This window comes from Ptychodera flava, chromosome 12 (assembly GCF_041260155.1).
Source record: "Ptychodera flava strain L36383 chromosome 12, AS_Pfla_20210202, whole genome shotgun sequence".
Classification (NCBI taxonomy): Eukaryota; Metazoa; Hemichordata; class Enteropneusta; family Ptychoderidae; genus Ptychodera; species Ptychodera flava.
In genome coordinates this window covers 13,505,314-13,642,730 of record NC_091939.1, presented here as the reverse complement: position 1 = coordinate 13,642,730, position 137,417 = coordinate 13,505,314, and the positions used below count along the sequence as shown (strand labels likewise).

The 137,417-nt window shown below is 39.3% G+C and overlaps 8 protein-coding genes and 1 pseudogene across 14 annotated transcripts; 6 read left to right on the top strand and 3 right to left on the bottom strand.

Moving 5' to 3' along the window:
• Positions 1 to 9,511: 9,511 nt before the first annotated feature.
• On the bottom strand, positions 9,512 to 19,575 carry LOC139145071 (long-chain fatty acid transport protein 2-like; annotated as a pseudogene).
• Positions 19,576 to 35,618: 16,043 nt separating this feature from the next.
• Positions 35,619 to 40,649, bottom strand: LOC139145070 (toll-like receptor 3). The gene is made up of 2 exons (XM_070716012.1): positions 35,872 to 40,649; positions 35,619 to 35,683 (listed from the first exon to the last, which is right to left on the bottom strand). The coding sequence occupies exon 1, from the start codon at positions 40,070 to 40,072 to the stop codon at positions 38,126 to 38,128; it is 1,947 nt and encodes a 648-aa protein (XP_070572113.1). The 5' UTR covers positions 40,073 to 40,649; the 3' UTR covers positions 35,619 to 35,683; positions 35,872 to 38,125.
• Positions 40,650 to 49,499: 8,850 nt separating this feature from the next.
• Positions 49,500 to 58,374, top strand: LOC139145068 (uncharacterized). Of its 2 annotated transcripts, XM_070716010.1 has the most exons (15): positions 49,500 to 49,658; positions 51,825 to 51,957; positions 52,370 to 52,450; positions 52,570 to 52,602; positions 53,150 to 53,224; positions 53,501 to 53,581; positions 53,791 to 53,823; positions 54,346 to 54,387; positions 54,580 to 54,660; positions 55,126 to 55,158; positions 55,595 to 55,636; positions 56,935 to 57,015; positions 57,389 to 57,421; positions 57,858 to 57,899; positions 58,122 to 58,374. In XM_070716010.1, exons 2-15 carry the CDS (start codon positions 51,861 to 51,863, stop codon positions 58,169 to 58,171), a joined length of 804 nt encoding a protein of 267 aa, XP_070572111.1. In that variant the 5' UTR covers positions 49,500 to 49,658; positions 51,825 to 51,860; the 3' UTR covers positions 58,172 to 58,374. The 2 variants fall into 2 exon arrangements, with proteins under 2 accessions (XP_070572111.1, XP_070572112.1); XM_070716011.1 differs by lacking the exon at positions 52,570 to 52,602.
• Positions 58,375 to 64,846: 6,472 nt separating this feature from the next.
• LOC139145067 (E3 ubiquitin-protein ligase RNF25-like) lies at positions 64,847 to 75,986 on the bottom strand. Of its 2 annotated transcripts, XM_070716008.1 has the most exons (9): positions 75,910 to 75,986; positions 73,453 to 73,521; positions 72,841 to 72,943; positions 72,553 to 72,620; positions 72,089 to 72,158; positions 71,184 to 71,255; positions 67,971 to 68,066; positions 67,036 to 67,257; positions 64,847 to 66,647 (listed from the first exon to the last, which is right to left on the bottom strand). In XM_070716008.1, the coding sequence occupies exons 1-9, from the start codon at positions 75,963 to 75,965 to the stop codon at positions 65,331 to 65,333; spliced, it is 2,073 nt and encodes a 690-aa protein (XP_070572109.1). In that variant the 5' UTR covers positions 75,966 to 75,986; the 3' UTR covers positions 64,847 to 65,330. The 2 variants fall into 2 exon arrangements, with proteins under 2 accessions (XP_070572109.1, XP_070572110.1); XM_070716009.1 differs by lacking the exon at positions 72,841 to 72,943 and having other exon boundaries at positions 75,910 to 75,965.
• Positions 75,987 to 79,039: 3,053 nt separating this feature from the next.
• LOC139145066 (uncharacterized) lies at positions 79,040 to 128,799 on the top strand. 5 transcript variants are annotated; one of them, XM_070716004.1, is made up of 7 exons: positions 79,040 to 79,359; positions 115,465 to 115,511; positions 122,296 to 122,493; positions 124,821 to 124,983; positions 125,359 to 125,522; positions 125,874 to 126,455; positions 126,746 to 128,799. In XM_070716004.1, the coding sequence occupies exons 2-7, from the start codon at positions 115,485 to 115,487 to the stop codon at positions 126,818 to 126,820; spliced, it is 1,209 nt and encodes a 402-aa protein (XP_070572105.1). In that variant the 5' UTR covers positions 79,040 to 79,359; positions 115,465 to 115,484; the 3' UTR covers positions 126,821 to 128,799. The 5 variants fall into 5 exon arrangements, with proteins under 5 accessions (XP_070572105.1, XP_070572108.1, XP_070572107.1 ...); XM_070716007.1 differs by lacking the exon at positions 79,040 to 79,359 and adding an exon at positions 82,775 to 82,901; XM_070716006.1 differs by lacking the exon at positions 79,040 to 79,359 and adding an exon at positions 103,058 to 103,163.
• LOC139146050 (uncharacterized) lies at positions 108,680 to 109,504 on the top strand. Its single transcript, XM_070717497.1, has one exon. It carries the CDS (start codon positions 108,680 to 108,682, stop codon positions 109,502 to 109,504), a length of 825 nt encoding a protein of 274 aa, XP_070573598.1.
• Positions 109,740 to 111,125, top strand: LOC139146049 (uncharacterized). Its single transcript, XM_070717496.1, has one exon. It carries the CDS (start codon positions 109,740 to 109,742, stop codon positions 111,123 to 111,125), a length of 1,386 nt encoding a protein of 461 aa, XP_070573597.1.
• LOC139146048 (uncharacterized) lies at positions 111,245 to 113,185 on the top strand. Its single transcript, XM_070717495.1, has one exon. It carries the CDS (start codon positions 111,245 to 111,247, stop codon positions 113,183 to 113,185), a length of 1,941 nt encoding a protein of 646 aa, XP_070573596.1.
• Positions 113,248 to 114,123, top strand: LOC139146047 (uncharacterized). The gene has a single exon (XM_070717493.1). The coding sequence runs from the start codon at positions 113,248 to 113,250 to the stop codon at positions 114,121 to 114,123; it is 876 nt and encodes a 291-aa protein (XP_070573594.1).
• Positions 128,800 to 137,417: the final 8,618 nt, after the last annotated feature.

The following is a 137,417-nucleotide window of genomic DNA, read 5'->3' as shown; positions in this document are numbered from 1 at the left end:
GAAAACTTTTCACCGGCTTGTTTTTGGAAATTCGAAAATATTTATTTTTCTCCATAGAGTTAACACTGGGATGGTGGCCATTTTGAATTTCTAATATCGGTAAATCTTGGGTTAATAATTTCTCTAGTACCAAATTTGCATGGTGACCCCCTATTTTTATTCTTGATTTTGAAAGAGTATAATTGAAAGATTCCTTGAGGAAAGTTAGAGCAAAAGTTTAAGTCTTTCACTTTCGAGGTGCATATTACCTTAAGTTAAAGAAACCAATGTCAGTGTGTTTACAAGCAATTTGTGTCAATCATTACACCACAGTACAGTAACCATGTACTGTGGTACAGTTGTAAATGAAGTACCTACACAAATTCCCAAAGAAAATCTATTCTAATAATAGTTCAACATTGTGTCCTTTGACAGATTCAGTGCATATATTGTATCTGTAGATTGTTGGGACAGGAAATACAAGCCTTGTCAAGGGAAGACTGTCCTATAGATCTAGTATTTTTATTCCAAGTATTTGCGGTGAAGTGATTTTTTAAACAAAATTTTTTGAAGTTGTAAAGTTTCACGGATGAACAATATGTACATTTCTGAAACATCTGCTCTGCTTTGGTTGATGAATGATGGATAATTTCACAATTCTCTGTCCATCCAGACCATGGGTATATTTAGCTTACAATTTTGAATTCCAAAACAATGCAAGAAAAACCAATGTCGTCCATTAAAAAATCAGCCTATCAGAACCTGCTGCCTTGTCATTGCATTTTGCATTTACAATTGTAGAACTGCCTGCCAAAGGAAATTGTGATTATCAATGCTTTCATGATGTGATTGCCTGTGTTACCAGGTAAATTTATAAGTCAAGGAAATTTGATACAGCTTTATTTGAAGGGCGATGTCTTCAGGAGTGTCCATGTCAACCATGTCTCTATTTGCAATGATTATTTTACCCATAAACCATCATTGATTGCCACCTGGAGTTCAGTGCAATGGCAAGTGTGGATCTAAGTGAAAGCCAAACTGATCAGCGTACTCAAAATGAAAATGTTGATAAATTCAACTGTTGCAATTGTAAGCAAGAGTTTGTATCCAAAAACACAGCCAAGGTGTGCGGTCCATGTATGCTGTTCTCCCACCAGGACTTATTTGGTAATTTTCATCCCAAGTGAAGCCATGAGTAGTAGTCGACCAGATCCAACACTTAAAGGTATACTGTCACCTGTTCCAATTTTGCAACAGTTACCATGGAAAGAGAAAATCTAACCAATCACAGATTTTAAGCGGATGGCCGTTTTTTAAAAACAGTGCCCTCACATGAACATTTTGAATACCAAGGAATGCCCTTTGACCATATATGGGCATATTTAGATTACAGGTGACTGTATACGTTTAAATCACTTGCATTGTGGATATAAAAGATCTAGAAAACACTGTGCAGCGAACCAAATACATGTATAATAAAATATAGCCTGTCAAATCTGTAGTATATAAGCAGTTGTGTGAGACATGCCTGACTGATTACCATCGCTCTCCAAATATTAAAGTACATTGTCTCTGTTTTCAGAAGCTATGTGCTTGTATTGATGGTTAAAGGGAGTCTTCCTTGGAACTGCACTCAAAGGTCATGTTGGAACTATATGATGAATATGAACATCACATCCAAGGAACATGGGCGATTGATGGAAGTTTAAATATGGTCATCATAATGTACACCATAATGTTGCAGCTGTGTTGATATGATGCATATAGATACCATGCATGAAATACATTGTTTGAAAAGAGGGAAGTCACAAAGGTGCAGTTCTGACGTCACCCTCCCTTTAAGGGAAAGGTGCCGTATTTTTGTGGTAGAGTTAACTGTTTTAGATACTTTCCAGTTGCAGAATTGAGTCTTCCAAATGTAATATTGACAATCATGACAATATTTCAGTTTTGAGTGTGGACAGTGTATCATGAAGTCACATATGTGATTCTTGTATAATGTATTCTCAATTTGTTGTTAATCATACACCCACCTTGTTGGTTCATTACATTTGTTGTTAGTTGTGGTGTTGTTTGTGTGTTTCCGTAAATGAAATACTATCAGTGAAGGTATTTTCCTTACTCCTGTAAACATACCCTGATCCACAGTCTCTTGCATCTCCCCACCAACCAGAAGTACTTATCACAAATGACCCCAGGTCAGATTGTCAGGTGACAGTTCTTCCGCCTATAAGAAGCCAGTATCAAACAAAATACTAAACAATCAAGAACTTGAAACTGCTCAAGTGTCAGCTGACATCTTTAGACCAATCAGAAGTGCAATTAAGACATTAATGAATAATGTCTCGCATGATTATTTTACCCATACCATCATCCCGAGGACGTGAATAGGGCATTTTATCGAGCAGCACAGTCACTTGACCACGAAAGTAACAAATGAAGGAATTTTATAAAGAAATTCTCCCCAACCACTCCCATTCTGCATTTATTTTATCAATTCACTGGTGGTCAACTACTTGATTTGCCTCTTACCCATAAAACCCTTCATTTCACAAGACAGACAATTAACCATGAGGGTATAAATCGTTTAAGAATTTGAATTGGCGGAATATATTCAAATTTCTGAATGTGATTTGCTTTTCAGAGCAAATCTTTTTGACGTGCAAGAATCAACATTTCAAATGGCAACTCTGATGATGTTATCATGAGCAAACACTGAGTTCCTATATTTGTATAGAAATTGATGAATTGTTTTCTGTATTTCACCTGTATGTGAACTGCCTGTTGAGAAACAAGCCAAAGTGGTTATCTCAACATCCAAAAATATTCTATGCTGACTTATCTGTACCTTTCTCGATCCATAAACTAACTTCATATTCTAAATGGTAGGATTCTAATAAGATATAGTTACATCATTTTCAACCATATTCGCTCAGTTCTGAAGTTTTTCTGTATTTTATTCAAGACATTATACTCAGAATAATGTGTGCCATGAGAACTCATCCCATTTTTTCTGTACAATTTTTAATGCAATACATTAAAACTTTATTGTAGAGATGGCGTACAATTTATACGTAGTACCTCAGTTTGTAAAGTCCTGCAAAGGATTGAAGAATTCGGCGCTGTGGATCTCCATGTTTATATGTTATAACTATTGAAGACCAGTTATTATGTTTTCTTTTACGTCTATTTGCAACGGCAAAAGTATCATCGAAGCAACAAAAAACCAGCGTTATTGAAATTCATTTGTAAAGAACATCAGCAAGAACAGTCTCCCCTCTCTCTCTCTCTCTCTCTCTCTCTCTCTCTCTCTCTCTCTCTCTCTCGTTTATACGTCCTTCATAGTCTTTAATTCGATCTGCTTGAGTCATATTTCTCTTGTCACTCTTCTTATGTTTAATATCTGTGAGGTTACAGTGACGTTCCCGCGTCGTGGGTGCAATGATAACTTTTTTCTCTGATAAATTATGCAGTCTGGTGATCATGTGACAGCCATCGCAAGAGAATTGCAATTTTTGCGAAATCAGCTAGGGACGATCAGCTTATACGATGGGGACAATATCAGTAAGAGATCGTCTCTTTCCAAAGACATTGGGTCATCTTCCTTTAAATAGTTAAGAGGTATATGACTTGTGGGAAGGGATGTCCAGATTTCCAAAAATCTCATATTCAACGAAATCGTGAAACGGAGAAATTGCGAAATAAAAACGTAAAGAAACTGAAAAATAGAGAAATTCATACATTAATAAGGAAATATAGAAACTGCAATAGATAGAGTGAAATAATTCCGACAAACGGCAAAACAGACGGTTGATTTCGATTCGATGTACAACCACGGTCCCTCCATAAAGTTGAGGGACCGTGGTAGTGCCACGGGGAATCCAGGCTCCTAGTCATTAATTTTAATAAAAATATGAAAATTGTTATTATCATCATCATCATCATCATCATCATCATCATCGTCATCATCATCAAAGTGTCCCCAATTTCATGCTCAACAAAGAGTGGCCTCCCCCTGCGTTCCATAATCCACATCAATGTTTAGATCCTTTCTCTTGCCATCCTCAGACGAAGATGTCGTCATGTTGGGCTATTTATTCTAAAAGATGTCATGCCCTTGTGCTTGAACTATCAGCCCGTAGAGAGTTAAGTAGTATTTGCTTTTATGCGCCAACAAAAATGTTTGGAACGTTCAGTGTTCAATAGTTCATCAGTCGAGAATGAGCTGTATGTGTAGAAAATCTTGTCTAGCAGAGGTAAATGAAATTTGCACGTCTATCGCTATTAAATGTGAATATAAATGTGCATATTGTTTTTATTACACAGACGTCGACATTCAACATAATTATGAGCGTCTAAACCTTTGCAATTAAATTTAAATATAACGTGTAGGAGTAGAAATCACTATCCGTATATCTGTCTAGTTGCCAGGCCAGGTTTGTCAAAATGACTCTCTCCATTCTACAGTCACAACCCCTGTAATTACTGACCCATGCATTGTGAAAAGCAATCCTAGATTCATGGGACTGGCTAGCTATTTGAGTGCGAAGTGATGTAAACGAAGAATAACTGGTACGGTATATAAGAGAAATCATTGATCATAATGCATATCAACGTAGAGAAAGTCAGTAATCATGATATCTAATGGTGGGACTCTTACAGTCTAGATCAATTGAATTAACGACAACCTTTGGTGCTTTTGTTTGGGTTTTTTTTGCAAGCCACAAGAGTGACTGATTTATTTGTATAAACAACATCACTCATTTCTGACCAAAGAAATTCAATCGACGTCCGGTCCTGACTAAAACACGATTGAAACTATTAACCTCATGAGAACAGATGGAATAAAGCGATCGTCACAAATGATAGTAACTAGTGCATTTTGAAAATTAAGAGGTGACACAACGCTGATTTTGTTTAGAAGATTTACTTTCCTTTGGTGTTGTGATCTTTTGAACAGAAAACGCACAGTATCACCACACTGTGTACACAGTGAAACATTTGAAAGTGTCAATTCAAGGTGTTGATTAATTCGGTGTTAGGTATGCAGTGTACATGCAGGAAGGTCTTGGCTAATTTGGAACTAATTGTCAATTCAGATTTATGCAAAGGTTCAACGTTGATGTCGAATACTAAATGTGAAACAAACTGATGATAGAGTTTAGCTGTTCACAGGGTGATTTAAATACAGAGGAGCAAAAGAAGACATTGTGCAATAGTCAGGCGTATCCCAGGCACGACCTGGCAATCTCGTGCTGGGGCTACCAGGCTTTGACCTGGAGAAGGGGTTAGGCATTAGACTAGGAGCAGCCTTTCCCCTCCCTGCCGGCGGTAACACCCTCATGGGGTGCGAGATTTCGGTGTAATATCAAATCCGTTGTTGCCATTTTTTCCTTTTGCGCTCAAACATTTTTTTTCTTTCGATAGGTAAACTAGTCTGAAATAATACAATAAGAAGAAAATTAAAAACAGATATTCTTAACCGTCTACACTGCAGTCAATTTGTAGGATTTTTTACTCATACAAATCTAAAAAATATACATATAAAGTACAATATAAACATGAATTAACCTCAACTTACTATATAAACAAATTAGATGCCTATCACTTCGCATACCATTGCCGATGCATTGACACTGAAATTAAAACATGGTCAGAACTGTTGATATCATGTCACATTCTATACGAGACCTCTTCCAAAAATAATCTGCATTGCTGCCATCTTCTAGCTAGGCCAACAACTCGAACCCTAAGCAAGGGAAGAAGGGTCGCTGATCTCACTTTGAAGACTGTTGGTTGTTGGAACCGTAACAGCTGTTGGCGACAAAGAAGGACACATAGATTAGTATCGGAATAGTCTGATATCTCCAACGGACGATACTAAATGTCGTATGAACATCATGCCAAATACTATCTGGTAAGAGGCTAAGGGAAGTTGTGACGTGCGGCTTTGTCGGGACTCAGAGGTCAAGAAAGGACAAAACAATATTGTGAAACTGTGAGACAATTCAAGCTGATTCTACCAACAGTATCTGGCACGGCAAATTTTTTAATATTTGGAAGCCTCGGGAGACAGCAATGTATGAATATTCAATTCATCAAGTTTCAGAAAAGGTAGAATGACACCGGTAATATTCACAAATACCGGAGTTTGTTCACGACTCTGTCGGGAGACATGCAGATATGAAACTAACCAGTGTCTAGTTTAAATAGAAATTGGCTATAAAATCTATACGGTCAAGGTGTTCTATATTCAAGATGCTTAACATTATCGAATTTCACAGAATACATTGAGAATAAGGAGCTAGGAATATAGCCATGCGCCAGTCGAGCCTAGCCCCATTAACGCATACGTACATGCATTATCAAAAGCTATTATGGGCTGCTGTCCAAAAGTGATACATGTAGTTTGTTGAGAGAAGATAGTAATATGACTGTGAAAAGTCTCACAAAGCTAGGATATTACAGCTGAAATTTATTTACCTTCGAATTCGATCAATTACGTGAGCACATTTACACAGAGCAAGATATTCTCGTAAGAGATACAGTATTTCAGGGCTTGTGTGAACTTACACCCAGATATTTTAGTTTTAATAGAATTCGGCAATGTGTTCAATAGTTTTGCGTCTGTGTAAAATATTGAAGATTGACCTGCAGATGTATACATTCTAAACAATACAAAATTCATGTCCAACTTTTGGCGTATCTTAGCAACGGTCTACAATATGAAAATAACCTGATAAATTATGAGGAACATGTTGATGGAGCAAATCAAACTAAAAGTACAGACTAACAATTTGTAGAGCTTATGAACATCCGGAATACGCAGATTGTAGAAGAAAGGTGAGGGTGGCATACACATTTTCTGAGTGATATAATGTATTCCCCATACTGCTAAGCCATATGTTACATGAAATTGAATAAATGATATAAAGAGCAAAATTAGAATACCTTGTTAAAGAACAGGAGAGTTTTCAGCGATCATGTAAGCTAGCATGTCCGTATATGTAATCAAAATATGTGCAAAAATGTTGGCTTGCTTGCACCGAGAACAATTCAGATACGCTGAGTTATTCGGTGCTTTCTACTCAGCAGCGCATACATGTACTAGGGTGAGACGATTGTGGTGCAAATGAAATCGTGGTGATAGGTAATACAGAAAAAGGTTTCATGTTATTCAGTTGATTGTTTTCCCCACGGGAAAGGTTAATCATGTTCTTGAACACTGTAAACCATGTATCTTGAAAACACGAGTACTTTATAAGTTTAGCAATCTGAGGCATAGATTTCGTGTTCGCTGGATTATCTTGTGTTCGGAGTCAGTCAGTATTATATTTTTAAGACAAAACAAGCGAGGGTGATACTGATGATAAGACCGTTTCTTTCTATAAAGAATGTTGCCTCCTTAGAAAGTCATATGTAAATGCTTACGTGATCCTGAAATGGAACAAGATATAGCATGTATAATTCAAGTTTTCATGATACCGTTGTATAACTCCAACTTTCTTTCCAGGAGGTGTCGTTATATTTCTGTTCCCAACATTATCGGTCATCACTTGTTTGCAGTGAATGCAGGAGGTCCATCTATTTTGTGACACTAATGACAACAAGTTGCTGTCCCTGCCGAAAAAAGGAACTGTCCCTCATATTGACACATGTTTTAAGTTGACAATGAACTATCAGAGGTTTATCTTCACAAATAATCGTAAATAAATTAAGTTGGTGTCTCCAAGGAAAGGAAGCGGCAAGTAAGATCACAACACAGATCCGATTATTTCAAATAGTGCAGCATTTATTGATAAAGCAAGATCTTCACTTGTTATGTTGAAATGTTACATGTAGCAAGCATCTTTAGGTACATGTACATGTACATTTTATACGTAACAGAGAAAAAACGATAGGCAGTAGACATTAAATGTCAAATCACAATGGATAATGAACAGAAACACGAAGCTGGTTAGACATAGCCAGGAGTGTTTCCCAAACACGTGGCTTAATATGCTTTCACAAAAGGTAAACATTTTAAAACGATGAGTAATGAGTAAATACAACTTTGTATCGTTGACAGCATCCAGAAGGCTGACCAACTAAAGCTCCCTCTACAACAAATATCAGCTGTGTCTTTCGTTTTTAACTTTGCAGCTGCGAATTTGCAACAACGTAGACTATTGCAGTAAATAAGATAACGTTATCTACAATATTAATAATCATAAATAGCTTCAAATAAATAACAGTTACTATTGCCATAAAAACCAATTGCATAATTTCTGCTAAAGTACTGTCACAAGAACTTATAATGTGTCATAAATACAGCAGCAAAATATACAATAACAAGAAATACCTTCACATTATAAATATAACACAATTAAAATAAAATTAACTGCGAAACGAAGCAATCAATTAATGCCTCTTAAATGATAACTTAATTACATAATTTTTTTATCAAAATAGTTTGTTAATTAAAGTTTCATACAATATTGTACGTCACTGTGCGTTTTGACTCAAACTTAAACTTAACTTCACCCCTGTATGGTTTACTGCTCTGTAAATGTATCAGTAACTTGAACATAATTAAGGGACCGTTCAGTTTTACGGCCGGGGGGGGGGCCGGCAAAATCCAGGGGGGTCATCGTAATTTTGGAATCCGCAAAGGGGGGTCATCACTTTTTCACTGGTAGGAAAGGGGGGGTCACCACATTTTCAAAAACATAATACCAACAATAAAGTTAACTTTATGCCATGGCCATGATCGACCCTCTTTACAATAAATATACATTATGTATTAGGCTACCCATGACACTCTTAATGGGCAGACGCCTTTGGCGGCCCACTCCAATTAGGTTTACTTCATGCAATGGCCATGATTGACCCTCTTTACCGGCGCAGGCGGCCCGCTACAATAAGTTGACTTTATGTAATACCCCACGGCAATCTTACCGTAAAATTCCCAATTGAAGCCGCGGCTTGTATTAGAAACATTTTTGAGGGACCCCTGGGATCATGCACTGAATAATGGTAATGGCTGCGCGCCTTCAGCGGCCCTGTCCAGTAAAGTCTACTTTATGCAATAGCCATGATCGACCCTCTTTACCGGCGTGCCACCTTTGGTGGCCCACTAGAATAAAGTTGACTTTACGTAATGGCCCATGACCCTCTTAACCGGAGGGCTGCCTTTGGCGAACCACTCCAATAAAGTTTACTTTATACAATGTCCATGGACATGAGTTGTCTATGGAAATGAAGTTAAAAATTGCCTTACAGTCGTCCTAATTAACAGATGTTTCAATGGATGTGGCTGAGAAGTTTGTGCACTGGCATCTCTGCTACACGAATAAAGTGCGCCGCGTACCGTAGTTCAAATCCAAACCATGCGGGTAAATTTGACATATGGGTTTTGGTTATTTTTCAGGGGGGGGGGGGGAGGTCATCAATTTTTTCGTCTGACAAAGGGGGGGTTCATCTTTTTTTCACAAAAAATGCAGGGGGGGTCTATATTTTTTGAACACCGGCGACAAGATTTTGCCGGCCCCCCCCCCCAGGCCGTAAAAACTGAACGCTCCCTAAGGAACGAAATCACATAAAATGTATGAATTTGGATAAATGCAAGCAATAGAAGTTCGACGAAATGACTTAATCTGCAATGATCGGTTTTCGGCACTTGTTAATTAGTTTGCAGGCGAAAACTTTTGTTCTCCAGTGAGAAAAAAAAGTAAATAATTGGGACATGAATTGCTCCGTAGCAACTACATAACCCGACACCCATACTTTTACCATGTCCGCTGTACAAGGCTACACATAGCTTGATGCACATGCCCGGTATACATACAAACAAAACAATAAATGTCGCCCTCTGCTGTTTTAAGAGTAAAGTCCTAGAAGAGCAAAGCAAAGCTGTATTGCACTTTTGTCTGCAGCAGCCCTATGAAATCGCGCCATTGCCAATAAACGATAAAAGCATATATATTTCTGAGCAGTATTTGTAAATCACAAGCTACTGAATACAAGTCGAGTCAGACCACAAGAGATATGTCTTTAATGCACTTGTTGTATTAATAATTTGAAGGCTGGCTCGGAGAATCTCTGACGGGTTTTCTACTCTGGCACGCTAGGCCAAACGACTGACGAGAGAAATCATATCCTGATGTTGCCGTTGATTATTTGCACATAGGTGGAGTGCTCCAACGGAGCGTAACTTTGAGTCTTGTTGTCCATCCAGAACAGTGGATCGGGTACTAGACTGGGATCGAATCCTTCGTTCATTAGATCTACCTTCTTCTGTTTAAAGGTGCCCGTATGGGGGAGGTTGGCTTTCAGGCGCAGGAAGCGCGGGGATGCGTAGCTCGGTAGGCGTGACGTCACGTGTTTGTAGAGACCACCGAGGTCAAGTGCGTGGTCGTCCAGGAGAGATATTGCCGCCATCCCTGCCTTTCCGTAGTGACCTGTAAAAATTGAAGTAATTTATAATGAGCATGCTTTTTGCTGAAAAACTAGGGGCTTTAAATGACTTTTCTCAAAGCTTTCTATCGCTTACGTCACGGTCATCGTCATATTCCTTTTAGCAAGCTTAAAGTTGAAGATCGCAAGTCCCAAGTGTTGTAGGTGTGCCCCGGATGTTAGAGAACAAATCAGATAGTGTATAAAAGCTACTGTAATATGACCGTGTGACCAAATATTGCTGTCGTGTATGGGTACATGTAAATATTGGCTGAACAGGTAATTTTCAATAGGGCAGTTACAGAACGCTTACCAGGCACGGTGACTCCGTAAACACACGTTTCTTTGACTCCGTCGAACTCAGTTACCATCTGGGAGACCTCAGTGGTGGCTACATTTTCACCTTTCCACCTGAAAGATTTGGAGAGATATAGTTTTTACACATGTTTGTTTTTTGGCTTCAAACTATTTATACCTTTATTTACCATAAAGAGTGTCAATGCTTGTTCCTCAGTACATATTTTACTACAGCTGGGAAAGGAAGTCTTGCTAGATTTTGGGGTAATTTTTATCGATGAATGTGTGGTAGATCACATGTAACGTGTGGTCATAGTCGAGTACCTTGTGTCGCTCAAGGGAAATGCGAGGAGATTGGCTGTTTGTGCAATCAAAATTATTATAATTATTCTGACAGAACACGAAAAGACGCAAGTATTCCTGACGGTGCGCATTTGATCCGCATTTTTGAGAGTTCTAAACAATTTAACAGAAATTTTATGGTGTAAATATTAGCATAATTCGACCCTGAGATTGAAAAACACGCATCTTTGATGATCTTACCTGAAAGTGTCTCCAAGACGATCCTTGAAGTAGAAGAAGTTTTCTTCGTCTTGGACGAGAAGATCTCCCGTGTTATAGTAAAGATCGCCCTCACGGAATACGTTGTTCAAAATCTTCTTCTGCGTGAGCTCCTTGTTGCCAACGTAACCTTCTAGGGGAAACATTTTGGTCACCGGGCAGACCAAGAGTCCAACTTCGCCTGAGGAGTTACACAAAAATATGAACCGAAGGTTAGTACTATCGTGCTAATGCCCTTGATGATGGCGCTATACATATACATGCCAAGGGCATTCTGGGTTGTTGAAAATCGGGGGTACGTATTGGTCACATAGTTTGAGTTTTTTGTCCAGTGAATAACATATTATTTTTCAGTGATAACAATGTTCTTTTTAAGATGAAACAGTTACAAAGATTTTCCGTTTTACGTAATATGACAACATTTAAACTGAACTGTTTTACTAGAAAGATTGAAGCTGATGTGCAGCGTGTTCGGAAGGTTATATGTGATTGGTCGATTGTCACTATTCACAGCAACTTAGGGAGTCTATTTGTATCACTCCATTATAACGGTAAGATTCCGCAAACTTATTGGATAAAAGCTTCAGAGTCACAACTTACCTGTTTTCACTTTTACACAGCGGCCGTTATCGTCTCTCAAAGGCTGGGCCGATTCATAATCATATTTTATGAGCTCAATCGGGCACAGTGTCTGTAAAAAGAGAATACCAAAGAAAATAAGCAATCTTTCATTCGCCGAGATAGGTTAAAGTATCATACGTGCTTGTGGCTACGTAGCCCTAACGTCATACGTATATGATAAATTTCCACATGACAGTGCCTACTTAAAACACTACAAACAAATCTTTTCTCACCGATTTCAAAGGTCATTTAAAAAAACTCACCCTCAGTAGTGGTGACCAGCATCCGACCGAGCCAACTTTGTTGTCGACGTTCATCATTCCGAAGTTACCTTCGGTGGCGCCATAGGTTTCGACAATCTTGGGGATGTTGTAGCGCTCTCGCACCTCGTTCCAAATGTCCGCTCCAAGGCCGTTACCGACAGCCAGCCGAACGCTGTTCTCGCAGTCCTTCTCCTCCTAAACGAGAATAAAAATGGCGAACCGTGAATTTATTTGAAGACTGTTTCATACTTTTCGGCAAGCTGACAGTACTCTTGGCAAATTTATTTTGTGTGTCGATTATAAACGTCCGGAAAACCCATCAAGAACCCATCTGAGCTAAGAGGTTTGGTGTATTTGCTTGAGTAAAGCATCAGCGCGTGTACAGATATGCATAAACATAATTTTCCGACGTGTAACTGATATCTCTGGAACGAATAGAAGCAGTGTGTATGGGCGTTGTGATCAGATAATGTCTACAATCGCTAAAAACTTACCTTTGGTCTGGCCAGCAGGTAGCGAAACAGTTCGCCAATATACAAAATCACTGTCACTTTGTGTTTACGGCAATCTTCCCAGAAATGAGTAGCCGAAAATTTGTTCCTTAATACAATAGTAGCGCCTGTGTCATGTAAAAACGAAACAAAAATATTTTATGCCTTGTTTTTTGTAATCATTTTTCAAGCGCAGCAGAAACTATATGACAAATTAAAACTTACAAAAGAAATTGTTTTTGTGATAAATGCTCTAGCTATTCTGTGCCGTGTTTCCATCTCTTCTTGCCTCATTGAAAGAACAGACTTGGTTAGCAGCAAACATGTGTTAGGAAGCCTGTGCAGATTGTCAAGAGTTTTATAAAGATGGATTTACTTCGTCTTCTTGTGAAAACGAACACCGGCATAGAGCACAGGATAATTTTTATTAGGCCTGTTAAACTGTGAGATGGTAAACACGATCCAAATCTTATGAATTTCCGATACCTCGGCAGAGAGGAACTGTACAAAATATACCGCTGTTGCAATTTCATTTCAGAAGACGCACACATATGAGGACATCAAACTAACCTGCGGAGATGGCGTTGGCCAAGCCGATAAACAGTGCCGATATATGGTAGAGGGGCATGGTTAGGTACAAGACATCGTCGGCTCCGACTTCGAAGAAGGACAGCAGATGGCCGCCCGCAAGAAGTTTGTAGTGTGAGAGTCTTGTTGCCTTCGGTAGACCTGCGAAGAAGACGGGAATTTCGATTTATCACAACATGACACTGTTGTAGGCTTTGAAAACAGATGCGGTACACCGAGCGATAAAAAAGCCTGAAAAAGTAACCGAGAACCATGTAAGCCAACATCTCCAGAACTTGCATGATAAATTCTTTGGTTCTGTGGTCACAAAGTTGCATGATTCGGCCACCGTGGTTCGGCATTTCTGATTGATTTTGTTGGTTTTGTTGGTTTCATTGTCCGCTGGCTAAATCAGTATATTGTTGCTAGTATAATGGCGCTCTTTGAAATTCAGCAAAACATCTTACCGGTAGTTCCAGATGTATAGATGTAAGCGGCTGAGGACTGAAACGTAACCTTGTTGCGATACTGTGCCGATGGTCGCTGATCGCTGGCGTCTCTCGTCATGTCGTCCATTGAGACAGCGCCCTCAGGCAGTTCGTTGCAATTAGTCCCCTGGATCCAGGTGCTAATACCATCCTTCTTCAGTTCAGGGAGGATCTCAATGACAGCGTCAAGCAGTGGCTGTCCTGGAAGAGAACATTAGAAAACAAAGAGGCATAAGATAATGATAAGAGAATTCGCGAGAACAAAGCGTTAATACATATCACACAAGGCGCCACGCCTTGTTGGTAAATGCCTCTTGTAAACCATTGTTTTCACTTTTTGTTGTGTATTTGCAACTGAACGAACTCCCACGCACCGACGTGTATGCGTATACCGTGCCGGGAACGCGTGACGTTTGCGTTTGGGGAGTTCACTGACCGAAGATACTTAAATATGAAATATATAGAGTCATTCATTATCGTTTCCAAGGAGACAAGATTCTTTGTCCCCTTCATCAGCATAACCTAACAAACAAACAAGGCTATCCCCGCGTTGCTAGAAATGCATCCCCTCACCAGCACGGAGTGGCGTATTTATAAGCCACGCCCCCATCGCGAGCGGGTTTTTAAAGATGATGCTAAAGTGTAGCAAAATAGGCGAAGGTATGCCTGCCGATGTATTGTCACATAGCGGGTAAAGAATGGCTACACGGTTCAACGATTCTCTTATTGTTAAGCCTGACGATCGACAATGTCTAAACAATTGTTCGTCTCACAATACAATGTATTGTTATGACCAGCCAAAGGAGAACAGCCTCTCAGGCAATCTCTGAACTGATTTTTTTTCACTCTCTCGGCCATTTCTCCTCTCACTGTCTTTCAGAAAGGCGGGTCCCTGGGCTTTTGAGATCGGTTGCAATTGCCAAAAATATGTGGATGGAATGCCACTGCCCTGGTTATGACGACAACAACCCCAGCGATGAACTCGACGATAGCCATTACGCACAAACTCGCAGCAACGCGGTAAAGACAACGAAAGACCTCGCTGGTAAAAGAGAACACAATGCAAAATATTATTCTTGAGATTTCTCAAAATGTGATATCCATTTACCCCTTCGTGCGCAAATTATTTGACAAAATGGTGCCCGATCGAGGTATTTTATTTCTTATCCACATCGTTGCTCGCTGATAAAAGAAAACACAAATTACGGTAATTATATGCAAAAAGCCCTCGCCCTGTAGCTTAAATCTCTGGTTGGTTGATAAATTAGAAATGCTTTCAGACAACGTACTCTATAATTGCGACGTGACATGATTGGTATATCAGCGACCCCTTTTCTCCGCTGGGTGGCCTCGAGTGATGACGTCATTGCAAATCACTGCCCGGTCCTAGATCTTTGCTGCTAAGGCGAAGGACTTTGTTTACACCTGGTGTTTTGTTGTGTTGGCTCATGTGCACGCTTTGCAGATACTGGTTTGACCCGTCGAAGAACCGGCAGGGGTGGAGAGGGCGTGATGTCCCTGGCATTGAAATTGTCGACTTTGCACGCGAAGACTAGAGGACTTCAAATTGGGATTGCATGACCTTGACATTGTTCACAAAATAAAAGTTGTGGGCTCCCTGACTCACTCAAATCTGCCGTGTAATAAGCACCACAAGTTTGCAATAAAACGTTCTCTTTGTTGCATTAATTTTCACAAATACAAATTTTTTCCTAAAAAAGATTTAATCGCAATGGAAGCAGCGCACGTTAAGAACTTTTCCGCTATCCAAAGTTTTCTTTTAATTCAAAAAGCATGCTGTCAAGCGATGAGTCAAATTTTGAGCATCCTATAGCGAAAATTTCGAACGTGCTTTATCAAACTTCAACGTCACATTTGCAACGACTGACATTATTTGCGGCGACGCTCACCATATAATCGTTTCCTTACATGGTGCGAGTATAACGAGGTTAAGGTAATGCCATCAACTTGCAAAGTTTAGTTGAACGGCAATAAATTCCAATTACTATTTCACCTGGAAAGATGGCCATGCTTCAGCACAAAAGTTTTCCCGGGGATCAAGGCGCGCGTACGATAGGCCTGTTTACTATGCCCTGCCAGGTACCGTTGCTACGCAACCTGAAAATATTTAACTTATATCGCCGCCCATAGATGCAGAAGACATCTGCGGCTCTTCTTTTCGTAAAATCCTTAAATTTTGCAGATGTAGTCGGTTCTTTATGCCCTTAATAGTTCAGAAAGCGAGAAAGGAAAGATGTCACCTAGATATCGCGTACGTTCGCATATTCAGTGTTTTACTGAACGATTTTAAACTGTCCACGGACTGATCTGTTTCGTTCGACGAAGGCTACGAAGAAATAGGTTGTTCCTAAAATTGAAAACAATGGAAGGTGGTTCCTAATACAAACAAATAAACATAATAGACCTTGTAGTTTTGAAGAAGAAATGATTGAAAATACATGAAACTTTAAGTGGGAGAGAATGCGGGTACAAGGGATTGATCTTCCTTTGCTTTAGTGTTCTCTCGAAGCAATCTGAACGAGACGAATATAATAAATCAAATCGATAATTTGCTGAAAGTGATGAGCATCATTAGTGATGTCTCTGTGACCAAGGAAACCGACATGCGTGTGAGCAATCACCGCGCAATCATTTAAAATACGCGGTTGCGTCACGAATAGTGGGTGCATGGCAACGGTCGCGTTGTCGTGGACGGGACCGATGGGAGAATATGAAAAAGTAGAATACACAATTGAGACGCAGAGATGTCACGTTTGCAGCGACGAGAAACATTAAATTTTCTAACTTACGCGTGTCTTTGCTTCTTCGCATATTATTCGAGAAGGTACGAAGGGTACGTGAATTGGCCAGTACAATGGAGAAACAAGTCTGTACGGTTACGCCACCTTGCTGTACGACGGTTGCTAGGGAAGTATCAGCCTACATTTAACCAGTATGACCAAAATGAATATTTATCCGCTTTCAGTTTTTTTGCCCATAAATATTGGGTATAAAAACATTTTTTTGGTCGGATGCAAAAGAAAAAGCAGCATGTGTGATAATCTTAGTTTTTATGTGACTGTTATTCCGTATTTCTCACACGGAGTGTGTGGATCCACTTGGTTCACCCGAGGTGACGTTGCGGCTGTGCGCGTGTTGCGACAGTGTGGGTGCAAACTTTGGCGATATACTCACCTTGGCCGACTATCAGCGTCTTCGCCTTGCAAACTTGAAAGCAGTGCAACAAACACTTGGAGCGCAGGTTGAAATTCAGCAACGAACAGGTGACGCCGGCTTTTGCAAGCCCTAGAAAAGTGGAGACGAAAGCCGGTTCATTGTTGATCAACAGTGCGACCACATCTCCCTGGCGCAGACCATGCTTATCGCTGCTTGCGCAACCTTGTTTGCTTCGCCGTCGATCGCTCCGTAGCTGTGAGCTTCACCTTGGTATATCAGGAAGGTCTTGTCCGGCGTGCGTTCTGCTTGGTACTCGAACACGTCGACGAGGGTCTGCTGGCATGGCTTTGCAGACGCGTACTTCCTGAGTTGTCGCATGACCGTAATCTTATTGCCGATGAATCTTAAGTCGAGCCATAGACGTGGATAGAGCATCGATGCAACAATAACCACAACAATTGGCAAACTTGCAAGAACTACAGCGACTTCGAGCCACATTCTGCACGGCTCCTGCGGACGAAGAACAAGTTTGCAAAAGGCGTATATCAAACTGTGCAAGATCAGCTCGATGCAAAGTTCTTTTTGAAATTAAAGTGCCCGTGAGTCAGCACAGCTATTTTCTTGTAAACTTTGTCAATAAAAGAAAACACTGCCTTAGCTTTATGCTAATGAGCTCCCTCTTTTGTGTTTCAAGCCTGTGTCCCGGCTGTGCACTCTTCCACACCCCTGGACTGTTTTTGGGCGTTCACGAGAAGCATATTGACCACCGTGAAACAACAGGGGCAGGTTTGTAAGCTATTCATACCAACATAGTGGGCAAATAGCCAACGCTCGGCTACCCATCCTGTTATCTCCTACAAGTTCGCCCCGTCAACTCATTTGCAAATGTTAATAGCGTATGCACGTGAATGCAAAGCGCACGGATTACTACCTGCCAAGCTTATCACAACTCGAAGAATTTTCAAAATTTTTTGTCCCTTCAAGCTGTGCCTGCCATAAGTAAATGGATGGGTCTTCACTCAACATTTCATTTTTCTTTAACAGGCTTTCAACGTTACAAACTTTACTGAACAGATACTTTAGACATACAAAATGGATTGTAACACCGTCACACGCATGTCATAGTAACATCAAAAAATGATAAAAATTAAGTTTGCTGAACCGTTGCTTAATACACGAAGAAAAGAGTATCCACTGGAATCAAAAGCTTTAGCCGCAGTTTCACCAGTTTCCAACAAAAATCCAAGGAGATTGTCATTTTGAAAATTTAAAAGATTTTCCTTGCAAAATGATTCCCTTACGCACGTAATGTGAGACGTTTTGCGTGACATTTTTGGAATGCCAACAAATGACTCTTTGCACACTGCACGCAAAACTGGACGATCTATTTTTCTTCGCGGAGGCAAGTTAATTGCAGTTTTCTGGATGACAATACGAATGGAGAATCCGGGTATATAATTAAGTTACGGCTTGCCCAAAACATTTAGAGTATATATCAACTAGAATAGAGCCTCAAAGTGAACAGAAATATTCCACATACCGACCAAAAAGAAAAAAATCGAGGGAGATCTGGGGCACTGCTTGGCTTCAAACAAAAGCTACAAAGAATAACTTTGAACTTTGATTTCATAAAGCGCTCTGTTTCCTCTTGTTTTGTTTAATTTTGAACATCAGAATTGAACTCGAATGCAGACACTGCTACGCCTGATATAATAATGGATCGCGTACGACTTGCATCAGATTCTATGTGCAGGTAGGGAACATTTAAATCGAAAGACTTAAGAATAAAAATCGCCGTGCAAATTTCGGTACTAGAGAAACAAATTACGCCAGATTTACCGATATTTGAAATTCGAAATGGCCGTTATCCCACTGTTAACTCTATAGAGAAAAAATAAAATTTTTAATTTTCAAAAAAAACTAAGGCGGTACAAGTTTTTCTTATTTAAAGGGCTTCAAAATGAACCCCAACAAGTGGTCCATCAAAGAAGAATTGTAAAAGTTCGAGAGTCAAAATATCTGTTCCCGGATCTGCTGCTTGTGTGAAGTCATGTTGAAGTCTGTGGAGTACAAACCGTATGTTCATTTTTACCATAGAGTTATCACGGGGTACAGCGGGCATTTAGAATTCAATTATGTGCATTTTCGTATTTTTTTTAGTCTAAATGAAATTTGCATAGTGACTGCAGAATTCTGCACTTGATTGTTAATGACAATAGTTTAAAGTTTCCTTATGGGGAGTTTAAGCGAAATGTCAAAACTTAGCATTTTTCATTGATTCCAAACATTCTGTTTCGATCTACCTAACTGTGAAAATAATAACATCTTACCAGTGTAGGCATGAACACTTCAAAATTGTCAAGAAGAATAGTCTTTTTCGCTAGAATTTGGAAAATGTCGGGGCAAGAAATTTTGTGAAATAATCGAAAATACAAATGCATTTTGTCATAATCTTCACTGAAAGTGATCACTCACCGAAGTGAATACTTCGTCCACCACAGGAATTGGAGTTGCCATCCCGATGACTATGTTTTACCACTCTTGAGCGCACAACGTTTCTGTACGTATTCGGCCGATGCGATGACCAGTATCTTCTTCTAATAATGGTCAGTGGACCGGGCAGTTTCTTATATACAGTCTGAAGGCGCAGTCGGACAATGCCCAGCGTCGTCCTTGGCACACTCTCTTCCCATGCGTGAAACGCCTCATGGCCACATGGTCATTTTTGTATTTTACGTTGCACCTTTTAAGAAAGGAGGAGATTTAAAATTAGACTCTCCGGATGTCTTTTACAATGGCAAAGGCCAATCCTTGACAGTGAACGATTGAAATCTTTTAGTCCGTTGAGCTTGGTCAAGTTCCAAAAATTAAATTTGGCGACAAATGAATATTCAGATTTCTGACATTTCTTTTCATATGGGTTAAATTTAAACATTCGGGGTACTACTTTCAATTTAAGGAGTGCCAAAATCGTTTATGGTTTCATGGTAACATGTCCGTCGTATATTATCTACTACCAATATTAAATGGGTACTACTTTTAATTTAAGGAGTGCCAAAATCGTTTATGGTTTCCCATATTAATGGGTACTACTTTTAATTTAAGGAGAGCCAAAATCGTTTATGGTTTCATGGTAACATGTCCGTCGTATATTATCTTCTACCAATATTAAATGGGTACTACTTTCAATTTAAGGAGTGCCAAAATCGTTTATGGTTTCATGGTAACATGTCCGTCGTATATTATCTACTACCAATATTAAATGGATGTCAAGCTGTCTATTGAAAAAAAATCTTTTGGTCGCCTATAGTGCTTTGAAGCGAATAGAGTAGCAGAGACAGAATGACTTTTTGCAGATAAGTGTTGTCTTCGAGACATGTTTGCCCAAAAATACCCTCTTGGATTAATAAGCTAGTATTGCAGTGCGTTCTGGGGGCGTCGTTGCTTACTTTCCCTATCTGGTCTAAACGTGATATTCATCGAACACTGTTATACACAAACGAAGGGTTGATCTGAATTTGTGATTTGTGCCAGAAATAGCATTTTAAATATATATATATATATATATATATATATATATATATATATATATATATATATATATATATATATATATATATATATATATATATATATAATCCATAAAGGATATCGAAAAAGTAAAGTCAGTCTCATCTTTCCCTTGTGGTCCTTAGTTGTGCTGTTTTCATGTCTTTGTTCTATCATCACGGTTGGCGACGAATGCGGGTTGAACAATTATGATTTTTTTTACGTACTGCTTCTTTATTAGACTTTGACTATATCGTACATGTGACATTGAACGGTATAGCACATGTGATATTACTGATGCAATAAGTTGGCATAAGCCAAAAAAATGTTTTTTAATTGCTTCAGTCCGACCTACTGGGTTAATCTTCTGGAATTGTAGGCTTCGGTTCAATAGTGATATACATATGAAGGGTATATTTGCTTACTCTGGCACGATGATCTGATGGCTTTTTCTTGACATTGTGTATAGAAATATTTACTTGAAAACTGTTTTGTATTTTATCAAATTTATGCTTAATACCCGCTAACCCTTTTTTCGTATTTTTTGAATTTTACAGTCCATCCCAGACCCATCCCAAAGGAAAACGAAGTAAATGAAGTTGAATTTTATTTGGCAGGTTTTCATGTGTTATGCAAAAAAATCTCGACGATCCTTGTGTAGAAAGTAGGTCTGGTTACCTGTAAAACGCACCTGTTGTTCTCAGCTCTACTTGTTTTGTTTATGCAGTAATTACAAACATAGCCAGCGCAACGCCACCGCGTTTTACATAACACATGTGTAACCTCGAAGTTGTCGTGATCTTGACCGGTAGAAGTGCACCTTGCGTGCGAAGGACGAACACAGGTACATGGCCGTTGGTATTATGAAACCCGTCAACGCATGTAAGGGCACGTGTTTTGAGGCAACTGTGACTTGGATTTTATATAAGACCTGCAGAGAAGCGCGTAAACAAGTTCACGGCTTTCCATTCAATTGCGCTGAGTCTGAGGAAACAATAATGTCACGCCCCTTTCAGCAAATTTGAAAAGGCACTGCGTTTACGTGCCGTCGCAGACATCGCGTCTTTTGACGACACAACTTGAACTTGAAGAACGGAAATTCATTGTGTCTCCGGGCCTCACCTATACATAACTACCTGTTTGTGTATGTCGCATGAAACGGAGATAGGGCGTTGTGAAGAAAGAAGAGAGAGAGAGAGAGAGAGAGAGAGAGAGAGAGAGAGAGAGAGAGAGAGAGAGAGAGAGAGAGAGAGAGAGAGAGAGAGAGAGAGAAGAGAGCAGACAGACAGACAGACAGACAGACAGACAGACAGACAGACAGACAGACAAATGAGCAGCCAAAGATATGATTAGAGTGCGGAGACAGACTGAGGCAGAAAAGAACAGTAATAGAAAAAAATGATAGACAAACTGCAGACAGCAGAGAAAATGAAAAAAGGACGAACAGACAGACAGACGGATTGGTTAGATTTGATGTCGTTTGTCGTTTTCTATTACTCGACTTCATGGACAAAAAAGATCGGTGCAATCGAATCTTGTTCGCCAGCACCGAATTGGCTGAATGTTGGCTAACGTTGTGAAAGTTCTCCTGCATCATTAACGGGTGACAATAATATGGCATTACAAAGGTATCCCGATGCAATAAATTCGGCGGAAAATATCGTACTTTTGTCAAATTTGCTATTACGAATAACATGTAATTTCATAATAACCATTTGTTGTACACTGAATTCGACTGGTCAAATACAAATGATTTACTAGACGTTTTACAGATATGAAAATGAAGAACATCTCTATTCATTGGAGACGGATGTTCGGATTCTTAAATTTTACAGTTCTTGTTTGGTCTGACACTCACGGAGCCGATTTTGTAGTAAATAAAGATTTTGAGTAAATAAAGTTTTCACCGGTTTGTTTTTTGTGAAAATCGAAAATTTATTTTTTTTCTTCACAGAGTTAACATACATACAAACATACATAGATACATACATAGATACATACATACATAGATACATACATAGATACATAGATACATACATACATACATACATACATACATACATACATACATACATACATACATACATACATACATACATACATACATACATACATACATACAGACAGACAGACAGACAGACAGACAGACAGACAGACAGACAGACAGACAGACACACACACACACACACACACACACACACACACACATACATACATACATACATACATACATACATACATACATACATACATACATACATACATACATACATACATACATACATACATACATACATACATACATACATACATACATACATACATACATACATACATACATACATACATACATACATACATACACGAGAAATATATTCGACTTGCATGACGACGATAGCAACACCTTGACTGCCAATATCAGAAAAGCGAGCGGGACAAACATTTCGACGAAAACACGGCTGGAAAAAAATATGGCCTATTTGAACTGAACTTGAATAGGGTATTTTAGCGGCACATTGCTGTTCACAACCGGGAATACAAATATCACCGGTCACACTATGATAGGAATATGAATGGACAACCCAGACGATGTTGGACAGAACGACAGAAAGACTGAAAACCCCATCTGGCGAGTAACAGCCAAACCCGTTCTGTATCAAAGTTGCATAGTAATATGTAATAAAGGGTAAACAACTCCACATATCATTTATATGTTGGTTATTTGAGTTTTTCTGTAAACAGATGTGTGTATTTCAAGTGTGTGTCCTGTTTGGCAGTTCTGTATACAACTGACAAGCCAAGGCAAAGGCGACTTTAACAGACAATTAATGTCGAAATTTAGGGAACAGTGTTACAGATGAGAAGGTTTGAATATCTGAATGTTTTACCATGTTCCGCCGGTTCCGCCGCAAAAATACTCTGACCATTAACCTTGAAAACAATCAGTACAGCTCTTGTCAACGTTCGGGATAGAGAGGAGGTGGGAAGCTAAAAACGAAAGTCATAAGCTCTTTCTTGGCGGGCGAGCATTTTTTTCCTAGCGGTCTTGGGAAAATGCAGGCGATGAGCGTTTTTTAATAATCAGAGGGCGCTGAATTTCACTCTTTTGCTCATTGCTGAATATGAACTAATGAAGAGGACGCTCAGAGTGCAACATTCCGGGTTTTGATGGGGAGGGGCTTGAAGGGGAGGAAGCTGGGAGCTTTTGACATTGGGTCGCAGCGGGGGATGTCCTTGTGTGATGAGGAGAAACTATTTTACATGAGTAGAAATTATTCAAACCATAGAGGATAGTTGCGAACCTCCCCTGGGCCAGTATTAATTTATTTTCATAGGACCTCGACATAGCATATTTGCATGTAACATGCACACAGTGACAATTCTTCGAAACAAACTGTCCGCCTCGCCGCATACATTAGCTACAGATATACTTGTTCCTTTAAATATTACCTTTATAGAATTTCTTGCGTGTATATACAAATCTGAATAGAGGTAAGTATACCCAAGTATATTATCTCTCTCTCTCTCTCTCTCTCTTCTCTCTCTCTCTCTCTCTCTCTCTCTCTCTCAACCGCAGTCCTCAATCCCTGGTTTGCCCATTAATGGTTGTTAAGGTAAAGGGCGACGAATTCGGACGCGCACACGCTTTAGAACGTTTCTGCGCAGATTTAACTCCAGCCTGCCGCAAATGGGTTATTTTGTAGCGCATGTATTTAACATCACCTGTCATTGTTGAAATTGCGCTTTTACCTAATTTTTTGACCAAGTGTCTTAGAAATACATGTGACCTATAACCTTGTCATATTTTGACCCCCTAGGAAGCTGGTTTTTATTCAATATGAGCGAAAAATTACATTTCTCTCCCATTTATATGGCGCAACTTACTCATTCACCTGGAGATATTGTAAAAAGTAGCGTGGTGACACCCTTTTATTAAAAGTGTAAACTAAATGGTATTATGTCAGGAGTTTATTCGCCAAGTTTGGTCAAAATGACACCATTCAAAGAGACAGGAAGAAAGTTCGAAAATTATGTTGTGATATAATTTCGATATCGTCATTTTGTAATCGATACTTATGTTAAAATTTCTTCACAAACATCATGAAAACTATACATTCGATAGATATGGATCTTAAGTCTTGATATTTATTAAAATTAACTCATTTGCTATGCGTTTAATATTGCTTTGTTTAGTTTAAGTGAATTATGTCATTTTTATTTATTTCTAACGACGCCATTTAACGTCCGTTTCCATGGAAACGAGCGTGGTGACCCCCATTTTATTTCATTTTTGCACTTGCACAACTTCCAAGGATATTTGTGCAAAGTTTCAAGAAAATGACACCACAACTTAATTTTGACGTAATTCGTAGTACTTCACCTTAACATTGACTGTTTACGTGATTTTGGCCCTTTGTTGTGAAAGTTGTTCACAATTTGACAATTTGCTCAGAAATAAAGCTTATAGAAAGGCTGCCCCTTTAACAAGGCAACCATGTATGCCCTATAATTATCTTTCAACTTACTTGTCGTTAGATTTACTCAAGAAAAATGTTACTTCTTGAAGTTCCAACATTCGTGATTATTCCGGGAATCTCAGGAAATATTGGAAAGATGGCAATAGTTGTATTTTGGAAAATACAAATTAGACACTTATTCGGGTCGAAGAACTGGTATAAACAAATAATTGCAAGAGCAATTTCAGCTCCATGAATTGCATTGTTATACACAACGACGCTCGTGCTGTGAAGATGGTGTTAAGACAGTCCGTCTAATCGTAAGATTCATGCTGTCAGTGTATATACATTTACTGGAAAATGGAAGACGAATACAGTGAAAATAGAAACATCAAAGCGAATGAGCTTCTCTGAGATTGTGACGAATTCGGTATTTGATAGACCACTCTTATTACTCTGCGCCATCTTCTTGCACATGAACGTACGTGCAACAAGACTGCCAGTGTATAAAGACAGAAAAGTAGATCACATATATTAGTTTTCTTACAAAAGGCCCATGCATTAAGTTTGCAATAACATTATTTTTTATTTAAATAACTCAGCGAGATGAAAAACTTTACCACAACTTTAACCCCTGGATACTTCTTGTAAATACAGCAATGTCAAAGTAACATCGCCCCAAACTGTTCCAGAGAAACTTTCATTGTCAGGAAACGTTTCAAGGCGGTATTGAAACGGACCCAGCCTGATGATTCCGTCCAACGTACAATCTCCACAAATATGCCTGGGAGTTGATGACAAGTTTAAGATTTGAAGGTCAAGGATAAAGGTTTAAAGGTATGTAATGAAGCTAACTCGCCCGGAACCACGGTGCGGTAATCTCTCTCTCTCTCTCTCTCTCTCTCTCTCTCTCTCTCTCTCTCATTCTCTCATTTGATCAGTGGGTTTTTTCCATTACTCACGTATCGTGCCTTGGGCAACTCTCACACTGAATGAACTTTGTTGATGTATATACCTCACTGGAATGCCTTCAAGGTACGTGAAAATGCGATTAAAGTGCACACCGGGTTGAGAGCAAGCCGGGTTGACTGAACTGAATGACATGACGATTTTACGGTTTACTGACCTTCAAAACGCCATCAGGTACACCTCAACTGATGACGTTGTGGGCATTCAGCATTCAGTAAATTCAATTTGAAAGCATATCGTAACGTGCCGGTGTAATGAGCATTCATCGGGTACGATTATTTTACATTCATAGATTATCCATCCTGGTGGGAAGCCAATCTCACTGGTGTGACTGTTAGTAGTGGTTACTGAGAACGATATTGAACATTGGTTAGAATACACTTTCAGTCTCGGTACATCATTGAACATTTGGAACATGCAAACACAGACACTGTTGTTAACTGCAAAGAGAGATATATATGTGGCAAAGATTTGGATCAATCCTTGGTGCGCCCCTTCTAGCGAAGGGTATTCAAGTTACATTCTACTATGAGCCGCAGCGCCCGCAAGCGACCAGCAGACCTGTCAATAGGGAGGATAAGTGTTCTGTAATCTCAGGTGCTTTTCACGGTCGAAAGGTCTTCTTTTTCTGTTTAATAGTACAGAAAAGCAGACCTTGAGATGCAAAAAACATCATTCAGAGATGAATAGAATATCAACCAAGTGAGTATCATAGAGGAAATGAACAAAGCTGTTGTTCAAAAGTTGTTTGTAAACAATTTCCTTGCGGGCGGGCGGGCGGACGGGCAATATTTTTTCATACCAACGGGCTGGAAACCGGCGGGTTCTTTTCCCAATAGCGGGTGGACTAAAAGTTCATTTTACTGCTCAGCGGAGGACTTGAAAAAGGCGCGATGGGCGGGAAATAAGTCTGATTCGGTCGTTTTCAGAAGTTTGCCGAGGGGAAAAGGCATGTTGCAAAGAGATGCCAATGGGAACTTGAGCAGTTGGCAGAAAGCAGTAAGGATATTGTTTTGAAAAGTACTGAATACAGCATACCATTACATACACCATAGTGAGCTTATACTCAACATATTGAAGATTACGTTGACATTAAGTATCGTGGTATATAAGGTGTTACGCACCTCGAAAAACTGAGTTTTCAGCGTCTGCTCAATATTTCCTTAAGATTACTCTAAAAACCAATCTATTTAATGATAAGGAATATAAGTTAGAGCCCACTATACACATTGTGGGACGAGAGAAATTAATGACCTAATATTTACCGATATTTTCATTCAAAATTGCCGCTTTTCCCCACCGTATCAACTCCGTGAATTAGATTACATTTCGATTTTCACAATAACAAGAAGGTGAAAACTTAATGAACTCACATAGCTCCGAAATGAGTCCGCACATAGACAACGGAGCGGCGATCAAAGTCTATGGTCCATACACACACACAGCTCACCAGTAAGGTATCTTAAAAATTTGAGGGTCCGAGTATCTTTCTTGAGCATTCTAATTTACATTCTTTAAAGTATGGCGTTTCTCTTCGTTGAAGCACAGAAAAAAACCAAAACCAACACCTTTTATCCTCACAATCTTGACTCTTATAATCTTTAATTTGCGTACTTTATCCTGAAATGAACTCTTAGTTTCGGGAATGACCAAAGTATTCGGGAAATACATTTGACGTTAATGTAACTCGAGATGTTGTTTTTCCCGAGAGAAGAAAGTTTCATGTTTTCCTAGTGTTGTCAAGGTCTACAGGGACACACATAACCTGTAGTGTAGTGCAACGAGATCGCAAAACGATCAGGTGATCTTCGCATTGATGAGAAGGACTATGCGCTTTTACGTCAATGCCGTACGTGTATACTGAGAACCCTCGCCTCCGGGACGTGTACAACCTTGAGTGACCTTTCAATGACGTCACCTTTTGAATCAAAACACAACAGTCGTTGGTCTGGCAACAGCCCCATTGGGATTTGGTATTTCTCTGGAATGTTATGCTGTCAGTTCAAAAATAAGTGTGATTTTTTGCATTGCTGCATTGTATAAAATATCAAGGAATTGAGATGTTGAAATTTTAATTGAGAAACGATGGCGGGTCTAAGAAAATAATTTTGACTTCGGTCAGACAGCCTATACAGAGTCTATAGCTACCGTGCGAATAAGCTGTCATATCGAAAATGCATGACACCCTCGCAAAACTGACACATTCTTTTCTTGAAAACGTTAAAGGGCTCCTAACCCTTATTTGTTACATCAAGGGTGAACGAACTTTTACATGCCTTTTACCATTTGAGCAGTTTGCCTTAGGTGATCACGAAATATTGCGTTACACCTTATTAGCGCCCCATAAAGGATGCGATGGCTTGGAGCTCTAGAGCCGTTGATTGACTTTGGGTCTGTCGATCATAATACAGCGGGGGAAAGAAATTCAGATAAAAAGTTCTCTAATTTTTTCTATTCGTGGCATCGCCCGCACGAAAAGCGGATTAAAATTGATCTTCATGATGTTTTCAGATAAAATAGTTGAACGCCTTGTGGATGTTTATTTTTTCCTGTGAATCATGAATTAAATGGATAAACTGAACTTCTTTTTCTCGTCTGTACGGTCAACTTGTTTATACGGTAAACATTTTGAGTTTGAGTACTGGCAGCTTTCCAATAGACTAAGTCTAAGAATCTCAAACGTTTTCTACGAAAACGCTTAGCGAAACTTTCAACACACCGATCCATCTATTCGATGAATGCCAGTGTTCAGATTTTGATGATGCTTGAAGTTCCACTCCTTCCTCTGTACTAATTTAAGTAAAAGTTGTCTTTTTATTCGTGGTGTTTCTCTATGGTTGCCAGTTGTTCTCTGTGTCGTTGTCGTCTGCAGAAACAACGTGCCATTGAATGTACAACTCGACGGAAGCAGTAACATTTATATTTCATTACATTCATTAAAGAAAACAAGCACATTTCTTCTTCTACTCCCTTGAAGGTATACAGTCACCTGTAATCTACATATGCCCATATATGGTCAAAGGGGCGTTCCTTGGTATTCAAAACGTCCACGTGAGGGCGCTGATTTTAAAAGCGGCCACCCGCTTAAAATCTGTGATTGGTTAGATTTTCTCTTTCCATGGCAAGTGTGGCAAAATTGGAACAGGTGATAGTATACCTTTAAAATACGGTTATGTACAAAAACTTAGCTTTGCAAACACATGGATTATGAACAACACTTTTCGTCATTCTAGTCTAGAATAAAATTCGGCTGCCAACGTGACAATAACATAACATTACAAATACCAGCTGCTTTGACAAGATGAAATCTAGAAATTTCGATACAGTACATGATCGGGGTGTAGTACAAGGAATTAGACATTATCAACAGAATAAAACATAACTGAAAGTACACCAAACGTTGTAGCTGATAGAGCTTTACATGACGAGGTTTCACATGTCACATTCTAATTTATTAACATGTTTTTCAGTGACTAATAGTGAGTAAATCACACTGTATACGTAATAATGACGCAATCGGTCCGTACAGAAAACAAGCTGCGTGTGACTGCACTTCAGATTAGAGTTTCATTTCAACTTTCCGTTGCTTTCTGAAAGGTTAATGTCGTGAACTAACAAATGAACAGCCATTCAGCTCCTATCCTGAAGAACGTTTGCGTCACAATTAGCTACGGCCAAACAATACTTTTCCAACAGTTTTCCGCCTACATACCATTCACGACTGACTTAAAGACGCTCTTTCGCTTCATACCTGTTGTGAACTATTTGACAACCTTATCACAGCCCTGTAGGCGTATATCATCTGCTAATCTAATATTTGATAATATATTGCTCTAGAGCAGACAGATTTATAAACTATCAGAGTTTCCCATCACAGCAAAAAATAAGGTCAGGTGGCCGACACGATAAGCTGCAAAATAATTGCTAGCTTTCTTTATCATACATGCTATGCTTGTATTGCCATTGTCCTAATGTTTAGAAAGTATTAATATGAGATGAAGGTCTACAGAAATACGCATATCAATTCTATGTAATAATGATGTAACTCGGTCCAAAAATTCCCTAGTTTTTTGCAGTTTATAAACATATGCTCGTACGAGTCTGGGACATTACAAATTTTACATTTTCACAAGTTTCATTCTCCATCTTCGTAAGTTGGGCCCATTGGGCAAAATGTTGTGAATGATTTTGAAATTAAATTCAGCCAATTTTCTATCATTTGTAAGTCCAACAGTTTGATTAATCCAGATTGTCTTCCACTGAGAGAGGGAGTAAATTTTAATTTTTTGATTCAAAACATTTTCTCTATAGGGGGGAACAAAGCGTTTGGATATAAATATTGTATAAAAATACTTCGAAGATAATTTTGAAAGGTTTTGTGGAAGAAAGAATTTGTTTCCATGTACAACTAGAAAGCTGTGGATGCGTTGAAAATGGTCAAGTCGAGTCCCTATAAGCTTCGTTTTCCAACTGGAAGGGAGAGATTTCTTAACAATGCTTATTTCGGAAATCCAATTTCTTTTATCTCTCAAATTATTAACAATATTTTCAGTTTCTATAAAACCTATATCATGATCTATAATATCATTTACATAAATAATATTTGACTTAACCCAACTCTCAAAAAACAGACTTTTACCGTTGTATAAAATGTGTTCATTCCCCCATATTATTTGATTGCGTATATCTAAATGGGTAGGGTCGAGCAGGTTTTCCTGCCCACCACCAGCCTCATGCCATACTTTGATAATCTGTCTGTAAAACTCAGGTTTAAAATGGTCAAGGTAAGGAAAGACTTTATAGCTACGATAATTAAATTTGAATATCAAAAGATCAGGTCCAAACTGTTCAAATCTATTGAAGGGAATTGCTTTCCACTTGGCGTTATCTGTGGTGAATAACCTCCTCACCCATGATGCAAGCAAAGATTGCTGCAAACTGAAAATATCCGCATATTCATACCGCCCTTTTGAAGTTCGCCTATCATTGTCTTTCTTTTAATTTTGTCATTTGCTCCATTCCATAGAAAATTATACAATAAACGATTTATTTGTTGAAGATACATGTCTGGACATCCAAGTGTTGTCATGGTAAATAGTATTTGTGGTATAGCAAGGGATTTAATGATGGTAATTTTGCCATAAAGGGTTAATTTTCTATTTCCCCAGACTTCTAATATTGATTTAAGTCTCTGTATTTTTTTCTCCAATTTAAAAGAAGTAATTTCGCATGGTCATATCCGAAGTAGATCCCTAATGATTTTATCGGTTCCTTTTCCCAAACAAGTCCAGCTGGTTTATCTTCCCGATTTTTCCAGTTTCCCAGCCATAAACCTTGTGATTTTGTGATATTCAGTTTCAAACCCGATAACTCACCAATTGTGTGACTACAGCAATTGAAGCAGGAATTGATGTATCATCAGAAACAAAAAGTGTGGTGTCGTCGGCAACTTGAGATATTTTAATCTCTACTCTGTTTGGATAATTAGTGACACTGTTAATTGGGATACTCAGACCATGTATTTCTGTATTTTGTCTTACATGACAGGCCATAATTTCGACTGTAAGCAGAAAGAGAAGTGCAGAAAGTGGACATCCTTGTCGGATACCTCTGTTCAACTTAAAATATGAGGTACTCCATCCATTGTTGATGATGCTGCTTTCACAACGATAATAAATAGTTTTGATATAGTGAATAAACTGTGTACCAAAGCCAAATTTAGTGAGCACTTCAAATAAGAAGTTCCATTCTAATGAGTCGAAGGCTTTTGAGAAATCAAGGAATAAAATAGCTCCATTCAATTCTTCGTCGTCTGCATAATCAATGATGTCTTTGATTAAACGAATATTTTGTCCAATGTAGCGGCCTTTTATGTATGCAGTTTGGTCCGTATTAATAATATGAGGTAAAGTAATTTGGAGTCTTCGAGCAAGTGCAAGTGCTAATATTTTATAATCAGTATTTAAAAGACTAATTGGTCTCCAATTGTTCAGTGATTCACGATCATCTTTTTTATGCAAAAGACGAATTGTGGCTCGACTCTGAGAGCTGGATAATTCACCTGTTTCAAATCCTTCAACATATGAATTGTAGACAAGGGTCCAACAAAGTCCCAGCAACGTTTGTAGAATTCCGCTGGTAGCCCATCTGGGCCAGGAGTTTTGCCATTTTTCAAGTTTTCAACTGCTTTTGTGCATTCATGAAAAGAAAGTGTCAAGTCACAAATTTTCTTCATTGTCTGTTACACGTTCTGGGGTGTTAATTCGTTCTAGATAGCTCCGTATTTCATTGGTTGGGATGTTGGTGGAGCAATACAAGTGTTTGTAAAAATTCAAGCAGCAGTCCAAGATTTGGTCAGTAGAATTTACAGATGTTCCATTGTATTTTAATGACTCTATCGTATTCTGTGCATTACGACGGCGTTCCAAGTTCAAGAAATATTTAGTGCATTTCTCTCCTTGCATTGACCAGGTGGCTCTAGCTCTCACTCGGGCACCTTCCAATTGCTTATCATACAGTGTTTGGATTTCTGTTTTAAGGGTACTATATTCAGCAAGTAAGCTGGAGTCAAGTGTTTCATCTATTTTTTCCTCAATCGACTGCAATTCTTTCTCAAGTTCATTGTACCTGTTTTTCCTTTTTGCGGATGCATTTTGGGAGTACAGTATACTAAAATGTTTAATTCTCTTTTTATGATGTCCCATAGGAGCTTTTTCGAAATATCATTTAATTCAGACACTGTATCTTCTACCACTCTTTTAACACCCTTGATATATTCCGAGTCGTCTAGTACAGAAATATTTAATCGAAAAAGTCCTGGTCCCCTTTCGACAGAACACGTGGATAAGTTGAGAAATATCGCCTGGTGGTCAGACAGAAAACACGATTTTATAGAGGACTTTAGAGTTTTGCAGGTTAAGGTTTTGGACACCAAAAAATAATCTAGTCGACATGCCACAACTGGTTGAGTCTGACGCCATGTATACTGCTTACAATTTTGATGTTGTACTCTCCAAATATCAATGAGCTGAAAGTTCTTACACATACTATTTTGAATATACCATGAGACTGTTTGATCGGGTTTTTTACCACCGTTTTTGTCCAACTCAGGATTCAAAACGGTATTAAAATCCCCTCCAATAATAACATTATAAAGATCATGTTCACTAATCCAGGTGGTAAGGTTGGTAAAAAATGACAATCTTTGTTTTGGGTTATTTGGTGCATATATGTTGATCAATGAAAGACAAAAATTACTAATCTTGAGATTCACAAGGAGAACTCTTCCGTCCTGGTCAGATGCAACATGAAGACATTCATAATGTAAATTACGGTTAACAAGAACAGAAACACCTCTACTGTGATTTGTTATTGCAAATGAGTGAAAGCAACTTCCACCCCATTCCTTCTGAAATTGATTTGCTAATTCCGGTGTTAAATACGTCTCTTGCAATAAACACAAGTCGCTTTTTTGACGCTTGATCCATTTTAAAAACTTTGTACGCTTTGATTTATCACGTATACCCTTGACATTAACTGATAATATGTTGATGCTTTCCATGATATCAAGCTAGTAAAAACACAAAGAACTAAGATATAAAGAGCAACAAATTAAAACACATAAATTACTTCTTTGATTTTGAACGTGTCTGCATATGATCCTTTGGAGTAGAATTGGTTTCATTTTGATTGATTTTTGCTTTCGATTTTTGACTTGATTTAAAGAAACTTTGAATTTTATATGTACTTCTTTTACCTTGTGTATTGGTGACGGCTTGACTTTCTGGTTCATTACAAGTGTCATTCTTACTTTTAGTCTGCGTATTATAAGGTATAGCTATTGTAGCAGTACTATTATCTGTTTTGGCTGTTGGTATTTGACACAGAGTCTCTGAGCTACCTGACGACGTAGATAGGCTGTCCATGTTCGGAGCGTCTGTAGAATCTTCATGCGTTGAGGCAACAAAACGCTGATGGGCATCGTCAATCACTTGTAAACTTCAGTAGTTGGACTCACTTGAGTACGGCGATATTCTTCGACTCCTTGCGCATGACGATAACGTTGTCCATCGCTTCGACGGCCGTCGGAATCGGGTTGAGACGGATGATTACCATTGCGACGCCGCGCATTGAGATCATTGTTCTTTGCATGCTTTGTATCAAACCCAGAGTTACTATTTCGCACAATGTGTTGTGAGGTAGACATGTTATCCAGTGCCGAATAGGGAGAGTGTGGATCTTCAGGGTACGCAGGTCTTCTGATTGGTACATTCTGCCCAGGATGAAAACAGCGTATCGGAAACCGCAGACTTTCAGCCCCGTACGGGGTAGTGTAAAATCTGTCGGTAACTCCACGTATACCACACGGTCACCATTAAAACAATTTGTCAGCTTTCCATTGTATCTGATTCTTTCTCTCGCACAATTTCCGACATAATGTTACATCCTTGCTCTATAAGAGTGTCGCGTAGAGCGCTGTCATCCACAGAATGCGGAAGATCTCTCACTCGGATTCGGTTGCCCCTAAGGCACGCATTCTGCTTGCGAGAGAAAACGGGTTGTGCTCGAGAATGTCTACAGCTTTTCCTCGGATTGTGATACCATTGTTCAATAGTTGCAGCTGGCATTGCCTGTCTCTGACGTAAATACGCCACAGAGCGCGTACTTTTGTACAGAGATCAAATTCTCGAAGTGAATATCCTGGATCAAACTATGATAAAGTTCTTCAGTAGTCAGAGGGTTCCTCTTTGACTCTCCAAAGTCAATAAATGATCGTTCAAAGATAAAGACAGTGAACTCACGACGTTCAGGCTGACCGCCATGACCGACGGTTGTCCATTCAACAGGTGGTTGCTGAAAGTCTTGATTAACACCTTCGGCCATTGTCAAGTACAAGCTCACGGAGCTAACAACGACGAAGAAACGAAAACGACAGAAAATCGCCGCGAGGAGAGAGAAGATCCGCTCAGATCGCACAGACTTGACAGCTCAAATAGTCAATCAACAGGGCAATTGCCAAAAAAAAGACGAAAAAAACGTTCAACGCCACAAAAAGGCGAAAAAAAGAAGAGCCAGAAACTCGCGATGCCGTAGCGAGCGAGTCTACATCCGGGTATCCTTTTACATGCCTTTTACCATTTGAGCAGTTTGCCTTAGGTGATCACGAAATATTGCGTTACACCTTAATAGCGCCCCATAAAGGATGCGATGGCTTGGAGCTCTAGAGCCGTTGATTGACTTTGGGTCTGTCGATCATAATACAGCGGGGAAAAAAATTCAGATAAAAAAATTCTCTAATTTTTTCTATTCGTGGCATCGCCAGCACGAAAAGCGGATTAAGATTGATCTTCATGATGTTTTCAGATAAAATAGTTGAACGCCTTGTGGATGTTTGATTTTTTCCTGTGAATCATGAATTAAATGGATAAACTGAACTTCTTTTTCTCGTCTGTACGGTCAACTTGTTTATACGGTAAACATTTTGAGTTTGAGTACTGGCAGCTTTCCAATAGACTAAGTCTAAGAATCTCAAACGTTATCTACGAAAACGTTTAGTGAAACTTTTAACACATAACACACCACTCCATCTATTCGATGAATGCCAATGTTCAGATTTTGATGATGCATGAAGTTCCACCCCTTCTTCTGTGCTAATTTAAGTATAACTTATCTGTTTATTCGTGGTGTTTCTCTATGGTTGCCAGTTGTTCTCTGTGTCGTTGTCGTCTGCAGAAACAACGTGCCATTGAATGTACAACTCGACGGAAGCAGTAACTTTTATATTTCATTACATTCATTAAAGAAAACAAGCACATTTCTTCTTCTACTCCCTTGAAGGTATACAGTCACCTGTAATCTACATATGCCCATATATGGTCAAAGGGGCGTTCCTTGGTATTCAAAACGTCCACGTGAGGGCGCTGATTTTAAAAAGCGGCCACCCGCTTAAAATCTGTGATTGGTTAGATTTTCTCTTTCCATGGCAAGTGTGGCAAAATTGGAACAGGTGACAGTATACCTTTAAAATACGGTTATGTACAAAAACTTAGCTTTGCAAACACATGGATTATGAACAACACGCTTCTTCATTCTTGATAAATGAATTCTAGTCTAGAATAAAATTCGGCCGTCAACGTGACAATAACATAACATTACAAATACCAGCTGCTTTGACAAGTTGAAATCTAGAAATTTCGATACAGTACATGATCGGGGTGTAGTACAAGGAATTAGACATTATCAACAGAATAAAACATAACTGAAAGTACACCAAACGTTGTAGCTGATAGAGCTTTACATGACGAGGTTTCACATGTCACATTCTAATTTATTAACATTTTTTTCAGTGACTAATAGTGAGTAAATCACACTGTATACGTAATAATGACGCAATCGGTCCATACTGAAAACAAGCTGCGTGTGACTGCACTTCAGATTAGAGTTTCATTTCAACTTTCCGTTGCTTTCTGAAAGGTTAATGTCGTGAACTAACAAATGAACAGCCATTCAGCTCCTATCCTGAAGAACGTTTGCGTCACAATTAGCTACGGCCAAACAATACTTTTCCAACAGTTTTCCGCCTACATACCATTCACGACTGACTTAAAGACGCTCTTTCGCTTCATACCTGTTGTGAACTATTTGACAACCTTATCACAGCCCTGTAGGCGTATATCATCTGCTAATCTAATATTTGATAATATATTGCTCTAGAGCAGACAGATTTATAAACTATCAGAGTTTCCCATCACAGCAAAAAATAAGGTCAGGTGGCCGACACGATAAGCTGCAAAATAATTGAGTTGCTAGCTTTCTTTATCATACATGCTATGCTTGTATTGCCATTGTCCTAATGTTTAGAAAGTATTAATATAACGAGTATTTTAACATGTTAAAATACATTTATATTGTTCCCTCTGAAAAAGTGCCACAACCCCTCTCGTGCAATGGTGAAACGACGGAATAATAGCAACAAGTGATACAGTTGCAATCACTCCTTAGCATCCCACTGTCCATTTTTCTATGAGTACAGCGAGGGGACAAGCAAGGTCCATTTCTGTCGAACTTCAGAACGTCGCTAGGAAAGCAGGCATAAATAAAGTGTGCGAGTATGTTAAAGGGGTTATTACGCGAAGTGTGGTCGACATCGCGTTGTATTCGAGTGATGTGTCCCATACTTAAAGAGTTGCGAAGCAACAAGTCAAAATGCGGACACATCACTGGAATACGACGGGATGTCGACCAAAAATACACGTAATAACAACTAACATTTCTGTCTCGAGGTTGTTCATAACTAACAAGAAAGTGATGTCGAAAAGAAATGAGTGCAAGATTTGACAAAACTCTAGCTTGAACAAGTCTAAAACTTCAAACACAATGGTTTTCGTGTATCTGTAAAATGTTACAATAAGCCGTTGATTATACATGTAGATACAGAACACATCATTCGGCAGAACCTTTCGCCTGTTACAGGCATTGTGTTATCTTCTACCACAATAACTTCAAGTGGTATAAATGTTTCTGCGAGAGTAAACTCACATCATTGCAAATTGTTCAACACCCATTTGGTACGAGTCAAAATATAAAGTATCTTCAGTCTTTTCAAATTATCCTATGACTACTCTATCTATGTTTAATGTCCTGAAAAAAAATGATATTGTAGACAAAAATGTAATGTCTGATCAATGCGCAAGAATACTAATTTGCATAGAAACGATACAAGTCATTAACATATGCTTAGGTAACAGTACGACTTTCATGTTTAATGGCGTATGATTTTAACATAAATGTTTATGTTTATCTTACATGTAATAACGTTTCATATCACAGTTTTTGCCAATGTATGCATGAACAAAACAAATGTGTCGTCATGTGGTCGAAATAGTTAAATGTTAGCCACTCTGTTCACTCTGTTTTCGGACTTCAATTCAAGTCGAAGCTTCTGCCAGAAAATTCGCCTTCCCACCCTGTTATTTGGCCATTTCAGGTATCGTTTGGTCAACAGGATGTTACGCAGAACACGAGGCATTTTATCATCAGGGATTTCTTTAAGAAGAATCATGACGATGACATCTCGCTTGCCGTCAAACAAGTGGTTCTGTGCCATTCTCATTTCAAAATAACACCATTCACTTTCGGCAAAGTGTGATGAGAGTATGAGAAGGGTTTTGTGGCTCTTCTCTATGCTATCCAGAATGTTCTCAAAAATGTCGTTACCTGGTACAAAGTCACGTTCGTGCAAACAGAGCCTAAAATCTGGTGGATCACCATCTTCAAGATTGTGGGCGTAATTGACCCATGACCCAGTCTCGGTCATGTTCATTGTACACGACAAAGGCATCGTATTTATTATCAGGTTCATCGTCACTGTCATCGTTTACTGCCAACTGGTAACCTCCACATTTCAGTTTTATTAAAAATATTGCATGCCGTAGATGCCATCGAAAGCGCACAAGTAGAATGGTGCTCAGAACTATTACGATAGTCACACATGTCAGAGATATTGCAATAATAATGGCTGTGTGACATTCATTGCCGAAATCTACATTGAACAGGAAATAACCCTGCCTTTTCAAGGGTGTTTCACAGACCATGTCTTGCAGATAATCTATTCTGACCTTTCTATCAGTTATCATCCAGTCGACAAAGTCAGCAATGGTACAGGAACAGTCCAGTGAACGGACTCTGAATACTAAGGTTTCCAAATTCGGGGCGGTTTCAAGTATTTTAGTGTCAAAAGTTGTCATTTGAAGTTGGTTCAGAATCAATGTCTTCAAACGTGGAAGCTTGACTATTGTCGGAGCTCCATATGTGATGTTAATGTTACTAGATTTTACAGTTATCTCTTCCAACAAAGGATGCTTTGTAAAGTCAGCGAAGTCAAGTTCAGTTTCAGCTCCAGTCACATCCGCAATCCGTAGGATCCTCAGTGGAATCATTTGTGGAAGGGCGATGAGTCTACCTCGCTGGATATCCAAAATCTCGAGTCTGGTAAAATTTGCAATGCTCGCGTCGACCTCGTGTGTTTTCCACGGTAGGTGGTAATCGTTACCGATTTCAAGTGTCGTAATGGTTCGTACATCATGCAGATTTACGGCTGCTGGTTCGCTGTAAGTGATGCTTAAGTCAGTCAGGTTTTTCAAGTATCTAAATGGGCGATGAGTTTCCTTCAAGGAGAGCAGGGCATTGTGTCGAAGCTTTAAAATTCTTAACGAAGCAAGAGCCGAGAACGTATCATTTGGTATGTCTTGTATGTCGTTTTTCGTCAAGTCCAATTCATGGACGTTACTTAGGCCTCCGAAGCTGTCTCGGTGAATGTTTGAGATTTCGTTGTTCTCGAGCACAAGTTTCACCAGATTTGGAACACCCACAAAGGCGAAGGATGAAATCTCAGTCAGTTTATTGTATCCAAGGTCAAGATATTGCAAAGATTCCAGGTGCTTCAGGGCTTCCTTGACTTGTTCAATATCAGATAGATGGTTGTTGCCCAACTTAAGTGTTGTCAAATCAGTCAGACCGTAAAATGTGTCCGGGGAAAGTATCCCCACTTTGTTGTCATAGAGATCGAGGAATTTTAAACGATGCAGACCAACAAATGAGTTGGCAGAAAGCGTTGTTATGTTATTTCTTGAGAAATATAATTCTTCCAGTTTTGTTCTGTTTAACGGTCTGAAAGTTGTTGGTCGAAGTTCAGAGAATCTTTCTTCTCGAGTGCCTAATCTCTGCAGCTTTAGCACATATATGCTAGAGTTTTTCAAGCCTTGCAGTAATCTCTCTAATGGCTCCGGAAAGAGTGGGTTGCGACTCAGATTCAGACTGACAACATGTGTCATGTTCAACAATATACCAGATTCTGCAGATTCTATCATGTTTTCTGAGAGATCGACATGTCTTAGGTGGTTGTTTGGCAGTCGGAGTTTCTTCAGTGAGTGATCACTAATTTCACTCCCACTAATTGATAAAATCTCTACTGTAGGTATGTGAACAAAGTTTGCCTCGTTGCAATTTGAGAAGTTGAGGCCGTCAACAATGATGGTTTGTACATCAACCAGTTCGTTGAGATGTGTGATGTCCATACAAGTTAGATGGTTATTTCCCAGATTCAAAACACGCAGGCGCAACAGATCATCAAAAATTCCATTCGGAAGAGTTGATATTTCGTTGTGTTGGAGGTTTAACACCGACAAATTTGGCAGACCACTAAAGGATGTTTCGAACATTGAGTGAATTTTATTGTAGTCCAAATTCAGGGATACTAACTTTGAAAGACCGAAGAAAAAATGATCTTGGATGACCTCAAGTCCATTATGACTTAGGTCAAGTGTTTGTAAGTTGTGTAGAGCTGAGAAAGGCTTACCCTGTACAGTCCATATTCCGCTGTAGTTCAGCAAAAGCGTTACCAACTGATCCAACCCGTCAAAAGATTGAGATTCCAGAGTGTCGATGGAGTTACGATCTAGACGCAGTTCCCGGAGGTTGCCCTAGTTTGGCAAAGCCCCTTGGTTCAAGCGATGATATTTTATTGTTGCTGAGGTCCAAGCAGGTAATCCAAGATGGCCATGTCTCTGGGACCTTTGAAAGCAAGATGCAGGATACATGGGTGGTGTGATGTACCTTGCATGACAGAGGTATTTCAGTCGTTGGACCTGATACTGATATTTGAAGACGCACTGTAAGATGAAGTAGAGCTGCATATACCTTAAGTAAACGTAAGTGAGTCATATTGCTCTCTGGTAGGTCTAGGGATAACAATGCACACTGCAGTAACTGTACATGAGCACTGTTAGTTAATTCATTACCTTAGTTCGTACCGAAACATCCCGGAGTTTATGCACTGTCAGGTTTCACTTTTATTGTATCATATCCGTTTTGTATTTACACATCATCACGTGCACCATTCTCTCAACCATTGATCACTTGATGGAAGGAGCGTGATTAGGATTGATCTTACACCGGTATGCTCCCTAACCCTTTACGACCCATAAAGGACGAAAGCAAACTTTGCACGGCATCGAGGCGAAGCCGAGTACGTGATGCCGTGCAAAGTTTGCTGGAATCCACTACGGGCAGGGAGGGGGTACATTATTGCTTTGATGTTATAGTTTTGACGGTGCCAGTCAATTGGTAGATACAGAAAATATATGGCGCTACAATACTGGACAATCGAATACATTATCAATCAGTAATAATCTGAGGGTATGACACCACGAAATTCTCTGGTATTGACAGAGCTATAATTATATAATTGCCAACAATAAAGTAGCATATTGTAAACAATGCAATATATGGTATCGTTGATACCACTTTTTTCAATATATTCCAAGAGGAAGATATAAAGACAATAAATTTTCGTTAGGCCAAATAAAACATGTGTGTTTTGTGTTTAAAACCCTTCGACCCTGAACTTTTTGTTTCTCATTTTCGAAATTCACACATGATTTTGCCGAATTAGATGAGTCACGCGGAAAATAAAGTTTCCGACCGATCTATCCTATTTCCTGAGAACTTAATAAGTCATTGGTCCTTCAAAGCAGAATCCCTCAATGGGTGAAGGACTGTGTTCAAAGTAGTCTCTCATAATATACCTCACCGCCTGATGCTCTCTATTTAGTCTTTTTATCGCTTTTTCTCCAATTTATCACAACCCAATCCGCTGCAAACCTGATTTCTACATCGATATCACAATTTATAATATTCCTCGACACGTTTGAAAGTTAGAGGGAAAGCTTTGACATTTTATACCCCTCCCCAGTCCCATGAGTGCCATGTTCAGAATGTCATCCAACTAAATATGATGCCTTTAATCACCAATGCCCTAAAGTCCACTGTTTCTGCGCTTTGATCGTTAATAACTTCAATATTATTTCTTCATGAAGAGAGAGAGAGAGAGAGAGAGAGAGAGAGAGAGAGAGAGAGAGAGAGAGAGAGAGAGAGAGAGAGAGAGAGAGAGAGATGGAAGGTCGGCCCGATTCCTTACAAAATCATCCCAACGAACGGATCAAAAATCTACCCAAATGTTTAAGCAAATCAAATTGTCAACCGCTAGTAGCGAAACGAGTCCATTTGACTTGTTACTCTGTTTTCACTCTGTTCGTTTTGCATCATTTTAAAGGTTGATATAACCAAAAATTCACTCAAAATAAAATCTCTGAATAAAGCAAATATAAGGACCGCCAAAGCCATAGTTTTGCACAAGCGTAGCGCACTTAAGGCAATACTTACGTTTAGTCCTGATTTTCGCCATTTTTCCAGCCGATATCACAACATAAAGTTTTTTTATGACATTTCTATGATAGGAACTTCTACAAAGTCTATTACCAATATTTTTTAAAAAGATTTGCCATATGACGATATTCACTATGAAAGTGCCCCTTTTCAAACTACATTACGACTTTTTGCCTTTCAAGTTGATGGAGCTTTGACATGGCGAACATTTGATCACATTCAAAGTAGTAAGTTCATTGCCAGTTACAACTGGTGAGCACTTGGATATGGATAATGTCAACAAATAATTTTCATATGAAAGGGAATCGAAAAGTTGAGTACAACCTACGAAAAAGGGTTGAAGTATCAGTCTTTCTATATTTGTCTCTACTTTTGCTGTAACTTCTTTAAGCACCTCCTTATCTTTCGGAAAGCAAGTTTTGGACATTACTTTTATTGCTTAAATTAATGGCCACAGGTCCCATTTTTAAATTTGAGCACTCTTTTGTTCTTCAAACCTTTGTTGGTGTCAGCAAGGAGTCTTTTTTACAACCTGGCTGTCAGATAGGGACCCACTACGGATAAAATTTGATACAATTGTTTCTTGACATGTGAAGGTACACTATTATATGAGTCAACACGAGTATCACTCGATAAAATTCGGTAATACGTGGGCAAAATTCTGTGGTACGTGAACACAAACATTTGACCAGGCTAATGTTGACGCAGACACTCCATACAGAAAACAAACTGAATGGCTCGTCAGTTCAGAGTTTCACTTCAGCTTTCTGTAACGTTTTGAAAGGTTATATACGAAACAGTGATACAATTAAACAGCCATCCCACTGGTTTCTCGTAAGGAGTATTTGCGTCACGATTAGCTCGTACAGCAAATCCACTAATACCACAGTACTTCGCTCATGTAATAACTATGAAAGAACTTCTGCTTCATTCGTGTTGTGGACTAGTTAACCACGCTCTTATAAATTAAACAAAACGTATGATGTAATGCTTAATATGTGTTGCATCCGAGGGAAAGATTTATGTATTATTAGAGTTTCACATCAGGAAAACAAGACAACATGGAGCCGCTGTACAGAATGAATGCCTCAGCTGCCAACCAATGAAGCTGTCAGATTTCTAAACTCTACACCATCCAGAGAATTTTAGCTCGCCTTTGTATGGGTAAAGTCTTATATGGTTAATGAATTAAAGAAGTGACATCAATCTGAGTACAGTTGTGCACTAGTGGAAAACGAGTGCCAGATACGGCAAACCAGCGTGAACGAGCCCAAAAGACACGTTTCTTGTTGATAAAACTATGAAAAACTAAATCATCATGTTAGGTGTAGCCACAAAAAGCGGAGCGTTCAGAGGAATGCAGAAAAAAATTTCGCTTGTTTCAGGCATTGCATCATTTTTTACCACAAATACCATTCAGGAAGTTCACACAAAATCCTGCCATGCGACAGGCATTTGGTAAATGTCAAAGCAAGCCTATAAACAATATTTTAAAAGTGTCCTACAACGATTCTATCTCTGTGTCCTGTCCAGTATAAAAAATGTAAAGAGACTGATAAATACGCATTGCATATTGAACACTAATTTGCATAGCCAGAATAATACCGAACGCAGCGAGAGTGGCTGAAAGCCGCTAGCGAAGCGAGGACTTTAGATAACGTATGTACATTTGGAATGGAATGGAATCTCTATATACCTACTACTGTACTAGTTTGAAAAGAGCGCACTTCCGGTCTTTACATGGAGGCGGCCATTTTGACTACATTGTCACCGATCTCGTAAAATAACAGATATCATCTACCATAATTCCTACCCTAATATGGTTTTTCTGACAAGGGAAGCTCTGTTCCAAAAACAGTAAGAAGTTTTTAAAACTGTTAACAAATTGTATTTTGTTTCATAACTGGGACTTATTTAAACCCAAAGTATAATTTAAGAAACAAATCAAAATTATGCAGGACAAACTCAAGAACAACAAGATAGGAGTACAGTCTTTATCAAATTATAGAGCAGGGCTTTGAAACTCACTACCCCAACATATGAAAAATTGTAGTGATTTACTTGTTTTCAAATCTATGGCGCGATCTTGGACGGGTTCTTTGTGTAAATGAACATCGTGTTGAGATTAATTATTTTTCTGTAAATGTATTTATTTTGCTTTTACAGTCGGTGATATAAGTCTCTGGCTAAATTTTAAAAAAAAACTTTAAATAAAAGAATTGAATTGAATTGAATGGAATGGAACTTTTAAAAGCCGGGTTCCGTGTAATTAAGCTGCGCCGTCATTTTGAAACAAGCCGACTCTCACCAGACTTACAGTTGATGCAATGCAGACTGCTAACTCATGCGAGAATTCAAAATCAGCGCCACCAACGGTTCTAATATTTCTTTAGTATTCCTCTGTTCCTGGCCTCTCTTATAATATTCTAACCGGATTTAACCATGTAATTTGCCCATTATAAATCTATTTTTGTTGGTCAACTTGATTGCTGGGCAGTTTTAAGTTTAAATACTGAGGTTATTTTTGAAAATATTTGGCAGCCCTTCTCCCTCTGCAGCACTTTGGCAACAATATGAAACAAACATTGTGATTGACATGCCATGGGAATAATAATAACCTCAACTTCAATACCTCACGCTGCGCTCGCTCTCAGGTCAAACCTGTTACATATTAGTAACACGTTTTGAACTAATTTGGGAGAATTGGATCTTTATATTTTATTTTCAAATTTCTCAAAAGTGTTGGGTGCCCTATAGCTGAATGTTGCAATATTTAAAATTACTCATAAAACAAGAGAAAAGCAGAACGATAAGCTTACATTTGCAGCTTAAACCGGAATTAGTTTGGAATTAGTTTACTATCCAATTACCCCAAATTAGTTCCGATCGCGTTTAGTATGTAATAGCTGCGCATATGTAATAAGTTGCGGTAGCGTGACTTCACTTTGATTATAACCAGGAATATTTGTTTTACGCATATGAAAGTTACTCTTCTCTACGCTATCAAGAATATTAATCTCCCAAAAATGTCGGCGCCTGGAAGAAAGTCACGTTGGTGCAAATAGAGCCTAAAATTTAGTGGATCACCATTATCACTGACGTAATTGGTCCATGACAAAGTCTCGGTCATTATCATTGTACACGACAAAGGTAGGTTCATCACCACTGCCATCGTTTACTGCCAACTGATAATATCGACAAGAATGCTGCTGCACAAAACTACTAACCGTAACGATTGTTGATACATGTCAGATACACTGCAATAATAACGGTATTGTTACATTTCTGACAAAAGTCCAAACTGTATAGGTACTCATCCTGTTTTTTTCAGAAAATATATTGCAGATCATGGTATCTAGATTAGTTTTTGCTACTTTCTTGCCAGTCCTTGTCCATGTTGTCCAGTGAAGCTACAGGAGCAGTCAAGTAGGTTACGGGCGAATTAAAAGGTTTCTCAGGTTGTTGCACTTTCAAATATTTCAGTATGAAAGGTTGTCACTTGATTTTAGCTGAGAATGAATGTCTTCAAACGTTGAAGTTTGACTTTTGTGCGCTTCATATTTGATGTTAATATTACTAGATTGTACAGTTATCTTTTCCGACTAAGGATGCCTTGCAAAATCAGCAAAGTCAAGTTCCGTTTTAGGTCCAGTGGCATCCGTAATCCGTAGGTGTTGTTTATTATTAGCAATATCGAGTGTCGTGAGGGTTCGTACATCCTGCATTTTTAGGATAGATATCTAAATAGGCGACGGATTACCTCCATGAGGAGACGGGCATTGTTTCAGGGCTTTAAGATTCTTGTCGAAGGAAGAGCCGAGAACGATGTCATCCGATATTTGTATTGCGTAGTTTTTTAAAGTCCAATTCGTGGACATTACTATAAGGTTTTTAAGCTGTCTCGGTGAATTCTTGAAAATTCGTTGTTTGCAAGCACAAGTTTATCAGACGAGGTACGCCCTCAAAGGCGAAGGATGAAATTTCAGTCGGTGAAATGTCTCTCAGGTCGAGATATTTCAAAGAAGTCGATTTCATATTCTTCAGGGCTTCCTTGACTTCTTCAAACTGATGTTTCGTCAAGCTATTCAGAACGTCGAGTGTGTTGGAAAAAAGAGCCCGTACTTTGCGATTTTTTCCCGGAGGCTCCATTCAAATTATATAGCGTGATAATTAAAATTCCTTTAAAATCACCTTCATCTAACACCTTTAAGAGCGCATTAAAAAAACAAAGGCATATAAAGAAAATCCCAGACACGATTTTGAAGGATATTGTCAAGGCTTGTCAATGAAGAAATTCCAACCGGAAATCTTGCAGTGTGTTTGCATAAGGCGGGAAAAACCGGTTTTTGGAAGGTTCAGCAAAACGCTTGTCACGTGACTCTTATGCAAATAATGACCGTGTACTGTGCTTGGTCGGATAGCTCTATATCAGGGCTTTCAGAAAATGTATACTTTATTGGGGTTTGGGACGTGTTCAATTGAGAAAAAAATAAAAATCTGAAAGTATCTAAAAGGTATGTAGCTACCTTAAATGTCAATGAATAGCATTACACACTACTGCCATTGACATTTATTGCAAATCTCCCAAGATTATTAAAAAAGTCTATAATTATATCGCGAATATCTACAATGCCAACTAAATTCCCTAAAACGTTAGCTATATTGCCCTAAATATCAATGCAAAGTCCTCGTAATGTTGAGTTTAATGCCTATGATATAAGTAATATACGTGCAATGCCTAGCTTGAATTAAAATGTAAAAGACGGTATGCTCAATGTCAACAAAAGTTATCTAAAATGCTTAAAACAATCAGATAAATTACTTTTACGTTATTAAAAATACCCATCTAAAATTATTGCTTATTCTTAAAATCATTATGTACATGCTTCCAACATTTTATAAATTGGTAAATAATTAATTATCTGCCTATTAAGTTGTCAAAAAATTCTTGATATGACCAAATAAATGCCTTAAAAATCGGCCAAATGGACATAACAATAACAAAAATGCTAACAATCTTATGCACATGGCCGGCTATATCAGTGATTGAAATGTCTAAAATAACAAGCTAAATGCATTTAACAATCAGCTAATTGGCTATAGCATTTATGAAAATGCCGCATATAATTAACTGAATGCGTACAAAGCTATATGCAAATGCCCAACATGATCAATTGAATGCCAATTGTGTTATTGTAAATGCCCAAAATGACCATCTCAAAGCCCAATGACGTGAGAGTTAATCCCAGCATGTTCTGAAAATGCGTATTATGTTCTGAAAATGGAAAAGAAAATGTTTAATACGCATGTCTGACAGTTATGGCGTTCAATAGTTTTCGGTGTGCGTTCGCTTTCGCCTTGTTCTCTGTAGACCGTGTAGCTCAGCAGTGATCGCCCTCTGTGTTGAACAATGACCGGAATGATTGTGAACCATATTTTCAACAATGTACCGCGTAACTGGGAGCCTGTGCCACTATAGGTATACATTTGGGCTGACGGGCAAGGAGGAAAACAAACTAATGTTGTTTAAATAACGTCGGCATTCCATTTCAAGAGAAGTTGCGTTGGCTTGGGCCTTCTGCTTTCACTTGTTTGCGTCCTGTTGACGCTCTAGGTAAAACTCCCAGTGTTGATATGACTTACAGTATTTTTGAATGGTTGCAATGGTTTTTGTATGGCATTGTCAAGTTATCATAAATTTGGCGAAAGTAATCGTTGCAACGTTTTGGAACTCGAGAGTATTCTGTAAAAAGTCGGATATTTCGGGATAGATCGGTTCACATCGAGTTTAATAGTTTGCCTTATAGTTGTAGATACATGTTCACAATAGTTTGTGATTGGTGTCATTAGATAGAGGCAACGTGTTGAAAAAACCCAACTGTTTGCTCTATATTTGTGGAGCCTCTTATTATCTGTTCACAATTACAATGTAAATGGAGGGTTAAGTCTGTGGAGCTATGGACGGAGAATCTCGTTCCTACCTCCAAGGTCGAACGAGGGGAAGTGTAGGGACTTTCAGAGACACAAAGGCACGAAAGGAAATACCTTTGTTCAGAAGCGAAACAGGAATGGTAATGCACGTGGGTGAAAGGACTGTGGGTGATGTAACATTTCGTTTGTTGTGTTGTATGTTGTAAGGAAGGTTATAGTGTTGTTATTTTGTTTTTTGTTTTTCGCACAATTAATTAGGGGTTTATATAACCAGGTTTGTTTTCGCGCAACAAAAGCTTAAGAGAACAAAGAACCAGTTGATTCGATATGCAAAGTAATACAGACATTTATCAATGGGTAAAACGGAGAATTTATCTTCTCAAAGTTTGGCCAAAATTTCTGATCTGTTTCATGTGAAGAAGGAGGGGAAATAAACCTATACTCTTGCGTCTGACGAATCTAAATTTGGTGTGGTTCAAGTACGCGTCATTTTAAAAGTATTTCTTGTATTTTAAACTTCGTGGGAATGTTTGTACAAGAAATGACATGTTTGCAAGAGTCACAAAATGTTTAATTCAAATTTCTTTGTTTTGTAAAGCAAGTTTAACTATCGCAACCGGGTTTACAATTCGGAAAAATGCAGGGGGAAGAACAATTGTGTACTAAATGAAACGAGGACAAATGTGTGTCTTTATCGTGATTCATGAACTTGACACTTTATGAAGCATCTTTCAACTTCATGAAAACCGAAGTACACCAACTTTAGCATTTTATTAGGGAATTGGTTATAATTTGCAGTATATGTAGAATTCGGTGAGAGAAAAACAGGTAATGTGAATTACTAGTAGCAATGACAGTGAATGTACAATGAAATCGATGCAAAATAAATAGTGCTTAATGCTTCCACGTGAGGATTAAGAGCATACTATCCTACAGCTGGTCGGCAACATATCACTAAACATACACGGACCGTTCAACATATCACTAAATTGACACGGACCGTTCGCCCCTACTTCTCAAAACTAGTTTTTTGTGTGTAACACATTACATGTCCCTGCAAATTGTTTTATCCATCTTAATTCCTCGACGCTTAAAAATAACAGAAAATTCTTGCAAAGTTGGTGTTTGTATCCAAGGTCATGTGTGTCGTATGTCTCTTGTGTGGTGACCCAGGATGCATCCACAATCCACACGACACCGGCGATATCGTTGGTCGCCAATGCTAAGGACGCAGTCCCTCATAAAACTTTTGTTTCAACGACCAGGGCTCTCGAAAAAGAAAGATTCGTGCCAGTCCCGACGAAACCACAGCAGATAGAGGGACTGTGACGGAACCAATTGGCTTTTTTAATGGTAATTCTATTGTAAAAGAACTAACCTATTAAGACAATTCACTAAATTTTCAATAACCCCTTTCTTCCCCTTGAAAGATACAAGTACTGTATTCCAACAAAGCGCCTTTTAAGTAATTGTTATGCTTATATGGGATTCCAAGATTTTAAAGTCTCATTTGACATGCGCCGATGTCAAAGATACCCGGATGTTTAATCACACTACTGTACCGGAGTTTTGTTTTCTCATTTGTTCAGAGTGACCAGCAGGTATTTGCTTTGTCTTGCCGGTGACATCTGTCGTTGATTTGCGAGGAAGGTAAGAAATAAACTCCTTTTTTTTCAGAAACGTTGTAATATACTGTTTTTCTAAATGTAGCTGCAGGTGTTTACACCTCTTTAATATCAAGTATGAAGAAATCTGTACCGCTTTCCAAGTTTCGTTTTTGAAACATGGCAAACTTTGATTTGACAATGAAAGTGACGTTGTCTATTAAGGTGCAAAGGACCCCGTGGCAATCGTTCTTGTTTCCTATACGAACTTCTGATAAACAATTCTAATGAACTCAGTGTAGGTAGAGGGACCGTGGTTTAGGAGATCTCAGAATCGAAGATCAAATTGAAATGCGAGATGCTAAACATGTTTCAGATGTTTCAGTGCACCGGCATTCCAGACGACACCCACACAGTAAACGAAGTGACAATACGGTGTACCAGTAAGCCGGTTAAGTTCGCGTCTCTTTGGATTTGCACATCATGCAACATAGTACGAGGATGTACACATCTGCTGACATCAGTGGGTCTCGCCCCTTTTGAGCAACCGCTCGGTTCATGAATGGAGAATTCAAACAAATTTGACCTGGCATATCGGCATAATAAATTTCAATATTTATTACATTCTAATCTACTTGCTACATGCTTCTCTGGTTCATATTCGATGTAAGCTCACTATATATAAGAAATTAACTTCTTTATTTGTGAAGGGCTGAAACGAGAAGGTAAAGTCGTCCTGCAAACATATGTTGGTTTAAGTGCTATTTACTTGCGGTAGGGGATATGTTGTTGATGTACATCGAATCTTGGAGACCCATTACACCGCAAAAGATTTGCGGTGATTAGGATCGGTTACATAAGCAAATATTCTTTTCTGTCAAAAGCGAAGTTAGCCCCCAGTATTAGTCTCCGGATATAGTTTTTTTCTGAGTTGAATACGAGTTTTTGCATAAATACGGCAACGCCCTTTTGGCAACTGCCTCGATAAACTGCAGTAACCACTGCATGGACATTGGCCCCTGGCTGCAGTAGCCACACATGCAGGTCCATATGTAAAACATGCAAGCATGCCGCAATGATTTCAAGTTGTCGCGCTGTGATAGTGGGCATCTCTGTACAACTTTGGCCTCACCTGTCACAACTGCCCGAGCTTATTTTACAGTAGATAATGACTTCGTTTGTTGCATGCCCCAGTGAACGAAGGCAAGGCATTTCTTCTCAATTTCTGATCTAAATGGAATGTAACTATATAGTGTCGTGATTTGTTTGATGAATCTGACGAGTTCGCCATTTTACAAATACGGAACATTTGCCGGTTTTCTTGACGCAGTCCCCTCTCAAACAGTCGTGTTACACGTGATATTTGTCGAGAAATATTTCAACTACTCATATCTCAGCTTGCTTGTTTCAAGTTCTTTCGACTGTTTTGTTTATTGAGAGTAATACTGTGATCTCATTATCGTGTTGCATTCTATGTATAATATCGCTCACTGGAGCTGCGATTGACAATGGTACACTGATGTGTAATTATGTGAACGACTTTTCCAAAACATACCAGTACTTCGACGCGTGCGAAAGGCAGGATACAAAGGATCTGGAATTTCATTTGTGAGTCCCTGCAAAGCTTTTAACGCGACATATACTAGTAGTAACGATGGTATTGCGTAATGTCTTCAGCAGATACATCACCCCGAGCCATTTTCCCGAACAAAACACTCTTTGGGACAAGTCCGAACGTGTGTGTATTTTTGTGTGTGCGTGGAACTCTTCGGGTCTCAAACTTCCAGCAGTCGCTTTTGACCTCTTAGCAGTGAAATTAAAGAGCCTGCAGCTCTATTTTGAAAATTTCTTCACAATCCGTGGTTCTTTTTGTTAATCGTTCTACTTTCAAAGGCAAACACATCTATTTAGCTTGTCAACACAGCGTCAACAAGTAAAATCGACTGTTATTGTATACATTTAAATTACAGTCCGGACCAATGCGGTTTGCACATGTACAGGCTAAGTTAGCAAGCTGAATACTATGTACCTATTCAAAACATGCTTTTAGGAGTAGAACAAGAAAATGTAAGCGACATTAAAGACAATTAATAGTGAAAAATAAGCTTAAGATCTTGACCGAAAACCAATTGTCACGCCCTATATATGTTGATTTAGAAACAGGTCAATTTTTAGCACCCCTAACAGATCCGCCTTTGCCATTTTTTCACAGACGTTTTCCCTCTGAAGCTTCGGAACAAAGACAAGAATGACTTCAATCCTGTCAATCATTGTCGTCCTCTGCCTGTTTTGTGTGGCACTCGAGGCAGCGCCGGCAGATGTGGAGGAAAGAAGCAACCAAAAACGTAAGTATGCCATGGCCATAAATGATTGTCACTCGCACACGTCATTCATTGACGGTGTCTTCACATCGGACAAGTTCTTGAATACAAATGCTTTCTGTTAAGTTATTAACAGAAAGTGAATTGATGGGCCAACACTTTCTTTGCCCTATGTAACTGAAAAGCAACGTGTCCCATTCGCACATAAAATACAAACACGATATGGGCAATTTAATGAAACTTTCTTTTGTTACGCATTTCACAGTGCATACATACCATCATGTCGACTTATGATGACACTCAGATCTGTTTCGCGACGAGACGAACAAAATGGTCAAAAATCAACATTCAACCGATAACATCCGTGATTGACTCTTTCTCTCTCTCTCTCTCTCTCTCTCTCTCTCTCTCTCTCTCTCTCTCTCTCTCTCTGAAGGATTTGGATGCTACCGCACTCGATGCGGCGAAGGCAACGTGTGCATGGAGAATCACTATGGAGACGCCTACTGTGTACCAGGTAGAAAGCCATTTACTTACTTTCAGTGTCATTGTCTGTAATGTTTTAAGTCACCCAAAATTTATAGTGATTGTAGCCTACAAAGTGTCAGGTTATTGTTGTTTGTATTTGTCTTCCAGAGAATCACCACACTATGACGGGAAAAGTGAGAAGTGAGTATCATGTATATTCACCATACATACATACATACATACATACATACATACATACATACATACATACATACATACATACATACATACATACATGAGAGAGAGAGAGAGAGAGAGAGAGAGAGAGAGAGAGAGAGAGAGAGAGAGAGAGAGAGAGTTTTGAAACCTTGATACAATATACTGTTTTTTTGCGCTTTTAATGGTCCGTGCCATGAGTCATATTGTTGTGCCACGAAATTTACACTCATGCGAACCTTTTCAATGATAGTTAACAAATAAATCCTTGATCCCAATTGTCATCTTTATTACAGAAAATAAGACAAATGAAAAGTAGATCCAGTCAAACAAACGGATAGCGAGGCAGAGAGATAGACTATGAACCACACACATGTAAATCATCTAACACCCGAAATTTTTCCAAAACTTCCAAGTATTGGTAAGACAGCAAAAGACAGACATAGCGAGACATATACAGAGACAAACGTCGCCCTACATCTCGTTTACTGATCTGCAGTTGTCATGAACCTGTATGTGGTTTATTTTCCAGGCCTCGCTTTCATCGAGAGAATGCTGGAAATTTTAGAAACCGACCGCGATGAAGAAGTACGAAGTTATAACAAACGTAAGGTTTTGTTCGATTCAAAACATGCACCTGAACACTCCTACTAAAGTGATATGACATCTGTCCTGAGGAAAGAAAATGCGAACCAGTCCAAACCCTCCTAGAGCATAGTAAAATCGGCATGTGATGTAATAATACAATCACATACAATGATGTAATAACTGGCGCAAGTCAGAAAAGTGATAATATCTTATATTCGTCATGGCGTTGTTTTAAAGGAAACTAAGTCATTTTATTTATTTATTTATTTATTTATTTATTTATTTATTCATTTAGGTTTTGGCTGCAATCACTACCGATGTCCCACTGATAAAATGTGTCGCGAAAACCACTGGGGAGATGCCTACTGTGTCGATCGTGAGTATCTGTATACAACATACTACAACGGCGTGACAGAAACACAAAACTTTGTCTAGCCAAGTAGCTTTCCGAGGATCGTCTCACTTCTTAAATTCATCTTCTGTCTTTCTATTGACAATCTCATGATACCAAGACCTTTTTCTGCTAGAGTATTTTGTTTTGTCATTGTGCCCAATTTACGTGTCGTTTTCTCTACTTTTTTCCAGCTGACACACCTGGTGTAACAAGGGATGAGACAGGTATTGTTTATCAAAATGATTTCTGAGAGAGAGAGAGAGAGAGAGAGAGAGACAGACAGATAGACAGACTGACAGACAGACAGACAGACAGAGATCTTTTAGTCGAGTTCAATCCACTTGTCTGTGATGAAAGAATGATATTTGTGGCGATGTCGATCATACTTTATTAGAACCAGAAACGTGACGTGTGTTTCCGTATGACTATTATGCATTAAGTAACTTTTTATGTTATTTAAAGATGTGCAGTAAATTTTGGCAATCATTCGCGATCATTGAAATTGAATAAAATTTATGGCCATGGGATTTCAAATAGCGTAGGTTTGGTGAGCGAAACACGTATATGTTTACATGGCCTTAGGATTGGTCCCTGAAGAAGTAACTTCTAATTCCATCGACCAACTTGTTAACACGGCAGTCATCGAGGTGTTTTCAGAAGCATAGCAAAGTTGTGGATAGACAGACAACACATAAGTAGACACCCAAAGATTCCAATAAGTTGATGTATTGTTGTTTTTTTTATAGTTGAAGAACTTGCAAACTTGGAAGAAAAGAATTATTATAAACGTGAGTATCTGCTGTCGTAATAGGCAATGCCGTGTTTGCTTTTCGATGACCCCTGACGATGATTGCAAGGTTAGCTATCCCAGCCTTCCCTTCAAATGAATATGTATTGAACTCAAGGACACAATATTTCTTTTTCCCCCATTATTTATTCTTCTGTCAATAATTCCACTCGTTTTCCGTTCTCATGTACAGGTTTTGGATGTAATCACTATCAGTGTCCGAACCAAAGAATGTGTCTTGAGAACCGTTGGGGCGATGCATATTGTGTGGATCGTAAGTATTCTCTGCAGTACTGATTTCACCATCGCAATGCGAAAACAAACTTTGTTCTGACAGTTAGCTGCTTTGCAGGGGATTCTCAAGGTGCTGTCAACTTTTGATGCGACTTTTGAGAGTTTTTCTGCTTGTAAAATACAGTTTTTCTTGTTCTACTCCCTTAATCATGTTGAATTACCCGGACCGTTCAACCTGACCATGCAGTCTGCACGCATGCGTAATGTACAATGTAATTGCTGACAAGTGAGTTTTGATCAAGAGTAAAATTCATCTGTAATCAATAACATTGCATATTGTGGAAGATAAAATGAGTGTGCAAAGCTACTACTTTGCATTGATACATACGTTGGGGAGAAGAAAAAATAAAAAAAATTAACCACAAGCTTCAACTATAGGCTGTTGTCATTTTAAGTTACACACACAAATATGATATATTATGTATATATATTTCTCTTTCTACAGCTGACACACCTGGCGTTCAAAAAGATGAAATAGGTAAATTTTGTCAAGAAACGACTCTTTAAAGTGTCGAGGATATTATCACAAATGTCATTCCATGATTAACAGATCAAACTGAGAGAGAGAGAGAGAGAGAGAGAGAGAGAGAGAGAGAGAGAGAGAGAGAGAGAGAGAGAGAGAGAGAGAGAGAGAGAGAGCTAAATTTGACATTTCTCGGCCATCGACAAGTCACGTAATCCTATCTTTGCATGGAGTAATATACCCAAAAGTTTTCACGAAGAAAACTGATTCGATTATTAACACCAAAAGTTAAACTTCATCTAAGAGCGAGTCTGTCTACCTCAGCAGTAAAGCGGATGAGCATGGCTCAATTTTCAGAGAATTGAAAGACCGAGTCCGTGTTTTTCGTTGTTAATTAACTTTACGTAAAGTGAAAACCTCTCCCAACCAGGCTTCTTCTCTTTCTTTACAGCTAAAGAGCTCGAATTTGACGAAGAGCGTAGCTACAACAAACGTGAGTATCTATCGCTGCCTTGTCCACTTTCACTATCGATTGACGTAAGGGGACCTTCAGTAATTACAGGGGGTGGGCAGGGGCATTGGGGGAGGGTCACTTTTTAGAAACCTCTGGGGAGGGTCACTTTTTAGAAACCTATCTTGGGGAGGGTCACTTTTAACAGAAGATGATTTTACGGCCAAACCTTTGAATGTCCATTTGATATTTCCTGAGTATGAAATTGCCGACGAAATACATTGATTCTTTTAAATACACACATTATCGACAAACTTCACAAGCAAAGAAGATGCAGTGGTATCCTACATTATACACCTTGAACAGTTAAAACTGATGAAAGACAAGAGACAACAACATATGGGACAGATATCAATTTCAAAATGTGTATAAATGCACAGATATTGTTAGTTTTATGTTTTATATTTGCAAAAAATTGATCATAGTTCTCTGATACTACCACATGTAGTGAATCAACATTTCGGTGAAATTTCAAAATCCAATTTCTTGCACACACATCCATTTGTAACCACCCTATTCTAATTAAATGCATTAATATCAATAATCAAGAGTACATAAATACACAGATTTACCTATTTTTGTATTTGAAAAAAATATTCATAGTTTGCTCATAGACTACCATGTATAGAAAATCAACATTTGAAATGAAATCCAAGTACATTTACATATATTATCAAACATATGTACAGATATAGCTTGTTGTGTTGGGCAAAATTGTCAATAGATCGCCTGATAGACTCCGATGTATTATGAATTGATACTTTTGGTGAAGCACTGTATCAGCCACTTCTTGCCGCCTTAAAGTTGCGCAAAATATGGTGACCCTCCCGCAAATGCATGACCCCTCAAAAATGCTTGTGTGATAAATTGCGACCCGAGCCCTCCCAAAACGCCATCCCTCCCCTGTAATTTCTGTCCGTAACTTACATAACAATTAAACTAATTGTTGTGTAAATTAGCTGACACTGTTTCAGTTATTCTGGGGGAGAATACTGCAGTACTGATTGGGGGAGGGTCAAGTTTAAGAATGCCGGACAAGGGGGAGGGTCACATTTTAGACACAAGGATTGGGGAGGGTCACATTTTACAGTACAGGTGGGCAGGAAATTCCCCGGCTCAACCCCTGTAATTACTGAACGCTCCCTAACTCTGTATTCTACAAAGTCGCAGGGATGTACTTATACGGTCGTTGACCCATGATATCAACAAGGAAGCAAAAATCTATTGAACGTTTTCTTATCTATAATTCCACTTGTTTCAAATTTTTATTCATCGTACAGGCTTTGGCTGCAACCACTATGAATGTGCCACTGACAAAATGTGTCTTGAAAACCGATGGGGAGATGCGTACTGCGTTGATGGTAAGTATACGCGCAGTTACTTCATATCAATGACGTCACACTGGCTCTTCGGCCATCAACAAATCAATGTTTGTCAGATTTGAAAAGTATCGCTTATCTTCAACATAGCATGGTCACTGTACCCCAACCGGTATTTGGGTACAGTAACCGTGAACTTAGCAGGTCTAAAGCTGACAGTGCATACAATTATACGATTTATTTATAACGACTTAGTTGATAGTTTTATCCTGTGACTATTATTTATGTGTGCTTTCATCTCGACAACTGTGATCAACAAACATTTTCAAAGTTGAGATTGTTAGAAGCATAACAATTGTTGATGTGACTTAATTCTAATTTTTGATGTTATTTTTTCGATTCAATTCTGTATTAGCTGACACCCCCGGCGTTGGAAAAGATGAAATAGGTAATTATGCCTCAAAGCAAAGCCTCCACTCTCTTCATAGGCAGGGATTCAATACAACGGAGAACTTTTACGAATGTTGGAGTTATGGCTTTAAAAAAACAGAAACAACAAAATATTTCTGGCTTGCATGAGCATTTTGAGTCATATTGAATAACGCCCTAAAAACCTTACATCCTGTAGCTCAGAAAAGACCAATGCCGCATGGAAGGGATTTTCTGATCTTTATTTATCCCCGTGATACATAAACACTTCAAAAACACTATAAATATACACATATGGTGCATTCTTCACCTCCCTATAACCTTGTCACTCGTATTTTACGGCGACCTTTATGTGTTTGAGGAGATATGATTGTTATAGTTTTACCACCCATGGCGTTTGAATCTGCCATCAAGCACTTTTTAATGTTTTATTTTTATTTAATTTCAATTTGAAGCGGTTGCCGCTGATGAAGAGGAAACAGTGAATGCTGAAGTCGGTAAGTATTTTTCGACGACGACAGTGATGATGATGATGATGATGATGATGATGATGATGATGGTGATGATGATGATGATGACGATGAAAATGATGACGGCGATAATAATGCTGATAGTGATAACGATTGTACTGCTTCGACAGTATGCATTCCACTATATAAGCAGTTATTTGTAAAACTTTCCATCTAAGCTTTTTTTCTTCTCCTTGTTCTGTCTCATAGATAAGAAAAAGAAGAACTTTCTGGAACTGCTCCACCGCTTGCAACAGTGAATGTCGCAGACATATCCGAGAAAAGACTACTCTTATACTAAAGGGTTTGACAAAATGACGGCAATGTTTTGGTCATTGGAGGTGGCTAACCTACTGTTATAACTGATCAAAACATAAAACATCTATTTCAATTTTGTCATAAGTGTAACTGTATAGATAAGCTGTTTGGTTCTAATTTTAATAAAATGTTAAAAATTAAAGGATACGAAGCTTGTTTTTGGATGTTATTTCCTTGTAGTGGTATCCCCGACATGATTAAGGACAGCTGCTAGAATTGTTTCGACGAATCAAAAATTCAGTGGACTAGAAACATAGACTAAGAATTAATTAGATAAGTAGGAACTATGAATGAACTGCGTAAAAAGTTGCCCTTCAGCTTAAAAGCGACTGCGCATCCACCTCGGGCCAGTTTTCAGGACATGCAGTTTATTGTTGATTTCTCACAGGAAATAAAATATTTCAATCTGGCTTATTCCCACGTGTCCTTTCAGAGACACCAGTCAACCAAACCGGCTATCTTCGGGTATCTTCAATTTACTCGATTCATGAAAAAACAGCGGCTAACAGACCCGCCCTTCGTCCCTGGCTTAGTATGTTGAAGTTTACTGTGCCCTGGACACGCGCAGAGTGACAATCATTGGATTTGTTTTTGCGTTTTGTCTTCAGTAAGTTTTGCTCAATGAGGAAATTCGGTGTCTTGATGTTCCAATAAAATCGAGGTTTCTCGCCCTTGCGACAAAGAATCGCCATGCGCAATCATGTGTAATACGCATTATATTTGTTGACAATTGAATGTTTATTTAACAATAAGTTCTTCTACCAAGGACTGTGGTTACAGTAACTAGCCTTTACATTACTGTTTCTTTGAGCATCCGTACAAATTTAACCGTGAAAGGATTTTATTTCTTGCCTACGGATTTCTACAATGAATAGGCCTATGGCGAGTCTCGTGGTCGTGAGTTATAAGTTTGCATATTATGCGTCCCATAAACGTGTGTACATATGCCTGAGAAAAACCAAGTTGGTTTTTCTCAGGCATATGTACACACGTCTATGGGGCGCATAGTCCAAGAGCGGAATAGATCACAGGGGACTGTGCCGGAACCAAATTAATCCCGTTCACCTTTGACGCTCACGGGCGGGATCGTATGTTTCTGTCTGTGTAAATTACGGTCACGATTAGTGTGCACAGGCGGTTGTAAACAGGCCGATGTGTTGACATGCAAACAACAGATTATACGTAACTGAATATAACGGCGAGACCAGTACACAGAGAAACAACGGTTCATGAAGCCCGCGATGCTTGTAGCAATAACAGGTGTACTTCAACAGTAATGACAAAGGTACAGTCAATCCACGACGCCGCTGCAACTGAGGTTATTACGGTCTGAGTTAGGGATGGACCATTAGACCTTGGGAGGGGGGGGGGAGTGGTCACAATGAAATTGTGAAAATTTTTTTTTACTAATGTAAATTTCTGAAATTTTTTTTTCCAATTGAGATTAGCTGTGCAAATTTTTTTTTCAGAGTAAATTTTCAGATTTATAATTTTTTTTTGTTCGTCGCTGTCTGAAGATAAAGAGGGCAAACATGTGGTGCCAAGCACCACCCACGCAAGCGGTCACTGGGAAGAGGTCAGGAGAGGGGTGTCCCCCTCCTGCCGTTGGAGCTTTTGAAAAATAGAGATTCAAATTGTGTTATTTGGTGGCACTTGGGGAGGTTTTTTTGCGGGGGTGGTCAGGAGGGGGTGTCCCCTCCTGCCGTTGTAGCTTTTGAAAAATAGAGATTAAAATGGTGTTATTTGGTGGCACTTGGGGAGTATTTTTGCGGGGGGAGGTCAGGAGGGGGTGTCCCCTCTCCTGCTGTTGGAGCTTTTGAAAAATAGAGATTAAAATGGTGTTATTTGGTGGCACTTGGGGAGTATTTTGCGGGGGAGGTCGGGAGGGGGTGCCCCCCTCCTGCCGTTGGAGCTTTTGAAAAATAGAGATTAAAATGGTGTTATTTGGTGGCACTTGGGGAGTATTTTTGCCGGGGGAGGTCAGGAGGGGGGTGTCCCCCTCCTGCTGTTGGAGCTTTTGAAAAATAGAGATTAAAATGGTGTTATTTGGTGGCACTTGGGGAGTTTTTTTTGCGGGGGGAGGTCAGGAGGGGTGTCCCCCTCCTGCCGTTGGAGCTTTTGAAAAATAGAGATTAAAATGGTGTTATTTGGTGGCACTTGGGGAGTATTTTTGCGGGGGAGGTCAGGAGGGGTGTTCCCCCTCCTGCTGTTGGAGCTTTTGAAAAATAGAGATAAAAATGGTGTTATTTGGTGGCACTTTGGGAGCATTTTTTTCGGATTACACATCTTCCTCTGAAACATGGTCTTCTTGCTCCTCAGTAGCTTCGTATAGTTTTGAAAATTGACTATTTTGGTTTCCTGGCTTCCCTTTCTACTGCGTGGTGAAATGCTTACATTCACCCACCAAACATCATGCATATCTCATGATTTACAATTGATTTTGACAAGCTGAGAAGCTAAAATAAGCTAAATAATATAGTTAAATTTGCATATTTGTGTTTTTAGAGCAATTGTTGCCCTTTTTTGATCAAAACATCTATTTCTCTGTAGCAGCATGTCCAAATTGATTGGATGTGTATAGATGTGTTGAAATTTCAATATTTGTCTTTTTGGGCAATTTATGCCATTCATGGTCAAAAAATCTGTATTCTCTGAAAGGGCTTGTCCAATTTCTTTGAAATTTGCTACACAAAAACGATTAACCATGCAGATTTATTCAGTATTTGCTATCGAGAAACTTTCAAAGTTCAACCCTTTTATGTGTTTTTGTGTTGGGATTTGTTGGATAGATGGCATTCTACGTATGTTAAAACATGTGTTGCTGTTGTTATTTGAGGCTGTTTTTTGATAAAAAAAAATTTAAAATGCCTTTTTAAAAGCAAAATAATACATAATGACTTGATATGTTGTTTTATCATTATTGACGTGTTTCTACTTGTTCACCCATTCTTGCATTCATCATTGTAATAAAATGCTGTGAAAAAAATGAAACTGATGTGGCCTGCATCTGTTTACCTTGATCTTAAAAGGCAAATACAACTTTCTGTCTTGACAACCATACCATAGTTTCAATGTTTTACCTAGTGTACCTGCTTGGTTTGTACGCAGGAAACAAGTAGAAAACAGGCTCTATAATTTCATAATTTTCAAGTGATCAGAATACAAAAGTCCTGAAAAGATAAGATAATCACAACTTCCAGTATAAGGGATACAGTCACTCTAAATGTATAAATTAAAATTAAAAATGTGCCGGGAGGATGTATTAAAAATACAGAAAGTTGCTTACTGTCGGTAAAATCTAAAAAAAAATCAAAATTTAAAAGACTTTTGCAGATTTTTTTTTACGCCTTTGTCTTCTTATTTATTTTTTTATTTTGCAAACTAGTTTGAAGATTTTTTTTTCCTAACTTTCTGCTCTGAAATTTTTTTTTTTCTGTTTTTGACCACCCCCCTCCCAAGATCTAATGGTCCGTCTTAGGCTTACCCGGGGCCCGGGAGCGGGCTACAACTCTACGATTATTGCAGCTATAGACGATAGCGTAGACGTCGTATCGTTGCCAAGATATATATACTCTGCTATTTCTGATCGTTACTTCTACAGGATACTAAAAACCCTCTTTATTCGACCAGAAAAAATAGTTACGGTTTGCCGATGATGGTGATTGCAAACATAAAGTGCTTGATTGAATCATAGACAGTTGTATCTCTACTATCCTGTGGTTGAATTTTCTGAAAATTTCAGCTTATATACGCAGCAGTTTTTCGTACTAGTTTGAACAACAAAGTTATCAGTCTGTCAGCTAGGCTTGTTACCTTGTCAGTGCTTGCCATTAGTCCAGAAAATATTTACTTTCAAAAGTTAACGTAAGTGCTGTAATCTGCCCCTGTCTGTTACGCATTTATCTGCAGTGAAATCTCTTTCCCCTTGGCACAAAGATTCAAGCGTGAAATGGTAGCTTTCAAGTGTTTTACAAATTGGAAATCCTCTTTTGGATAGTATGCACCTCGAAATTAAAAGACTTAAATTCTCGCAAAAACTTTCCTCGATGAAAATATAAACCATGGTCTTTCCAAATTAATGAGAAAAATCAACAATCATATCGAAAAGTTTGATACTAGAAATATAAATTATCGATATTCATAGACTCTTGAAATTCAAAATGGCGGACATCTATGTATTATAACTCTACGGGAGAAATTAAAATCCGATTATCAAACCAAACGGAGAATGCTTTTGTTCACTGTACAAGCTTCAAAAAGAGTCCAGTAAACTAGAAAAGTACTTTGCTCCCAGGTGCATTCTGCTTTGAAGCGACATATTTTCGGCGACAAATCTTGTCATTCATTTTTAATTCGTTGTTTGGACTGAGGCAGACCGAAGTCTGTTTGTGTGTATTCATCATGTAAGGATCTTTCAGACAAGCACTGCTCATACGACCTTTAGACGGTACGGCGCAGTGCCCGTCAGGTGCCGACACTTAAATTTCCACTCTCTTGTCCTTATGAAGATGAAAAGTTTAGATAATTTTCGAACCCTCGTAGACAATCAGTAGCGATTACTTTCAGTCAATTTCAAGCATTGATTTGAGATAGCTGTGTCTCTCAAATGCCCGACTTTTACTCATGAGAGGAGAATAATGTATCATTTACTAGAGCAGTGGGCAAAATTTTCAGTTTCTTCTTTGTGGTGTGCATTACTTTAAATAGTCATGTCAAAATCGAGTGGTGGAACTGTCGTGCCACAAGAAGTCATGGATATAGCGCTCTGAGACTTTCAGTTTGCCATGGATCGGGCTCACCAACGTACAATACTTGATTTATCCTTTTCAGCGTCCGAGAAAGCACTCTGAGCGGTCCATTTGCAGTCAGTGTGGTGACATAATATTTGGCTTTTGTACGCGGTTTTCAATTCAGTTCAACTGCATGCATGCAGTGGGTGTGGTTGTATGTGAAGTACATTGAAAGTATCCCCACAGATGACATGTCTGGTAATTGTCAACTGACAAGACCACGGGTGGCTGTTAGTGTTACGCCTGAAGTATCGTGTTTCAGCACCTTAGCATTACGTCATCAAATACCTGGGCCGTGAAGGTCACAGCTCCTCCCAGGCAACCCAGTGGCCATACTCGTGCAGTACAATAATTCTGTTCTGTCTAGGATTCAACTATGTCAACAAATGAAATTATGACCTTCATTGTATTCGTACTTCGCGTTAAAGCTCCATAAGCTGTATATTTTGGCTATTTTTTCAGAACTTTTGTTTTGTCGTTTCCCTACACTTTCTGCATTGAATCCCTAAACTGTGATTTAATGCCAAGTATTTAGCATATCAACACAACCTATATGAGTATAATTTCCATTGTTATTGTTGAAAATTTTATTCAAGTCCGGACTAGAATTCATTTGTAAACAGTGAACAATGATCACTACACACATACAAGCTGTGTTGGCAAAAAGAATACGAGTCGAAATTTCAGCATGACAAACGGATTAGGGTCAGACACGGTAGTTGATATACTTATATCATTTATTAAATTTGTTTTTATGTTGTATTTTTGTTTTTTGTATTTGATTATTTATCTGTTATTCATTTATTACTAGTTTTTGTGTGATTGTTGGTTATTTTCTTTCTTCATTTGTTTGTTTGGTTGTTTGTTTTTGTCTATTTGTTTAACCTGGCTTCCCCGTGTCCATGTAGGAACTTGTCAATTCGGGTAGTGACTTAAGGTGATATGCGCCTCGAAAGTGAAGGACTTAAACTTTTGCTCAAACTTTCCCCAAAAATCTTTTGACCATTCTCTTTCAAAATCAATAATAAAAATCAGGGGTCACCGTGCAAATTTTGGTAATAGAGAAACAAATAACCCAAGATTTACTGGTATTTGAAATGTGTCAACTCTATTGAGAAAAATACAAACTTCGATTTTCGAAAATCTAAGACGGTTAAAAGTTTTCTTACATAAAGAGCTTTAAAATGAACCCCAACTATGGTAGATCAGACTACAATTGATAAAATTTGAAAGCCCGGAATCTTTGCCCCCGAGGTGCGTTCTACCTTACCGAGTAACACTTTTCTTCGTGTACGCTGGTTTCGATAAACTGCAGAGGGCTTTGCTTCACATGAAGTACCTGAACTGTGTATAAACAGAAGTTGACCGAAACGCGGTAAACATTCGATAGTAAAACTGGCAGAACAACCACGATTGAGGGCTATAAGCCGCCAAGTTCAAGGGTCACCTTCAAATGGGATCAGCAACGTTGTCAACCAAAAAAACTGAACTTTACTGAAACAAATTTCTTTAAATTCGTTATATCATTAAATATGCAAACAATAATCTGGTGCTTAAATGCTGAAAGAAATCAGATACTGCGTTATTATCCCTGGTATCAATAGAAAGTATGGCATGTCTTACGTGTGTACGTCAAATGACGGTCGAATGCAGTCGCATCAAACTGCCTGCTCAAACTGTCACCTCATAAGTTGCAGCGCCCTCTACGACATTTTTGCGTAGGATGCCGAAATGAACAAGCCTTTTTATATTTACGATTTACAAAGCATAAAAGTGGAAATGTTAATGAACATACGCTTTTACAAACAGAGATCGACAAGTAATGAGTTTGTGAAGCTCAATGCACTTTATTTTATGATCATGACATTATAAAGTTTGGATTAATTACAAGGAATAAATCCATACACCTCTTTTGCTGTGCATAGAAACCATAGCCTCATCATGATTAATGTTACAGTAACATTCCAGAATGCATAGATTTAAATCACCTTCAGCTTTACAGCTTACAGGACCTTAAGAAGGACAGATGTCAGTACAGCAGTGTACCTACTCTAAACTACTTTTCAACAGTGTCAAGTGTCATTTCGAGTTGGTTTTAATCAAAATACATAAAGCTAGCCATTAAATATATATTATACAAAAGAATTTTACTCTCTGCATGTAAATTTTGACGGTGATGAATCAAGAAATGCTTTGACTATGAAATGCTCTTATTAAAAGTAAATGAGAACAAAGCAAAATACTGCCTCTTTCCTGTAAATATTGCTTTGACCCTGAAGGTTGTTGGGATGACAAATTTGGGGGCTATATGTCACCTGAAATCATCAAATCCAGGTGGCGGATTGACTGGTTTAGTTTTACTTTTGTTGTCTAGATCTTTGCCTTCAAATCCTGGAGGTTTTCTGGGAGGTTTACCTCTCTTGTCATGATGTGAGGCCTCTGCTTCAAATCCTGGCGGTGGCTTACAAATTTTATTCTCTGCCATGGTTTCAATTTTGACGGTACTTTCCTCAGTTTTGTTATTGCTTACACTAATATTGGCTTTCTCATTTCCGGTTTTCCTCTGTAATTCAACAGAGTCACCTTCATTATTCCGACTTTCCATTTCTGTAGACTGGTTCTGCTGCCTAGCTTGGGGTTTCCTTGTCTGAAATCCAGGGGGTGGCCTCTGGGATCTCCTGTTCCTGTTGTCTTTACCACTTTGTGGCCTGCCAGCACCTTCGTTGTCCTGCAACATCAAGTCTCCACTGGAATCACTTTTAAATCTATCTTTTCCATCTTTTCTTCCGGGATGTTTCCTTTCATGACCCCTCTTTGAAGTAAGCTCTCCTTTCTTGCTGGTTATCTCATCATCATTCCCATTTTTTATTTCATCCTGTCCATCATTCTTATATTCCCTCTTCTTTCTGTCTCTATAATATCCTTTATCCTCTCTGTATTGCCCATCATCAAAGCGTCTGCCACCCCTTCCCCTGGAAGACTGATGGTATCTTCTACCACTGCTGGGTTTATTCCTTGACTCTATGGTTGCCTTTTCCTTGTTTCCAGGCACTTGTTTTATACTTCCTTGAGCATCACTACTATGTGTGTCTGCATTTTCTTTCTGAGTGACTTCTGAAGATTTGACTGTCTGAGTATCATCTTTATTGGTAACCTCCTCACCATGGCCTTCTTCACTCTGCAGCTTTCTACAGGGCTGAGCGATCTCTGACTTCTTGGAATCTGATTTTTGCTCCTCCAAGGTATCAGGTTCCTTCCTCTGAGGTTTCTTGCCTGCATCATCCCTCCTTCTATGATGACCCTCATTTCTGTACCTCTCATCCCTTGCAGATCCTCCCCTTGACCTCTGACCCGACCTCTCACTTTCATACTTCCCACTCCTAGGTCTGTCCCTGTCGTAGCGACCTCCTTTATTATAGGGCTGCCTTTGTCTGCTCCCCTCATTCTTGACATCTTTAGTGAAACCTCTGTCAGACCTTGATGCAGAATCTTTATCTCTAACGTTTTCATTGACATCTCTCTTCTGAGTTTCCTTCTCTGCAGTATTGGCATTGCCAGACACACTCTGGACATCAGTTTCATCAGGTCTTGTCTTTGGTATAGTAGGCACGACTGTTATGTCTGGAGTCTGTACAAAATAAAATAGAAGATTGTACGGAGAAAGGATATTGAGCAGCACAATTTTGAACTGGCATATAAATGTTGGTACATATTGCTCTGGTAGACTTTCAGAGTTTAGTTTTGGTTTAGTTCTGTGTTGATGTCAACATACAGGTTCTTGTCCATCAAAAGGACTGTTTGATTTTATTCATAATTGCATCACTGTGGGCTCATTGGTAGCTACCAATGGAAATACGTCTTTTTCATCAAGCCATAATTCACCCTTTCAAAACCAGCCTTGTGGTTGTTCTCATTCTGTTACATGGCGACGTTGGACACGTGTTCTTAGAATGATGAGTGAAAGGGTTTAAAAAAAATACAAAATGATGTGCAAAATTATTGGGAAGATGACTTACAGTTGATATGTCAATCAGAAATTTGTTCTTCTCTGCCTCTACATCAATAATGGCACCTCTCTCTTGCTGTTTCTTATACAGGGCTGCCCTCTCTCTCTGCTGTGCCTTCATTTCATCACTGGCTACGTAATCTCCATTCTCCAGGAGTTGCCTGGGAGTGGAAGCTTTCCTGAGTTGTTTCAAGTCGTATGACAGCAGCTCTCTGCAGACAAGGCACACTACCTGATGGGTGAGAAAATTTTGATATGTAGATTGAAATGTCAAGCATTTAAATTTAAATAATTTTTAGTTTCAATACCAGTGTCAATGAATATTGTCAAATAATACAGCTTCATGGAAATATCCTCCTAATCTTATTTTTTCAATGCTTTCCGTAGGGTTACATTAAAGCAAAATGGACTCTGTAGATTCCCGGCTTTCAAAGGGAAATCCTTAAGAGTTTTAGATGCAGGACATCTCAAGGGTTATAAATTTGTACTAAAAAGGTAATTTTATTTACAGGCTACTAATGAAAAGATAAAGGGGTCATTTGATGTGTTGAAATATTGGCTGTGTGTTTCAAGATGGAGTCTCTTGGACTGATTTGACTTCCTGCACAACTTCTACGTCTTCTATCATTTGGATGGGAATGTCTGTCTGAATCTTTGAATAACACAGAGAAAGCTACGAAATGTAACCCAGGATCCCAGATATGTTAAACTTTTTTTCAACTTATGAGTCACCAGACCTGTCTGATATCATTTAATCTGCAGGTGCCCAGGATGGTACCAGCATCATTAGAAAACATTACCTCTGAAGACACACTATTTTCTCTTTCTGTTTTCAATCAAACTTTACTTGGTACAGAGACATCACTTGTATACTGCCAACATAATTGGTAAATCAGCATCGTGGGGATTCATGGGGGTAAAGCATTGCTGGGATAGGCTACCCACCTTTTCTTCTTCTTTCACAGCATGTTCAATGTAATTAGCCAGACAGTGAGAGTGAAAGTAGTGATAACATTCAGTCTTTATGAAATCATCTTCTTCCTGTGAGGGAGGTGCCGAGGGAGGGAATCATTCAAGTAAACAGATCCAAGATTAAGGTGGAATGCACCTCACAACAGATATTCAAGCCCTAAAAACTTTTCACATTTTTTGTGGTCTATCACCAGATCTATCAGATTTCTTTCTTGGGGTGGTCATTCTGAAGCTCATGGAGTAAATATTGTTTTCAAAATCTCATTTTTGTGAAAATCAAAACTTCATTTTTTTCCCCATAGCATTAATACATGGTCGGTGGCCATTTTGAATTTTAAGTGTCAGTAAATATTGGGTAATTTGTTTTTCTAGTACCAAATTTTGCACTGTGACCCCAGATTTTTATTCTTGAATTCAAAAGGGAATAGTTTGAATTTTCCTTACAGAAATTTTGAACAAAAGTTTAAGTCTTTCAATTTTGAGGCACCCACTACCTTAAACAGGAACTTCCCCTATAAAAGCCAGATTATCGTATATCTATGCAAATGTAAATAAAGCCACGCTACTGATCAGACGTGCCGTTTTTGGTCCCAGAATCCCATGATTTTGCAATGCTTCAGACTTGTATTGTCATTGAATCTTGCATATGATGTCTGTGAATATATAGCGACTAAAACTTGAGTCGATATAAACTGAAAAAATGTTCCGTTTTTTGTCGGAGAACGGATATGTTTCAAAATGTGTTCCCTGTACAACCATTAGACATCTCTTTGCATATCACAAAAGTGCCCATCTTGATTATTCAATTATATTGTACGGCCAAAGCGATGCTATGAGAATTCCAAAACTCCCGCTCAGTGTATGCAAATGGTGCGTCATCAGTAATCCCCCTATTATGCACCCACAGTCCTGTAAGTTCCTGTTTAAAAGTGTAGACACTGAACAGAATACAACTCACTGTGGTATGGTACTCCTGCAAACAGTCGCCGATGTATCTTGTCATACCCATCAATTATTGAAATAAACTGGGCTCAACCATCTAAGTGAGAGGTCAAGTGAGACAACACGAAATTTGAAGAAACTGGTAATCTTTAGCTTGTAACGCAATTGTGTAGAGAGATACTACAGAACAGTATAAAGATTGCTGCTATATCGAAAACTATTTTCGGACATGGTCGATTTTTTAGTCAGTCATTTTGTATACATAAGCACAATGTAAATTTAGACACAATGCATTGCAATGATAGGGTGGGGCTGAAGGGAGATAGGCAATCTGATTAAATCAGATGTAGAGTACGGCGACGTCTTCCTATGCGTACGCGGTATTCTCTCGCTGTCGCCTCTCACTACATCTGACCAACTCCCATAGAAGGTCGCGTTCAAATCTCGCGCTCTGGCCAAAACAGCCGACCTATCAGAAGGCGCCTTACAGAGAACAATAGGTATGACTCGCAAGCATGCATATGCACGAAGAATAAGCACGAAAATCAAAAGTGTGTAACCGAGCTATCCACCCAGTTGTAAACAAAGGCGCACGGCGAATTTTAAAATCGCTTGTCTGTAAGTTCAATGTTGAAACATGCCTTTTATTAATAACTGTGCGAGCGGAAATCATGCGGACAGACTTTGAGACCAGCCCAGTGTACGATGTTGTGTATTCCCGGCGTAGTATGGCCGGCCTCCCATTAAAGCCCTGCAGACAGGATACACGGCGGTTATCGGTCCGGATTTGGACCGCGCATGGAAAGCTACCTTTTCTATTACTTTCGGCAGAGTAACTCATTAGATAGTGCCATTAGATACGTTCTTGTATACGTTCTTGTTCTTGTCAGTGGGAGAACTTGGCAAGTTGTGAGCTCGGAGCTCAGCCAGCTGGAGAAGTCAGCTAGTAGGCGAACTCGGCCAGTAGGAGTATGATTATATGATAAGACTATAGTGTATGATATCTATCATCTAGGTCTCGCCAAAGTTATGTGAAAGCGATGTCAATGTCATTCATGAGCGTGATGTTTGCAAACTTCCTTCCACCATGATCATTTAAGTTACCTCTTGCTTCAGCAACGCTGACTACAAGATGACATCGGCCGTACAGTGTGGTACATCTTTATTTGCTTTCCATTGAAAAACCTGTAAACTTACGATTTACTGCCGTCAAACCATAACATATAAAACGTTATTCATCCAACGATTATTGTTATTATAAAACGGAATAAGTTATTGTTACTGCCAATTTGTACCTGTCGATCGTACGCCCGCGCCCTACTCGCGATCTGCAGAAACGCCGAGGCCGACATGTTTTTCAGAGTGGAACGTCTTCTCATTGTTTTCTGAATGTTCAACAAAATAACATCAAAAAAACTAAAATTGGCATGCGTATAAAAGGATCTGTTGACTGTGAAGAGAAAATGTACGCAATCATCATATGATCATATGTAAGTGGCCGACCTCTCCCACTGGCCGAGTGGAGTTGGTCAGCGCGGGCACTGGCCGAGCTCGCAACTGGCCGACCTCTCTGATTTATATCATTTTTTTTGCAATCTGTGAGTAAGCGATTGAGTGACTTGGGTAGGCAGACATCGGTTTTCGGCCGAAAGTAGTTAGAAAAGGTAGTTTTCCGTGCGCGATCCATATTGGAACCGCGGTCGCCATGTATTCCGCCTATCAGCACAGTCAGCACGGCTGTGGGGGAGCTCAGGCCGTAGTAGCTCTGCATGGCAGGGCTGTGTTAACGGCGTTATACGGCTTCCCGCCACAGCCCTGCAGACTGATATAGAAAAAAACGCTCGTGGCTCCTCAGAAATACGGCGGGCAGTTTCTCCGCCGAAAACAGCCGATTTTGAATCCAAAACTTGCATTGATCTTCGTTTTCGAGCACACCCACCTCGCCTAGGTACACGGTGTGCCCAGCCGCGCTTGTAAACTTACGCAAAGCCTACTTTTCTCTCTCTATGCGAGGGAAGCGTTCGCCATTGTTAATCTCATAGATCGATCGGATGTTTACATGGATCGCGTTACGTGCAATCTGATTGGCTGCTTCAGTGCGTGAGCTTTGAACGCGACCTTCTATGGGAGTTGGTCAGATGTAGTGAGAGGCAACAGCGAGAGAATACCGCGTACGCATAGGAAGACGTCGCCGTACTCTACATCTGATTTTAATCAGATTGGGAGATAGGCTGATTCACTCACCTCTAACTCATACAGACATATGACACACACAACACTTGGTAAATTATTACTTGTGAGACTCTCCTTTGCAAGCTGTGAAAAAGAGGAAAGTGATGCATTGTTTGTGGGTTGTGATGATATACAACATCTGCCTAACTTTGTCGATATCCTGAACTCTTCTGAGATAAATCTAACGATGTCATTTCGCTTTTCTAACATTCTACAAGTCACACCTCCACACAGGAAGCCATTCATAGATTCATGAACCTCACTCCTTTGATGTACAATCTGAACACATCAGTGGTTGGGTGTTGTTTGCCATATAAGTAGCAGAGGTACACCAAGTGTAATGTCACACTGCACTTTTATACTGTAATACTCAAACTACACGACCAACGGTGATTTACCAGAACTGCACAGACGTCAGATTTTGTCATAAAGAATGGACATGGAAATTCAGAATTTTGACAGTTTCATTTCTTCACTGCAGCAGGGACATGATTCCCTAGAATGGTATTTCTTAGGTACAATAACATGGTTTCGCATTCACTAGTAATTTTCCTGGTTTGCTACGATTATACTGTAATACAAGTGACATGTTTAAATAATTCTCGTTTTTCCCTTTTCCTTTGAAACAATGGATTTATTTTTTCATAATTTCTTTGAAGCAATGGTTTTGTTATTAAGAGAATTCAAAATACAAAACGGCCACATTCATTCTTAGATCTTTTATCTAAATTATCTAGTAGATGAATTACTTCAGAACGTACCGTATGCATACACAAGCCTAGAACATTGTAAAACTGCAAGACATACTGTGATTTATCAGTCCTATACTCATTTTAAATTATTCCTTAAATAGAGAAGCAAATGAATATGAAATGATAAAAAACAGAGTAAATTGAATCCTGATTCTTCAAACTTACTTCAATGAGTTCATATAACATGGCGCCTCCTTTCTGTTCATCAGCAAGTCCATTTAAATTTTTTCGAAGGCTAGAACAAATTAGAAGTTTTCTTATGAAAATCATTAATCTACATCACATGAGTGTGAACTTGGCATTGACATGTTGACAAGTGTATTCTTGAGACAGCTTGGATGTCTTCTTTGTAGGGCAGATCATCCAAGTTGTCTGCAATTTGAGATGTATTTCTATCCAGATTATCACAAGAGTGTGTCAAACAACAAGAAAACTTGGTGTGTGATTTCTCTGTCGTACAAAACTGGCCAATACTGAAGATTTAACATGGCAAGGTGTGCAGGCCATACTGCATTGTATGGATGGGATCCAGTGCTTGAAGACTAAACGTCACTTACATACACGTGAATTCAGCACAAGCTTTGAATATGCGTTTTCACAGAACTTATGGAACAAGACATGACACTCACCTCATCAACTGTTCATCAGAAAGACCTCTAGAGTTTCTGATAAGTATTTCAGGGACATCATGTGGATACTGTATGTAAAGAACAGTGATTACCATGCATTAAATTGATATCATACAAACATAAAAGGGCCTCTATTGCTCAAGGTTACATGACAAGTCAAGCTTGAGAATAGCGAACAATGAAAGCTGTTTTCCATATCAAAGCTCTTCCTTCTAGATGGTTGTTTCACATTGTTCCATGTATCAAGCACTATTGTCGTTGATAAATCCGACACTGTGACATACTCACAGAGTTTGGTAACTGTAGCACCAGGGTAATACACACATACTGTGTTTTGGTATCTTCTGCTGTAGCTGGATGCAACACAAGACTCAAACAGCATGGGCGCCCACTTGAGATAAGAAATACCAAACAATCATGAATCAAACATTCATCGCTGAACAACCAACAGCATCCACACCATTTTTAATATATGTATTTTCTATTGAAGTGTATTGATATACATGTAGTAACATTTCATTTTATTCACAAATTTCTCATCATATTTACAATTTTTATACATATACATGAGTACGTAAATATATGTAAATGTTCACAGCTGTCTCTCAAAAGCAAGTGTGGGAGCATCCTAATACAATTGATCTTCAGGGTTCCAAAAAATTAGAATCTTTTTCACCTTATAAATACTATCAACTTTGGGATACTGGATAAACTTCACAAGTCAAAACTGAATTCAGTTATTCCAAAGAAATTGAAATTGTTACTTAGCTGACAGATTTTGGTTCTTTGATTATGCACCCTTTCTGTGTTGAATTGATTTTGGTGTTTGCCTAAGAAGCGCTACATCAGTTTTGAATCACCAACGAGCCAAAGCTCTAAAGTATGGTAAAAGATACTAACCCTGCATCCTTATCAACAGTCAACTCATGGATGTATATGGCTTCAAGTAGCTCGATCTCTTGAGAAAGACTGGAGGAAGAAAAGGAGGAAAAAATAGCATTGCATGGTGAGGTAGACACACTTTTCTGGCTGTTATCAGTGTTATTAAATAATCTATACATACAACAACCCATAAAATCTACTTCTTTTTCTGTTTTCTATTTCTTTATTTTGATTTCAATAATGAATAATACAGGAGGAGACACAATGTTTCATGAGGCCCCGTGCACTTTTCCTTGAGATTCACCACAACTTGTTTCCTAACTCTTTTCACTATCAAAATGTTTCTTGAAATTCTTTAGAATAAAAAAACAGGAGCTACATTCTTTTCACATACAGTCATTTCCGAATGACAATGGCTATACACTCATACAAACTGCCCCTACGGATAATCGTGAGAAGTATAGAAGATTTACTGCAATCAAATGATTGAATCCATTGTGTTGATTGTAACTCTGATCCACAGAGCCCTCTTGGGAAACAATTGACTTTAAACATAAATTCTAGTAAATGATTTGACACATTCCCTAACTGGGAGGGGAGCATTGTTGATGTAACACTGTACATTAAAGGAAGGGTGTCGTCGGAACTCTGTTCAAAGGTTGTCAGGGACCCCTGTGACCGATGTAAACACTGTAGGGTACATTGGCTATTGATGAAAGTTACAACATGTCTGTTAATAATGAATATCATAAACTTTAAGTGTTGCAGCTATGTTGACATGATGCATCTAGATACAATGCATGAAATACATTATTTGTAAACAAGAAAGTCACACACACGCAGTTCCGACAACCCCCTCCCTTTACTGTAAAGCATCCTTCTCCAAGTCAACACAGGCAAATTAATTGTGCACTGCTACACTTGCAGTTACCGTGATCATGGAGGTAGTACCTCCACCCTAGCATTAAACTGCCAGTCAATAGCGCTGATCACAAATGACGTCACTGTTCTCTCTCATTAATATGCATAAATAAACGTTTCTCTGCATTTTCCGCATAAACGACGAAAATAAAAGCTGCGAGTGTTAGGATGGCTATTTAGCGTCACACTTATTCGTATGAATTGATGACTGTAACCACAAGCTGCAACAGCATCCGCGCATACAACAACAAAATTTGTCCGAATTTCAGCATATTTGTCCGAAAGTCACGCGCGTGCAGCTATATTAAGTAACAAATCCGAAATCGCGATCAACGCTATTGAGGGATTCCACTGAAAGACGGTGTTTGCATGGTGAAGTCAGATGGCACCATGATACAATATCTCAGAGCTGTAGAAGTATCTAATTCCATCTCTGACAAGAAGATATGTAATTATCTTTCATCAAGAGAGAAATGTGTATGCAGCATTTCATGTAGCCATGGAGCCATGCAATATTGCCTCTACCTCCATGGGTAAATGTACATAAACGTTTAACTGTATTCACTAGGAACTGCAATGTTTGCTGTACCCTTGAGTAGCTGACTAGTTACAAAGTAGTGATTTGTTTTGGAATACACTTGGATGTTTTTTGTGTAATGTATTTGATGGCATTCTATTTTTATCAATTATTGTTCTATCTGATCTGGAATATACCATGCCTCACTTTTTGACAGTGTGTGTGTTGTTAGCTGCAATACAGTAGTTTAAGGTTTTGCCTTGGGGTGTTGGCCGAATGGCAAACCAGAATGACTGAATATTGACATACTTTTTGTAGCGAATTAAAAGGGATTTTCTTAGGGGCTCTAAAAAAGTGATGGTACGAGAGGACTCCCTAGGTTCAGATAAAATTTTTGCTGCAAATCCGTAGCCTCTACCACTCGGGTAGGTTGGTCACTCCCAACAGAACACGTCAAGGAGTGGCAGGGCTCGTTTTCGCAGCAAATAAAATTTCAGTCTTGTAAAATCTTAAGTCTTGCCACAGAACCTTACGCAAAACCTTACGCTAAATACTATACTGCAACTTATGTGCGTTGTGTAATGTAAAGAGTGAATTAAATAAACGTGAAATTCTTCGTCGTTCGCGTCATTCAAAGAGAAAGCCAGGGCGCTCAATGGGTCCGGTACACACAGCACTTCGCCTCAGGTTCGATACACGGCAAGGGCCGCTGTACACATTACTTTTCCAATGCCGTCCTCGCCGTGTATCTGACCACAAGCGACTGTGGTTAGATACACATGGGTCATGAAATTCGAAGAAGAATTAGGCCAGACAGCAGACTTCGTAATGATCCTAGTACATGTATCACTGTATCAGATGCTGTGACCATGGAGGTAGTAGAGTCTAGAGAGACAGATGGTCACTTGAAACACTAACCGTCGCACCAACGATTAAAATGCAAAATTTCTATTAATCACTCGTATGTGTATGACGACTTGACACGAATGGTTAATACACACACACTTTAAGCTGAACTATGAATTAATGTTGCCCACCTGTCGTCCGTTTCAGAAATGTATCGGCTTCTAGTTCCAGCAGCAGAGGAAGCCATGTTGTTTTAGTGAAAAGCGCATGCGCTGTGACCGCTAATGAACTTCGGTCAAATCACAGGTGTGGGGTCGAGTTGAAAGTACACATGTAGTATCGCAGGTACTACGCCCGACACGGCAGAACATTCGCATCTTTTGATTTGTATTTTTTTTCTGCTTTTGTCACGAAATAGGGAAACTGCGTTGTTTTAGTGCTAGAGATAATCTGTCAGGAAAAAATATTTTAAACTTTATAATTAAGTATTGACCATAAAAATGACGGAAAATAGCCGCGGAAGCTCGGATAAAGGAACGACTTTTGAGAATAATTTTCGGTCGAGTGCTCTTTAGTACTTTTATTATTATTTTGTTTTACCTTTATGGTTTCATGTTCTCCGCATACACTTCAAACGTGGCGCTGTCGGCCTTGGGGCCGTAAACCTAGGTAATAAAGACCGACAAACCGTTACAACTCAATCTAATAATTAAATCTGTTGTCAGCGAAAAAGTAATAACAGCAAAATCGCTTACAAAATCATCTCTGGCTCTTTCAAATACCGGATCATTTCTTTTTTTGGAAAGGTTGACCCCGCCATCTCATGTTCATAAAGGGAAACTTTTTTCCTTACCCCCATCGCTACTAGTATCACAGACAAACTAGGTCACTCGTGGATAAGTGTGTAAATTGCAAGTTTAAGGAATTCAATGTAAGCGAAATTACGATAAGTCACCAAATGCCTGTATTAAAAGTCTATTTTCATGCAATATTCCTCTAACTGATATAAAATTATTTATTTATTTATTTATTTATTTATTTATTTATTTATTTATTCATTTGTTTGTTTATTTGTTTGTTTATTTCATGCCGGTCTTCCAAAACAGAGAGAACTATTTTAATGAATCAGCTTTAACCAAACATAAATTCTAAATTTTTTCGTGCGGCAACTAAATATTTACTTCAGATAATCTAACCATCGTCCGCTCGCAAGGGTCCATTACTTCGACTTCAGTCTCCCACGAACTACCTGATTTCGGTGAGTATCCAGCTGCTCGGGACAAGAGACCTTAGCAAGCGAAGATGGCTAACAGCTCCTCAGATGAGGAGTAAAACTGCCACAGATTGTGGCATAGCATGTCTCCAATCATCGTTAGTTTATGTTTGGCGAAAATAGATGTAGATTGGGACAGCACGCTGTGAGCTCTATTTTAAATTTCACCTTTCATTCACTTTTGTACTCTTTTTATAATATTGAAACGGTAAATCAAGTATGGACATTTCTTGGCGTGTGAGCAAGATTCATAAAGTCTCTTATCGCGGGGTTTGATCCGTTAAGGAAAATACGAGGGCATCACGACATGTAGACTAGAACGGCTGTAGACTAGTACAATTGCAGAATGACTTCAACTGCCCGCAAGTTGTCAACGACGCAATGTTGAGTGACGTTTCCTTCGATTTCTTCAATAAGGGTTTACCCTTTGAGTGCTGTAATTGTTCCCATCAAAATTTAAGTGCAACATTTTTACCAATTTTTATGAATTTTTATGTAACTTTTTTATAATTTTGGACCAAATGGACATCACATTTCATTGGCTACAGTTTGTTATCAAAATTTTGACATACATTGAAAAAAATTGACTGGAGTATATTTTCTAAAGGTGACAAAAATTGACTTTGGCGCTCAGAGGGTTAAACAGATCGGCAACAGTTCAGCTAAGGAGATACAACTATCAAATGCAACTTTAGACGAAATTTGAAAGAATGGTAAACGAAGAATGCACGCCGAACTTTAGTCAAAATCTGGTTATTATGTCGCTCTCTGATATGGATGGTCATGATTGTGACATACTCGCACGGATAAATGATGGATCAATCTTCAAACGTTCACATCAAGCAGTTTATGAGTTATCTAACACTTCATTTTCAGACAATGACAGTAACTGCAGTGTATCAAATCACTTCTATCAAATCATTTTACCATAATCACAAAAAAAAGTTACGACCTTAGGGACAAGAGGTATAACTTTGGTTAATAATTTATTGTTCTTGTTTATATAAGTGCACAATAATGTCAGTTTCACGTTCACTTTCTATTCCCTTAAATATGTTGAAATATCGAGTATTAGCCTCAAAAATACGATGTTGATGCAAAAAATATTCAACAATGACAGTTAGCCATCGCACACGTTTCTGTTAATACATATGATTTTGTATGTGTCGCATTTCAGACTGGTACTGCATTCTATGAGACTATTATTATTAATCCAGGTCCCTTTAGCGATGAGATTTTAATAAAGAATCTGGGTTGCATTACATTTCAAAACACGCACCAATTTCTTAAGCGTTGACAAGTTCTACACAGAGATGCCGTCTTGATTTAGGGAGTAAAAAATGGAACTACATTTTACAGACAGCACAAAAATAAAATTCCTCGAAAGTTATCGCCAAAGGATTTTCACCACAACCCTCAGCTTGTGCGTTTCTCTGTCTTTTAGTTATAATGCAACTTTAGGCATCGACACGAGGTGATGTACAACATGATGTATTTGTAGACAGTAGAGGGGAAGTAACCAAATCGATCCGATATCAGAGTTGTCTGTGTTTCATTGTTTGTTTGTTCAAATTCGAATTTTCATACTCTCCTCCTCTGTCAAACTGCATAACAGAATGTTGGTATAATTAGTTCATTTAATGGCTTTCCTCGTGACAATTCAAAACTGATTTCATCGCATATCGTACTCGACTCTCCATCGGAAAGAAAACCCACTCGTGCTTTTTATAGAAGAAAAAAGCCTCGTAAACATGTAGATACAATTAGTAAGATTATCGTCATGGATGAAGACTTCGTAATATTAGGCATGCGTATTTTAACATGTAGCTTTAATACACGACCGTGAACAACAAAACGTACTGCTGGGAACAGCCAACGAGCGCATCCCACGTTGCCATGGTAGCTGTCTCTATGAGATGCATAGCATTCTCTTGGCAGAGGATTCGTTGTTGCGACCGTTGCCACGGCAACGATGATAGCTGACTCAGAGGTGAACCGAGTGTATTGATTGTGGAAGCTTCCTGTGACGTCACCCCTCTCGCGTCCATGCTTTACAGGTGCCAGTCCCAGCTACCGAACGTAATCATAGCCTGAACACGCTTGCTACCATCACTCATCAAGCAAAGAGATCCCGAGTCAGCGACATATTGTAAAAGAACAGCCGACAACACTAGACTAATATTTTTCATTACAAGGTCGGCGTTTTCCATTTCATGCCAAGGACGAGTATCATGACAGTGCCGTCGTCGTTGATATGAGCTGCACGCGTCGAGGATGGTCGTTCGACACGTTCTCCGTAATTGACGGGCATCTATAGTGCGATGAAGACATGATCCATGTGTCAACAAAAACAATTCCGAACAAGAAGGTAAGGGCCGGCTAACGCCGTTTTCGACGCGAGGGATTCATATTTGTGCGTGTACATGATAACGCTAGCAGGCAATGTTGCCCACAGAAGATGAGTCTTGGAACTGTCTGATTTTATCCCGAGCCTCCAAGACATTCCCTTCTTGAAATATTTACTGTATCATCCGTGCATTTCTTCATTCTGTTTCACTTAATCACAGCAGGCATGCTGAAAAAAAACTTCTATGGCAAAACGAATGATGTATGCGTAGTTTTCACAGACATAGGATGTAAACGTTATTTTCAGAATACACATTTGAGCGATAGAGTCATAGTTTTTCAGTGATCGATCAAAATACGGCGCGTGGAAATGTTCACACCGACAGGTAGTTCGCGCATTTCTTCTGGATTTTCTAACAGCCAAAATAATTTCACATCAAGGGTAAAAATCAACAGGCACCGTGCGTAACACTGTTTGCCTATTGACGGAATGCGTCTGTTGAATGTTACTGTATAGGAACTCTGCCATCCTTTGCCGATAAAAGTCACTTTACAGAAATTTCAGGAGGGGGGATCAGTCTATTTTGGAACACAAGGTACAATGTACGAGCTTCGTTTCACAGTGTGTAAAAGGTGTACATATTCATGCAGTCAATGAGCTTTTGTTCCGTGCCCTACGCAATTCCGATACACATAAAACACAGGGAATACAGATGGTTTAATCACGATTTCTCTACAGAGTAACCGTGGTTTGATTAAATAAACAGATTTGAAAATCAAAATTCCTTTCATATTGGGCAATTTTGTGTTTGTTAGTAAAGAAATGAACTTGTGTTTTCAATTATTTTACCTAAATGCGTGTATCAGCGATAACCCCCCTCTCCCCCGCTTGCGGTATAGGAGAGAGACTGAACATTAGCTACGTCTGTTTTGTTGCCTCTTGCCGCGGAGAAAGAGGTACACGTTCAATCCTGAATATGATACGCTAGGACAATACGAAGACATGGAACATTGAAACTCAGTTACCGGTAAGGCCAAAAACAAATATAGCATTGTGTGACTGTAATCCTTCACGAAGTAGTGGTGAGCCATTACGGTCTAGGAATTGACGTTGTTTGATGCTCTTGAAATCCAAACTATAACACTGCCTATATTGACACATTGCCGGTGCGACGTAAATTTGATGGCTTAAAGCAACGTAAAACCCAACAGTAAACAGTAGAGATATAAATATGCACGCGATCGATATATCACAGGGCGGCAAAAGCTTCCGACGGCTTTTGTATTTTTCATTCGTGTTTGAACGTCTCCTTTGCCAATATTTCGTTACAAAAACGCACTCTCTTCCCGTTTGCCTTACCAAGATACCTTAATAAGAAAACCTACAGAAAGCAAGGTGCTCGAGTGAACAATGTAGAGGGTGTCGTCGGCACTCTGCTCAAAGGTTGCCAGGGACCCCCACGACCGATGTAAACACTATATCTACGGTAAGTTGGCGATTGATCAAAGTTAAAACATGTTTGGTAACAATTAATATTGTAAACTTCAAATCTCGCAGCTAGATATCATGCACAAATAAATTTTGTAAACAAGAAAGTCGCACACGCGCAGTTCCGACGACACCCTCCCTTTAAGCCATAAGAAGCAATACTATTTGTGTACAAAACGTACAAGAGCAAAGAGCCCCCTTCCTTGCGCACAATGATACTTATAATAACCAATGTCAGCATGATGGCGCCCATGATAATTACTACTGCGCACGAATAAGCAACGCCCTCTGATAAGCAAATTCTTCTAAATAATGCAATATTTATCCGACGAAAATTCCTGTTAAAACATTCGCCGCGATCCTTAAAAGTTGTATTTTTTATTATCCGCCCTAGCAGGCAGTGAGCCAGCTGACATCAGATTCCATTAACGGATAACGAGGATGATACGCATGACTGCACCTGCCGTTATTGTCAAAGTTAATGCACTGTTTTCGTTAGGCATGAATATTTCGATTATTAATGTAGCGGTTTAATGTACCGGAATCACTTATATCCTGAAAAGTGGACGTCATCGATATGACTTCTCGACACTCCTGCAATGTTTCGTCAGGTTTACAGGTACATATATAGGCCTACATACATACGTACATCCATCCATCCATCCATCCATACATAAAAACACAAACATACATGTAAATATACATAAAGTACATGTATTGAAATACATATATCTATATATCTATATATCTATATATATATATATATATAGCTTTGTACTTTTAATTTAATTAATTTGTTTGTGTATATATATATATATATATATATATATATATATATATATATATATATATATATATAATTTTCGGCACATCGTATGAGCCTTTTCACAGACTATCTTTTTGTTTAATCCTGCCTCCGATTTAATTCTCATTATTTTCGCTACTGTAATTATGAATCCGCTTTATGAATAGTCGCGTCGTTGCTGCCAAGGCAACAGAAATAAGGAGCATAAAGGAATGCGTTTTATGTTTGTTGGATTGTACATTTCTGGATTTCTTGTGCCATTGTTTTTGACCTTTCCGAGGCAATTGATTGATCGTGGATGCTCGAATTTGAAAAACCGCCGTACAGTATTTGTTCTTCAGTAAATGTGTGAGTGCTTTTGCTAGGGACACAATGACTTATGCGACGCCGCATAAAGTGTCCATCGAGATTAGTGATGTTATAAACATTGGGAGAAAGAAACTTCAAGAGAACTTAATAGCCAATGCTAAGCTCAGTCTTTCCATTTATCCTTATGACTTATTCTGCAGTTTATATAACGGCAATTTAGATGGAAGCGAATGCTTCCATGTTACAGCATCATTTATATGTGTATATATATATATATATATATATATATTATATATATATATATATATATATATATATATATATATATATATATATACATATGGGTAGGTAGGTAGGTAGGTAGGTATTTGTTACTATTCATTTTTTCAAAGGGGAGTTTGTTTGTTGAACTCGCCTTGGCCTGCTGAGAGGTACCGGTGGATCTTCAGTGTAATTGACTACACGAGACGTTTAGAGTTCGCTGGTACTACATAGACTTTATTTCTCTGTAGACAAGCTTGACAGTTGCCATTGCCCAAGATACGCTTCTCCCATAGTCTAAATGTCTTGGGTCCGCTGTGTTCCTCTCTCTCAAGCAACTATCTTCAAACAACTATATTCGTTGTATTGTTTTAGAACGGGATTTTAAACGTTATCTTTAAAGTGGCACTCCCACTTGGTAACATTTTTAAAACACATTTTTTTAATGCCAACGGTCGATATTTGACGTGGCGACTGCGCGCGGATCGCAAGATATCGATAAAACATGTCATTTCCCGAGCGTATTTTTCACATCCCACGAAGTTTTACGATCGTTTCTGATTATGACCCGAAATCCCCCGAAGGTTTGTTTTTGTGCTGATTGACGATATTCTAGGGAGTCCATAATAAGTTCGAACGACGCAATTAATTTACCTCCCACTGCGAAGACTTTATATACAGCATTATGCCTTTACCTCAGGTGAGTTTTTTTAAACTTCTCCTTAGTTTTTGTCGTTTTCATTATTCTCAATCAGTTGTATTGTATTTTAAACCAATACCACATAGATACCAGGTTTTACGTGTAAAATATTAGTCGCCTCTGATGACTACATTTTGTCGTCTGCCACACAGTTACGTGTGGTTCGATACATAACGGCCGCCGCGTGGTATGCGTCTATGCATACCACGCAGCGGCCGCTATGTATCAACCGCACGTAACCGTGCTAGTCACCTATGCGAATTCTGGTTGAATCAGCAAACTTTGTTTTTCGATTTTTTGCCGAGTCAGTAAGACTCGGCTTTCTCCCACGGGGTATGACCGATCACCGACGCGAGTGGTACTGTGGCGTACAGCAGCATCAGCGTAGGCTCGTACTCCGTAGCTTAGTTGACAACGGCCCCAGTGCCGAACGTTCGATGTTCGGAAGCTGAATTTAGGTGGGCCGCCGGAGTTCAAACTTTTACTTTTTTGAGGACATGTTTTTATCGATATCTCGCGATCCGCGCGCAGTCGCCACCTCAAATATCGACCGTTGGCATTAAAAAATGTTTTAAAAATGTTACCAAGGGGCGTGGCTTTGATCATACTATAGATACATGAATTAAAGATAAAATGATACATCCAATCATAAACATCAATCCAGGTCTTGATCTTAAATTGACATGTTACCATTAATATGCAAACGTAATTGACTACCTTCATAATTCTTAATATAATTCAAATATATTCCAGACTTCCGTAAATATCCTCGTAAAAGTAATAGCGTTATTGTGCGTTTGTCTAAAAATATGGTCTGTATGCATATCAACTTATAATTGAGATCTTGTTGTTTTAATTAGCCCTTTTACTGGTATCGATGACCGCTAGGTTCATTAACCTTTGTGGATAAACCATCTCCGTAACACTCTCGGTCTTTCAAGCAATGCCTCCCGCATTGTTATTCATAAACTAGTTACATCTTAAAGTGTAAAGAAAGTAAAAAGTCGTACATTTACAATAAGTTGTAAAGTCTTTAAAAAAGCGAAAAATTACATATTAAATTCCTTGTTTACATCGAGTTTTAAACGGCATGAAGATGGCCATCCTCGCAACTCTGAAGAAAATAAGTGCAATTTTGTTTCATTTCCCTTACTTCGTCATCATCAAATTGTCTTCTCATTATGACAGTACCATCTATTCTTATATCGAACTTAAATATTTTCTTACAACTTAAATGTACATATTCGTCATTATATGAGGTAGAGTGGGATAATCGCCGATTCTCATATCAGTTTCAGAGATAGACGGCTTAAATTTTCCCGTCCTTTTCACCTCGTGTGGCTCCCTTTAGGGGGCATAATAATCATAAATTCTCATTTATCTGTTTCTGTCCCTTTTTGTTGAACTTCTAAAGAAGCAACGAATAGACCAACATCACAAAAGAATTTCGTGAGCTTAGTTATGTAGAGAAAATGGGCAACTTGAATCTCAACATCGCAATACGGATTCATTTTCTGTATAAATAATGCTCAAATCCAAAAATATCTGAGTTTCATCATACCGATGCTCCAACAAATGCATCGTCACTATAACTTATATATAGTCATCTCTACGATATGAAGTTTTCCCATAACTTCGTACGTAAAAAGTCACCTTTACTCATCATGACTATATAAAATTCTCGTAAAAATCTTAAATCTCTTGAAAATTCGTCTTTTACATATACAAAAATAAAACAAGACATTATTCTATTTTTCAAGTATTGTTTACACCGGCAATGTATCAATCACTAAAGTGCGATTCAAATCTTAGAATAATTTCACAAATAAATAAGTAATATCGATGCTAATGAGATGGTAATATGAAACGGAGGTTAATTTCTGCTTGTAAAACCATATGACACCAGCCGGCTTGTACAAAAATGAATCTAAATAATTCAACTGGTAGGATTACATCATACACACACTCATTTACACTAGAGGCCTCATTACATTCATACTCAGAATCAGTCATGTAAATCCATACCGTGATAAATTAAAACATTAATTTCTCTGTTGTTTTGTCAGCGATTTTTGCTTACTCGCTAGCTGTATACGTGTACATGTGCACAAAGAAACACAAGTGCTGGGCACCTGTGCAGACGAGGTTGAGAACGGATATCTGAAACCTCCACAGTTACGATTTACACTTTAAATTGCCTCTTTATTTGTAGAACAACAGTCCAACGTTAGAAACTATAATGGCCATTTTCGCCTTAATATTTTTCATCAATTTTTTCATTGATGTGAATACTGCAAAAAATTGGATACTCTAACATTTACGAGATCACAAAGACTCCCATAAATACTTTCGCTGCAAATAATCGCTATGTTTCTTTACGTTCACAAAACTGAGCGTTCTAATTTCATGTGATACGCTTAGCCACACTAATCACAACGCGCCTTGGCTTACAAACACTTTGTAGAGGAAGGGTTTCAAATGCGGGCGATATACGATTACGTGATCGTGATGTATCGCTGGCACTTACACGTTCCCAAAAACCTCGTGAATGTATTAGAACGAACACAAACCACTTGTCCGCTCATGATATCCCTCAAGGAGCTTTGAACATTTATTTGGTTTCGATTTTCATAAAATCACTCAACTTGTGTAATCGCCAAGTGGGTATTAAATTCCATTCGTCTAAAACTTTTGCATATATCACATTATAGTACGTACGTATGTATGTATGTATGTATGTATGTATGTATGTATGTATGTATGTATGTATGTATGTATGTATGTATGTATGTATGTATGTATGTATGTATGTATGTATGTATGTATGTATGTATGTATGTATGTATGTATGTATGTATGTATGTATGTATGTATGTATGTATGTATGTATGTATGTATGTATGTATGTATGTATGTATGTATGTATGTTCCTCAACGACAGAAACGAGAACCCAAAGGTAAAACAGTAAATAAAAGTTTGAAAAATGAAATAAAACGAGATCACACTGTCCCTGCAATAATTACATGTATTAGAGTGACACGCTTATAATCATTTTTCATATATCATAACTGATTACTATGGTTGATTTCTTCGTCGGCGTGACATTTAAATGTAAGAATTACACTTCCCAGGCACCAACGAGAAACTCTAGCTATCATTTCAATTACCCCTGGGCTTGAAAAACAAGTAAAATCTTCCTTTTAATCTTCTAATCTTCTGGCAGCAGGATTAGTCGCAATTTCCAGGAAATTTCGACTGATACTTGTTTAAAAGTCGACCTAAAAGTGTAACTAGAGGGGTGTATTTCACGTAAGCGCATGCGTGGAGAGAATAGGAAGATAGATGTTAAATGCGAAATGAAAGTTTTCATTTATAGCACAGCGATTGAGTCATTTCTCAAAGTCAGAGCGCGATCCATTACTGGAGTGGAGAAAACATATTGCACCGTAAAGGCAATTCTTGCCATTAAAGGGATTGGGGAGTCATGTCCACCTTGATTATAAAATCTGATAACGTTCCGATCTTATCACTGACACAAGACCTGTTTTTAGAGTGGCCAATTGCTTTTATCCAGGATTCAGCGGTCTAATGGTTTTACTACCACCTCATTATCCCATAAGCTTTAGAGACGGAGAGGCTATATAGGTCACTCTGTACGCCGACTCGAAGAAAATAAGGATTCAATACGACTCATTCGACATGTACAAGTTCGCAGGTAAAAGCTAAGTTACGTATGTGTACTGTGTGTGTATGTATGTATGTATGTATGTATGATGTATTTACACACACACACACACACACACACACACACACACACACACACACACACACATATATATATATATATATATATATATATATATATATATATATATATATATATATATATATATGAGCTTTGAAGTCGAAAATAATAACTTTCATTTACATGTATGAATGAATTTTCAAATTTTATGTAGGATAACTTGAATTGGAATCTGCCAACATTGCTACAGGAAATGGTAAAATCAATTTTTAGGATGGCGAATTTACATTTGTGTTAAGCGACCCCTGTGTAAACACTGATGACTGTATTTGGAACTGGCTGATGGATGAATTTGAACACTTACCCCATCAACATACACTAAAACCCCGGTGTGTGCAATTAAAGATTATTTCAATGTAAACATAATGTGATTGCATAAAGCGAGATGTGAACTTAAACATATTCTAACGAAAACGAAATATGGATATGCAAACGTAAAAAAATATTATTTGCAGAAACATAAATTGTAAATGGATGCTCCTAAATGGCCAATCCGATCCACTCCAACTGACGAAATCACATTGACCACGTCAAGGGCTCCCTCAGTGCAGCTCCAAATATCATTTTGTTTTCCTCGGCTGTCCACTAGAAGTAGTCTGGATTATACCGAGGAGTATTTACTATGCAGCGACAAATCCAGCTGAATGCTTTTCCTGATTTGAATGCGGATAAAGAGCCAAAAAATTAGTCACGTGCAGCCCGGAACAACCCATACCATTTTCACTTATAGAAATGAACCGTATTACGAAAGAGGACATCGACAGCGTTGACATTATGATGCTTTTATTTCGTCATACGATTTGATATAAAATGTTTAACAAAGTATTTTAATTGCCGTCCACCTTGTTTTCTATGAGTCAAAACGATTTGAGCAAACTTTGAATAAAAGCGATCAAGTCAAAGTATGCTGAAGAATGTACATTTCATCGGTGTTTAGTTTCCATCGATTTCTTCAGCCACGTTCACCAACTATAAGACGCTCTCTCTCGCAAAGGTCTAGTTTTCAGACGGAGGAAGACATATTAGCATTTTAGGAGCTCTATGCCAGACGCACTTGGCTGTCATTTGGATCACGTGAAGACCAACACAGATTGTTTGTATATCTCTTGGGTAAGAAGGATGTGTTCAAAAGGTTTGCGCGAGCGCTGGGGCGTCAGAGAGGAACTGAAAAGAGTTATCTCCCGATGTGTGAGCAAGCACCAATATTTGACATAAAAACGAAATGTCTTCGTATCGTCCATTACGTGATTTATACACATTTCCAACATGCTCCATTTTCAAAGGGGCCCTCTATCCCTGTCTAATTACACGCGTACCACTCGCCCAAGCATTATCAAATAGCAGTCTCATCTACACACAAATTATTCATTACCCCTCACATATCGGAGAAATTAAAAAAACAAAACTAATAAAAACAATCATAAGAACCATAGGTAAATATGTGCGAGATAAGATGCAACCAAATTCCAAGTGAGATAATGAAGATAAGACATTTCCTTGTCTTATCATTAACGTGATAAATGAGACTTTTATGTTAAACTGAAAATATCGATCAATCTTTACCGGTAATGTTGGGAGCTTGTTCTCAGATTGGCTATTTCAATTCAACGGGGTAAAGTTTCTATACTTTTAACGATGAGGCATCAGTATCAGCAATGCTGGGTAATTCAATATTCAGAGAAAGGCACGCACTATAGAGAAAAAAACAACGCATAACACAAAGTACACTGAGATCCATAAAAGAGAGGTTATCACTGAGAGTTTTTTGGCAACTGTCTGTCGACTCGTTCTTTTTTCTAATGAAATTGTGCAGCTCACGTGACAGGCATGCGTAATTTTTGTGTTATTTTTCATTTAAAATATCGATACTCTTTCTCAAAGCGAAATGTCTGTTCCACATGTAAGTCCCTCCGAATCCGTCTGGTTGTGAGAAAGCTGTCACACTTAGTGGGTTGCCTGTACCGTTGAAGTAAGTAGTATACGACCCGAAATTGAAAGACTTAAACTCTTACTCAAACTTACAGTGACTTCAATTCATTCCTTTCCTAAATCACGAATAAAAATCTGGGGTCACCATGCAAAATGTGGTACTACACAGTACAGATTGAAACAAATCACCCATTGTAATTTACCGACACTGAAATTCAAATTGGCCATCACCGCTGTGTTAACTCTGTGGGTAAAAATGAAGTTTCAACAATAATCTTATGACAGCTGTAATTACTCCAAGAGATTCAAAATGGGTCCCTACAAGTGGTAGACTTAAAATATTTGGGGAGTTTAAGAGTCTGAATATCTAACTCCAACGCGCATTCTAGGCTCGCCTGGTACCACGGAGAGTTCGCTAAAAATTTTATTTGTTTTCCGGGCATTTCATGTAGGGATTTATTTGCAATATTCTGTGCCTGTACGTCCAATGCATTCAAGAAATCTATCTTACTTCTTTTCCGAGCATAAATTATAATTGCACCGTCACTCAAACTGTTTAGGTAGCTCTAAGTGTCGATAATATGATATGATATGTGATGAGTCGGCAGAAGTACCTAGCATAAAATTTATCACTTTAATGCTCTATGTACAATGGAGATATTTTCCAAGAGTACGTCTTTATTAGACTCATTTACTGGCACACACCTTGTATCGATTTTATCAACTTGATCCCATTATGGTGTTTGTAGACCAGTGAGTTTCCAGGTGTTCGTCAGGCAAGTCGATAGCGTGTATAGCGGATTAACAGCTGTTACTAAGCAAGTCGTGAGGTTGACAAAACATATGGTATACAGTCTTGCAGATTATTAAAAAATATTCTTTTATTTGGGTGAACATAGCCCCTCCGTCAGGAGGGACTGTAGGAAGGAGAGATCATGGAATGAACTAGCAAAATTCAAAGGGGGACATCTTGTGTCGGTCTACTGTTACACTCGAGCAATCTCCACTTTGAATTTTTAAATAATTTGCAAATTTGACATGTCTGATAGTTTTCAATTTTGCCTTGGAGGTTACACAAGATGAAAGAGTGAAATTTTGTGGAAATTATAATGCAAATTTGCAAATGTAAATGTTTGGAACAAATGTTATCATTTTTGCTCATCTCCTTTGAAACCGAGTGTCAGACTGCTATCATATTCAGTCATATTTAGTTCAGTTATATTTATATTTAGTTTCTTAGTGATAACCTTATTCATATAAAAATGGTTTAAATTTTCGGGGCAAATCTGTCATTTTAGTTAAAGTTTTCCTTAATTTGGCTTGTTGGTTTTCAAGAATTACTCAAGAATCTTTTAAACGATGGTAACATTTTCGGTTTAAAACATTTTGGCCTAGTTTTCTCTCTTCGGTTGAACCATTTACTGTGAAACAGGTTGTTCGACAGCTTTGAAATTAGGTAAACATATTAAACATGCATTAGCACATGCAGTTCTGATCAAATAGGAATGGACGCATTGCCGTGTTTTATTTACATCGATAATATTTTGGTCAGATGGAAAATAATCGATTGTTAGCGTTGGATCTTTGGAGCATTAATCGTCAGTTGAATTATGATGCAATTGCGTTATTCTACCTTCTCGTTATCAACTCCTGGGTGATATTAGAAAACCCTTCAGGGCATGTCGTTGATTTTTGAAAAATGATCTCGACCATTTTAATCAAGGGTTCTCTTTTTCACAATAGAAGGAAACGCGCAAGATGAATAGCTGTGCTGGTGTGCACCCAATAACACAAGGATCAATAACAATGAAAGAGTATTACCGCTGTCCGCGACAACAGCAATTAAGTTTTGTGTTTCGATCTTTGGATTTCTCAAGATTCAGGTTTTGATCTCCAAGTATAATCTTTCATAAATTGTGATTGCATATCCTTCTTTATGCTTGAGTTACTTCTTCTATACTGAGATTTCAACAAGACTTACACCACTTAGTACAAAAATATGGATGTTTTCAATTTGCATGCTTTCAGGAAATAGGATAGGTCGATCGGTCGGAAACTCATTTTCTCTTCCTATCATTTCATTTTAAATGGCGTTCTGCGAACCACCAGAACACCAAAACTTGGTAAATCATGCATGGTTTTCTTAAATGTAAAAGGAAAAATTTGGGTCGAAAGGTTTTACTATAAAAAGCGTAGACCAGTAACCAAACACACATTTCTTTATTTGGCATAGCTGGACAAGTTGAGTGCAGCGTCACTGCTATAGTCAGTGAGACATTGCCATCAGTCATGGAATTCACGTCTGAAGGAACAATGCTAATTTGCATATATCCATATAGGGTAAAAGGTGCATGTTACCATGTAAATCATTCACTGTAAATTTGCATATATTCATATGAGACGCGCCAACCATGTTGCTTATGGACGTCAGTAATACAGCAATAAGGGCACAACATCGTTGTCACGTGGCTCTCATGTGAAAATCAATGAGTCACCAGGAATTACCGAATTACTTTTAAGATGGATACCAATGTTCTAACACGATGCAATTGATGAGTAAAAATTGTGGCGTCACAAAGGAGAGTCTTAAAATGGTCTATAATCAAATATCGAAGTGGAAGTAAACTTGGAAATGTAATCTGGACTTTGAAGATATAGGATGAGCAATATAATTGAACTAGACGACTATAAGAACAGAAAACATGCTTGAGTTTTAACAGAGATTAAGACTCGTGTTTTGGGACATGTGCAATTTCATTTGGTCAAGTCGTGGTATTCTTTGCAAAGTGAAACGCTTTTACTATTGGGCCAACCAAAGCTATTGACAGAGCAGTGTCCCAATTCTGTTGTTTTGAGTTGATAGCGCACAGCTTTTATCTATGACGGGAAAGCGAACTTAAGAACTTGATTTGCATGATTTTGCGATAAATACCTGAATCCGGAGGTAAATACGGGATTAAAAATTTCCCTTCAGAACGACCTTTAGCACACAGAGGTAGACTCGAGCAAAGAAAGGTAAGAAATTGACCAGAAATGAAGAGTAAGAACTCTGTTTAAACGCATTCACCATACTTTACCTACATTGCTAATTTACTCGTTGACAAAAATGTGTCGAACCGTTTATATCGGTGACTGGATACGATTATCCCTCTAAAGACCAATATGATAGAGTGTTACCTGATGATGTTTTCATAATATCAGAAAGTGTATTCAGTGTACGTCACAAAGTCCTTGTAACGTCATCCAAGGGTCAAAAATAAAATTAAACAATGTTACGAAATAAAATGAAATAAAAAGTAAGATTATGTAAATTAAGGAACGAACGTAGCCTTGGTATTTCATCCTTATGCAATTATTCGCACCAGTGCCGAAGTATATTCTAATCACTTTTATGAAATGCAGTACATACGATTTTTTTCAGATCCAGACATTGTTTCTAAAGAGTTTTCCAAAACGTTTAATCAAAACTTTCTCCTATAAAAAGCTGTATTTATTTGGTCTAACATTTATTTTTAAACGGTTGAAGTTTGTCAACTGGCCATGGGCTCCGTTAATTATAAGATATTTCAAGTTTTTACCATGTACCAGTTGGCTACTTCAGGAAAAATCAAACATCTGATTAGGAAGAGGGGAATGGCGTGTGTATTATACCGCTACTTAATCTCGTGGCATAACTTGTTATAAATATAAGCCCCCTTTATTATTAATATTTGTATGTGAAGTTTTGTGCTAGTTCCTAGATGTTGAGATCAGTGCATCGTGTTATTTTCGTGGGAGAAATTTTAGCGCGTACAAGACCAGTAACCGAAAGTCTAAAACATTTTTGTTGGAAAAAATAAGCAATGATAAATTACAGTGAGCAATTTGGAAAAATCAAAGGAAAGCATATCTTATAAGGAACTGGAAAGTGAAACAAGTATACACATGCAGGTAGCACAGTCGCTAGCGATACAACTGTACATCGTCTTATAACTTTTTTCACACACGGATTTATCATGAACAATAACATGTTTCTTGAGTATGACATATATGCTTGGGATTTCGTTGCCAATACATAAAAGAAAACATTGAATTCACAACAAAGAAGATAAAGCACTGATTAAAATGATAACAGAAAAGCTGTAAAACGACGTCGAGTGCACGCTGGTCGTTTTTTGATTGCCCAGTACGATAACGTTGAATGCATGAGCGCAAGCGACAACGGCTAATGCGTTCTTGAATGGTACTTCTATTGAGACGTCATTTTGGAATCAACTTATGGCTTGTCACAGTTTTACCTGTCTGGATAATAGGGACTACGAAGAGTTATGTGTTTGGACGCAGCAATTCGGCATGCCACCTTTCCCTGTCGTGTACACTAACTCCAACAAGCATTTGTCAGATATGGTAATTTGTGAACTACATACGCAAAATGCGTCTCTAACATTGCCAGATAACATCAGTGACCTATCAATATTCTCGAACGCCCGGTGAACGAAAGAACAGTCATCATGAGGGCTTGAGGTAAAGAGTGTAATTGATCAAGGGTTGAGACTATCTTGGGAAAGTGTAAGCGTTTGTTCGTGTCAACTCGTCAGCTCATACTGTTAACAATGCCTGCGCCCTCGAGCTGTCATGTCAGATCCTCCATCTTTTAGTCACAAAGTTCATGACGCGGTCAGTGACTGACATCTGATGATGTTGGACGTTCCTCTGTTGAACACAATTTGCGGCAACGTGTAGACCAGTCGTTCTACTCTCTGAATTCTAAAGTTTATTTCCGGTCAATTATAGTTTTCAGTGCAGCGTTAATCGGTGCAAGGATAGCGTTGCAAGGCACAGTAACACGAGAGGGGAATGACCAATGCTGCTCGTATTTACGTGTAAAACGTAAAGTAACTTCCGTTGTCGGAAAGGCAAGATGAAGCAGCTAACCAAAGACGAATGCGCCTTGGGGACACATAGTTTGACTCTCAAACTTTTTCAATTCCTTCCTGATCTACCACTTGTGGAGATTCATTTTGAAACTCTGTGAGTAAGAAAACCTTCCACCGTCTTAGTTTTTCGAAATTCGATTTTTTTTTCCTTCATACAGTAACGTTAACACAGGGATGGCGGCCACATTGAATTTCAAATATCGGTAAATCTTGGGTAATTTCTCTCTCTACTACAAACATGTGCACGGTGACCCCGATTTTCATCCTTCACTTTGAAAGTGAATAGTTGAAAAATTCCTTGAGTAAAACTTGAGAGAATGTTTAAGTCTTTTACATTCGAGGCGCATACTACCTTAAGTTTAGATGGGAAACTAAGATGCTCATTCAAAGCTATGCATTTTCTCTCTTCTCTCGATGAAGTGATCACGGTCCAAGTGACTTCACTAGTACATATCTTTTTTCACAGCTTGTTTCAGTTTTCGTCATGGTTTTCGTCTAAGATAAGCTCGGTTACCGATTTGACAGCCCTTAAAATCACAAAAGCAAGATGAATCGCATATTCAAAGTGTTCACCTTTGAGAAAGCGAATGGGATTCATTTTTTTAACGCGCTAAACTTACGCAGTAAAGAATGTTTAAAAACCATTTGTCTTTTTTTTTCACCTTTCACTTTCTAACTAAACAGAAAAACATATTATTGTCACCAGAAACATGTGATCGCTACGTGAACAAAATGCAAGTCAAACGTTGAACGTTGCCAAAGAGGTTACGGAATATTGTAATGCCCTTCACTTCTCATCCTGTGAACAACAGCAGTCATCACGTACAGAGAAGACCTTGGTCACGGTGACTAGTATAAAAAGTAGTCCTGCCTCAATTCCGCTGCACTGCAAACGTACAGCATCTTCTCAGAGCTTAGCTAAATTTCCCTCTTAAGGTAGTTCGCGCCTCGAAAGTGAAAGACTTAAACTTTTGCTCAAACTTGCCTGGAGGGATATTTCAACCATTCTCTTTCAAAATCAAGAATAAAAATTGGGGGTCACCGTGCAAATTTTGGTACCAGGGAAACAAGTAACTCAAGATTTACCGATGTTAAAAATTCAAAATGGCCGCCATCCCTGTGTTAACTCTATGGAGAAAAATAAAATTTTCGAATTTCGAAAAACTGATCCGATGAAAAGTTTTCTTATACCAAAATTTTTAAATTGAACCCCCACAAGTCGTATATTAGAAAATAATTGTAAAAGTTTGAGTGTCCAAATTTGTGTCCCCGGAGCGCATTCTACCTTACGGCTGACCGAAACCTTAATTTTCTATAGCCGCTATCTTGTACTTGTAATCGATGCGCCAACATTACGAATCAGCCGCAGCTCCGTCTGTTGGTTTGCCGTGTCTTCCCTTCACTCATGTCATCGTTGAGAAAACAACCAGTATAAGCAGTACAAGCGTCAAACAGGGAGACGAGTTCCATTCCCATGCTGTGGACTACTAAAAGGGTAGTTTTCTGTTCAAATGTGAGTGTTTTGAGCGTTGTTTTGAGAGCACAAGCATCCCAAATGCCTGATCAATCACACCGTACACTGACATGTGATCGAGGCAATGCCTCATGCCCATTACTTACCATGACAACCATAAAACGCTTACCCCCAATCCTACTGTGCCGCGCAATTAAAATCAAGTACATTACCATATATCTTTGCCATGGGGATCTCTTTAATTGATGAGACGTAACGCAGTAATTTCCCGGACTAGAATCCATAGTCTACCAGTGGATTATTTAATCAGTTGGGCATTACATATGACATGGTGATCCCTGTTGATGGATATCTTAATTGGTGATGATATTGCATTTTCTTATCAGACATTTCATCTGGTCACATCACAACCCATGATACCATCAAAAAACCAAGTGAGATAAGAAAAATGTCTGGATTATTTTTATTTCAAGCTAAAGTGCGGTCCTGTAATTTTTATAATTCTCGAAAAAATAATATGACACACGGTAATTTTGGTGCACATTTCCCTACATATATCCGTTTTTCATTCTACACCAAACCGTGCTCAATGCACAAAGTGTAATATAAACAGACTGAAAGGCTGACATTTGGCCACCTACGCTAGGACCTCAAACCCTGTAGATAAAGTATTTAGGCAACATTATATAAAATATACTACCGTGCTAGCAATAATTTACATAAGTGGAAGTCGATTTGCGTGTCATATTAAGGTAGTAAGTGCCTCGAAAATGGAAGACTTAAACTTTCGCTCAAACCACATTCTTACCAAATCAAGAATAAAAATCGGTGGTCACCATGCAAAGCTTGTTACTAAAGAAACAAATTGCATGACCCTGACCGATATTTGGAATTCAAAATGGTCGCAATGCCTGTGTTAATTCTAGGGGGAAAATATAATTTTCGCTTATTCCAAGAGCTTTCAAATGAGCCCATACAAGTGATAGACCAGACAAGAACTACTGTGAACATTTGAGCGTCTGAATATCTATCCCCGAGACGCATTCTACCTTAATACTCCTGTTTGTCAAATTTATCAAGTATTGCCCAGACAGTTCGAAGTCATCATGTCGTGTAGTTAATGGCGCGGATAATTCAACTTACTAATTCATGTTGCATTCTGGACTCAAAGGACGCTAACTCATTAGAGCACTCTAAGCGATAGCGACGTTAATGAAACTGTAGTTAAATTCAATTTACCCCGTCATTTGGTTATTGGCACGAATAGGACCGCCTTACAATGAACACTTCTATTAATCTTAATGGTGGGATGGTTAAAAGTTTCATTGAAAAGCAACATTGTACATTGTCGCTGCTGACACGTACACACCAAATACGCATCTTCATATATGTGTATGTTCAAACGAACTGTCTCTGACAAACTGGGCCAGGCTATCTCGATATATGCATACACAATTTTGATAGTTCCCTGCTTCAAAGTCATTGTAGCTCTTATTTCAGTCCAAAGTTCACTTAGCTAGTAAAGTGCAAGCGGGTAAGACCTACTCATAAGGGTTGAAATCCGATGGCAGTAAACGTAAAAGGTCTTTCAAGTAAACGAAATCACAATTGAAAACAAAATGTTTACTGTGGTATGTTACAGTACGCTATCTCGTTATTGTAAGCTGTGCGCGCTGTGTTTTTCTACGCTATTCTCAGCTATATGCTCATCTATGCAGTGCTATGCTATGCTGTGCTGTGCTGCGCTATGCTATTCCACGCTATGCTATGCTATGCTATACTAATTGCGATCCTTTGCTATGCTAAGCTGTTCTAGGCTAGGATAGGATAGGCTAGGCTAGTAAAAAGGTTAGGCAAGGGTATGCTTTGGTAGGCATGGATAGGCTTATTATAACACGTCACATGCTCATTCCGTGTTGCGATTCGCCAGAATACCTCACATGACGAGAAAATGGCTACGTCTAGTGCCTAGTTCCTGCTGAATCGGAAAAGGTGACGTCAGAACGTATTTTTGAAAGACTATTTCTCAGGGAATAGTTTTTGGCCAAATTTGGAAAAGGTTTCCAGTCACGTGACCATACGCGTAGTGTCGTCTGCAGCTTTGAAACAATGGCGGAGGACTAGAAGTTGATGAGCGCCCGGGATGAGCGACGAGCCTCTCTCTGAGACAGCAAGATTTCCGTTCCAACAACGTAGGAACTTTAACAACTCATCGACGACAAAGATTCAAGTGCAACCAAGGATATTGCTAGGTTTGATTAGGATATTTTCGTGAACGAAGAAAGTGGTACTATTGTCACCACTGTGGGAAATCACCAAGTAAACTTGTCATAATCGATTGTTGCGGTGCATAATATCAAAGCGTGTGGCGTGTCATAAAACGCCTATAACCTCTTTATTCGGGCTATAGCACATGTTCATTACCCCTAATGTCGTGCACTACCAGAAAAATATTGCTATACCCCTCGCCCTACGGCATCGGGAAATAACGATGTCTTTCTCGTATATGCACGGCCCCTCGGGGGGTAATAAACGGGCGCTATAGCCCTCATGACCAGGTAATAGGTGTTTATTAAAATACGTCACATGCTCATTCAGTGTCGCGATTCGCCAGAATACGTCACGTGACGATAAAATAGATACGTCTAGTCCTCACTGAATCGACAAAAGTGACGTCAGAGGGTATTTTTGAAAAAGCTATTTCGCTAGGGAAATTTTGAAAATGGCGGGAACACTTATGACAGTGTTATACACTTTTTCAGTGTTTCATGGGTCTTATTCAACGAAAGGTCTCGGAAAACTCAGGATATTTTGAGATCGCTTTATTACACATTCGCAGCTATTGTGGCTTTAAACTATTGAGATAGTTACTTCAAGTACCAGAAACACAATATGTATCTAATGTAATAGCATAACCCATTCATATACGGCTTCGTTATACAATACGTGACATATAGCACTGCCTGTCTACTCGTGCTGCACAACTCGTTACTGCCCGCGGCGGTAGAGGGACAGTGTAGTCGCGCATTGTGTCCAAATCTCGTGTATATCCACCTTTGATGGGAGTTACTCTTGCTTCGCTATCATCCGCCTCTATTTGTTTATTACACATACATTTAGCATAATATAGCAATCTGAGCTCTTTCTTACTACCTAGACACAATAACTTACTAATCGACTGGCTTGATCGAGAAATAGCAATAAATATGTCTACTTCGCGACAAAATCACGAAAATCTATGAAGTTCTGTGTACAGCCAGGTTTAATATTTAAGCTTGGCTGGACTGCGGTGAGAGGTAAAGAATCAATGGGAAAGGCTCCGAACACATTTCAAAGTCGCCGCTACAACACATTCGCTTCGTTTCCTACTTTTTATCGGCAGCAAAGTCCATTTCAATTCGTCAATTTATGTCTCCTGATTTCACTTTCTTTGTCTTATACTACCGACAAATGGGACTGGATAGATAATGACTTAGCGGCAATCGAACGGTTTCTATAGTGATGAGACAAATATGATTTAACTTCTTGAACTTTACAGAACCAAATTGACGAATACTACTGAAATAACACGTATACACCACGAGGGAAGGGAGAAACTACCTTCATGCATTCATCGCATACGTACATGTACACACACGCACGCATGCATGCACACACAGACACACACACACATACACACACATAAATGCACTTCGACATGATAGCAAAATATTTTTCGGATAGACCGACTTCATTCCAGCTCACTTAAAACTTCATCCAGGATTAACGGAAAAACTACAGTTGTCTAAAGTGATATATGCTACATCTAGGCTAACTGGTAATACGGAAGAGATCGCATTTTGCGTAATGACCCATGAATCCGGGGATAATTATCTAATTTGAGTTATCGAGGGATAAAGAACAGCTCCCGGAGACATTTGCCCTAGTTGAACCGTTCAGAAGAGCTCACCGGAGGGAAAACAGGTCACCGCAAGCAACTCGCCCATGCATCCCAACAATGGTTTAAAGAGTAACGAAATTACGGCTAAATTCGTTGGCAGAATCGATGCTCAATTATTCCGTAAAAATTTGGTCGAGGTAAACTCGAAAACGGTCAATATTTAGCTTTAAGATGAATGACTTCAGGCTAGCTATTGCAGCTCTGCTACTTTAATGTCGTGAAATTCTCTTACTATCCCGTATACGCCATTTTGCTCTATCCCTGGATCAAAACGACGAATGCATGGATTCCATCAATTTAAAAGTAGTATGCACTTCGACTTAAACTTTTGCTCAAAATTTCCACAATGACATTTTCAACTACTCTCTTACAAAATATAGAATAAAAATTAGGGATCATAGTGCAAGGTTTCCAATTAACCAAGACCGTATTTTCTTTCTCCAAGGGCTAGAAAATGAGTCCCTGCAAGCGGCAAACCAGACAAGTATCGGAAAACATTTCAAGTAAACGTAAAAGTAAAGCAAAAATCTGTGCCCGTACAGACATTCAGTCGTAAACTACGAACAATATGTACACATAAGATGTGGTGACAAGTTGAACACAAGGCATTTTTGACATGATAAAAGACCAAATGTAAAATGTATAACCAGTTGCAGTTCAGGGATCTTTGAGTGAAATTAGTTATCTGAGTCTGAATCTAAAATCCACGCTGTGTTCGCTTTGCTGGCAATATTCCGATGACGCCGTGCGTTACCAGGAATCCCTCGTGGCCGTGCGTTACTACAAGAAACACATCACTCCACCCCTCGGCCTACGGCCTCTGGGAGTAGCGATATGTATCCGGTAGCACGGCCCCTTGGGGTATTATACGGCCATAGTAAGACATGCATTTTGTTATGGGGAATGTATAGATTCCTTATATATATATATATATATATATATATATATATATATATATATATATATATATATATATATATATATATATATATATACACACACACACACACACATATATATATATATATATATATATATATATATATATATATATATATATATATATATATATATATATATATATATTTACGTACGTGCCTAGGCTGACTATTTTCGGTATCAGCTGTTCGGACCACAAGTCTCGTTGGCCGTAGCAATGTCACAACGACGTAAAGTCTCGAGCGGCAGTTCTTCATTATGCCAAATATACTGAAAATCGATTTTTTAGTAGAGAACGGTATGCTAAAATGTTCAAGGTTTTTGTCTATTCGAAGCTATACTGTCTCGGTTTCTCGGTATTGCTGCAAACCCCATTTGTTTGCATTTACCATGTAAGAGATTTAACAAATAATTCAGTTAAATACCGTGAACTTGCGTTAACTTGTGGTTATTTCAAATTGGATTGGCATTCAATTAGCGGTCAATATCAGGTCAAGTCTCAGACTTCCCCTAATGAGACCTTCCTCTCTCATATACTTAGGCTACTTCGTTAAATTAGTTTGTCGACGTTTTGAGTTTTCTCTGCAGTAGTGTTCTCTTGAACAGTTTGCCCTAGTCATAACCTGAATTTCCGTTTTCTTATTGAATTCTTCTTTACGACATCAACCCCAACTCCCCTTCCCCCACCTCCCTTGCCGACCACCTTTTGGGTCACTTTATGGAGTTCAGTTTGCTCGCATGCGCATATTACAGATCCGACAGCGAAGTCGGTCTCTATCTGCAAATGGTGACCCGAACAGAAATGGTTAATAGTCGCGCCAGCGGCTTACTGACTACGCATGCGCATATTCATAATATACTATGCGAGTAACCGGAAGTGTACCCTACTTTCATGGGCGCCGCCATGTTTTTTTGAGTACTCGTAAATAAACAAATACGAAACGTGCAAATTATTATATAACATGCCATTCATAAAATATATCTCTTTTATTAGCCAGTAAGTATTATTATCCACCTTGTCACTGATACAAAATATCGTTAATATCACGCATATAAAATAGAAAAAGGGAGAAAACTGTCGTGCATTTGAACGGGGGGGGTATACGCAAAGAATGCTGGGATTGAATTTTAGGAAAGCGCCCCCTGTGTCAATAATTAGATCCAAAAATTGTCAGTTTTTAAACAAAACGCTGTAGTTTTCAGCTTGCAAGTGGAAGGTTGGCAGTGCGGTTACCATTGCAATGATAATTATTGCATAATACGTCCCTTGTTTAACGCAATTGGCTGTTATCATGGTAAAAATTGCCAATTTTGTCCAACATTTTTACACATTACAGAAAATTTTTACCTGCACTGCTGCAGAGTTTGACGTCGTGTACGTACGTGAACTGCTTTCATCAGAGGGAAACTGGGCATAGTTGTCATATGAAGCAACAATTAATTATATTTTATCATGAATCAATACAAATAACATTGCCAATCTTGACCCCTGGCGCGACACCAAGGGCTGAGCCCTATATAATATTATCGTAATAGGATTATAGCGATGAAATCCTTGTTACTAAAAGTGAATCGGTGACGTTGTCCAGATCCCTGAGTATAATGGCGGATCAGTGAAATTCTATTGACGGATCATATCATTTACAAGCCATACCCACGCACAAAAGCTCAATAGGGATTCAAGAAGTGATTTCGTATTAGCCTAAAGTAGGTCAGACTTCCTAAACAGAAGCAGACCGGCTAAGGTTAGGTTGCGCATTAATCCATGTCTCAGAAGCGAATAGGCTGCATTCGAAAAAAGCAATACTTCAAAATAATATATATTCTCCCATTCCAGGCCCGTATGAAAAAAAACCACCGAGAGTGTTTTATTCCTATGCTTCTCTTACCCTTGAAAGCCATTCTGTTTTTCTGCGCCTCCATGCTGTTTGCCAATTAAATGTTTGCTTTCGTCCTCTTCACAGTTGACGGTTCTGATGAAATGCAGTATTTCTATTAATCAAATAAACTGTCGTACATTTCACAGTCTTTTTAGCGCGGCACGCAACCGCGCCAAACGTTGCATCAACTCCGTCCTGCAGCTACAGGCAAATTATGATACACCATGTTGCATTTGCAAATATTACCACTTAAGCAACATATAATGCTCGAAGATTTCAGAATTCATACGCCCTCCCCTGAGTAACTGGGAACATTTCCATTAAAATCAGTGAATGTTGCAGATGGGAGCCAGATTGCTCGGGCAAAAATATCAAGATAAATGATTTTGTGGATTGATTGGAGTTCAATTCTCTCCTATATCTCAAATTTGATGTCGCCAACGTTCTGATATGGATCATTTATCTATTTATTTATTTATTTATTTATTTCTTTTTGAATGAATGAATGAATGAATAAACCGCTAGGTTACACTGGCTACAGGTTTATAGAAATAAAAATACATTTAAACATGGAAGACAACAAATAGATAAAACAGTTTAGGCATGTACCGCTCAACCTAAGAGATTTATATAACGTGCATCTGAAACTCAAGATACACAAAATACAAAATGTACATTGAGGCTGTATTGAGGCTGTATTGGGGAAAAATGGTGGAGCTGAATGGTAGTAGTCCACGGTATACTTACTTGCAAAACAATAGTGGCAAAATAAATGAGACACAGACAGCTCCGTAAAGTGTGCCATGAAATGTGGACAGACCATTGTCGATGCGTATGTTAGTGTACACAAGTATTTCGACTAGACACCTTGAATGCTAGTCATCCGACAATACTAGACCACAATGTTTTTAATTCAATAAGCTTCGTTTACATTTAGATACAATTTTACCCGTACCTCAGTCCATAAAAAGCTTTTTTTCTCTTCATAGCTAAATCGATCCATGCTCGATACTTATCTCGGCCATCTAAATTGTCACACACTGAAATTCTTTGGAAGCCATCCAGAGTTTTCTGATGAAATCGATACCGGTAATAATTTCGCGGGAACATAATGGAATTGTACTTTTGATGTTTTTCAAGATCGTTTACTGAAGGTATATCCGGGTAACTTTGTGCCACATACGTCACATCCCCAGGTGCTCATTACATGTAATGAGCGATCAGCGTATCGTTTCTAAGTCGAAACGTGATGTGAACCATTAATGGACCATTTATTACTCTGTGATGCATATTACGTGTGAAATGTTGTTCATGGTATCTGAGACCCCTTCTTTCAGCGGAAGCGGAAATCAAGCGACAAATTAACTTGAAGCGAAACGTAAGTATTTGCTATTTTGTAAAAGGTTGCATGTCTGAAGACAGCCTATCCTAATATAGCTCAGGTGGCATGCCTACCTACAAAGGTATAGGTATGCCTATACCTACACACAGGTATGGGCATACCACCTACACGCCTACACGTGTGTTTGTGACACTGTATTTGTGAGTTTTATTTTTTGAATCCCCTTCGTCAGTCACAAAGAATTGAAAGCATTTTATTTCTGAATGGTGCCATAGTTGCTCATCATTAATTTTTGAATTTTCCAATAGTACACTCTGTTAATGTAAATTATGTTCAGTGAAATTGAAATATTACGATTTTTGTATTCTACAATACAATATGAAAGTGTACAGACGAGGAAGCAAATACATACGAAAGGAAATCATTATTGCGGCAAAGTAAACAAAATCAAAACACAAAAAAAAATCAACATAAAAAACGGAACCTCTGCTCATTAACTGAATTCTGGGAGTTTCGGCGAGGTTGAGCACTAGGGCAATGCGATTAAAATAAGATTTTAGATGGCGATGTTTCAATCTTTCCTCGTTTCCGTCTTTCTCCCTCAGCCATTGCAACGTATATGCGGTCTCTACATCTGATTTTCAACAGACTGGCATGGAGAAACTTGTCCAAAACTGCTGAATTTATTACCAAAAGCCATCGTTCTTGTTATTTCCAATTCTTTAACAATACAATTTAGAAATGAATATTGAAGCTAGTGAGTTGTGAATCATCAGTTCTCAAGTTTGTACACATGAAGGTAGTGTCTCGCCTGATATTTCTTATGAATTCCGTCGAAGTGAACTAAAAGTCCAGTGTCAGGACAAAATCCTTTACCCTTGACTGTGGACAGATACCTTCAAGGTTGGTAGTTAGCATTCTCCACCACTTTCATCGCACTGTGTCATCTCTTAACAATGGAGATAACACAGATATCAGGGAATCTCGTATACTGCAATAAAATCGCGAGCTGTTTTCACAATGTTACTGTTGCCAAATATGCGACTGATACCCCGGAACACACTTAACATTCAGCGCGGGTAGAATGTTGCAGACGGTCGGCAGTTTGCGACGCTTTATCTGCATTCGTGCGGCGCCGATGCCCCGATCGTTGTTCCGAATTTTTATGTCATCGGTCATGCTCACTGTCACTGCCGTTCAAGATTTTTCCATCTTGTCCCAAGGCCGCCATTAAGATGAGCAACTTAACTCAAATTTAATCGCCTCTCCTGTCAACGAGATACTAAGGGGTTTACCCGGCGAATTTCACTGCAGAACCATTGGTGTACATGGTTATTTGGATTTCAATCCCTTGTATCGTAAATACAACTGCAGTTCAGTGTATCCATAGAGAGAGACCGTCAACTTTTAAAAACGTATTCTGAAAGTTATAAAACCTGTCTGAACAGAGATATAGGTATTTCATCCCATGTTTTCCGACGAATGAATGTTCACTGTCATACAAACAGTATGTGACGACGGAGGCACGTCACAATCCGCCGTATTATTACAATGTACAACATTGCACATTTCACCAAACTTCTCTTCATGAAACCAATCACTGCTACAGGCTGTGCAAAAGTAGACTAGATTACACTTCCCTACGGTAAAATAGACTATAATAGACTACACTACACCACACTAGACTACACAAGCCTACACTACACTAGACTACACTTCACTACACTACACTACACTACACTACACTACTACACTACTGTTTTACAATCCAATACAATGCACTACACTACTCACACTATACCTCACGTCACCACGGTTCACTGCAAATCACTACTCTATACTATGCTACACCACAAGAACAACACAACACAGTGCACTCTACACTCTACTATGCTATTCTACAAATCAATTCACGACAACTACACTAAACTACACTGCACTACACTACAGTACACTACACTACATTACACCGCACTGCACTGCACTACACTACACGAAACAACACTAAACTACACTAAACTACACTACACTACACTACACTACTTTTGTAAATAAACTATTTATATTATGACATGCACAATTCAATACCTTATTTATCAAATCGGCAAGACTGATATTTTGATATGTTGATTCAATTGGAAGAGCTGTCGAATGAGCGCGGTTGCTACGGAAATGTTCATTCTCATAAACGTTATTCTTTTGAAGTATAACACCTCAATATTAGGGCTTGCAAGACCTTTTCGAGTAGAATTACCCCCTCCCCTCTTACGCGTGTGTCGCCGCAGAACTTTACGTGGTCGGTTTGATATCGAAGTGTGATCAAACTCTGTCGGGACAAATAACATAAGGCGAGAACGACCTGTGAGCGTTTTGCTGGAAATCTCTGTGTCTTAGACGAGTTTAAGAAGTTACTTCATGTCATGATAGGTCACCCACACAGCAATTAGTACAGGAAGTGCGGTATGTGCAGAGCCTATACTATTTTGTCATTTTCACTTCGAGATTCGCCCACAGACCGTAATAACCATACAAAAGGTTGAGCAAGCATACCATAAAGCTGCAATAGCTCCGTCTGTCTAAAGAAGGAGCGTGTTCTCATGAAAGGTTCGCAAACAGTGAGTGTGGAGGAATTCAACAAAGCACAAAAGCCTTAAAGGGTAGTATTGTTCTGTTACATGAGGATATTAAGGACACCCGGCTAAGGTCAATTTTCTTCTGGTGTATCTTAACCCAGCGCATAGCAACGACGGAGGCCATTTTCTCATTGCCGCAAAGCCCGTCAAACGAGACCTTTTCACAACCGTTATTGTTTGCGAGATTCTCGTAAAAAACCACTGGCGACAGACGTCGAAGAAAAGAATTTCGTCCAGCAGTCGCTCAATCCGGGCTTGTTCACATGTGCTAACTTTAAACGTACACGGGGCCGGATTTAAGGTAAAGCACACCTTTACTCTCTCAATCTGTGGAGGCAGTAGTCCGTTCCTTCTATCTACATACTCGTGTGTAAACACAGTGAGCCCATCAGTAAACACCAAGTTTATCGATTCTTCGTCCCGAGCTGTTAACGACCGTGTAGTTCAATATGGACAACACTGTTCATTCTGATCGTCAACGTCCATGAGAGTGATTCTACAGTAACAGAATGTTAATGTCCAACCATGGCAGTAGCTACTGACTAGCTCCACGGCTCATACTGACATGGAAGTTAAAGTTGCCGAAGTACATGTAACTGCAGTCCACTTCGGCGGAGGGACTGTGATGCAACACATTTAATATATTTACCGGTACAATCATGGTTATAAAGATGTAAGATGGTTAGCGTCTACTAAGACTATTGTAGCTGTGTCCTATACACACTACAAAGTGCCTGTACTGCAATTCACTCCAGGGGTAAGGCATATTTCAAGAATGTATATCTTATGCACGTGCGTGTGGGAGAAATTTTACATTTTACTGAGCGTGGTGTTGGTTAAACGTTGCACATATCTACAGCGCGGAGACTGAACTCCTCAGTGTTGACATCCTAAACCGGACTTCAAGGGTCACCAAAGGAGGAGCAGTAGGGGGCGATTGCTAACACTTTACCGGTACAAAGGAACCCAGCGTGCTTAGTCGGAGCGTATGTTGTTCACTTTTCTTGACATGAAATTCAGCATATTTTATTTATTAAATAAAATATCGCTGTGCTTGATATCAAGAAAAACTGAACAACATACTAGCATCGCGCATATAGGTTGTAGGAAATCGTCAACCACCAACGCAGCATTAGCTGTCACTGAGAGGGAACGCTTAAAGGGACATAAGCTGTAACTTGTGGCAAGTTTTTCAGTATTCTGCTTTTGTATATCAACTACCGTGTCTGACCCTAATCAGTTTGTCATGCTGAAATTTTGAGTATTCTTTTTGTCAACACAGCTTGTATGTGTGTAGTGATCATTGTTTATTGTTTACAAATGAATTCTAGTCCGGACTTGAATACAATTTTCAACAATAACAATGGAAATTATACTCATATAGGTTGTGTTGATATGCTAAATATTTGGCATTAAATTACAGTTTAGAGATTCAATGCAGAAAGTGTACGGAAACCACAAAACAACAGTTCTGAAAAAAATAGCCAAAAGATACAGCTTATGGAGCTTTAATACTGACAATTACCTAACGTCATGTGCGCCGTTGTAGGGCGTATCAGCAGTACTCTGTCCTATGACCGTTGAGAAACATCAAAAGACCACCTGAACAATTCTCGAGATTCGTCTCATAATTTCATGGTCTGACAGTTCTGAATCTCTTTTCCAACGGGAAAATTACTAAACAGTGTCATTTTCCCCTTTAACGACCATTTTCAGTAAAGTACTGTAGCCTTGAATGTTGCGTCGCGAAAGACTTTTTAAAGAAATATAAAGTGAAGGTGGGAAACAAGTGCGTTCTCTCATATCCATCACTATGGCAATATATACGATGAGGAATACAAGTACGAAGGTTGACAATATCTTCTCTAGGCAAAGACCTCTTTTCAAAATCCACAAGAAACACGTGCATAATAACGATGGGTTAAATCTAGCTTTGACCATACACCCTGCAGCGAGGGGCTAATGTTCTGACAGATTTACGAAAGACTTTTTGATTGGCAGACGAAGCTTACAATTCCGGTTATTGCTTCTTGACCTTCGAAGAGTTGTGAAGTGGGTCACCGGGGTACTACTGCAACAAAAGTCATGCGACCAAAGCATGACGAAATGGTCGGTGCTTTGCGGAGAGATATAACAAAGGCGTTGGAAAATATTTGTTTCCACATTTAAAGACCACACGCGGTGACTTTTGACCACTTTTGGTGCATTTTGAAATGCAAAACGTATCGCTGTCATTCTCATTTCTATGTTACAATTAAAGGCATTTGTCCTCATCAGATTCATTTATCAAATGTTTACTTTCAACCCCAGTTTCAATTGAAAACAAAAGACGTCAATGCCCGAAATAAAAGCAAAGCAAACTCGATCCCTTTGCTTAAGGTAGAATGCACCTCGGGGACAGATATTCGGACTCCCAAACTTTTACAATTCTTTTCTGATATACCACTTGTAGGAGTTTATTTTAAAGATCTGGGAGTAAGAAAATTTTCACTAGCTTAGTTTTTCGAAAGTCGAAAGTTTTATTTTCTCCATAGAGTTAACACAGGGATGTTGTCGGAGAACAAAGGACACATCATTTGAACATTATTAATAGGACTAAGCAGAGCCTATGTGTTATCCTTCTACCAATCAGACTCTTCGGTAACTTTCGTCCAATGACTGTGGACTATAATCTCCCGCCAAAAAAATGTTTATCCTTTGGTGTTCTATTACATTCGGTGCATGCGCTTTGGCGCCTTTATATGTAATTGCTACAGTTGTGTTCCGGTTGGCGCCTTTTTTATCTCATGGCGTGTTCAGTAATAAAGCTTGTGTTCTCAGCATGAACTGGTGTCGTTCGCAGTTCTGTATATAAGTCAGACAAGAACCTTGATCATAAAACCCCATCACGACATTTTTGGTGCCGAGACCAGGATTAGGATGTCTGACGAGGAGCAGCAACCAACTCAAGCCGAGCAACTGGCAACGAAATTGGCCAAGTTGAAACTCAAGCGCAGGGGACAACGTGCCCAAATGACGAGGCTGTTCAACCGTGCAGAACAACTCACATCAACGTTCGCTGCAGCTGAGAACAAGACTGAAGCTCACAGGATACTCACAGCATTGAACACTCAACTGACTCAGAAATACGAATCTTTAACTAAGATCGAAGAAGATATCTTAGATAATACGGATGAAGCAAGCTACGATGCTGCGAGCCAAGAATCCGGCGACTACATGTCCGAGATATTCGAGAGAAACGACAAGATCACTGATTTCATCAAAAACAACAAACCGAACAATGCGACTGGCCCATCGGCGAACTCCGACACCGCTACTCAAGACACATCGAAGAAAACGGTCGCATTACCGAAACTACAGCTGAAAACTTTCTCAGGAAACGTACTCGAGTGGGTGAGTTTCTACGACACTTTCAAATCGTCCATCCATAATGATAAGAACCTCGAGAACATTCAAAAGTTCACATACTTACGCAGCGTTTTAACTGATGAAGCTGCCCGTACGATTAGCGGTCTCGCCTTGACAAACTCCAACTACGACCATGCTTTAGAGCTACTCATCGAACGCTACGGACAGAATCATTTGATCATCGATGCGCACATGACTGCACTGTGGCAGATTCCTCAACCTACGAGTGACATTAACAGTCTGAGATTGTTTTATGACACATTAGAAAGTCATATTCGCGGTTTACAATCACTTGGCAAAGAAGAGAACGCTTATGAGAACTTCTCATTCCCATGATTCGAGATAAACTACCTAACAATATTCGGAAACAAATCGCAAGAGATCACGGAAACAAGGCTTGGACTTTACCAGAGTTGCGCAAAGCCATCCTACGGGAAATCGACGCCATTCAAGCCGGAGTTCCACTCGATGAGTTATCGGTTGCGGACACAGCAACACAGCCTAATATGACCGCTTCATTTCATACTAAGGCCGCATCTACGCGCACAACAAAGCCTTTGAGAATCAAAACATGCGTTTTTGTAAGGGAAATCACTACACAAGTGATTGCCAAGTTGTCACCGACCCGAAACGTCGCTTAGACATTGTCAAACGCGATCGTCTCTGTTACAATTGCCTTGGAAAGCATCGCGTGAGCGATTGCAAGTCTCGTTACACTTGCAAGATCTGCAAGCGTAAACATCACTCTACCCTTCATGACACCAAATCAGCTACAACGTCTGAGAAAAAGGGAACTTCTGAAGTTCATGTGGCATTGGCGAAGACAGACGACACAAAGGGGAAATCTACACCCAACGGATCGGTTCTCCTCAAGACGGCAGTCATTCCTATGTCGGTCGGCGATAGGAAACCTATCAACGCTACCGTGCTGTTTGACGATGGGTCCAACAGAACTTTTATCACGCAGCGATTTGCTGACAAACTCAACTTGAAATCGGACACTCATGAGAACGTGAGCCTGTCAACATTCGGGGACAATTCGAAACAAATTCATTCCATGAAAAGTGCAATGGTAACTTTGCACGAACAGAATGGGCATACCAGTACTGTCAACGCCCTGATAATTCCCGAGATTTCGTCCAACCTATTCAACCACGTGTCAGCAGAAATACTCAACTCAGACCATCTACGGGGATTAAAGCTTGCCCACCCAGTTTCCAATGTTAAAACTATGGAAATTGATGTACTCATCGGAGCTGATCAATATTGGAACTTTGTTGGAAACCATATCGTGCGCGGGGCAGGTCCAACTGCAATATCATCTAAGTTCGGCTACTTGTTGTCCGGTCCTACTGGAAAGCGTGGGAAATTGGACTCTGACATTAATATTCATCACGTGAACGTAGAAACACACACCGACGATGACATACGAAACTGGTGGAATTTAGAGCTCATCGGAGTGAAGGCAGACTCGCAAAATGATGAAAATACCGACTTCGAAACATATCGGGACACTCATCTACGTGTTGAAAATGGTAAATACATAGCCCGTTTACCATGGAAAACTGATCATCCGCCACTGCCTTCAAACTATGCGGCAACTGAAAATCGCACGCGCGCTATGGTTCGCCGTTTGACCCCTGACTTAACGAAGAGATATGACGACATCATCACCGATCAACTGCGCCGAGACTTCGTCGAGAAGATTCAAGATGACAACAAAACTGAAGGACATTATTTGCCGCATCGAGCTGTCAAGAAGGACTCAGTTACCACTCCAATCCGTATTGTATACGACTGCAGTAGCAAACAAAATGCTGACTCGGCAAGTCTAAACGACTGTCTTCAAACTGGGCCGTCATTAATCAATGATTTACCTGCCATTTTGCTACGATTTCGCGCTAACCGAATCGCTTTCGTCAGTGACATTGAAAAGGCATTCTTAAACTACGTCTAGAGGAAGACGAGCGTCAATACACCAAATTTCTTTGGTTATCGGACATTCGTGATCCCGAAAGTCCATTTGATGTTTATCAATTCAAGTCTGTTCTGTTTGGGGCGGCTTGTTCCCCATTCATGCTCAACGCTGTAATCAAGACCCACTTGGAAAGTAACGCCTCCATACCGACTGCTGATGACCTCAAACATAATATTTATGTTGACAATGTGATAGACGGTGCCAAGTCTGATGAAAAGGCCGTGTCATATTACAACGACGCAAACCACCTCATGCAGTCGTGTGGGTTCAAGCTGCGCTCATGGACGTCCAACAGTGAACGACTATGTGAACTCGCAAAACAGGATGATATCTACGAACCCTCCCATGATGTACCAGTACTCGGCCTGCGTTGGGAACCAGATAGCGACACGATGACCTACTCAGAAAATAATAGCGAGCCTATTCCAAATGAATTGATAACGAAACGAGATGTTCTCAGTTCCTCCGCTACACTGTACGACCCACTGGGCTTCGTAGCTCCAGTTCACATCAGAGCTAAACTCTTTGTACAGTCACTATGGAAACGCGGGCTCCCTTGGGACGAACCGCTCGATGCTGAATTGAACTCTCAATGGATACAGATCGCAGCGGACTTGAATGCTACACGCAAGACGACAATAAACCGCCAATACTTCTCAGGGAATCAAGATAACGACGACTGCGAAGTTCATGTTTTCGCTGACGCCAGCACTACCGCCTACGGAGCTGTAGTTTATCTCCGCAGTTCAAGTGAAACTTCTATCGTTATGGCCAAGGCACGCGTCGCCCCAACGTCCGATTTGTCACTGCCTCGGTTAGAACTGATGGCCGCCCTGATTGGCACTCGACTCAGCAAATTCGTAATAAATGCTCTCTCCGGCAAGATAAACATTACACAGCGGTATCTCTGGTCGGACAGTCAAATTGCGTTGTATTGGATCAACAGTGTCAAGAAGCTGCCGATCTTCGTAAGCAATCGCGTCAGAGAGATCAATGGTTTTCGTCACATCTACAAATATTGCCCCTCCGCTGACAACCCAGCTGATTTGTTAACTCGAGGCATTACTTCTGATCAACTAGCCAATTCTACTCTATGGTGGAACGGCCCTACTTGGTTGAAAGAAAATGGAGACTGGCCAATCTGTGAACTGTTTGATAGCGCAGTACACCATATCGCTACAACGGACGACTTCATGATCGAGCCTCACACACAAATCGATGCTGAGGTTGCCGATAAAATGCAACACGTTGAGGATCTTTCTCGCCGATCCACTGAGAACATCGGCTCATCAAATACGGAAATCGACCCCGCAATTGACGTTGGCATACAATACGCGGTGGACATTACTCGTTTCAGCTCGTTAGACAAACTATTCCGCGTTACTTCGTATGTATTTCGTTTCAAATCTCGACTGCAGCGAAAGAGAGACACGCCGTCAGGAGCAGTCTCACCGGACGAGATACGACATGCTGAACAGATCTGGATTAAAGACGTACAATCTGAGATATATACAGACACTATTCATTCCATGAGGATGAATGTGAAGAGGTTCGGACCGTTGGTTCAACAACTTAACCTATTTCTCGATAACGAGGGCACACTTCGATGTGGCAGCCGTGTACACAATGCAGCATTGGACTATGTCACGAAATTTCCAGCGTTGCTGCCTCCTCACCATGAATTCACTAAACTGGTCGTTCTGAAAGCACACGAACGCGTATTCCATGGAGGAGTCCAGTCGACTGTAACACAAATTCGTCAACAGTACTGGATACCGAAAATACGACGTATCGTTAGCAAGATTCTTCACAACTGTGTTACCTGTCTGAAAGTTGAAGGAAAGCCGTACACTAACCCAGTCCAAGCTCCGCTGCCTGCATATCGCGTGAACATCACCCCTCCATTCAGTGTGACGGGGTTCGACTTCACGGGGGCTCTCCTCACCAAAGCTATTGATGGTAAACAAAACAAGGCATACGTGTGCCTGTTTACCTGTGCGGTTACACGGGCCATACACTTGGAATTGTACCGGATTTGACGACTAAAACATTTCTACTCGCGTTTCGCCGTTTTGCTGCAAGACGATCCCTGCCTAGCCGAATGTTATCCGACAACGCCTCGACGTACATCTCTGGAGCCGAGGAGATACGCTCCTTGCTCGACACGCCTGATGTTCGAGATTATCTCTCATCTCAGCGAGTGAAATGGACTTTCATACCCAAACGTGCGCCGTGGTTTGGCGGCTTTTGGGAGCGGCTCATAAGTCTCACGAAGAATGCGATTAAAAAGGTTCTCGGTCGATCATTCATCACGTATGATGAGCTTGCTACCGTCGTCACCGAAATTGAGACTGTATTAAATGATCGCCCACTCACCTTCGTTTCATCCAGTGCGGATGATGACGTTAGCCTGACCCCAAATCACCTGTTACATGGTAGAAGCTTGACCTCACTACCATACATCACAGTCTCCGATGAAGAAATCGAAGACCCGACTTTTGGAAACCACAATGATGTTAACAGACGTTACGCACATTTGTCAAATCTCCAACAACAGTTCTGGAAGCGATGGTCAACCGAGTATTTGACAGCTTTGAGAGAACGTCACTCCGGTTCCGGAAACAAGCACAATGTAATTAAAGTGGGAGATGTGGTACTGATCCATAGTGATATCGATCGTAGGATGAAATGGCAGCTCGGGACTGTGAAGAGACTTGTTTATGGACGTGACAAGTTGGTGCGATCAGCTGAAATCTCCACCGCCAGGGGACACACCAACCGCCCTATACACAAGTTATACCCTCTTGAGGTAGCCTCTCAAGAATTATCATCGTCTGAAGACAAAGATATGAACGAGCGGGAAGACATCCATCGGCAAGAAATTTCTGCTGAGAAAACCAATGACCCGCCCGAGTCGGGGAGACCGTCCAGAGATGCAGCCATTGCAGCCAGGATGAGAATATCCGAACTTTCATAAATTGCTGTAACTGTTGAGTCAATTAACTCTCTGAAATTTCTAAGTTTTTTGTTCAAACGAATCATTTATTGATAATTCATATTGAAAGTGTTCAAGATTATCTTTCGTCGCCGGGAGAATGTCGGAGAACAAATGACACATCATTTGAACATTATTAATAGGACTAAGCAGAGCCTATGTGTTATCCTTCTACCAATCAGACTCTTCGGTAACTTTCGTCCAATGACTGTGGACTATAATCTCCCGCCAAAAAAATGTTTATCCTTTGGTGTTCTATTACATTCGGTGCATGCGCTTTGGTGCCTTTACATGTAATTGCTACAGTTGTGTTCCGGTTGGCGCCTTTTTTATCTCATGGCGTGTTCAGTAATAAAGCTTGTGTTCTCAGCATGAACTGGTGTCGTTCGCAGTTCTGTATATAAGTCAGACAAGAACCTTGATCATAAAACCCCATCACGACAGATGTCGGCCATTTTGAATTCAAATATCGGTAAATCTTGAGTTATTTGTTTCTCTAGTGCCAAAATTTGCACGGTGACCCCCTATTTTATTCTTGATTTGAAAGTAAATGGTTGAAAGATTCCTGAAGGAAAGTTTGAGCAAAAGTTTAAGTCTTTTACTTTCGAGGCGCGAACTACCTTAATACCAAAAATTCTCACAACGTGCACAGGCATACACTTCATCAGTGTTTTTCGTTGATTTAAATTTCAAGCCCTGACTTCAAGTTACTCTTACAAACAAACGCATTCTGTGTACATGCAAACGGTGCTGGCAAACTGTATAATCGGTGCCTTATTAAACCCTCTGAAAAATTAAAACAAGAATAGTACTATAAACCCCCACCGCCCCTTTAGACCGTGCTCCAGGATATGAGATGTGACTAAAAGTGTGTACTTAAAGGGGCAGTACTAAATCCCTGGCTGCCGTATTAGGTCTTATTAACCTTGAGCATTTGATTTTAGCCCTTTGTCTCCCCTTCTAGTCGTTATGAAGTTGGTCAGTGTGCTTTTAGGGAAAGCTGACAAATAGCCTGCCCCTTAAACACTGGAAAATGTAGCCATGCTTCTCTGAAATCGAAAATGCAAAACCCATCCTGGTTAACGTTTGCAGCGCCCTAATGGATCCCTCGAAGTAGACTTGTCTTCTACCACTTACGTCAGCGGTTGTCAGGTGACGGGACACCTCGGAATGTTTCGCCATTGCAGTGACAGATCATGTTGTCTCCTCTACGATTCCTCTACTGTAAAGCGTCGTTGTTGGTGCACCGCCTACGTGGATAGCATTTGTGATAAAACGCCGAGTGTCGCACTATGATCATCCCTTTTTTCTTCTCTTTCATAGAGTACCGAGAATGAAGCAAGATGACAAAGGACACATTACCAGATGAGGTATGGGTTTATTTGATATAAAATTTCATAATTATTATTATTATTTTCGTTTTTGTATTAGATTTGTCTGATTTCCGCGTGTCAAGGGCGAAAAAGTGCTGGGAAAAACTAGTAGTGTAGCCTAAATACGGCCACGGTAAGGGCGCTCCTCGCAAAGCTAGAATTAATTCCGGTTTGACACTTTGTAAGTGTAATAATGATATCACAAAATATCTCGATGCCTCTACCTGCTGGCACCCTGAAGTCGAAAACGAGCGCCCTGTCCTCATTTTTGTACTGTACTTATATCAGCAAAAAATATAATGCTCGCATCTGTTTTTGTAGCTCTTTCGTATTAGTTTTCGGAGCCCGTACTTACAGTTAATGGAACTTGTGCATTTTGTCTTTGTGCTATTTGGTCTTTCGTATAATACCATGTAAAGATGAACAAAACAAATAGTGCTAGTGACTGTGAAATTCACATCTGAGGTTGTCTAAATTCTCTCTCAAAATTTGTCTTCGAGAAAGCTCGTTTGGATTTGCGTAATTTGAGCGTGTTAGCAATGCTTATTCCTATGGTCTTTCACGAAATGAAATATCAAAATGAAAAAAAAGGTAATTGCAGAAAATAAAATAAATGGAGACTAAAGTTCCACGGCACGTCTTCGCATGATTGATGATCGCCCGGATATAGTCACCGATGTCGAGTAGATATGCTTTTTGATGATATCAATTATTCAATCCAGTATCTATCCATCGAAATTGCTCGACAGATAATGCAGGCATGTCTCATTACATTTTCTTCTTTCCATACAGTAGTTGTTTCCTTGAATCATTCCTCAATAACAGTACACTGTGCAGGTATATCGTGTTGACAAGGTTCATAGTCAGATAATAGGTGTTTTAACATACTTTCGGGGAGTAGAACAAGAACTTGCTGATGACATACAAAACAAAAATAGTGAAAAATCGTCAAAAGTTACAGCTGCTGGCCATTGGATTGGTAATATCGAGTCTGTTATGTCTCTCGACTTTTAGCTGACGATACAGTTTGTTATATTCTTATCTTTTTATCATGCATCTCAAGTTTGTTGTTTCGGATTGAACGATAATATACAGAGAGACTGTATTTCTTAATATCATGGCTACTTCCAGAGAATCGCCATTCAGACAAAGCAGATATTGTCGAGACATACTAACATACAGCATGATAACGCATATGATTGGCGGTCTACCAGTATTATCCAGACCTGTCTTTTTGTCGGTCGATGCCAGCTTTTGGTGTGACTGTGACAAGAATCGATTGTAACAAGCACGAATAAAATATGACCCGTTCGTCCCAAGAGGGCTTGGCTATGTAGTCTCCCTGCACTTAGTTGGCAATTGCATCAGGTTCTAGTCTCCTTTTAGTGACTCTAAATCTGAAAACCCCAGCTTGCGTAAAAACCAAATCACAAGGATTGCAACGCCATCAAGTACAGGTTTTGCAACATGATCACATACTGTACAGGAAAACTGAATCTATTAACTCTCACAATTGAAACCTGGTCGACGTCACAAGAATAATAAAACAAAACCTTCCACGAATCATTCACAAGGCTATAATAATACTATAATACTAATAATACTATAATAATACATGTCAAATCTGTATACTATCACCGTCTAAAGAGCTACAAATTAGTCACAGTTCCGAGTCAGATGTTTGCCTTCCAGAGGATTGCCAGTTGAGACGACAGTTCCATGGCCTGTAAAATTAACAAAGAGTGTCTGCGACGAGACGACGATATCAAATTATAGACAGTTGCCTCATAAACGCTTCCCTTACTCTGTATCGACCGAAACTTTTCACCACTCTCACAAAGTCAATATTGACCGAAGAGATCAGCACTATTACCACGCTGATCTTAGTATGTTTAGAATACTATTATATAGAGTTATAGGACAAAAGAAGTTCAACGTCTTCAACATGATGTTATTAGCCCTTTGAAACTTTAAAAGGTTTGCCAAACTACGCAATTTAACCACCGTATTTATCAAGGTCCGTTCAGTGCAATATTATTGACAGACCTACAAGTCTGTCACCATGCTTTATCAACGCTATAAAATTACTGACTATATTTACCACTAATATTTTGCACTTTCACTTTAACGATGGTTTATGAAAGTCCGGAATACTAAGGATACTATACCGGCCGAAACTAACTTTAACACTTTCAAAAGTGCCTTATTTACCCGATGAGTTTTTGGAATATTCTTTCTCGATTGAACGAAAAATTAACACTCAACCCGGTATCTGTCAACTTGAATATCTTCTGACCGAAATAACTACCGTGTTCGTATGTTTATGTTCTTACCAACACGTAGAATGTCCTGTGTCGATCAAAACATGGATACTTCTATCGTACACTGTTGCCTCAGCAGAATAGCTTACTGCCCATGAAAATGCCGCGTGTGATCGGATTCAGCGAGGTTAGATTTCACAAAGGAGTTCATCGTACATTACACACAGGTGTCAAATTTAAGTCTTGCTGCAGTGAAATAGCGTTAGACTCACACAAGCAGAAGAAATTAACGGCGAGTAGGAACGGTTTAAACGATAATAGGAAGTTGCAACTTGTCGTCGGCTTTTACAGGATCATTTCTGATTTTTCCGAAATAATTGAACATGGTTAGTATCGGGGTACTATCACACATGGAACTAAATGGATCAATCCTACCCGATCCCTGCCTCGATTCCCTGCAGTGGATGAGTCTGTTTACATATACATCGCGTCAATTCCCCAGAGTGGCTTGTAGACAAGAGAAAGAATTCCCGAACGATCCTGATGTCGTATCTCGCATACAATGTCAAGAGAGTGGGTTAAACTGAATGCCGTGAAAGGTCGCGCCGCTCCTTGTGGAAGATAATTCGTCGCCCGAAAAGTGCAAGTTGCAACACTTCAAGGGGAATCTGATAAGGGCAAAGGAGGAAATTTATCACGACCAGATGTCGATAAAATCCGACGATACGGAGCGACGTGCGCATATTCTGAAAAAGTGTCGGCATGGTCACACCTGAGCACAGTCCCTCCACAAAAGGGAGGGACTGTGGAGGGACCGTGACCTGAGCTACAATTTCACGCGAGGTTTACGAAGAAATTGTTTGTACACACTGTCAATATTGGGAGAGTGGAATTTTCACATCTATATTTACTAGTAACGCGTTTCATAACATACTATTGGCTAAATGGATACTGACTAGCTTCGAGTTTCGTGAATATTGACGATTTACATGAAGGGTTTGTCTATTTGACTCGCATTTTGGAATAAACAACTTAAGATTTCACTCAGACATGTAACGGCAAGCTCAACATCTGCCAAGCAATTTTGAGTTGAAATCGTTTCATAATACGAGCTTTAAAATCTCCTGAAATGAGAGTTTGCCATTCCACTTGACAGACACAGACGCAAGCAGCCTTTTTCGTCTTCGTGGGCCCTTGAAATGTCTTTGTACTGATAACGATGACGTATACAGTATTTGTGTAGATTTCTCGCTATCTTGATCACTGTGGCGTAGACGTCCCATCTCTATATCATTGTACCTCGCCAAATGTTAGTCACGCCGGTCTTACTACGGTTTTTTCTGTTGCCCGTTACTTCACGCTTTTATCGTTATCGTCATAATAATAACAGTTTGTCGTATTTTACTTCACTTTTCTATCATCGTCGTAAATACGTGCCCTTTACGGCAACAGCTTGGCGATATATCTAACTTGATTTCAGCTTGGCGATATATCTAACTTGATTTTTGCGTACGTTCGCGGAGCGAAAGTGGAAATCATGTTCTCTCTCTCTCTCTCTCTGTCTCTGTCTCTGTCTCTCTCTCTCTCTCTCTCTCTCTCTCTCTCTCTCTCTCTCTCTCTCTCTCTCTCTCTCTCTCTCTCTCCACAACTTTGCATCAACTAATAATCCCCATATTTTCGTGACCGGCAAAGTGTTGCATCGCTTACGGTAACCGTTGTTCTGTAAATCAAAGTAGTTTCTTTGACCGCAAATTGTATACTAACGCTGTTTACGAAGTCTTGTTTGTTTGTGTTTAACCCTTTCACCCCCAGTTCCCTGTATACAGGTCCAACTTTACCATAGAAAACAATGGATTTGGGATAAACCATGGTGGTGAAAGGGTTAAGGTGATATGCGCCTTGAAAGTGAAAGACTTAAACTTTTGCTCAAACTTTCCTCAATGAATCTTTCAACATTCTCTTTCAACATCCCCGTGCAAATTTTGGTACTAGGGAAACAAATTACAAATGAAATTCAAAATGGCCGCTATCCCTGTGTTAACTGTATGGACAAAAATGATTTTTTTCTTTATTTTCAGAAAACTAAGACGATGGAAAGGTTTTTTACACCTCTAGCTTTAAAATGAACCCCAACAAGTGGTAGATCAGAATAGAAATGGTAAAAATCGAAAGCCCGAATATCTGTGCCCGAGGCACGTTCTACGTACTACCTTAAACCATCCAGTAAAGACTGTCAATACAGAGAGAGTATTTTGCAAAATGGAAAGCTTATCGTACGGATTAATATTTTCATCATATAACATGGGTTTTTCTAAATGGCCTTTATCTGGGCTGTCAGACGAGCCTTGCCCTGCTATGGTTTCACAAGTTTTGCTTGCAAAATGCTGACTTGACTTCATGATGAAAATAACTCTTGACATTCTGAATTTCGAGTTGAAATTGCTGGATTGTAAGCTGCAAAGGACACTAATTTTTCAATCAGTAGAGCTTAAAGATCAGCATAGTTACAAAGAGGGCTTGTTTCTTATTATTTGTGGTATACCGTTGCCATATCGACGGTGCTGAGTATCATGTTTACCCACTCAGTAAGCATAATTCCTGATATTGTCAGAATTTAGTTTACTCGTAGATGAGATTTAACGGCTGCTGTCCTAAATTCGTTGGTGTTTTAAAGTCAAACACTTGTGGTGAATCGTACCTAGGATGCCACGCAAATTACATCCACCGTTAATTTGTCCCACGCACGTGTAATTGACCTCGCGGGACCACCGGCTGTACACGAAAGTCACAGAATGAAATCAGTCAGGCGAGAACCGACAAGGGAATTGCATTTTAGGTCGTCTTAGTTTGCTACACTAATCCGCGTAATCGCTTTGATTTAAAACACCTTCCTCATAGGATGTGTCGTATTGTATCCGAGAGCAGTGTTACTCTGTGGATCACCGTGCACGTGGCAGAGACGTATACGAAGATAGAAGCTGCACGGTTGTTAATTTGACGATTCCTTATTACGGCAATGCCGACTTATACGATCAACAATAAAGTACCGATGTACATAAATATGGATGTTTCCCTTCCAGAAATTTATCATCGATATCAGTCGAAATCATATTCCAAATATAAATTTGACGAAACAAATTTTATTACGGAAGCTTATGGGCTCCCATGGTCAGTTTTGGAAACGCTTGACGACCAAATTGAGTGTTTAGAAAGTTGGTACGAAATTAACAGTGGTGCATCATAGATATATATGCTCCCCTGGCGTGAAAAAAGTGTCAAAAAAACAATTACTCAGCATTGTTGTCTGGTGATATTCTATAGTGCTATTCACCCTAGAGATAGATTGAAGGCATTGAAATCATACCGTTTGTAAACGTTGGAGAAATTAAGTCAATAAAATGGTTGAATGACTCTCAGTCACCTGACTGTGGATATTTCAAGAATCTATATAAATGACTATGAACATTTTTCTAAAAGATTTTGAAAGGACCGGTACAGAAATTGGTCTGAAATTTCCACGTTTTTCTAAGGATCCAGGAGAAACCTTTGCTCTTTTCTTAATATCTGGAAATGCCTTTTCTGAAACTTAAACTGATACAGTCGTCGGAACTGCACTCAAAGGTCGTATGGAACCCATAATGTGAACACTGTATCCATTGATGAAAATTAAAACATGTCTGTCATAATCTACATCGTATAAATTAAATGTTGCAGCTAAGATTATGAGGTGCATCTAATTATTGTGCACGAAATACACTGTTTGTAAACAAAAAACTCGCACAGGCGCAGTTCCGACTACTGTTTCCCTATATATTATAGATGTAATACAATGACCTTGCTGTTTTAGTTGCTGGTAATCTGAGAATCTCTGGAACTGATCAAGTTCAGTAGCTTTGGATGTGTTTAAACTTGACAATGTTTACTTGACACAAATTCTTGACTTACTTGAGGAATATTGAAATACACTTCTGGATCCATATTGTCATGAACATGATTTCTGAGTTTTATAAAATTTGTCAGTGAATCAGGAAAATGTTGCATTAATAGTCTGCAATATCCGTGAAAGATTCGTTGAAAGAATTTGCAAACCATTGTTGTAATACAATAGGAACACAAATTACAGAAACTTTCTTTGTATGTTATGATGGACACTTATTACAGCTATCCTACATGCCTACGCTTTCAAGCTGAACGAAAAACATCTTAACTCGCAGCGCAACTGTCCCGGCCTGGGATTCTGGGATACGTCACAGGAATTGCGTAAAGCTTATTGGTCTACGGTGAATTTATAGACACTTAGAAGGAGCACGATCCAAAATATTGTAAACCCTTAACGCCCTGTGGATGGGTATCAGGGTTCTACACAAGTAAGATCAGGAAAACCTTGTGTTATCTTACAGTAAAAACACTACAGATGTTGCAGTTTACATTCAAGCTGCGTAAGGTGAAAATTTACACAAATGGTGATTCGATCGAGAATATTGCTTACAGCATATAATCTTCTTTCATGCTTGAATTAGGTTGAAAGACCAGAGCACGTCTTCAAGCCGTCGGAAAAGGAGAAAAAGGAGAGGTTGTTCCGACTGAGGTACAATGCTAAAGATGACAAGTACTATCGTTATGGTGACGAACGAGAGGAAATCGAAGGATGGAGGAATGGTGTCTACACAATGGTAAATGTGAGGAGATACAAAAAACAGCAAAATGATTGTGAACTGGTGAGTTACATCCAACACTCTTCATTCGAGCCTTCCCTTGTGGTGCAGGCGTGTGATTAAAATAGACCGAAAGTGTTCTAAAACAATCGTCAATAATATAATTTAATGTAGTATGCACCTCACAATTGAAAGGTTTAAACTTTTGCTCAGACTTTCCATGCCAAAACTTTAAACCAAATTTCCCTTCCGAAATCAATGATAAAAAACAAGGATTACCCTGCAAAATTTGGTATTAAGAAACAGATTCTCGGATTATACAGATACTTGAAATCCAAAATGGCAGCAAACTGTGTGTTAGCGCTATTGGAAAATAATTAATTTATGATTTTCTAAAAAAAAAATAGACCTTTGAAAAATTTATTTCCTCCATAAGTTTCAGAATGAGTCCGCACAAAAGGTAGACCAAAAACGTCGAGTCAAAGTTTGAGCATTCGGATACCCGTCCCCGTGCCAGTCATCATGATTCTCAAGCAGACTTTAAACCTCGGTAACGTGACCGTGTTTAAAGGCAAGAAGGGTGAATAATCTTAGACGCGCGAATTAAAAACTTGTTTTGGATTTAAGGATGTCTGTGGGTCAAAATGAGCCCCTCATAAAGTGTTTGAGCAAAAACGTATTCTAAAAGTTTAAGAGTCCGAATATCTGTCCCCGAGGGGCATCCTACCTAGAGAACAACAATCAACAATATCAATCGCGGTAACGTTGCTGTACAACGTATTCTAAGAGTTGCGCACATATAGGCCTACACAGACATTTTCAGTATTTGAGTTCCTCAAGCGCGTTTTTTGACAATGGCAGTACATGCCCCCAACTGCTTTCAAAAATAATCACGACATCGATCGAGAATCCAAAACGTTCAGACTAAAGGATGAACAGTTTTCCCTAGATTTGTGGCCACTGATATTTCCTAATATATACGCAGTGTTTATGACTGGACGTGCGTTGAATGAGTAACAAACCACTTCCACGCAATCCGACAAATGATATATTATTTCCCCTTTGCGCTCCGTCACACATAAACGGTCACGGAAGGGGAATTGCAAATTTCATCCACGCAATATCTGAAGGATCTTAATAAGTCACATCTCACGATGATCCAAAAAGCGTGATTAATCATCCTAATCATTTTCGTTTTCCTTTCGAAAGCTTCACTTAGCGAGTTTGTTTCTCTATTCTTTGTGACAGATTTATAAAAAAAAGCAAACGTTTATGTCTCGAAGTACTTTCTGTACAGGGAACTATACGCGCATCAAATGCGGAAACACGAACGGAAAGCCCAGACAATGTCGTAATGACATTATTTTGTCAACGGGCGTGATGCGTCATAATGGGGGATTGAGTGAGACGAATCGATCCACGGACCATAATGGAAAGCACTTATGAAAGCTAAAAACCACGTTAGATAAGATTATCCTCTCCCTGGGCTGAAATTGTATCGTTAATCTAATTTACATTTTTTCCCACTGTCCATGTGTATGCTGGCGTTACAATATTACGACTCGCGTACGTGACCGAGCATGTAGAGGTTAGACGATCCATTTACCCCTTTACGCCAATTTGTTTGTTCCTCCTTGTTGTTTTGTACGGTTGAGCTGGACTTGTAGTGCGACGAAAGAAAACGTTCAAGACCAATATTGAATTTAACGGACGTATTTTTAAACTTGTTTCTGTTGTAAATTATTTACATGTATCAAATGATCATTTATTTTAGATCCGAAAGGAATTTTAAAGAATATCGACTCTGATTTACATACCGTATATTCAGAATCACGGTGGAAAACCGCTTTTAAGTTATTGATCTGCGTGTTTGATTGTTTGTTTGTCTTTGTTAGATCACACCTCCCAGTAGAAGCGTATTCTTGCATTGGAGCTAAACCAACAAAAGTTACTCTGTATCTGGGCTAGTAGATGGCTTAAATGAAATAAGCAAATTAAAACGGGAAAAAATTTTGATTTGAATTTTCCCTTACAGTACGTGTGTTTAAATTTTGTTAAAGATTCTCATTACCTTTTTCGACAAAAAAAAAGATTGAGGAACCCGGTCTACTCGTTTAAACCACTAAAATACCCAGTATTTAGCATGTTTGTGCATGTATAATGTACCCTGCTATTGTTTCAAATTAAATTTGAGTCAGCACACGGATCTAAATGTCGACAATATCCATAATGTACATCATGCATGCAGTCAATGTCGGCTTTGGCATGCCAGATATGTCAACCGGCTCTGTTTAGCATGCAACGAATGTAGTTGATACACAGAGTGAAAACGTTAAAAAACTGTCAAAAATATACTTATTTGGGCCTTGATCATGGTCTTCTCCTTACAGGTGTACTTGACTCGCAAGCCTGGCTACGCAACAGCCTCTGTGAGTTGGAAATTAGATTTCAGAGACACCGACTTGGTCGTTGACACCATACAGGCCATCACTTATAGCAGGACGGAGACCGGTGGACAGATAACCTATGATATGGCAACGGAAGATCCTATCAGTAAGAAATCACACTTTTTAGCGATGTGTTATTGTGTGCTTAGTTTCACAACCAAATTCAGTCAAACCGCGTGGCGATGCGTGCAACATGCAAACAATTTTGATTCATATTGTTCGGTACAGTGGTTATCAATGAAAGTGAACGATTTTTCAATATCTTTATCGTAGTTTATGTTTGTTAAATTGCGAAAAATATCAAGAACCGAAGAGATAAATAACTAACACGTCGACTTTCTGTGACGTTGAAGGTGTTCCTGCAGCTTTTTTCCACTTTTTGAAGTATTTGCACAAGGGGTAAGTTTTTTTCTCAAGAAGCGCTTTCGTCTCTAGCTCTTCTCCCGCGTTTTGAGAATGACGTGTTTTTCTGTCTCTCTAGACTACAGAGACGGTAGCCTGCTGAACGGATGGCAAACTCTCGTCGTTATCGCTTACTTGGACGGAGGCATCGCACCGTGTGAACACTCTCAAACGCAGCTTATTTACCAGAACATCACAAGGGAACCAGACTTCTGCCCCCTTGACATCACGATTACTCTCAAGGTAACAAGCATTCTGTACTTTTTTCATCTTTTCGGCTGTGTTGATAACCGACCCTGTTACTATCGCGACAAAACACAACCACCGACTATGAACCGACGAAACAAAACCGCAGGAGTTGTCCCTTAAAGAAAATGTCGGATGTGCTCTGAAAAAATTCCTTATCTTTCGCCAAAAGCATTGTTTTTTATTTATTATGTTTACAATTGACTCTGCACTTCGTTGTTTTAATGAAGAGTTAACTTTTTGACAATATCCCTATGAAAGTCACCCTTCATGTGTTGCAACTTCCTTCACCTGTTCCTCTGTCTTCTTTTACGTTGTCTTCCACTTTGACGGCATGTCGACAAACAGCCACTGCAGAAACTTTGCTGCACCTGCGGTGCCAAAGGTGGACCATCGAAGCCAAGGAACGACAAAATCGAGAAACACAAACCCGCCGACACAGAAGCAAACGAACCTGTGTGCACCTGCACGGAGTGCACTTGCAAACGTTACAGGCGAAAACTCCCGGATGTTAACTATAGCAGCAAGTCTCTAGAGGGCGCCAAAAAGCAAGGGACTTCTTCTAAAGGCAAGACAGCGAAGAGAAAGACAAAGAAACCGCCAGATAAAGTAAAGATCGGGGGAAAGAAACACAGGAACTCCAATACTAAAGATATGACTTTAAAGGTTCCAAATGATGTCAAAGCCCCCGTTCCGGATGTCGTGGTCGTGGGTGACCTCGCTGAGAACAACCGTACAGTGAGCGGATGTTCAGATGTTTATGAATTAACAAAGTCACCTTTTGGGAGCAGCACAAGTGTGAGAGCATCGACTTCGAAGGACCTCTCGCCTAAAATGCAGCGGCAAAGCCTGAATCTTAATTTACTGAACAGCAGGACATCTCTCGGAAATACAAAGGAAGCCTGGGGAGAGAAGACGGACGACAAACAGGTGAGAGAGATTGACAGACAGGCAGACAGACAGACAGACAGACAGACAGACAGACAGACAAAGAAAGAGACAGACAGATAAAGACACACAGACAGACGGAGACACAGACAGAGAGAAGGAGAGAGGGAGACGGAGGAAGACAAAGAAACAGTGACATTCTGACAGTCAGGATAAGTAAATTGAGATAAATGATACTTGTTAGAAGAGTTTGAAGAGCAACAGAAATCGTGAATTTTGGTTGTTTCACGCGAAAGAATTATTTAACTAATTTTGCTTTCATTTCATTCCAGAACGAACAAACAAATCATGACGACACTACGCCACTAACACCATCCAGAGAGGATAAAAAATGTACGATACTCTGAAAGGCAGTCGTCGAAGCGTTCTAATAGAACGGAGTTCGTATCTTTACTCTGACGACGATAAAATTTGAAAAACTGCACACTTTCTGATTCCGTCCATAAAATACGAGACGTGTAAGGGGATGCGATGCCCGTGGAAATGATGCACAGAATTCGAACCGTTTGTTTTTGCGGTTGGTGTTTTTCAGGAGGGTTTCCACTACAACTGTGAAATGTGTGACCCGTATTGAGAGAAAAGTTTGTATAGGATGTATTATCTAGTCTTTCACAGGAGTACCCTTTGCGAAACGACAGCACGACTTTAGGTAGAATGCGCCTCGGGGACAGATATTCGGACTCTCAAACTTTTACACAATTCTTCTGATCAACCACTTGCGTAGGACTCATTTTAAAGTTCTCGGTGTGTACGAAAAATTTTCACCGTCTTACTTTTTCGAAAATCGAAAATTGTATTTTCCCACATAGAATGAACACAGATATGGCAGCCATTTTTAATTTCAAACATTGACAAATCTTGAATAATTTGTTTCTCAAGTACCAAATTTTGCCAGATGACCGCCGATTTTTACACTTGATTTTGAAAGAGAATGGTTGAAATACTCCTTGAGGAAAGTTCAAGCAAAAGTTTAAGTCTTTCACTTGCGAGCCGTGTTCTGCTTTAAAATGTATAAGGGATGCTCTTTATCTCTGGTGGAGAGACTGTGTTGTGACGAAGCGAAGTTATCGAATCACAAACCCAAACCCTCAGCGATTCCCGTCATCAGTTGGGCAATACGATAGCCCTCATTCGGATCAAAACTTGCACATTGTGAAGTTAAATATATCATGCGAGAGCAATTTCAAGTAGTATGCGCATCAAAAATGAAAGACTAGCTTTTGCTCAAACTTTCCTCGATGACAATTTCAACCATTCTTTTACCAAATTAAGAATAAAAATCAGGGGTTCAACGCGCAAATTTTGGTAACAGAGAAACAAGTTACGTAACATTTGCTGGTATTTGAAATCCAAAGTGTCAGCCATTCCAGTGCTACTGCATGGGGAAAAAAAAATTTTAAAATTTTCGGCAAACTAAGACAGCGAAAATGTTTCTCACTCAAGCAGTTTTGTATACCCACACAATTGGAAGATCAGAAAATAATTGTGAAAATTTGAGTCCAAATATCTGTCCCCGAGGTGCATTCTAACTTAAACATGGCTGATTTTCAGAGGTCAATTATACAAAGCAAAACTTATTTCAACCATGGACCTTCGACTTTTTCTCTCGAGTCTATGTTTTCAACAAACAAAAGTTACAACGAAGTTTGTCACTTTAATGAAAGCCTTCTCGGGTGACACATTTAACGTGAGTGGTAGACAGGTTTTAGGGACTCCCTCGTTTGACTAAATTTTTTTTTTACATTCAAACTCATGTTTCTAAAACCGAGCAAATCAATTTTTTATCACTGCGTTGAAGTATGAAAATGTTAACTTGGCACAAGAAATCCTTTGTCTAAAATAATGACTGTAGTTTGGTGTGGCCAATCTCGAGCGTGAGGGCGCACTTCAATAGTCGCTTTCTGGGATGAAAAAAGTCGTTCGGCCCTCTCGTTCACTTGCATATCAAATGTCGGGATAAAAATAGATGTTTTTCATTTCAGAATAGGCAGCAAGTCAACTATCCTGTGTATTAGCCATCCTCAAATATCAAATATCAAATGATCTGGCGTTCGCTGATGCCAGAAACTATATTCTGCTGACACAAGTTTGAGTTCGATAAAATGTTTCTTTCATACTATCAAAAGTTTCTGCAACTCTTGAAAAACAGTGCATGAAGTGATAGCGGTAAGTTTTATTTCTAGACTGGCCTAAGATCAGCAGTATTCGAAACTGGTTTTCCATGCAAAGATCAATGGTGATCAAAAATGTTTGGAGCTTGCGTCTGAACGCGTCTGAAAGATTGCAAATATGCTATGAAATAAAATCCCACAAAATTTGCTATTTACATTGTTAGCGTAACTTTATACAAATTCTTGAATCTTTGAGTCTGTATTTTCACTCTCCTCTTATATGCAACATCTGATTGTAAATATTTCTACATTCTATGCATTGCAATCTTAATACTTCCAGTACTTTTTTCCAGTAACCGCTATATACCATCTGATCAAAATTTTGGAATCTGTACTTTTAAAGATATCGCTTAAAGAGACAACATTCTCTCTTTTAACCTTTTTCACGAATTTTGTTTGATATGGAAAGACGTATGGGTGTTGACTTCATGAAACATGATGAAACACTGCATGATAAATTGTTCACAACATCATGTCTGCTTGCAGCAAGACAATCTTAAACATTCAGTGAAATACGGTCTGCAATAAAAATCAGGTTCCCCGCACAAATGTCACCATGCCTGGTTGAACATACACTGTCACAAAAAATTTGGACCTCATGTAAACTTTCCAAATAAAATCTTAATTGGTGGTGTCTGTCATAGAGATAAGGATGGCAGCTTTTCTTTACACATGCACATTGTGACTATGTTTGTTTGTCAAAGGAAAGCAAGTCGGAAAACGAAAAATGTATTTGTCTATAGGTCACAAAGTCATCTGTTTGCATTCAGCAAAGGGGCGACTTTTGACACTTCTTGAAAACGCCCCAACACACCCGGTTACTCGCCTCTGCTCCCTTTAAGTGACAGCGTTTTCCGAAGTTCACTCCTCACATTGATTTACACATGCATCCCTAACTGATTTGTCACGTATCTTTCACGTCCAGGCATGGCTGCGTGTAGGAGAAATCAAACACGGGTACTGCTTTCCTAACGGACTAAAGCAAAGCATTCCGCCTGACAGTGAACTAATCTCCACAGAGGTTTAACTGACATTAAAAACAAGTTTTAACAAAACAACTACACAAATCAAAGAACCAATAAACAACGAATTGTCTGTATTTGAATTGACATGGATCATTTAGGGTATTTGACTTGACAAATTCACTTAAGTGAAATAATTTAACGGAACCCTCCCTGTTTTTGGTCCCCATTAATAGGAGAAAAATATTCAGCCGATGCCCCACAGCTTTGCAACTAAATTTCAAGAGAAAAAAGGGAAAATTTGGCACTTTTGGAAACTTTGTCCGCTCCGGCGGACCTTTCAATTTTTTTTTTTTTTAAGATCTTCCATTGTCATTTTATTTTATTTTATTTTATTGAACCACTCTTTTTGGGAGTGGAGATTTAGCCGACTGGTTCTGTCTGTGGCCTCCCAGCTAGGCGACTGATGCCGTATGTTGTGGGTTCGAATCCGATTGAAAACTATCCGAATTTTCTACCCTGGGTAGGTAACACTGCTGGTGGACAGAATTGTCCCCGAGGTTATCGTTCGCCCAGTTAAAGCGATGAAATTCGTTTCTTCGCTTCGATAAAGTGTGTATGTGCGATGTATGATAGTGAGCATGCGTGCGTGAGTGCTTCACGAACTCTACAACGTGTTGAGCGGTCTCAGTCAGAAAAATGTAACAACTTAGCCGGCTATTGAACCACTCTTTTTGGGAGTGGAGATTTAGCCGACTGGTTCTGTCTGTGGCCTCCCAGCTAGGCGACTGATCCGTATGTTGTGGGTTCGAATCCGATTGAAAACTATCCGAATTATTGAATACATTTATTTAGCTACTGCATTTGACAGAAACTGACTAAGGAACCACGATCTTACCAACGGGAACTGTACAGTCAGGTTCTCTCTTTTGGTCAGGGTGGTCAACAACGCCCCCACACGGCCCAGTACTCGACTCTGCTTCCTTGAGGCCCACATTTTCTGAAGCTAACTCCTTACCTCTTACACATCCCTATGACTAAAAAAATGTTTTTATCCCGTATTTTTCACATCTTACCCTAAAGTCAGACAAGCATGGCTACATGTAAGAAAATCAAACTCGGGTACTACTTTGCTTACGGATTATAAAAAAGCTTTCCGCCTGACAGTGAACTAATTTCCACAAAGTTTAACTTTATTTTTCAACTGACATTAAAAAAACAAGATTAGATATCGGAAAAAAGAAAAAAAAACTAAAACATCAAGACAACCAACAAACAAAGAATGGTCTGTACTGTACTTGGAATTGACATTGGGTCACTAAGGGTCATTGACTTGACAAGTTCACTGGAGTGAAAGAGTCCAACGCAGGCCATGCTTTGCTAATTTTATCATCATTAGTCTTGTGAAATACTGAGCTGATGCCCGACAGCTTCGAAACTAAATGTCTGCGAGAAAGCATGTAAAACTCTTTGTGTTTTTATTAGATTAAGGTTAAATGGGCCTCAGGGACAGTCATTCGCACTCTCAAACCTTTTCAATTCTTTTCTGATATATACCACTTATCTTGATTCATTTTACAGCTCTTGGTGTGTATAAAAACCTTTCACCGTCTTTGTTGTGTGAAAATCGACAATTTCGTTTGTCTTCATAGCCAGAGTTAACACAGAGTTGGCGGCCGGTTTGAATTTAAAATATCGGTGAATCTTGGGTAATTTTTTTCTCTAGTACTATAATTTGCACGAAGAACACCAATTTTATCCTTGATTTTGAGAGAAGATGGCTGAAATATTCCTGGAGGAAAGGTTGAGCAAAAATTAAGTCTTTCATTGATTCGCGTACTAATTTCAAGTTTAGCTGCCTCTAGAGGCTTTTTACCCAATAAATTACATGCTTGAATTGAAGCTTGAACTTTAAAACTAGTTTATTATTTGACTTTGAGAGAAAAAAAAAACGGAAAAAATTCGGCCAATTTTAACTTTGTCCGCTCCGGCAGAACTTTGTCTTTGGTCGAGGCGCTAACAACGCCCCCACACGGCCTACTACTCGACTCAGTTTTCTTGAGATAACAGCGTTTTCTGAAGCTAACTCTTCACCTCATTTTAGACATCCTAGGAGTAAACAAACTTTTTTTTAATACAATGATGCAGACTCATCTGTGCAGACATACTATATTCTTGTAGCTAAATACTTTGTACTGCACGGGAGAATTATTTCTCTATCCAGAGCTTTCGACAACTATCCAGCCGTCAGCACACTTTCAGAACATATGGTGTGCAGTTACACGCTAGGCCCTTTAACACCATCAGACAACTACTGGTATGCCCGAAGGATCCCACACCATCGAAAGACGTATGTGGTCCTGTTTATCACATCCGATGTGAGGGTTGTGGAGATAATGAATGCAAAATGGACTGTATCGGAGAAACAGAACGATCCTTGCAAGCCCGAGTGAAAGAACATCGGCGTCCAAGCTGCGTCACTTCAGAGGTTTCTAAACATATTCACAATGATTCCCCGGGTCATAATTTCATGGTAGAAAATGTGAAGATCTTGGATCGGGAGCCAGATTGGTTCAAGAGAGGTATTAAGGAAGCGATATACATAAGAACACATAAACCAACGCTGAATCGGGATGGCGGACGGTATCAACTTCCCCGAATCTGGGATAATATTTTAAGATCACGCATGCGCAGTGGTGCTAATCAACACCATTGATAAAGACGGCTGGATAGTTGTCGAAAGCTCTGGATAGAGAAATAATTCTCCCGTGCAGTACAAAGTATTTAGCTACAAGAAAACTTTTTTTCACGTATTTTTCACATCTCAATCTAAAGTTAGATAAGTATGGCTTAAGAAAAGGTCAATTAAATGCTTGAATTAAAGCCTGAACTTAAAGCAAGTTTATTAATTGAATTTCAAGAGAAACGGGAAAATTTGTCCAATTGTGGAAACTGTCCGCTCCGGCGGAACTTTTTAGGTCGCGGGTGCCCAACAACGCCCCCATGCGGCGGAGTACTCGACTTTGCTTCTTCAGGTAACAGCATTATACATGTAGAAGCTAACTCCTTACCTCGTTTTAGACATACCTAGGAGTAAAAACTGTTTTTATCACGTATTTTCTATATCTTAATCTAAAGTAAGACAAGCATGGCTGTATGCAGGGAAAATCAAACTCTGGTACTACTTTTCATACGCATTATAACAAAGCTTTCCGCCTGACAGTGAACTAATCTCCACAAAGTTTCAACTGACATTGAAAAACAAGTTTAAGTTTGGACATTGCAAAAAACACAAAAACAAACAAACAAATCAAAACGACAAACAAATAAAGAATTGTCTTTACTTGGAATTAACATGGGGTAACTAAGGGTCATTGACCTGACACGTTCACTGGAAACACGATTGGAACTAATTTGAGGTAATTGGATGGTGAAGTAATGTCGATTTAATCTACAAATTTATCTCATCTGACTTTCTCTTTATATTACACACTTGTTTTTGTGAGTAATTTGCGATATTGCAACATTCAACTATATGACACCTAACATTTTTCAGAAATTTGCAAAATATGAAAATACAATTATCCCAAATTAGGTCCAATCGTGTTTGGAGTGAAAGAGTCCAACGCAGGCCATGCTTTGCTGTTATTTATCTCCATTAATCAGGGAAAATATTGAGCCGATGCCCGACAGCTTCGAAACTAAATGTCTTCTAGAACGCAGGTAGAATGCGCCTCGGGGAAAGTTATTTGGACTCTCAATTCTTTTCTGATCTACCACTTGTGGGCGTTCATCATCATTTTAAAGCTCGTGATTATAAAAATAGCGTCAAGGACACTGAAGCTCCTCAAGCGTGAGGCCAGTTGAAGTAGTTGGTTGTTGGTAAGCAGTAATTGACTTGGAGGCATGGGGTTGGGATATGGGATACATGAGATTTGTGTTAGATACATTTAATTGTATATACAGCATGATTTGGCTCATTAATATAAGTTGCATACGTTAACACCAATCTGTCCTGATGGAGTACATGGCGGTTTATTATCAGGCGACTAGTAAAGTGAGTAAGCGCCATTTACTGCATTGGAATGCAGGTGAGCCACCGTAATTTCTCTGTCAGCACTCTAGTGAAAATTGCTTCATTGTGATTTTCAACATTTACATTTGTAGTATACAAGTGAATTGCATTTTCACATTGATCTGCTTGACCAGAAAATTCGTCAGCCTTTTGCTGAAGTAGGTTTATATCTTCTTGTGTATATTGGCCAACTCTGAGATGATTAAGTAATTCTGCAAAATGTTTATCATCTTTCTGACACATAATATCTGTCAGTTCATGCACTGTAAAGTACTCTTTCCAGAGGTTTATTGATAAAGGGCCATATCCCTGGTATAGATCTTTAAAAATCCATCCATCCATGACAGGTTTGAGTTGCAACATATCATGTACAGAGACTATTGACACACCACCAAATATCTGTATTTCCTTTGATTTCTTGAAGACGGAGATTAATAACATTGCATAAACTGTTACCAACCATGCTAAGTTCATCAATGATGACAACTGATAAATTCATATATTTTGTTTGTAGAGTGTTTAATTTGTCAGTGTGTAAATAGTTTATAACAAAAACCTTGACTTGCTGGTATTTTAAAAGCAGAATGAAATATAGCTGCAAAGCAGCTATGACCAGGTTTCGAGACATCCCGGTGCACAGGGGCAATAGAGAAATAAATATGCACAAAAGATGAAAGGCTACAAAAGTATTTGTGAAATTGAGGTCAAAGGTCATCGAGGTCATGTGACATTTTGTCCAAAAAATTGTATCCCATAGTTATCCCTATATACCAAAAATCAGACCTCTAGCTCTATTGGCTTGCTCAGAATTAGATATGTGCATAATTAATAAGGTACAGGATATGGCACAATAAGGTGTCCCATCATACCAAATATGAAGGGTGTAGCATTTGTGGTTACTGAGTTATGGCCATAATTTATATGTATACTTATATGTATATTTGGGGTCAAAGGTCATCCAGGTCACATAATATTTTGTCAAAAAAATTGTATCTCATAGTTATCCCTATATACCGAAAATCAAACCTCCAGCTCTATTGGTTTGCCCAGAATTAGATATGTGCATAATTAATGAGGTACAGGATGTGTCACCATTAGGTCTCCCATCATACCAAATATGAAGGGTGTAGCCCTTGTGGTTACTGAGCTATGGAGTATATTCAAAGCCGCATCACGTAGTGAAAGTAATCCGCCATATGCAAATTTATAAGGTATAAATAGAAAAGGTGTCATCCGGACTATCTCTCCTCATTGCACACGGGACCAGCGACACAGCATGGCATCGTCTCAACCAGTTGCTAGCGCCAGCCACAGTCGTTGGAGAGCTATTCAGCGCTGGGACTATTCGCCCCATCGAGTATACAGAAGCGAGAAATACCCCAAGTCAGGAAACAGAATGGCTATAAAAACCGCGCCATGTAACATTCCGTGTCCGATTTCACTGTGAAAATTAGCAAGTTCATCTATCATGCAACCGTCGATCGTTCCCTATCATTCTAAAAGTTCATACCTGATACTTTATCTGATTCAAAACGCTTGTTTCGTGTGATTTCGGCCGAATCCGACGGACACCTCGCCAAAACCTGGGGTGAGCAACATTCCGGTCACCTCTTGGGTACCCCCACTTTACTGACGTTGGCGCGCGCCGCCTACCCATGAGGGATGACTGGAATGTTGCTCACGCTTATGTTTTGGCTAGGTGTCTCTCGAACTCGGCCGAAAATCACAGGAAATGAGCATTTTGTAAGCAGATGAAGTATCAGGTATGAATTTTCGTGTGATTTTCGGCCCAGTTCAGAAGACACGTCACCAAAACATAAGGCATGAACAACCTTCCAGTCACCCCTCATGGGTACGCGGCGCTAACGTCAGTAAAGTGGAGGTGCCCAACGTCCACTGTAAGGTGACCGGAATGTTGCTCACGCTTATGTTTTAGCGACGTGTCCGTCGAATTCGGCCGAAAATCACACGAAACGAGCGTTTGTGAAGCAAATCAAGTACCAGGTATGAATTTTGAGAATGATAGGGAACGGTCGACGGTAACATGATAGATGAACTTGCTACTTTTCACGGTAAAATCGAACGTCGAAGATGACATGGTGGCACAATCCCTATACGAAATAGCCATTTCATTTCCTGACTTGGGGTATTTCTCGCTTCTGTATACTCGTCTATGGGGCGAATAGTCCCAGCGCTGAATAGCTCTCCAAACGACTGTGCGCCAGCCAAGCCTTTGTTGCTGCACACGGAGGCCCGTCTAGGGCGACTGCTGCTTCTCAACCACCCGAGAATGCTGAGAGTTCCCGTGCCCGTACTGCTTTGCAAACACCACTGGGAGCCAATGACAAACAACCACGACCAGAAACGCCTAGACCCCAGATAGGGCCACAGGAGAGCCAACCTTCACAGGTGAGCATATCGTATCGTAGAGCTGGTTTGTTAGACTGTTTGATATGTTGCTTGTGTGTATGTCGCCGTCATTTCATTACTAGATAATTGCGAATTATGCAAGGAATAGCACGAGTCAGTTTTCGTTTGGCACGCTACCACCTGTTGGTACGAGTCATTCACCTGGTCTCTCCAGGGGCGCTAGCATGCCGCAAGTTTGTGTGCGCACGTGTCTAGATGCTTTCAAGTTGGAATTTCTTCGCTGATACGTTTTCCGCTTCCTTTCCCCCCTGTTTTTCATTTCTGTCACTTGGCTTGTTTGTTCATGTTCACTGCTCTTTTGCTTGCGCACGTGTAGTATTCATGTTAGCCAGCTGTCTGTGGTTTCCATGTGATACTGCAGTCTCATTTCTCTCTCTTTTGTCTTCTTTTGTGTTCATTCTACGTCATACTTGTGTTTAGTTTTCTCTTTCTGTACCCTCTTTTCACCGTCCTGTTATCTTCTTTTACTTGAAGTCGCTAAGTCTGGCCAGGTAGTTAACTCGATGAGGAGTTGCTGCGAGGGTGCCGGGAGAATTGGCCAGGTAGATAACTCGATGAGGAGTTACTGCGAGGGTGCCATCAGTGTTTTAGCCTGTAGGGGAATACAAGCCCTTGGTGATCGAGTTCTAGTAACATATAGATGGATGGTATTGTATGTGGGGAATACAGCAATAACAGATGAGAAGTTGCTGTGGGAATAACGTACAGACCTCAAGAGTGGTACTTGAGGACGTTATAGTAAGGCTAGTGCATACATTGTGGAGAAGTGGCATAAATGATTAAAAAACGACCAAAAAAAAACCCAAAAAACCAAAACAAAAAACAAAAAAACAAAACAAAAAACACAAAAAAAACCAAAAAAAAAAAAAAAAACCAAAAAAACGTATATGATAGTGATGCCAGCGGCGGGCATAGTGGGGTGCTGTGATTATGCCAAAGAAATGTGCGAGTATGCAGATGTAGAGTATACGACCATCTCGCTATGTTGTTGCGATAGTAGGTAATGTTGTCTACTATAATATTGAAATGATGTTGACGGCTGATATTTCTTGGTTGAATTTATAGGCTGACGAGATGAAGAATTTGAAGACTCAAATTCAGAAGCTTCAAGATATGGCGGAAACTGCATCCGTTGAGGACGCCCTGTCGAAAGTCATGGAATTGGCGCACACACCATTGTTGGCCTCCAGGGTTCAACTCGTCAGCGCAATGAGGGCACTGGTCGACAGAGCGACGGTTGCAGCTCATCCAAAACTGCCTAGGTTTCGGGCGGTATTAGCCCAGTTCGAGTCTAATGATTTTGGGC

What these genes read in the sequence shown, in the direction of transcription:
- LOC139145070 (XM_070716012.1), bottom strand. Translation starts at nt 40,072, where the DNA reads ATGTTCGAAACATCCTTTAGTGGTCTGCCAAATTTGTCGGTGTTAAAC.
- LOC139145068 (XM_070716010.1), top strand. Translation starts at nt 51,861, where the DNA reads ATGACTTCAATCCTGTCAATCATTGTCGTCCTCTGCCTGTTTTGTGTG. An exon ending in AGACGCCTACTGTGTACCAG is followed by an intron (nt 52,451 to 52,569) that starts GTAGAAAGCCAT and finishes TTTGTCTTCCAG; the next exon opens with AGAATCACCACACTATGACG. An exon ending in AGATGCCTACTGTGTCGATC is followed by an intron (nt 53,582 to 53,790) that starts GTGAGTATCTGT and finishes ACTTTTTTCCAG; the next exon opens with CTGACACACCTGGTGTAACA.
- LOC139145067 (XM_070716008.1), bottom strand. Translation starts at nt 75,965, where the DNA reads ATGGCTTCCTCTGCTGCTGGAACTAGAAGCCGATACATTTCTGAAACG. An exon ending in TGCTACAGTTACCAAACTCT is followed by an intron (nt 72,621 to 72,840) that starts GTGAGTATGTCA and finishes CTTTACATACAG; the next exon opens with TATCCACATGATGTCCCTGA. An exon ending in TGTTATATGAACTCATTGAA is followed by an intron (nt 71,256 to 72,088) that starts GTAAGTTTGAAG and finishes TCTTTTTCACAG; the next exon opens with CTTGCAAAGGAGAGTCTCAC.
- LOC139146050 (XM_070717497.1), top strand. Translation starts at nt 108,680, where the DNA reads ATGTCTGACGAGGAGCAGCAACCAACTCAAGCCGAGCAACTGGCAACG.
- LOC139146049 (XM_070717496.1), top strand. Translation starts at nt 109,740, where the DNA reads ATGCGTTTTTGTAAGGGAAATCACTACACAAGTGATTGCCAAGTTGTC.
- LOC139146048 (XM_070717495.1), top strand. Translation starts at nt 111,245, where the DNA reads ATGCTCAACGCTGTAATCAAGACCCACTTGGAAAGTAACGCCTCCATA.
- LOC139146047 (XM_070717493.1), top strand. Translation starts at nt 113,248, where the DNA reads ATGTTATCCGACAACGCCTCGACGTACATCTCTGGAGCCGAGGAGATA.
- LOC139145066 (XM_070716004.1), top strand. Translation starts at nt 115,485, where the DNA reads ATGACAAAGGACACATTACCAGATGAG. An exon ending in ACATCACGATTACTCTCAAG is followed by an intron (nt 125,523 to 125,873) that starts GTAACAAGCATT and finishes GTCGACAAACAG; the next exon opens with CCACTGCAGAAACTTTGCTG. An exon ending in AGAAGACGGACGACAAACAG is followed by an intron (nt 126,456 to 126,745) that starts GTGAGAGAGATT and finishes ATTTCATTCCAG; the next exon opens with AACGAACAAACAAATCATGA.